Source organism: Mercenaria mercenaria, chromosome 15 (genome assembly GCF_021730395.1).
Source record: "Mercenaria mercenaria strain notata chromosome 15, MADL_Memer_1, whole genome shotgun sequence".
NCBI classification, from domain to species: Eukaryota; Metazoa; Mollusca; class Bivalvia; order Venerida; family Veneridae; genus Mercenaria; species Mercenaria mercenaria.
The window spans coordinates 36,726,384-36,866,226 of NC_069375.1; the positions used below are offsets into that span (position 1 = coordinate 36,726,384).

Here is a 139,843-nt window from a genome sequence, read left to right on the forward strand (position 1 = left end):
AAAATACTAGTTTGCCTGTACAAAAAGGCCCCAGTTCTGACCGGCAAGCGAAAACTAACCGGCTTAAGATTGATTAAAAGGAATTGGAAATATTGAGATTAGCTCGGCATGATAAAAGAACACAGATGTCATTCTTGTTGAATGCCTAGCATGTTTAATGTGAGTTTTTATTTTTGTTTCAAAAAGGTGCATCGGTTCTTCGCTTTTGTACTACTGATTAGTCTAAAATTATAACAGAATCACTTGACATACAGGTTAATCAGTTTGTTAGGAAATATTATGTTTCTGGTGCAAATTAACTATAAATGAACCGCGCCATGAGAAATCCAACAAAGTGGCTTTGCGACCAGCATAGATCCAGACTAGCGTGCATATCCGCGCAGTCTGGTTAGGGTTCATGCTGTTCGCTTTCAAATCCTATCTCGGATGCGCAGGCTGGTCGCAGAGCCACTATGTTGATTTTCTCATGGAGCGGCTCAAATGCAGTCTATGTCAAGAGTAAACCAAGTTTCGCTAAATATGTTTATCTTTTGATTTACATCGGTTTTTGTTAATTCAATATGTGTTCTTTAAAGGTTTAAACATACATTTGATAATTTTTATTAGAAGGACTTTTTACAGTTCCAGTTGCCTTTGAATTTTCCTAAAACTTTATACTTAAGATTATCTGTTACTAGTCGCTAGAACATTTCAGTTTAAGATTTGAAAATATAACTAAAGTGAAATAATTTAGTACGATCGACTTTATGAAAAATCTTCATTTTTGTCTTTTCTCTTGTTTGTGAGGAAAAATAATAAGTTTCTTGATAAATCAACGATACTCATTTGCCCACATGCAGATGTTTCTGCATATTCTACACAATATTAAGAAAAATGCAGAACAATGGCTAAAGGATATACATCCTGTAAAACTTATTTAGGATGCTTTTTACATCAACGTATTATTGTGTTTAATCTTTTACAAAAGTAACTACATGGTGCGTTTAAACAATGAGTTTTGTTTCGAGATAACAATGTTACTTTCTAGATTTATTTGAATAAATAAAAAATGTGTGTAAATAGGTGACCGCTTCTAAAACGAAAACAATAGATAAAATATATAGAGAGGGAACTTATTTTTAAAGTTGAAATAAACTTATAAAAAACAAAGTTTATATCAAAATTTAATGCAATGCCGTTGTTAAGTTGTTTAAAACGCTCAATTTTTATGTTAAACTTAACTGTAAGACTTCTTATGTGTATACGTTTGTCTCTTTTCAGTTCTCTCGTTTTATGTACACGAATTTTTTTCTGATTAAAACAGATTTTGGAACATGTCAGAGTAATGAGTACAGATGTGATAATGGGGAATGTATAACTGTTGATGAAAGATGTGATGGATTTGCGCATTGCTTAGACTACAGTGATGAGGCGAATTGCGGTACTTTTATTTTGTATTATATATATATAGTGATGAGCGGTATTGCGTTAGTTTTAATTAGTATTTAAGTTACACATCAGTGATCAGGCACATTGCGGTACGTTTCGGCTTGATTTTTTGTTTGCTAGACGGATTAAAAAGTGTGGACTTTACACACGTTCTATGATGGGCGTCTTTGTGAAAATAACATTATTGATAATATTTTTTTAAGTAGAATTGTTTTACTAAGTAGTTCTCAAGTCTTTAATAAACATGTGGAATAAATAATGGTGAAATTGGATGAATAGTTCTGTCTGCTTGTTTTGAGATATTTGTCAATGATTTCAGAAATCAAATAACGTTAATTGTAAGGCATAATTTCCGTTTTAATTCACGGGTTACTATTAATTCATTAAAGAGTTTCATTTCAGTATACCGAGTTTGGGCTTTATTCTAAGTTATCCGGATAAATAACGTTAAGCTATTTCCTCCGAAACGTGCAGAACTACCTTAAAACTATTCAAAGAATAAAATTTACTATTGCTTTACTCCACAACTATACACAAATTTTACAAATAAGACTTACGTAAAAATACATAATTGGTTTGTTCAGATTTTGAATATGAAACATTTGAATTTTCCTTGATGTAAAAAAGTTTTAATAATTTGATTAAAATGTGCTCAAATGAAAAAAGCAATCTAAATTTGAGACAACAGATCGATGAGAAGAACCCTTTGTGCATTAATTGGACCCTATATATCTTTGCAATACAGGCATATACAGTGTTAACGGAAACGCATGTAAAAGTATAATGGTTAGTTTCTGTTCGAGTTATATTGAACACACAAACTACACATAGCATTGTACAAATACTAAATAAGTATCATTTATCAGCAAAATATGATAATGTCGCTGCTAAATTAGAAAGATATATCTAGTTGAAAGGTTTTCTTGTTTCATACCACTGTTATCACCGCCGGAGTTCTAGGGGACCGAATCGAGAAGAAGGTACTATATCATATATTCAAACTGAGCCAGTTTTACTAATAATATAAGCGAAATTTGAATTAAGATGATATGAGCCGTGCCATGAGAAAACCAACATAGTGGGTTTGCGACCTGCATGGATCCAGACCAGCCTGCGCATCCGCGCCGTTTGGTCGATTCCATGCTATTCGCTTTAAAAGCCTATTGGAATTGGAGAAATTGTTAGCGAACAGCATGGATCTTGACCAGACTGCGCGGAGGCATGTTGGTTTTCTCATGGCGTGGCTCATATTTTCTTGATTGTTTTCAGGACAGTAGAAAGCCGAAATTTTAAGATAAGCGAGATATCACCATATCGAGTTTCAACTACACATTACTATATATAAGAAATTGCATTATTTTCCATAACAATTTCAGAAACTTGCAACTCTAACAAAGCATTTCATTGCGATGTGGCAAGATGCATAGATAAACGGTTCGTTTGTGACACATATGCAGATTGTGAAGACGGTGGTGATGAAAACAATTGCTACAATAAAGGTTTTACGTCATGTCAAGAGGTGTGGCATGCTGGCTATAGACAAACGGACAAATATTTTATAAGTTTGTATATAAGATTGATACAATGCCGTTCCTTCTGCATCATGTCTACTTTAATTTTGCTAATTCTGTTCATTACAACAAAAATCGATTTTCTTATATACTTAACATTCATTTTCAAGAATGGACAAAGGCTAGTGTTCTTTTGCTCAGTATTAGGACATTAAACTGATTGACAGACAAGGGATGTAAAACTGAACTCTGTTATCCTGCTAGTAAAATATGGATATGTAAATGCAAAATATAGTCAGGAAAATATCCAATGTCTGTTCAATATCACTGACGTATGTGATTTAAGGCTCCTATCTGTTCTTGGAAAGTATATTTTCTTTTATTATATACCTATAAAATTCTGTAAAAATCGCCTTGTATTTCACAATTAAATATGAACAGACAAACAAAAATTCCGTATTATACCTTTTAAATTCCATATTGTACCTTCCGTATTGTATGCTGTCGGAATATTTTCATTAATATGCATGACCCGACACATTTCTATCAATAGTGCACATACAAACTTCACTAAATTCCATTTAATATCGATAAACATTGAAGATTTCGTTCAAGAACAAAGCAAGAACCAAAATGGTAAAGGTATATAATAAAATGATCATTATAACAGTAGCTAGATCTGAGACTTTGTATTCGGCTTTCATGGATTTTGCAAGGTTGGATCACACTCGGCGCCTGCGCGCCTCGTGAGATCCGATCTGGCAAAATCCACTCGAGCCGAATACTGCATCCCAGATCAAGCTGCTGTTATAATAACCCTATTATATTAATAAAACATTCTTAGTATGCATGAAAATATTTTTGTTTGTCAATAGATTTGTTCTCCTCCTCTGCAATTGTGTTGGGCAGTGGTAGTTTATATGAGCCGTGCCATGGGAAAACCAACATAGTGGGTGTGCGACCAGCATGGATCCAGACCAGCCTGCGCATCCGCGCAGTCTTTTCAGGCTCCATGCTGTTCGTTTTCAAAGCCTATTGGAATTAGAGAAACTGTTAGCGAACAGCATGGATCCTGACCAGCCTGCGCATCCGCGCAGTCTGGATCCATGCTGGTCGCAAACCCACTATGTTGGTTTTCTCATGGCGCGGCTTAAATGTAGTTTTCAGTTGGGTTTGTACGGTCTAACCTGAATCGTTCTACATAAATTAGTATATAAACTAAACTAATTGAAATAGTTCAGTGTCAAAATGTGTAATACTATATAGAATCTGTCTTGAAGTCATAGCTTTGATATCATTTGATCTATTATATCATATTAAGGAAACTTTGTGAAACAACTGACATTTTGGAAAGAAAGCAGAAAGTACAAAAAATATATAAATAAAGCTTAACAAACGCGGGGTTATTGATATTTCTTAGACAAAAAGATAAGGTATGCTTAGAACATGTGAACAAGTTCTGTGTATAGAACTCTATCATCCTAAATAAAGATGTTGGCATTTTATAGTTTTAAGAAAAGTGTGCAAATGAATTTTGAAGGCAAATTTCATTTAATGAAGCACTTACGTTTTATTTCTGATTACTCTTTTTATTTATTTTTTAATATTTCGCCTGTAAAATTATTGGATAATCTCGCCCTGAATTAAGATACCCCATGCCATTTTATTCAGCTGTAATAATTGCAACACAAGTGATGAAGTTCTTTATCAAATGAAAGTTTAATTTTGAATCCTGTTTATGGTGCTTAAATTATTTTCTGCTACAGATGGAGTTGAGGTTCTATGCAATTTTGAATCCGTTTTAAATGAAAATAAGATGTATCTGTACATTATGAACATTGACATGTACTGGACGGGTTTTATACATCCCAACTTTCCGGACTATTCTGGTCGAGGTTATACATATACCAGGCTAGGATACGAAATGCAGGATTCTTCCGTGGAGGCGATATATAGAGTGAAAGGGGACGGCATGTCATCATGGGACAGCGCATGTTCGACGAAGGTATTCGTGTCCCAAAACTATATTTTTTGACAAATGAAGACATCGTTTTCATTTGAAAAACAAAACACAAACTAAACAGAATAAGAAAGAGTAATTTTACACCAGTTGTTGAATGTTATTTTTATCAACATATGCTGGTATACCTATAATACAGTTTCGTCTACAGTTGGACTATAACATAATGTTCGTCCAGTGCTGATCATTTTATTTTTTTTTATTTTTTCATTGAAAATAATGCTAGGCAGTTAATTTAGTGATTCGTTTTCTCTCACATATCAAAGCCTTCTAGAAGCATACTGTAAATAATCCTATTGTCGTAAAATGAAATTCTTATAACATTTCTAAATATAAAAACATCAGCAACATTTATTTCTGCATCAACGTACCGAAGACTTACTTGTTACATGGTGTCCAGCGGCAATGTTGAAACAGGCCGTGTTCTCACGAAATTACGTGTCACTGTGACTAATACCCCAAAAGCCAAGGCGGAAATTAAGGAATAAGGTACATTTTTTTGTCAACAAATGTGTTTTCATTGTGCACCAAAAGAAGTCAATGGTCAATAGATTCTATTCTTTTCGCAATTTTGCTAATTTTCATGCAGAACGGATGCTCTTAAACCTTTCACTGCAAGAATTCATGCTGTATGAAATATGACGGTTTTCAAGTTTATACTCTGGTTTTATGATCACAGCTGACAGTAGCGTTTCTTTGTGTAGACAAGGGCAAATATGAAAAATTTAGGACCACCACTGACAGCTATTTTACTAGAAACAATGCAACATCCTGTTTTCTTCCTTTTCCCATCATTTGATGATAGAACTTTCAGGGAAACTAAGTGTAGGAAAATGTGTGTTCTATAAAGGAATGTTAATCAGATAGGAACTTTTCATTTTTATATGAAACAAAGAAAAACTTGAGTTAGTGACCATAAACATAGTTATAGGAACTAAAAAAAGACTTTAACAGATGATACCAGAGCTAGTTTTAAATTTCACAAATCTGTTGAATATGGCATTTTTTATGCAAAGTACTCACGAAATTATCGTAATATGTACAAAATGAATCTAGTTTACTCTTATTTGTAACAACGCATTATACTAACAAAGCAAAGGGTGTATACTGTATCCCTATGAATTTGTTAAAATTCAAATCATGTTGACAATGAATGGCCTTGGAGTGTAGTAATGCAGTCTCGATATGTTCATTTGCATAAATATACACAAGTTAAATAATTTAATTTGACCTTCTATTAATCAACTTAAAATACTGCCAGCATTTTCAAGATCAACAACGAGTGGTATTTGTTCTTTTAAATGCTATAGACTTAGTGATCTAAAAAGAAGATATCGTTTTAACTTCAATATTGAATGGAGATACTCTGTTTAATCTTTTCAGACTAAGCAAACATGTCATCCAGTGCATAATGCGATAATGGAATTCGATGAACGGTTTTACAAGGAAGAATTTGGCGTGTGTTCTTGCTTGCCTTTGGTTATTGACTGTTTATTTAGATGCAAGTTAGTAAATGTTTGTTTAATTTTTTGATTAAATCTATTTCTGATTACTTAAATATACATAATTACAAAAAATAAGTATAAAGATTATTTTGAGGATTAAGAACCATACCGATAGTCTAAGAACTGATTTCATATGGCGACTTTCTAGCTTTCTATGGTAGGAGAAGACCTCAGACCATTTTGAGGCTTGGGTGAGCACTAACGTTGAACCACCGTTTCTCACTATGTCAGCTGGATGGCTTACAAAAATGATGAAATCTACACCCCAAGAAAGATTTGGACCCCTTTTCAGTGAATAGCAAACGATTCGAAGTCAGTGACCTAATATCTCGGCCACGAATAAAACAGATGAAGTTTTGTTACTAAATAAAGTCTTTTTGGACATTATTATTTGAATAACTTAAAAGCTAATCAAAGGTGAGCAAAGGTAGTGTTTGACTCTTCAACTCTCTACAGAAAACGTCTGTGACACTCTGTAGAAGAAGTCTTGAATTATAAATGTACTCGGTGTTGGGACTTAGTGTACTATATTAGGGCTAAAGGTAAACAAACACGCAAGGTAGTGCTGTGTTCAAACACTCGTCTCTGACCTTATATTTGTTCGTCTTGAATGTCGTTTTAGAAATGATAGATTACACAACTTATTTCTTAGTTACAACAAACAATACCGTCGCCAGTTCTCTGTGAATATATCTCTTGTCAATCTCCTTTATCTTGCATATAAGGCAACAAATAGCTCCAGTGTCTTTGAAAAATGTAACGTAACGGGCTCAATCAAACCGAGTCTGCAATTTTCACTTTTTGCCTTGTTCTCGGTGCTTCCGAGGATCTACTTAAAGTTTTCAGACTTTGTTTACTTCACAACAGTGGGTTTAAAGTGCTGTGTGGCGGCCGAAAAAGTCGCCCCGACTTCAGCACAATTTTGTTATATTGTCTGGTCCGTCGGGATCATTGATTTTAACTCATTTAGATTTGAATACTGCATAAGCAGGTGCTAGGGGGCATGGGCAGTATTGCATTTTCTTTTACTGCTCATGAACAGAGTCAATCAAACCGAGTCTGCAATTTTCACTTTTTGCCGTGTTCTCGGTGCTTCCGAGGGATCGATCTACTTTCTATACTTTATTTGCATTTTTAATTTTAAGTACGCACTATTTAAAAGTATTGTATATTCATGTTTTTTATAATTGTTTCAATGATTTTCTTCTGAAAAGCTTAAAATACATTTTCATCATCTGGTGTTTAAAATATGATATTGTGTTTTGCAGTCGTTACTACAGATGTAAAGAATACAGCCATACTTCAGTACTACAAAAGAATCCTAACAGCTATCATTCGTCTATAATAACAACTTATATATCATTGTACACACGCAATTATGAGATTATACCCACGCCTACAATATGTTCCTACAGTATGTATCGTTTACACATAATACAAACTTGTACTTGTATTTAGATTTTACTTCGATTTCCTTCACAGACTGTAATATAGTGACTTATTATTTAGCCTTTAATTTCATGTCATTTCTTGTTCATAATTTAAATACTGTCATGACACATGTCTTACCAACTTACCCGACTACCTACTTCCATTCCTTGATACTTATCTACCTTCCTGCTACTTGTACCTGTTTACCTGTCACATAAATATAGATTTTTAATCCATATAGTCTGCAAATCTGCCTACGTATTTACATCTATCTATCTGTGTGTGTGTCCGTCTGTCTTACCTACCTACCTATTTATTCAGCATGCCTTACTGTCTGCACATTTGTAAACTATATCTACATACTTGTTTATCCTGACTACCTCCAGATCTTTCTAACCATTTATCTGCACAGCTTAGCTACATACTTACTGACATGCTACATGCTTACGTATTTTCTATTTTTTGCATACGTACATGCATGTATATTCATCTTTTTAGAATTTCAGTCTGAGAATGTACTAGCGTGCGAGAGAGATGTCAAGGTTATTCCTAATCATCTGAGATGTGTTTATGACGTAGACTCAACGGGGGTGATAATTGGATGCCGATCCGCCAGCCATTTGAAGGGCTGTGGTTCGTATGAATTTGTGTACAATGAAAACATACCTATATTGAGAATGAGCTTTCGGTAAAAATACGAATAGTACTTAGTACAGATTTAGCATTCCGAATTTTATATAGATGTACATCTACCTTTTGTCTAAATGCTCTGAATTCAGCTACCACTTATAATTCTTAACAGTATATGCACCCGATGTGACAAATATATCTAGAATTAACTATATGGGGAAGGGGCGGGGGTGGGGTGGGGCGGGTCCAATCTGTCTAAAGTACATCTCCTATTACGCTACGCATAGGATCTGAGAACGACCTATTGATAGCCTCGTTCTGACCACCCTTTCGCTAGCTAATCAGAGCTTTACTTACAACATTTCGCAAATCTATATTTAGCCTTGATTTTTGATATTTACAATTCTTATGTCATAATATGTCAGATAGCCGTTTAGCTCAGTCGGTAGGCTACTTGCTCTGTAAGCGAGGGGGTCCGCGTTCGAGTCCTGGAATGACTGCACATTTTTCTTACTGTTTGACTTTCGAACAAGTCGTCTGATTGGTTGAAATAAAAGTAGATTTGCGAAAATACATATAGCAATACTGGAAATCCAAAATATACAGAAGACGTATGTGAATGGGTCGTTCTCAGATCTTCTTTTAGAAGATCAAGTACTTTAGTCAGATTGGGGGCAGGTCTTACGGCAACTGAATTTTCATTGACGGATGGTGGGGCCCATCGGAAATTTCATAATTACGGGTGATGGGGTCCATCAGAAAATCATAACTATGGGTGGTTGTCCTAAAAAAAATCGTCTTTATGGGTGGTGGGTTGACTGGAAAAATATAAAAATACGGGTGGGTGGGTGTTTGATCACCTGTCTTAATCAAGGTATTGGACCCCTAATAGTAATGTTTAAAAAATGGCAATTGTTTGGTATGTTCTTAAAGTTAACCGTGTTTTGCACTGTGTTGCAAATTATAAACAACTTTTACCGTGCCGTCTTTTTGTAAATTTTGTATAATTTATGGTATTTCCTCAAGCTCAAGTAGGGACAAATTTCAATGTGATGGCCACTATCTAAAACATTTGCCGAGAATTCATTATAGCATTAATTTTAATAAAAGAAACACCAAACTATTGGTTAACGATTATTAAACACAAAATAAAAATGTCAATATCATTTTTTGTAGGGTGCTTCAAGTAAATGGATTTAATGAGACAGAAATCTAACTCCAAAATTGAAAAAATAAGATCGAATCCTGTGGGTCTGTTTTGGATTTTGCTCACTTGATGCAAAAATATGGGGTAGAAGTAAAGCCTACCTACATTTCTTCCACAATAGTTAATCTAAAGAATAAAGGCAAAATAGAGAACTTTTACCGCATGTAACTCATTATTTGTAAAGATTTCTAACTCTACCCCTTCTGTTTCAGAGGAAAATTCACTTTGAACAGCAAGAAATCGCTTATTAAATGAAAAAAGTTTCCACTTTTTTTTTTACTATTCTTGAAAAAAGTAAAATATGCTAGAAAAAAGGAAAATTAGAAAAGAAATTGGTCCCAGTGGGGTTTGAACCCAATTCTTTAAAATACCTTCATGATTTATGTTGAACAAGATAAAAAAAAAACACATAAGACACTTGTTCATTTGATTTGCAAGGTGAAATTATCTTCTATTAGTTTCCAATCATATTTTGCCCCCAGATTTATGCAAAGTATAGACAGACCTATCACGAATAAGTGCATTTTTGCAGTTTAAAGTATTAATGAAAAGCCAGCATCGCAAAAAGAAAACTTTTGAACACTTGTTTTACGTTGAAGTAAAAACATGTGACTTGCGAATTATTTTTATACATCTTTTCCTAAACATTACCAGTCTTAATTATTTCCATTACAAGAAGACCAAAAGTTGTTACTTTCGCGTTTAGCAATCTAAAGGCAACGACATCCAAGGCAACGACATCCAGACTTTCCTTTGAAGTTTGGTCATGTTTTGAACATTAGAACACGAGTTTTTGTTTCTGTCTTAAAATGCCAAATCAAAAGAGAAAGAAACATGCTCGAGTCGGGAATCTGCGGTCTTGACCAATACACCGCGGAGGAACATGCGCGTAACGGTCGTTAAAAATATAAAGATTTATTTTTAAGGAAGTCTACCTACACCATCCCGATATTTTGAATCATAAGAAAAAAACCCTTGCAAAATCAACTAATTCTTAAGTGTTTCTATAACATAATCTGTCAATACCTAAGTTTTAAAACCTTAAGAAATATTGCAATAATTTTCTGATATCTATTTTTTTATTAAAACATTTACTGCGCGAAATCATTATTCTAAAAACAGATGATTAAATTTCCATAAATCAGGTCCAAAGAAATTACAAGTCTTGTCGGCGTTAGTGCATGATACATGTATGTTTTAAAACATTTAATGAGTCGACACGATTTTTCGAAACTATATTTCAGTAGAAACTGTGCTAGATCGATCTATATATTTTCGTACATTGTTCGGAAGATTTTTTAATGCTTTGTTGAAAACACCTACAGATGTGAACGTCAAGATGGAAACGTGAATAACAAGACGAATGAAAATCCGACTTAAATATGCGTAAATATCGGGCTTTCTTGATAGAGACGTTTCTCCTTTGTATTTTTGCGGGATAACTGCACGTCCATGATGCTCCTTCGGTAATGACCGAAAGCTTATAGAAAATTACGTATTGGCGTAATATTTTCGCGTCACCAGAAACGTTACAGTGTTGAAACTTTCATTTTATTGTAAACAAAATACTCTTCACCCAGATGAAAATTAGAATTTATATCGTGTTCGTTCGTCACTGGCTCTTATAATATTTTTTTCATTCGAGTTCTTGATATCATCTTTATGTGTTCAACTTTCAAAAAGAAAACATGTTAGCGTTTAAACACTAACAGGCATGTTATGACGATTGTTTAACTTTGTCTTGCAACTCACTTCTTGAAGTAATCTGACGGAAGCAGTAAACGAACATGTTTACGGATGAGCTTATAATAAATCAGGTGGGTGGGGTATAGACAGTTTTCTATTCTAACTCCAAATTTTCGAAGCGGAATGAAGCAATTTGGTGACTGTTCGAAGTTTTTGAGATGTAGAACGGGAAAATGGTAAATACAATGTACTACCGTCGTCGGTTATAACAATAGACCTCTCTATGTTTCGATTTTTATACATTTTATAATTATAGGTTGTGGGGGTTAGTAGAAAATTTATAATTATGGGTAGTTGGGTTCGAGGAAAATTAAAAATCATGGGTAGTAGGGTTGGAGGAAAATAAAAACAAAATATGGGTGGTGGTTTTTTTCAAAAAGTGCCTTCCGACATCCTCCACCGCCCCCCACCCCCCTCATTAACTCTGGAACTGCCCTTATCGAGTTCGACATGCACAGTAACGATATCTTGAAAAATTTATGTTGACAAACTGTAAACACAATAACTAGGCAAATGTCGCACACACGATGGTACTTACAAAAGAGTATAATTATGTTCCTTATTTATTTATAATTTTGTCTTCGTTGTTGGTTTCAGTTTTAGCACAGTTATTCTTACATTAATGTACAGTTTCTTTATAGGGAATAGGGGCGTTCTTCGAACAAGACTGTTAATGTTCGCTGTTTCAAACATTATCGAGTCAAATTAAGGAAATAGCAAGCACAGTAAATAGTTCTTCTGGACTAAAGATTGTAATTTTAACATTGTCTATCAATTCTGTCAATGATTTATTGTCTACACTAAAGTTTTCTTTCCATTGTTTGAGCAAGAGATTCATCTGTAAGGGTCCACTTTTAGTTACGCTATTTTGTAACTTTGGAACGGGGTGCGGACAAAGATGGAACGCAGAGATTACCGATTTGAACCCCAAATTCCTTTTGCCGCTTCAAGGTTGTGCTCCAATATGTTCATTAAATTGATTATTCCTGTTTTTTGTTTTTTATCTCCTTTTATTTGGCTATGTGCGATTGTGTGTATAACATGAATAAATACACTGCTGTAGAGTTAAGGAATCTTCAAATGTTTGATATTTACCCTTGTGGTCTGTCTTAGCGGACTCGAATGTACGAAACAAATGTAAAATATATTTTTCCGAGTATGATGGAACACTGTGAGATATACTGTAAAACTTCCTGGACATTATCGTATACAACTGAGATGTTGCAAGTTGTTGATGTTTAAATGTCTGAAAAACGAGATAAAGTGTTAAGTTATCATATGAATATATATTTTGACTCTTTACTGATATTCAACAAAACTGATTTTGAACAATCCAAATTTTCATGTTAGGAGTTCAAAAAGTTTGGATTCGGTTTTCCGTAAAAATGCTGTTTGAATATTCAAAATACAGTAAAAGAACCATGGAAGTCATTGTTTATTTATGTTTCATATATACAGATACGTTTGAATGTCCAAACAACACTGTAAAATGTCCCGGCAGTTATTGTGTACCACTTCGTTTCGTATGCGATGGAGAAATACAGTGTCCTGGGGGACAGGACGAAGAGGACTGTGGTAAGGTCCAAATATTTTGTTGTAGCTTAAAAGGTCTTTGATTCTTACTTAACAGGGAAGCATATTTAAAAACGTTATCAATTTGGTTCCTTTCTGACTGTCTCTGATCTTAATTGTTATAAAATATCATTATTATAACTTGTATATTTCAAGGAAAATGATTTTTGTTACATTTACTTAGAGATTCAAAAAATGTGAGACCCGTTTCAATCAGAAAGTCATATATAACTATGTTAACATTTAAAAAAAGTATTTTCTTTTTTGGTATAAATTTAGACAGACTAGGTTAATGTAATTATAATCACGCATACAAGTTCGATCTAATATGGACCATAAACGATGGCTCTAGAACTCTGTGTAATAAAAGCACCATTGTGCACCATGAGATTCATTCTAGTACTTTTATTTCTAAGTGTCTGATTTTGAGCCGTGTCAAAATATAGTTCCATTGAATATAAAAAATTATTTCAGTTATATTACCACGCGACCATTCTAAAAGCATTTTTTTTTTCACTTTCAGAGAAGTTTTGGGATGTATTACTGCTATAGCATTTGCTTTTCTTGTTTTAACAGATTTTGTTACATCCTTGTGTCCTAATAGACGATTACTTTATGGTTGTGGTACTATATCGTTCATGTATATATTTTAGCTTTCCTGTATGAGGTTGAAATATGGGCTTCCATGTATGCGTATTTTCCCTATCTTGATTATGAGCTTTCCAACAGCTTCAAAGTCATTTCCGTTATTACGTAAACGGCATAGGAGGATATAAACATACGGGGAATATATCTTTTTTGCGCCAAAGAGTATTCAATAGCGTTTGATACCATGACATTAGGGGTGCAATAAGTGTCTGATATTTAACAAAGTTTTCATATTTTCGTAAAAATTGCTCTATACATTTTTTGTCTTCTTAATTTGGAACAGTTTCTGTTTAAAGAAAGAAATTTACTTCTTAATCATTTTCTCGATTTTGATTACCTTGAATGTCCATTATAACATTATGAGATCATTCACAATATTTACCTGTCTCTTACCGAAATTGAATTGTTAAGTTTTTGTATGTAAGCTGGGAAAGGATTGAAATTTCACACAGTTGTTCACTGTCATGATATGACATGCAGTGCAAAAGTTCAATAACTCTACTTTGCATTTTACAAAATTATGCCCCTTTTTTCAACTTTGCAAGCTATGTAAGCTAGTATCTCAGTTCCCACTAATAGGAATGAATTGAAACTTCACACACTTGTCCACTGTAATGAGCTGATAAGCACTGTGCAGGTTTCATAACCCTGTTTTGCATTTTTACAAAATTATGCCCTTTTTTCGACTTTTGTAATAATTCAATCGACAAGGCTGTTGAATAGTCGAGCGTTGCTGTCCTCCTACAGCTCTTGTTGTTGTTACTGGTGTATTTACGATAAACATGTGTTTATAGGGTGCATTGTTGAAGAGAATGAAGTTGCGATGCTAGTTCATAAACAGTTCCTGACTGATAACTATGCTACTGTACATGGATTTGCAAAACAATTGAGCAATGCCAAGAACATAGTTCGACTGCTTAGTTACGAAATATTGACACCGCTACTAGACTTTGGCATTGAATCAAAATTGCTGAAAATAACTGATCAACAAATTCAAGCATTTTCAACTGTAAATCGTTTGGAAAAATGTCAATATAATATAATGACCGACAGATTTCTGAGTACTTTACAATTTACAAAAAATTATCCAAGGGGACTCATATTTTTTGAAACTGATGGTGATACAGTACTGGTAGCAAAGACATTATTTTCTAGCAAAGCACACTATCGGAATGCAGGACTTCACCTTTTTCGGATTATCGAGAAACCGAACTCTAAGACAGAAGTGCATGTCAAATTTGACAATGTAACATATATCTCAGTTCCAAGATGGAAAGTGCTGACACATGTCGGAAGTTCATTCTTTCCGGAGTTTTGCAAGGGTAATTTATATTCTATCAACATTCCAGTTCTACAACTTAGACAAAGAAATGTTCTTTCTACTGTAATAAATTCATTTATTTCTACAAATGTTTTTCAAAACGTATGCTGGAATACTTATCAATATATCGTTTTCGAAAATGACATAACATACCAGACTGACCGAAATAGCATTGCCACAATGGTACATAGATACTATTGGCACTCTGGCTAATATGAAGAATTCTAATCTGGCAACAAACAGTTAAGGCTCGCAAGACGTACATTAACAAGTGTCATCTAATTTACATTGGTGTGTTGTCAAGCGAGTAACGGCCTTCAATTTGTATTTTTATTAATATTTATTTGTGTATTATTTTAGTACACTGTAACAGATAAATACTACTTAACTAACAGATCAATGCCTTCATATTCTCGCAGTTGCTTCAAACAATTATTGCCCGAATGGATACAAGTGTTCTTGGAGTAAGATGTGTATATCACTCAGCCAGATCTGTGATGCCCAAAGACAATGCCCTCATGGCGACGACGAACTTCTTTGTGAATTCACTTGCCCAAATAACTGTACGTGCGTTGGCTTTGCTGTTGATTGTCCAAATAAGGATCTGAACATTGATGGAGTTGAAACATTGCCACTCCGCACTCGACACTTAGACATCAGTATGAACAAAAACCTCAGCTTAATTTTAGAGGACGCGAATTTGAATATGAAACAATTGGTCAGATTGAACGTTTCGGACTGCAATATTAGGAATATTTCAGGCAATGCGTTTTCTAAAATATACAATTTAAAGGTTTTGGATGTGAGTTACAATCTCTTTACGGTCCTCCGTAAGTATGTGTTCAAAGTACTTGTACATCTTACTTCGTTGCATTTACATGGCAGCTATGACCTAGTAACAATAGAAGCTGGTGCATTTGAAGGTCTCGTCAACGTACAAGGATTGCAACTTGTGGATTCACAATTAAGAGCAATTTCTGCTTATACTTTTTCTGGGTTAACTCTTAAATATATAGATTTTTCTAACAACAGTATCACAGATATTGCTGACTTTGCTTTCGACGACCTATCAGTTGAAATAATTAACTTTGAAAGCAATGAAATAAAACATCTGAATAGGAAAATATTTGCTGGAGTTCGCAACTTAAAACAGCTTAAAACGTCTGCGTACAAATTCTGCTGTATCCGACCAACCTATCTACTTGAACATGATTGTTACCCTTGGAAGGATGAATTTTCTTCATGTGAAGATTTAATGCGGCTTTCAGCATTGCAAACAATGCTTTGGTTGGTTGGTATTTCGGCCCTAATCGGCAACTTCTTTTCCGTCGTCTACAGATTAGTATACGATAGGGAAAGACTAAAACTAGGCTATGGGATTTTTGTCACGAACCTGGCAGGCGCAGATTTCCTGATGGGAATATATTTGATCATCGTCGCTATAGCGGACGCTGTTTACAGGAAACGGTGAATATATAGAAATCTTGAACATAGTTTACAAATCTTTCATTTTTGAATTGTATACCATACTAAAGATATAAATAGAATTAAGTAAAAATATATGAATTATTTGAGACATTAATATTTACAATATATAAACGTGTGCCAATGGACTGTATAAACTGCATATTATAAGTAATAGCTTCTCTGTCTAGATACATTAAGACTAATTCATCAAAAAGTAAATACAAATGAATCAGCTCATTACATCACGCATCGATCTTTATCTTTATCTTTTCAACATTTTTTGTGAAAACAATATTGCTAAATATTAAGTGATCTTTGTATGACTGGTTTTTCTTAATTTTTATGCATTTCAGATACATTTATATGGATGAATACTGGAGGAGTAGTGGATGGTGTACATTTGCAGGAGTTCTTTCAACAGTATCGTCTGAAGCTAGTGTGTTCTTTCTATGCCTTATTACACTAGACAGACTCTTCGTTATCAAATTTCCGTTTGGTCAGATAAGATTTGATTCAATCAAGGCACATTTATGCTCGGTTGTAGCATGGATTCTGGCTCTTTTTATTGCCTTGCTGCCGGTGTTTTACGAAAGTTATTTCCAAAACCAATTTTACTCCAAGTCCGGTGTCTGTATTGCGTTGCCTTTGACAAGGGATCGCCCTCCCGGCTGGGTCTATTCTATTACTGTGTTTGTTGGCCTTAATTTCGTCACCTTTATTTTGGTTGCATTTGGCCAGGTTTCAATTTTCATGGAAGTAAGAAAGTCCAGCTCACGTATGAGAAAAATGCAATCTGCCAGAAGAAAGGATTTGACAGTTGCACGAAATTTACTTCTTGTGGTTACAACCGACTTTATGTGCTGGTTCCCGATTGGAGTTATGGGTACGAACATATTATTTTACTGATATTTATACATTGATAGTCATTTTATTCTTTTCATATCCAGCCAAACCATTTTAGGCTAATAAGTTAAGAAAAAGATATTGTGTATAGGTAAACTTACTTCGGTTTCAGTTATTTTTAACAAGTCAGTCATTTCACTTGGTATGTTAATAGTATTTCTATAATTAGAAAACGTATGCTGATGAACTCGCAGACCAGTAAAAACTAAACCTCTTGATGTTTAAAATATTACATTACAGGAATGATGGCCTTGAGTGGGCACGTGATATCGGGAGATGTTTATGCTTGGTCGGCTGTGTTTATATTACCGATCAATTCTGCACTGAATCCGATTTTGTACACCGTGAGTGCCATCCTTGGAAAAACGGTATATTTCTTTCACAGTTTCTTTAACATAAGTAATCGTATTATTGTTTAAACACGAACGCGAGCTATGAAGACAAACATAAATATTTCGTCTTGTGTGTAACATAAACATAAACATATATTTTACTTTAAACTTTTATCTTTATAATGTTAACTGCTATTACAAATGTATCTATTACAAAACAAAATTAGGGACAAATTTTAATTATGTTATTATAACAGAAAAAGTCTTACGAAACGTTTACTTACTTTTAAACTACACAGTGTGTGGGTAGGTAATTTGAAATACATAATTTGATGTATAGAAACGTTTGTAACCCTCTTGTCTTACATTAATTAGTTGTTATGTTTCAATTTGCTAGAAATTCAACCCAAGTACAGATGAACAAACACGCACAGAACTTTCGAAGGGTTGGTACCTTATTCATCAGTAATAAAATGAAGCTCATCAAGTACACTATTATATTTTGCAAAACCTTGTACTACGTAAGAGGCCTCCGTGGCCGACTGTTAAGGTCGTTGACCACTTGCCCTCACTGACGTGGGTTCGATCCTTACTCAGGGCGTAGAATATTTAATGTGTGGACGCCATCTCCATCCAGCTGGGTACGGAAGGTCGGTGATTCTGTCAAAGTACCTGCCCATAATGATATGATGCAGAGAGGGGCATCTGGGGTCTTCCTCCATCTTGATAAGCTCGAAGTTGCCATATGATCTAATATTATTGACATTAAACCAGACAAAATTTTACAGTTAAAATTGTCTGAAACCCTAAATCATATGAACTTTTTATTCAGAAAAAATGATAATTCATATAAATGACCAAATCATAATTTGATATTATATCAATGTCATATGCAATTTCAGTCATATTTGCTACAACATGTGCTATTTAACTCATATTGTAACAGTATATAATAGAGTGCATTATCAAAAGAGAAAGTAAGACATGTCTTTCATTCTGATCCTTACCTGGTTTGCCCTAGCCACAGTATGACATTTGCGCCAATATATATATATACTCTCATTTTGGGGAAAATATGTTTAAGCTAAACTAAAATGGAAAGTACACCGATTCCTAAATTAATGACGTTCTTTCTCACTATATGTAAATATGTACCCGTATATTTCATATATATGGAACAAAACCTGACAACAACAAGATGAGTTTTATGGGTTTTATCTTAAATTCACATAAAACGGAACAAAATTATGCCTGTTATGCCAGTCTAATAAATAAGAAATAAGTAAATGAATATGAAAACTGAGCATAAATATAGATCTTCCCAGAAGAAACCCTGTGTCAGGCCGACCGAACACACGTTTTGAATGGTTTGAAAAATATCTGAAACTGTTCGGCCAGCCTACCATTGATAAAAAGCAAAACTGCATTCAACTGATTCACATGTTTTTGAAAAACAAAACAAGAAAGATAATCCTGGATATCAAACATCGCTTTACAACTTCGTGTTAGGCTGGGCGAATACACGTTTGGAATGAATTTAAATATCACATAATACAATATTTCAGACGATTGTAAATATTGTTCGGCATAATTCATCATTAAATTATGTTCAACTGGTCAAATAAAATTACTTTAACTATCTAGTCAGACTACTGCAATGAGTTTCAAATGAGTTTCAAAATTGTTCGGCCAGCCTGACGAAAATACAAAAAAGGCTATTCAATATCACATTAATGTCTCCGTAAAACTTTGTGTTAGGCCGGCCGGACAAACTTTCGAAACGATTTGAAACAATGAGTTTCAAAATTGTTTGGCCAGTCTAACAAAAATACAAAACTGTTCAATACCACATATCTCCATATAACCTTGTGTTAGCCCGGCCGAACACATTTTTGAAATTATTAAAACAACAGGCTTCAAATTTGTTCACCAGCTTATCACAAATACAAGAAAGATTGCTTAGTATCACATATCTCCATACAATTTTGTGCTAGGCTAGCCGAACAAATCTTTGAAATAATTTGAATAAATGAGTTTCAAAATTGTTCAGCTAGCCTACCAAAAATACAAGAAAGACTGTTCATCAACAATATCAAATATCTCTATACAACTTCATGTCAGGTCAACCGAGCAAACTTTTGAAATGATTTGAAACAATGAGTTTCAAAATTGTTCACCTAGCCAACTAAAACTACAAGAAAGACGGTTCGGTATCACAAATCTTCATACAGGTTTGTGTTAGACTAGCCGAATAAAGTTTTGAAATGATTTGAAACAATAAGTTTCAAAATTGTTCGGCCAGGCTAACAAAATACAAAAAAGACTACTGTATCCAGTATCAAATGTCGCTCTACAATTTTGTGTAAGAATACAGAACAAACGTTAGAAATGATTTGAAATAATGAGCTTCAAAATTGTTGGACGAAAAGTCTAACAAATATACAAGAAAGACTTTTTAATATCTATGTACAACTGTTGCGACCGAACAAACTTCTAGAATAATTTAAAATAAAGACTATTCAATATCAAATATTTCAAGACAATTGTTAAGCGTGCAGATATGATCTGAAACATGCATAAAAATGTTTCATACAAGTCTAAAAATTGTTCTATCAACCTAAAAAGGTAAACTGTTCGTTTCAGAAGAGTCTCAAAGTTGTTTGTCATGCCTAGCAGAAGCAAAAGAAGTATTGTTCAACATTGAATATCTCTATATAGCTGTTATGTAAGCCGAACACTCCTGTTGAATGATTTTATATATGTTTTAATGACTTTCAAAATTGTTCCATAGTCTTTACAAAACATATAAGGAAGTTTGTTCAACGTTTTTGAACGATTTGAAGTATGTGTTTAAGACAATATTTCAAAAAAGTATCAAACCTGTTTGGTTTGCCTAACAAAAACAATGTAGAACATCAGTTTTCATATTACCGAACAAACTTCTGTGAGTGTGTGTGTTCGGGTTTAACGTCCTTTTTAACAATTTTTCAGCCATATACACGACGGTGTCTGCTTGTAGCATCGAACACAGTGCCCAACTTTATAGTGCTGCCTCACTGGAATATCACGCTGTAAACACATGACATGATATCCCACCCAGTCACATTATACTGACACCGGGCTGAAAAGTCCTAGCACTATCCTCTTAATGCTGAACACCAAGCGAGAAAGAAACTTCTGTGATGATCTGTAATTTGCATAAGGTTTTTAAAAGACCCGAACCCATTTTCAACTTTCACATCTTATTCTAAAAATTCTCACTTTGTATACATACATGAGACAAATACAAGATTCAAAGAAAATAATACGAAGCAGCACGTTAACACTGTTTTAATTGAGAAAACTACTTATAAATATTCAAGCATCATCTTAAGGATAAAATAGGTCAGATTATGTCATTCAAAGAAGCGTGTCGCTAAGTGTAATTGATGTAAACACATATTAGTTGCTTGACCATTTATTCGTGTGTGTGTGTTCGGGTTTAACATCTTTTCCAACATTTTTTTCCATCATATAAACGACGGTCAATTATTCGTAATGGATAACCATTTATTCATAACGGGATTACACGTGATGAATTAAAGAGATAAACACCTAAAAAAGATCTTACTGAGTTGTTTAGGAAGAACTCTACGCCAATGAAACCATCCAAGTTATGTACATTTATTCAATGCAAAATTTGAGAAAATACACAACTTCATTTAATAAGTTGCGACACACGTTATGCATTTTTGCTTCAAATTCTATACCTGCTAAGCAAGCACTTCTTTTACTTACATGGGATGAAAGATGAGTTTTCTCAGCTACAATTTTAGTCCAACTTGAATAAAATTGAGCATTCACAAGTTTGCTAACAACACAACGTTACCTGTCAATCAGGTCCAATCTCATATCTATTTATAAAATCTTTGCGCTACACGGGGGTTATCTCAAAGTAGTTTTTAACTGTCATTTTTGACAGTCTATCGCCGTTATCCTCAATAGCCAATCAATTCATAACAATTTCATTTAATAAAGGGTTTGGGTGAAATAGAACAACATGATAAAGCTAATGATTTTATAACTTAATATATATTTAACATATTAACTGCTTGTTGACTTGTAACAAAAAGAAAAGATGTACAATTAACAAAAGACATAACTAGTTCATTAAATATCATCACATATATTTAGTAGAAAATATATTAAGGAATTATGAGGAGAGATCATAATATCAGATAAAACAACAAAATCTCGTTAAAAAATTGAAATCCGCGAGATAAATCGAAAGTAGGTGAAACGCAATTCCTATGTCCATTTAACATAAATAACAGTTTCTACGAATGTACTATACATGATGTATAATTCGAATTGCTTTGATTTTTTTTAATGTTTACGCTGCACTTCGAGTTTCCGGTCAAAATGATCAATAGTCGGTCCAATGAAGCTTGTCAATACCTATATTATTGTACTGTATATAGAAAGGGACTTAAATTCAAAGCCTGAATATTAATTATCGAACATTTCTGGGTATTGGTGGAGGTATAAATGTTTTTTTCAATTCTGCCCGAAATCTAGTAGTTTTAATTAAAAGTCTGCTATATGGATAGTCTTGCTCAAAGACAACTGCCACTACCATAAACTGCTTAAACTCTACATTTTATTTTGAATAATAATAATAATAATAATAATACAGTCATTCAAGACTTATCGGAACGCTTTAATATATTGTCAACGTTTTCACCAATGTTTACAAAATTTTATACTACCTGTTGTCAAAGTTCGATTTATAGAATCTTCTGCCAAATAGGGAAATCAGCATGATTTACCTTGCCTTATTTAGGTAAGAACCACTATTTTACTGAATAACACTATCTACATAGCGGACCATTCCATTACTAAAAGTACAGAAACATCGATGACCTTGAGACCGACTGTACTGTATACACTTAAATACTTACGTGTATTTGCCAAATAAACTTTTATGGAACGAGCGAAAAATAAAGATCTTGCTGCATGAAATTTTCAGGTTACTTTATGAAAAATCGACCGTTTTCATAGCTGTCGTTATGTTTTTGTAACTGTTACATAATTCAAATTTTATTATTTCTCCAGCGGTGTTAAATATTTCAAACGTTAATAGTAAGTAATTAAGTAAGTGTTTATTATAGAGACATGTGTTACAGTTTCATACATACAAGTGAATAAAATTATGTGAATACAAACACTCGGTCCCATGGGCCTATATGTCATCTATACAAAAGATACGTATTAAACAGAATGTTCAAACAAGATTAATACACATTTAACAATAATACCAGATCAAATATTATCGGGTATATACATTTATCAAAAGTGAAACTTGCAGAGATATATGAAGATATACTGCATGTAATATATACTGTTAAGCACCGAGCTCGACTATACAATACACTAATACTAAAACAACGAAGGTACTGCGCTCGTTTTCTGTGTATGCGTTATCGATGTATCCGTTGTTCTAGATTTTAAAGTATTCCTGTGCAGGCCTCTTTCACATACTGCTTGCCACGGTCACCGGACGGTCGATTTGTCTCTACTGTAATTAATAAACAAACGTTATGACCTAACTATACGGTTAACACTCGCTTAGGTTTGGTAAAACTTGATCAATTGTTCGATTTATAGGATAATAGGGTACTATTAGATAGACAGCACGTGAATATAACTTATAATTTTCTGTTTGAACCCCTTGAGACACAGTAGAGCATTTGAGCGACCACAATGGTAACGTACGTGCCAAGACATGCTAAATAGCGTAACACGTGCCAGTTCATTATTAATTATAACCCATGACAATGACAGCATTATTTGGGTATGCCGTTGAACAAACAGACATGAATACCGATGAAAATTATGAATGTCCACCACACCCTTAAGAAATAATGCCAAGTTAATATTGTCATCAATACATATTTTCTGCTTTATTCTGGAGGCAACATGAATAGCGACATCATCTCGAGCGAAGCGTGTCGAGTCATAATTTTTAGGAAAAGTGTTTGCGTAAACTAATTCAATGAATTGTTAAACTGCATCAACGATTCATTATTGCCATTGTGTAACGGTACCGTTAGCATAACGGCTTGAAATACTTAGATCTACAACGAGCACGCTTAGCACGGTCAACGTCAGCTTGGGCGTTGTTTTATTCTGAATCTGCCTCGTTTCTGCTTGAACATAAATTATTAAATGAATATCATTGAATGAAGGTGTCATTAACTATATCAGGATCGCGAATTATCTGTTCAAAATCTTTGAAAAATCTAGTCTGCCTACCTCTATCTGAACCAGTTCCTTCGTCATTTGCCGGCGGCATTCTTATAGCTTCTGCTGCTCTGCACGTTTATCTTTGCACATTCGCTTTTTATTTATGACATGTCATGCTAAATTTGCTCACGTATTTTTTTAATTTTTTATTGTTGTACCAAGCTGAACTTGCGGACTGAGAGAGAGATAACGTGGCGGTCACGTGACTTATATACTCGGCGGAATCGAGAATGATCTCACGAGATTTACCACGATTACCATGGACAGCGTAACCTAACATAAGCGGGAAGTTAACACCAGAATAAACCAGATTTATGTCTAAAATTAATCTTTCTTATCTGTCACTATCATTACCATAGTAACGTTACGTTACATATGTATATACACAGTTGAGATGACAGGCGTTTGTATTTTTTGTAATAAAATACTGTTAGAAAGGCATGTGAAGTCGTTTTATTTTCTTCATTTAATATAGACTTACATCTTGTGCCGAGTCTTTTCATTTTCAAGTATATATATTCTGTTTTGTTCGAATATACACGGTATAAAAATACTCAGATAACATCTATGGAAATTTCGTTCGTAGTGTAAATAACTTTAAAAATATCTTTTTGTTCTAATAAGTAGTATTTAGAAATAGATGGAAAGTTCAGAAGCCTATGGCTGTATATATGAGGCCACGTAATCATCTTCAGCACCTTGCATTGCATAAAAAGCATAAATAAATTGCGTCAGTTTATAAAAGAAAACATTTTAGTTGTCTGAACGTGAAAATAAATACTTTTTGACAGCATTGTTTACAAATGAAATACCATATGCATTTCTTTTCGTTAACTGTTTACTTAGATGTTTCTTTCATCAACCAGAGCTTGGTGACTACATAAAAGAATATCAAAGTATAAACCGACAGTTAAGCAGGCGTGGTACTATGAGAAAGAGGTACAGATGTATCGAAGAAATCGTTGAAAGCGATATCAAAGTGTTCCCCTCTATCACGCTGAAAGTATCGTACGAATTGTTCAGATGTTTAGAAGTACTGCACAGAGCCTTTTTGGTTTTTGGAACAATTGATAAGGAAACAGTTTGTGTCAGAGCATGGAATAGAAAAGTATGACAGTTTTTCTTTTCAGCCTTTCAAAATGAATATTAAGTTGATGTTAATGAATTCTGTCTGCGTTTGCCCCACATATGTTCTATGTTTCATTATAATGAATAGGTTTTCGTGTTTTAATGTTAACGCACCAGCATTCCTAATTTTGACGTTGAGTGTAATTTCCTTTAATAAAACTAACAGAGTAATCGCAACACATTAATTTGACACGTTTTGATGAATGGTAGTAAAAGTTTATATAGGAGTTTCCCAAACAGAACTATTTTAAAACTAATTATGGAGTACTGTTTAAGTGCGAAATCACAATGCACATATAACTTAAATCAGATTATTGATTCTTCTGGTTTGAAATTTACTATGTTATGTCTTATATTTTATCTTTCAAAGTAGTAATTTATTTTGCAGCTTACTGGACATGTTCTTATAAAGAAAGATCCTATCTCTACAACAAAAACTGAAGACCTTAGAAGCGACATACTTCAGACTGGAAAAGTCATAAATGCGTTGATTCAGCATTACATTAAACAGAAGACAGATATATAGTAACTTTCCTTTGATACGACTTCAAAGTGTTTATATTTGATATTTTGGCATTAGTCATTTTTCTTACTTTATGTTAATTTATCTAATATTATTGTTTTATGGAACTTTTATTTATTTTGATCATTTCTGTAAACTAATGCCAAGAAGTGTGAGGTTCGAAATGAGTTAGTTTTAAAACACTTTAATAGTGTTAGGTGTCATGCTATGCACCATTCGAAAGCACTTAAGGGTAACTTGGACAGTTGCTTATTATGTATATAGGGCAATAATTTTCCTACTGGAAGAATTTTTTACACTTTGTGTACTAAACTGAGAATCAAGTTGAAAACGGAAATATGTTGAAGTGAATTATCTTGAATTATCTGCCTTCGAAAGTAGTTTTGTTTAGTATTTTCCGACTTTCAATGGCAGATAATTTATGATCAAGACTAGGTTCTTATGGTTTGTTTTATTTCATATTTCTGTTCTTAATTCTATTCTCTGTCACTAAAATTTTAAAGAAGAAATTCCTTTCTGTAAGAAAAGGTTTGCCCAATGTCCTTCACTATGAACATGACAAAATGATACCGGAAAGTCCAAGTCTTTTCAATGAACCGAATTTCTTTAAACTTTGTATACTGACTGCAAACGAAGTCAGTAACAGAAGTAATAAAAATAAATCCACAGTTATCTTGCCTTGATCTTGAATAATTGATACTTGAATGATTCTTCAGTATTTTCTTATTTTAAAGGGCAGATAATTCAAGATCAAGCCTTCAAACCTATGATTTTTATACATTTTTGTCGTTTTAATCATAATTCTCAGTAAGTATAAAAAAGTTTAAAGACATTTTGCCTGTAGGAAAATTATTGCCCTATATACATATAAGCAGCAGTCCCTGTTACCCTTAAGTTCTTTCGAATGGTGCATTTTGTTTTCTTTGGTTTTTTATTCGTTACAATACAAATATGTCAAGCCGTTTTATGTGAGCGTTGTTCATTTTATATATACATTTACAAAATAAACAAAAACAATAGAATAAACAGTAGCAAAGGGGCGGTCTTTAATAAGACTTCAATAATTATATTTTCTCACTGTTTGATGCCAGTAAAGTTATTTGTACTTGACGGCTCATTTAAAAAAGAATGTTAAAGAATATACAAAATACCACAAATGTCACATGTGGCTTCAGAAACAATTTACGTCACTGTAACTAAGGTTTTCTTGTTGTTTTTTTTTTACATTATTTTACATGTTGTCATCAAATTTTAGATTTATCTGCTTTAATCGTTTTCTTGTTTATTTTTTAATTTGACGTTTTATTTCAATAGTGTTTTCTGCAGCAGTGTCTTATATCGCACGTTAGAAGCAAACATAAGACTCAATTTTAGAGTTTAATATCAGTTAAATGACGTTTATTTCTGGTCCGTAAAGCCTTTTAACACTAAATATGAAATTGTCATAGTGTATTGCTTGTATTTTATAAGAGAACGTTAGAAAAAACGTTTTGTTTAGCAACCATATTTCATGTTAACAAGTCACAGGTATTTCCAAACTTTAACGGACTTGAGGGCGATCGAAAATTTTATCATAATCTGTTTTATAGTTTATATATTGAGAAAGTTGATTGTTTATTAGTCGATCTAATTGAAATGAAGAGTTTTTTTTTACACTATTTTATATGTTGTAATCAACTTTTGAATTTATTTGCGTAAATCGTTTTCTTGTTTATTTTTTTATTTTGACGTTTTATTTCAGTAGTGTTTTCTGCAGCAGTGTCTTAATATCGCACGTTAGAACCAAACAAAAGACTAAATTTTAGAGTTAAAAATCAGTTAAATAACGTAAAGCCTTTTAACACTAAATATGACATTGTCATAGTGTATTGCTTGTATTTTATAAGAGAACGTAAAAAGTGTTTTGCTTGGCAATTATATTTCATATTTACAAGGCACTGGTATTTCCAAACTTGAACGGACCCGAGGGCGATCGAAACTTTTATCATGAAATTGTTAATAGTAATTTAAGAAACAATGATCTTTGAAATATTTTAAAATGGTAGTTTCTTACTTTAGCGGTTGTGGCCAAATTATGTAACGAATTATCAGAAAAATATTAACATTTGTCTTAATTACTTTTATTTTACAGTTTATACAGAAAGTGGATTGTTTCTTTGTCGATCTAATTAAAAAAAAAGAGTTTTTTTACACTATTCTCTGTGTTGTCATCAACTTTTGAATTTATCTGCTTTAATCGTTTTCTTGTTTATGTTTTATTTTGACGTTTTGTTTCAGCAGTGTTTTCTGCAGCAGTGTCTTATATTGCACGTTAGAACTAAACATAAGACTAAATTTTAGAGTTAAATATCAGTTAAATGACTTATTTCTGGCCCGTAAAGCCTTTGACACTAAATATGAAATTGTCATAGTGTATTGCTTGTATTTGACAAGAGAACGTTAGAAAAGTTGTTTTGCTTAGCAACTATATTTCATGTTAACAAGGCACTGGTATTTCCAAACTTTAACGGACTCGAGGGCGATCGAAAATTTTATCATAACCTGTTTTATAGTTTATATATTGAGAAAGTTGATTGTTTATTCGTCGATCAAATTGAAATAAAGATGTTTTTTACACTATTTTATATGTTGTAATCAACTTTTGAATTTATCTGCTTTAATCGTTTTCTTGTTTATTTTTTATTTTGACGTTTTATTTCAATAGTGTTTTCTGCAGCAGTATCTTAATATCGCACGTTAGAACCAAACATAAAGCTAAATTTTAGAGTTAAATATCAGTTAAATGACGTTATTTCTGGCCCGTAAAGCCTTTTAACACTAAATATGACATTGTCATAGTGTATTGCTTGTATTTTATAAGACAGCGTTTGAAAAGTTGTTTTGCTTAGCAACTTTATTTCATGTTAACAAGGCACAGGTAAACTTGAACGTAAAACAAAGTAATTTAAGAAACAATGATCATTGAAATATTTAATAATGGTAGTTTCTTACTTTAGCGGTTATGGCCAAATTATGTAACGAATTATCAGAAAAAAACTAACATTTGTCTTAATTACTTTTATTTTATAGTTTATATATTGAGAAAGTGGATTGTTTATTTGTCGATCTAATTTAAATAAATTTGTTGTAACAGTAGACATATATAACTTTTGTTGTTTTCTATTTGTCCTGTGTTCTGCTATCGAACGGCAATTCGGAAATAATAACTGAAATTTTCTAATTAGTCACATATAGCCATAAACTATCTGAGGAAAATGTATGATGTTCTTGGGGTGTTCCATAAATACTCTGAAAAAAGGCCTTATTCCTTAACAGGTCATCAGAAATTGATAATATATAGTGTAGATAAGTATATGTTCAGTTGGTATGTGAAACTCATATTTTCTTTGAACAAATTATAAGTAAATGGTTGTTCCCGTGGAAACATCAGGTAAAATCCTTTTCCTTCTTTGCATTCGCGAAAACATTAAGTATCCTAAGCTTATTCTTAAAGCTATGTTTTCTTTAACTGATTGAACAACTACGTGCACAACAATAACATTAAATTATAAATATAACATCATTACAAAGTCTTGCTGGAATATTGTGTTGGTCATCGCCAGAAAATCCTGATTAAACGGAGATATGCTTTACGTTTTATTTTGTTTTGAATAGTCAAGGAAATAGATTAATGTTCTACTGAAAAATATTTAATGGATAATGCCCTGAGGAGAAACAAGTCAGCGGAATGGGATGACAGAATGCGGCTGACGCCTCAAGATTCAGACGTCAGAAATAATAACGATGTCTCGTTTTGACAATTGAAGAGCTCTATTATATGCACCAGTGCACCCCAGATCAATGATCCATTTCATCAATGTACAGGAATAGCATATTACCAGATTATTTATATTCGAACCATTTAACAAAAGCGTCATAATGGCACGACTAGGCAATTAGGAAATAAAAAATCGGCACCCTTCGTATATTTTCTAGGAGTTAGGAGAAACACTTCTCACGGCTCCATTGTCACCGCAGCATCACATTCGAAAGATCAGAAGGCTCAATCACCAATCATACATATTTTTACAATTTTTGTTTGTCTTTTGGGGTTTAATGCCGTTACCAACAGTATTACAGTAAAGTAACATCGGGCAATTAACCAAACCTGTGTTTCATGATTCTGTACGAGTACAAACCTGTTCTCCGCAAGTAACTGCCATCTTCCCCACATGAAAAAGAGGTGGAGAATAACTGATTTCAGACACAATATCTTTTATCAAATCGTCAACATATGGCCCGCCTACTCACTACCCCCTGGTCCGTGTTCTTCCTATTGAGCTAAGCGGGTGAATTTTACATTGTGTTCTCTTTTGATACATTTTACAAAATATTTGATTGAAGTAAGCTTTATGTTAATTTTCTGTAGTTGACTGTATTCTCATAGAATTTGGAGTGAGTAAAACCGCGTTAAGAAGTTTTTCACGTTGGCTTTGCATTTTTATAAAAGTTGGAACGAGTCGTAGTAATTTCTAGTGAAGACCTTTCAAAGTTTGTGGTAGCGGTAACATTGACATATAAAATAAAATAGCGTCACAAATGTAAAAACAAAATTTTGGTCACATATGTAAAATCAATTTCCTACAAAGTAAAACACAATTTTCCCAGTCACCCTGTGGTTTCATCTGTATGTAATAGTTACGCCTTCATAGCCGGAGTGTTCTACATAGTGATATGTGTTCTCAGAGCGTGAGGGCTATATAAGAATAAAAACTATATATAAAGTTTTGCGCCAGAACGAGGGAACGAACCAGGGCTTAAAAGACCTCCAGGAAATGTACATGAGGACTGTCAAAACACGATGGCGATTGCTTTTAATACCGTTATAATACTGTCATATTTTCGATGTCTTTCCTTAGATTTTCCTCACTATATCATGCAAGTTATTGTCTAACTGTACCTTACAGCAACTATAGGTTAATCTGGTACCCAACAACACATCACTGTGTGGACCACTCCGGCTATATAGTTTTTGTTTTAGAAAACAAAAGACGAAACGATTTCATACAGATAAAATCACAGGGTGGCTGAGAACATTGTGTTTTACATTTGTAGGAAATTGACCATGTGTGACCAAAATTTTGTTTTTACATTTGTGATGCTTTTTCATCATATATTTCACCAGCAACGTTTTACATTTGTAATAACTCAGTTTTGCATTTGTAGAAAGTTTTTAATATACGGTTGAATTATTTTACGTTTGTTACCATTTTTACATATGTGACCATTTTTACATTTGGGGGCCCTACACTCCTCAAATCGAAAACGTTGTCACAGTTGTGATTTTAGACACCGCATGATGTGGTCTCACTTGCCAACTCCTAAGCATCCTTTGTGTGAATAGATCAAATGTGAAAACACACTGAATTGAAGTAATATGCCACAAACCTTATATGACTCGGAGTAAAAAAGAATTTTTGCACTATTCATACTTTCTTTTTACCATTTAAACACACAAAACATCTGCCATTCAATAAATAATTTAATATTTGACATTACATATAAATTTCAATGTGTTACTCTTGAAGTATCGACTTTAGGCCAGCAGATATCAACTTTAATCAAACTTGCACACGACTTGTATTGGTATAATATCTCGATTCTTTGAGAAAACTGAGCAGATCCCATCATGGGTTCTTAAGTTATTACCCTTTAAAGGTCGTCCAAAATTTGCTATTTTGGCTTTGCAGCCATATAGAGACTTAATTTATGGTTTGATTTGAAACAAACTTCAAAAATATCTTCAACAACAATAAATCTTGGATTCAATGATGAATCTGTCAGATCCAATCATAGGTCTTGGAGTTATTTTATAATCTGATTACCTCCCCTGATTATACTCAAAATGGATTTATATCAGTACTTAAGGGACTCATTTGAAATTTCATTATTGTCATAAGTTCGACTTGGACAATCAGGGTAGACAACTATGAACTTATTTTAGTTTTCACATTACCTCCCTCTATTTCAAATTCAAATGGGTATATCTCTGTAACTAATGAAAATACTGATCTGCAATTCATTTATGTCATCAGATGGATTTGGACAATCAGTGAAGATGCATATTGACTGAATTTGTGACAAATTACCTTCCTTTATCTTTTATGTAAATGAATATACCTAGCAGCTTCTAATGCGATTGGTTTGAAACATTATTTATGTATTCCATGGTAAGAAATTTCTACCTTTACTTACCTTTCTAATATATTGTTGTAAAGGCTTATACTCTGTATCTTCTACATGCATATACTGGTGCATGATTACCTCTATTGATTTCATTTAAAATAAATTTATCTCAGTAACCTTTTATAGGACTCATTTGAAATTTCATTATTTTCATTAGTTTGACTTAGACAACCAGGGTAGATGTCTATAGACAGCTTTATGTCAAATTACCTCCCTTTGTTCCAAACTAAAATGGGTGTATCTTAGTAACCAATGAAGATACTGATTTTAAATGTCATTTATGCTATCAGATAGTCTCGGACAATCAGGGTAGATAAATTTTTGACTGAATTTATGACAAATTACTCCCTTTATTTTATGTAAATAATATACTTTAGCAGCATCTAATTAGATTGGTTTAAATGTTATTTAAGTCTTCCAGGGTAAGGTTTAGTCATGCTAGTATAAAAATGCAGTATTCGAGCCAAGGACCCTTAAACTTGGTATGGTGACTGGCTATGACTAGAATATGACCTATAGGTCGAAAGGGACTGTTACAAGAAAATATTTATCCTGAAGATATTTAAAGTGTATGCCTATGTGATCTATGTCAAAACTTGAGCTTATCATTTAGAGTACTCAGGAGAGCGATATAGGGCCATCATGGCCCTCTTGTTTAATGGTTTAAGAAACATATTAGTTTTATAAGCGTCCATAAACAAGCTACATAGCTTTCTCATGACTGTGAAGAACCATCACAAATGCAGTTTTGATTCCACCGCGGTGCAAGGAATGTGTTTATAATGCAACGCCAAAAAAATAGCAATTTTTGAATTAGAACACAAACTAAAGAGAACACGCATATCGAATGCAAATGAGGCCATTTCAATTTTATATGCTTGTTTATCTATAATCATCATTGTGACGCAAACATATTTACTAATTAGCGGGGTGGTGGTCTAGTGGATAAGGTATCGGCTGCAATCTTGGGGTCGGGGTTCGAGCCCAACTAGGGTCATGACCATGACTTCTCATATGACACCAGTACTGGTTTTTCCAGGAAGCTGGCTCGAGAGTGGCTCCAATAAGCTTGAAGCTTTCATCACAATGGAGCTAAAACAAATTAGTATAAACAAAACTTATTAGGACAGATCATTTTACAAGTGGTAAGCCGCATCTGACAAACATTAACAATTTTGTAATATAAATAAACTCTGATAACCCGAGTTAAACTCCTAATCCAATATGTGCCTCTGAGACACGTAATAGTGCATGAAATACATTATACATTTAAAAGACAATCTAATCTGGGGGAGACACGCATACCCCTCCCTCTACTACTTCCACTCACCCTTTAAGGGCTCGAATTCGCATCCCCTTCCAAACAAACATGATTACGCCTATGATAGTCTTTATCAACCAGCTTTAAATTTTGACAGCGTCATTAACTGTTAAAAGGGGTATTTACCAAAAGATACTGACCGAATATCGAACTGTGCAGATCTTGATCAAACTGCACGGACCACAGAGGTTGAATGAGTCGCGCTCAGCACGATATAAATTAATGTTAGTAAGTTGACAAAATATTGATATAAATTTAGTTACACGATTGTCGGTTTTGCTTTTATTTAAGTGATAATTGATCTGTTTTATCTTTTTCGTGTTTTTCTTTTCATGGTTAATTCCGATAGGTTTGGATGTCACTTTAAACGTTTTCTTTATTAGTCACTTATCAGATTTGACCTACTGCTCTTAACATTGAGTCTTTAGTTACTACGCCATAGACTTCGTGTAGGACATACTTTGAAATTCAATCTTTGAAAGTGTCGGTTGAAAACTTACTTTTTGAAAACATTTAATCATTCTTAAAAAAGGACAAGGATCTATAAAAAAAACATTTCAACATTAAATACTTAATAAAACCTCCATTTAGTGCAGTATTGCTATTCACAACTGATATGTTACCTACGTTATAGATGTATTTATGAAAAATGATATTTTAAAGACTTTTGTTTCAAGCTTCTTCTTGTTGATATATCACATTTTTTTGTGTCGATTCTCAGATTCAGCAATTACTATGGTAACCGATTTGTTTCATTTCGTCTTACCCGCACATGATTCCACCAAGCGAAAACACCAGATTAAGGCAACCGGACGCATGTCGAGAATAAACACTTCGAACGCCATTTTTACTTTCTAAATCATGTTTTTGTCAAATGCTGTATCAAATATCATCCGTAGAAATGAAAATGTGATACGGAATACAAACATTCAAATGTGGCCTGTTCTCGCTAACCTGAGGAAAACAAAACCATCATCACTATTGTTGTTTAATCACAGACAGGGAGTGCGAAGTGACATCGCGCTAATGCGATACGACACGCTATGTACAGCGCAAAGTGATATTGCGGTTTATAATACCTATCTCTTGCCCACCATGATAAAATCTCATTACCGAGGAAGAGATATTTTGACTATCAAAAACATTTTCAACACTTCTGACCCGTGACCAAGCGAAAGTGACTGTCAGGTCATGTGACCGTGCTGATATTTTATATCTCATATAAGAGCAATGAACTGCTTCAATATTTTAGCCGTATGATTACCTCCCTTGTACACATATAATAGTGACAGCACTATTCAATGTGTACACATGCAATTACCGCATGATAAAACTGTCACATTACATGAATTAAAAACATTTTTATGTACTAAATTTTGTACGGTATAATAAAATAAATATCATATGGCAGCATGTGTGACATTGATATTGTCAACTCTCGAAATAGAATGACATCACTCGGTATTCGCCTCGGGTGACGTTCTGCTCTCGAGTTAACAATATCAATGCCACTCACGCTGCTATAAGATATTGATATAATATCGTGCTATTGACATGATACATAATACAATATAATATCGCGACATTATCTCGTCAGATCGAGATAGACGCGTGTCAAGATGGTTAACTGACAATTCAACAAAACATACAAGACTGTGGTGTAAACGTGCCACAATTTGAACGGGATCCTGGAAAACCTGGGATGGCTCATGGGATGGGCTAGGATGGGCTCAAGGAAATGGGCTGAACTTATTAACCCCTAACATTTTCTCAGATTCTCCAAGGTTTCATAAGGTGAACAGTTCTCTATAAAATAAATGATACACCTGGGAATTCATGCCATACTGTTAATAACATCTGGTCGAGAGCAACAAAATGGGTTAATGTCTTATTCTATATATAGGCTTATAACAGTAACTACATATTTACTCATTATTATTGTTAATTATTTTGATCCAATAAAAACAGTATTAATTTTAAAGAAATATTATGAAAACTAAAACATATATACTTCTTGCATGTGTATTTATAAGTGATATCTTTATGAAATAAAAGTAGACTTAAATAGCGGAAGAAATGTATTTGAATCTCAAAACAATTCGATAAAATGAAGAATTATGAACATAAAGGTTAGAATTATATGAGCCGTGCCATGAGAAATCCAACATAGTGGGTGTGCGACCAGCATGGATCCAGAGCATCCGCTCAGTCTGGTCAGGATCCATGCTGTTCGCTAACAGTTTCTCTAATTCCAATGGGCTTTGAAAGCGAACAGCATGGACCCTGATCAGACTGCTGGTCGCAAACCCACTATGTTGGTTCCATCATGGCACGGCTCATATGTACATATGTCACAGGAAGAAAAATGATGAATTCAGTAGTTGACCTCTAACCCAAGTCAGAGAATGAACCTACAAAATTAATTTGTTTCATGAAAATTAATTTTGAGAGAAAATATGAAATGGAACTTATGATAAATCCATTCTGAATAAAAGTTAAGTTAACAATAATTGACAAATTTTAATATAAAAAGATGACAGAAAAGAATTTAATACATAAGACATATTAACAAAAAAAAAACGTCATATGAAAAGGGATTCTCAAACATAATGACAATCTTTAATTTATTGATAATAGATTTTGATGTTTACATTAACACGATGTGGACAATTAATGGCCATATTTTGTTACAAATGATTGCTTTTTAGTTCTGCTTATCATAAACAAGATGTTTACATTAACACCAAGTGGACAATAAATGATTATATTTTGTTCAAAATAATTGCTTTTTTTTGTTTTACTTATCATGCTTATGATAAAAAATGAGTTTACATTAACACCAAGTGGACAATAAATGATTCAAAATAATTGCTTCTTTTTTTTTGCTTTACTTATGATAAAAATGGTGTTTACATTAACACCAATTGGACAATAAATGATTATATTTTGTTCAAAATAATTGCTTTTTTTGCTTTACTTATGATAAAAAAAAAATGTTTACATTATCACCAAGTGGACAATAATTGAGTATATTTTGTTCAAAATGTTTTTTTTTATTTTCCTACAAAATAATTGCTTTTTTGCTTACATATGATAAAAACTACAGTCCATAAATGTTCATTACTTATATTGGAACCGCAGAAGTACATTCTAACAAGTTAGAGGACTAAGTGTTGGTATTTTCTTTCTTTGTTTCCCTTAATGGCAGCCAATACAGTTTGAGTTTGTAAATTACAGGTTGTGTCCCTGTTATCCTTACCTGACCTCTTAATTACCCGGTTGAACTTTTAATTCATGTTCCTCACTATATCTTTCTCTGACCTTGGGCCCACGATCCCATGACCTTCAACCCATCCCATTCCATGAGCCCATCCCAGGTTTTCCAGGCTGCCACTTTGAACGTGCGGACACATATATGTCACCGTGGTCAACGTAATAACTGTAACGCCACAGTATAATATATAATATAATTTCGAAACGTTTAAAGTATCAAAAATTGCAAAAATACAGACAAAAAAGAAATGATGAAAATCTTAGGTCTTACATACAGGCTAGGAAAGATTTCAAAAATTTATGTGAAAATAAGTGTAAACAGTTTTATGTGAAACAGTGAAATCAGCTTACAAATGTAGTAAATGACCAACGATCATTTTGGTCAAAACCTAAACAAATTACATGTCATAATCAAACAAGAAGTAATAATATAAGCACTTCTCAATGGATAGAACATTTTGAAGGTCTATTAAATCCTGCAGTTGCAAACGAAAATAATATAGGAAACATTGACATTTCGATAGATGAACCAAATAATGATATTAAAAATTATATATTTAATTCAGAAATTTTAGAAGATGAAGTTAGACTCGCAATAAAGCATCTCAAGCAAGGGAAAAAAAACCTGGTCCAGATAACATATTGCCAGAATTCTTTATTTATGGTATTGAGAGTATTATTCATATTTTAGTAAAATTGTTTAATAGGCTTTTTACTACTGGGGAATATCCTGAAAGTTGGTGTGAATCTATAATAATAGCACTTCATAAGAAGGGAGACGTAAATAATGTAGAGAACTATAAAGGCATCTCGTTACAGAATGTTTTGTGTAAAATATATTGTGGAATTCTTGTCTCGGGGGTAAATTTTTATGTACAAATGTATCATAAGATTTCGGAAAATCAAGCCGGAATTAAAACAGGTTATTCAACTGTTGATAATGCCTTTATTTTATAGTATGTTATAGACCGCATTTAAAAAAAAAGAGACAGAAACTGTATGTTGCTTTTGTGGATTTTCAAAAATGTTTTGACACTATAAATAGGCAGATTCTATGGAATATTTTAAAGGAAAATGGTATAAAAGGTAATTTGTTTAAAAGTTTTCAAAGTATGTATCATAATGTTAAGGCATGCGTTAGATGTAATGGTTCAAGAAGTGAATATATATACAAAGTACGATCGGCTTAAAACAGGGCTGTTTAGCCGGTCCTATCTTGTTTTGTTTCTTTATAGATGAACTAGAACGATGTCTTTCAAATAATAACGTAGGTGGTATACAATTGCACCCAGATACTATTAAGTTATTCCTTTTAATGTTCGCAGATGATGTTGCATTATTAGCCGACACAGTGTATGGCCTTCAAAGGCAACTGAATATTTTGTCAGATTTTTGTGATACATTTAAATTAAAAGTAAATGAAGGCAAAACTAAAATTGTAGTCTTTAAAAATGGCGGCGTACTTGCGAGGAATGAGAAATGGAAATATAAAGGTACTGAGATTGAAGTTGTAAATAAATTTGGTTATGTTGGATTGACATTTACTAGTCAGTTATCTATGAATTGTATGGTTCATGACCTATGTGTTAAAGGGAAAAGAGTACTAATCTCTATTCTAAATTCACTATACAACTGTGGTCAATTGTCAAAATCTGTATTTTTTAAAATTTTTGATTGTAAAGTTTGTCCTCAATTGCTATACGGTTCTGAAATATGGGGCATATATAAGTTTGATAAACTAGAACGTGCTCAGTATTACGCATGTAAAAGGTTTATGTGTGTTAAACAGAAAACATCTAATGTTGCAATTTTAGGAGACTGTGGTAGATACCCATTATACATAACAACATACAAAAGGTCAATTAAGTACTGGATGAAAATTCTGAAAATGCCCAATGATAGGTTTGTGAAGAAATGCTATAATATGATGCTAAATGATGATACGAATGGGCATGTAAACTGGGTAACTGCTGTTAAAAATTGTTTGATGAGTCATGGTTTTGGTCATGTATGGTTAAGTCAAAATGTGCAGTATGAGTCGGGCTTTTTAAAAATGTTTGAAAATAGGTTAAAGGATATTTATAAACAAGATTGGAATGTAAATTTAAACCTAAATGCTAAACTTGTGCATTATAAAGAATTTAAAAATGAGTTTGAATTTGAGCTATACTTGCATGTACTTAATTTGAGAAAGTTCAGATACGTTTATGTTAATTTTAGATTAGGTAGTATGGATTTAGAAATTGAGAAAGGAAGGTATACTAATACCGCAAGAGAAAATAGAAAATGTAAACTGTGCGATACCAATTCTGTTGAGGACGAGTACCATTTCCTGTTGCGCTGTGGCTGTTATAGAGATGTCCGTGTACTACATATACCAAGCAACTATTATACTCGCCCAGATGTTAATAAATTTAATATTCTTATGTCAACAAGAAATGAAGGACTGATAAAGTCAACAGCGGTATTTCTTTATTATGCATTTGAAAAAAAGAAAGAAACTTTTACTAACTTTATTAGCGCAAGATATTTAGATGTTAGATTGATGGATAAATATTTATGAAACAAATACCCATATTGCAACACTGTTATATTATATGTTTATATCTATATACGCACACTATACTGATTTTGAAAGCTTGTATATTTATTTTGTATATACCTTGCATGGGCCGGAGGCCTTGAAGCAAATAAAGAATTGTCATTGTCATTGTCAGTCACGTATTTTAGAAATACTTTCTTCCTTAAAGTATTGACTTGAATCAAAGTTTATTTTTTTATTCTAAATATTGAACGAACCCACGTAATTGAGGTACATATTATCATAACCAAAGACTCTATCCAGTATATCAAAGCGTGCGTACATCCAGTCATCTCATGGTTGAAAGTGGAGCATCAATAAGTGATTCTGTTGACGTTATGAAATGTTTTATGTTATAGTGGTATAACGTTCTTTATCGTTCCTTTGTCTTTTACGTCGTTTCTATTTTTTCAAACTGGAAAGTTTTCGGGCGAGGGTTTTTAGATAGTATAAAACGTTGATAAAATGGTCATGTAGTTTATAGACATAAAGGATAAATTGACGCAAACAGAAGCCATTGGTTAGGCAGCTGGCAAATGACCCACAAAAAAACAACGTCATTTTACATGTAATACCTTACTCCTAGTTAAAGTACTCACTGTGTCATGTAATGAAATGTATTACAGTGCATTCGCGATGCTACGAATCGCAATTTAACGAAATACCGGTATACTACGAAAAGGTGTTGTGGTCCCGGCTGCTTTCCTTCTTATTTCTATGTTACAAAGTCACGGTTTTACGAAAATGCAATTTTGCGAAAAATGCGCTCCAACGAATGTATTGTTATGCCCTTAAAGCATGTTTTTAACTTGTTTAAGTTTAGATTTTACGAATACCTGTATCGTCTAAATTTTCACACCTTCCATAACGGCGTGAAAATGCTTTAGAGTGGAAAGTGTCACTATCATTTAGCTGGTCGTAAACAGTAATTAAAGTGTGAAAACTTAGTACTGAAATTCGAAACACATACGCTGTACAATATGACAGAAGTAAGTGGTTATTTTTTTTTCTCCTATAACTATCCGATCGGATAGCATTCCAGTCACACTTGCTTCGATATTTATACATCTCGAGCAAACACTGCATAAAAACAATAAAAAGGTATTTAAGTCCTGATCGTCTGTATATTGTCGTTTTATTATTCCAAACAATTCAGTAAAGGGTAGCTGAGGGTATCGGAATATGCGATTTTTTGTTCTAGTGCAACAATGTACCCTAAATATGTTTTATGTACAGTGAATAAAAAGTGAAGAAAAAGCAACCCGTTTTAAATTTCAGATACCATCAAAGTTCAGATTCGAAATAGATTTGTAGTAAACCTAGATGTACATATAAAATTGTTCTTCGATTCGAAAATCACATGTTTAAATATCACGGGTTACGACGTGTAGATATTAAGATGCTGTATAGCGAAATTTCCTATGCTACGATTGAACGAAAATGCGATATTACGAAAAAAACGGCCGGTCCCTTGGCTTTTCGTAGGATCGCGATTGTACTGTATGTTATAAAATATCTTGAATATAACATCTTGTGAACTTCACATAAATAAGTGCTTCTATGCGTTTTAGACACTATTTTCCTTTAGAACCATATTTGTAATCAGATCAGTAATCTATGTAGTAAGAGAGCTTTATATAAGTCAGAAGTAAAGAAGTTGAAATTATATCACAAACCTTTAAATAAATATCTAAATAGCATTTGTTTATATTTTCTGATAGTTTATGCCAAAAGCAAATTGAAGTAGGAAACAATTTAATGTTGATTTTTATCTAGAAGCATGTCAATTAATTTGCGAATAGTTTTCTATCAGTGTCGCCAAGATGCAGAAAACATATTATTACAGATTATTCAAAACTTGATATTTAAGTAATTTGCTGTTAAACCATCAGATCATTGTTTTATGGTTAACAAAATGAAGTTTGTCTACGCATATCCCTTAGCTATTTTAATAAAGCTTCATGAAGTGAAAATAATTGGTGCCCTAGACTTTTGAGTTTGGAGAGGTTCCAAAACTAGACAATTATCATACGAACAGTATATCTGTTTCAGTTTTACATTATGTCAAAACGATTTTCACCTTTAATATTCAGTTTCACACTTCCTAGTAGTATGACGTTTTACTTCCTCAACCGACCTTCTTCATAATTGTTCACCATGAACACTTTGATTTCATTGCAAACGACTCCATGTATCACAGAAAAGAAAGATTAAGATATTCCGATATTACGCTGAATATTAAGGTGTGAATGTTCGACCAGAGTTGGTGATCCAGAATGCCTAGCAAAGGGCCTTGTTTCCAGTTTGATGTCACCCCATGGGGTAAGGTCATACGAGTCTTTAATATGTTTTAAAGGACTAATAACCCTATATCTATACACGCACACGCAGTAAATCACTGCAACTAAGAAACGTGTATAATTATAGATATAAAGCTAGGGATCAGGCTCTGTGGAGGGGTTCAGCGGGATAGGCAGTCTAGCGGAAAAGGTGTTGCCAGATTAATACGAAGTTCGTTGATTCAAACTGTACAAAGGTCAATCTATTTTACTATTCCAATTCTCTCTTCAAGAGAGCAGCATTTAGACTTATTCAAAAACTTGAAATCTTACTCAAATTACGTCACTTGTCAAACCAACTGGGGAAAGGGTGGTGGTGGATGGTGGGGGGAGGGGAGTGAGGTTGTTACGAGCCACGAGCCCTTCGGCCCAGCCGTAGATCCAGGCCTACATTACATTTTTTTTTGTAATAAAGAAAGCATTAGGATGACGGAATGCTTTAGTTGGTTTCTTATTTTAATTGTCTTTAAAAAAAACATATACAATTATTTTTATATAGAATTGGAAGAATACATGGAAGTAATAATCAATATTTGGACGAGGTGAATGCCGAGTCCAAATATGGATTATTATTGCTGTGTATTCGTCCAACTGAATTCAGTATTGTACTCAACATTGTTAAATTACCTCCTTATTTCACACAATAAAAAGATAGAACTTGTGGTGAAATTTCATGAAATTTTGAACCGAAACCATAATAATTGGCCTGGAAATGTTCTAATTAAGAAATTGAGTGCTTACACTAACATCTTTCTTTCAAAAATAAGAAAGTTGCCGTATTTTTTTAAAATATATACAAGGGAAGGAATTCGAGATCTCCTTATAAGGAATCGGAAGAGTTGTCCCGTCCAATACGGAAAAGATATAGGTGTTTGGGACTGGAGTCCAATATGAGAAAGCATACAGTTTGTGGATTGCAGATTTCAGATATTGCTATATATAGCTAAGAAAATGTGACATTCAGTACAATGCTGGTTTCTATTGTATTGTCACCTGATATAAAGGTGAGAAATAGTATGTTTCACAAGGATTTAAATTAATTAGATGTTGCAATACCAGGAAAAAAAATTCCTTATTTAGCCTCACTTTTGAATGTAAATATATTTGCCTTATAATCATATTCATAAAACATCCCATGTACTGTATTAGTACTGTCAAATCCATGTTTCAATGAAAATTGTATGGAACTGGAATGCAGACTACTGTATGGATTACAGTATACATCTACGCATATGTAAACTTGTTCTTACAAAATACCAATAATGAACCTCAAAATGTAAAGGATGTTTACATGATGTTTTGATATCATTAAATACCAAAATGAGTTTTGTTAACTTAATTTTAAAAGTGATATGATATTCATACTTAAATAAAATCATCCTATAAATGAGTTTTTTAAACAATATATCAAATGTATATGAAACGTAACTGAATATATATTGTGGCAAGAATGATTAATTATTGAGGTCATAAACTCACTTTTGAAAACTGCTTTCAAACATATATGATTAAAATTAATAAAACATATGTTCCCTTTTGGGGCCTCATTTTAAGCTAGTTGATGTCATCCCGTCTCATCCTTTTTTTGGATTTAGCATACTTCAAAATAGTAATATATAAAGTTTCATGCTTTCTTCACAAAAGGAAACATCTGTTCCCTTTAACATATACGCAATGAGTATCATTAATGCCGATTATAATGATAAAAGATAAACTCAAAGTTGCCGTTTTATTGTCTCAGTGGGTGTAATAATGCAGTATTGTTATACCAAAATTAATGGTTACTTTAAAAGTAATGGAAATTCTGTGCTAACGTTTCAAATTGACCAATGAGATGAAGAGTTACTGATAAACAAATTTGTGACTGGGTGCACACTAAGTCTCACAAAATTACATTTAGGCTGTAAATTGTTATGTTCAAGCTACTTGACAGGAGAAATGCACTTTTCAAAACAACTCCTACAAAATGTATGCAGTACAGGACACCCTGCTATACAATATAATATTATATTATATTAAGAATAACAAAGTACATGCTTCAATCTTATTTTGTGATATCACAAAAAGTAATGTTATCTGCTACTCTACAAGCCACTGTAACAAGTGGCGACAAGCATTGGTTATTTTTCAGTCTTTGAACTTCTGTTCTTCAAGGAGTGGGCAGTTACTTGCGGAGAACAGGTTTGTACTGGTACAGAACCCAGGAACACTGTTTAGGTTAACTGCCCGCCGTTACATGACTGAAATACTGTTGAAAAACGGCGTTAAACCCAAAACAAACAAATAAATCAAGGAGTGACCTAGATATGCCTTGGATTCTTTAATTCATATTCTTTTACAAGTGTATCATCGGGAAATTTTATTGAAGTGGAATCTTTTCTCTTCATAAATCTAAGCTGAAATCATTACAGATCATTAAAGACTAGAAGTTGTTAAGTAATTTTCTTATGCATTAGTATTCTTTTAGATAACCGCCCGCTTAGCTCAGTAGGTAGAGCGTCGGTCAACGGATCGCGGGGCCGCGAGTTCGATACTCGGGCGGGGCATATGTTCTCCGACACTATTTGATAAACGAAACTGTGTCTGAAATCATTAGTCCTCCACCTCTGATTCTAGCTTAAAATGAGGCCCCAAAAGGGAAAGTTGGCAGTTACTTGCAGAGATTAGGTTTGTATTGGTACAGAATCCAGGAACATTGGTTAGGTTAACTGCCCGCCGTTACATGGCTGAAATACTGTTGAAAAAACGGCGTAAAACCCAAAACAAACAAACAAACAATGATAACATAGATAATTTCTCTGCAACCAAACCAAAGCTTCAGAAAGATGATTCATGTTTGCAGCCATTCAAGTGTTTTGTAAACTCAGTAAGAAACATTCATTTGATACCATAATTGCGCCAATGATAGTAAAGTCTGATGACCTTAAAATAACCAGCACTACTGGGTTCACATGCCATTTAAAGGGTCATGAAATTGGCCTTATTTTTTCAAACGTTTTTAACAGAAATTTAACAGGTCACCATTAAAATTCACCCATTACTTCTTACTATTTAATGGGATGTTCATGACCATAGTTTTAATGCCATATATCACAAAGCCATGAAAGTATATTAAATCCCTGGTTAAATATACCTTGTTTAAATGACTTTGTTGGCCATGAACAGCTGCTTAAAATTAACCATTTAGACACACACGTCATAGAATCTAAACATATATACTGTTTTGTAAAATGCTAGAAGAATATTTGATTCTTCCTTTTTCTCTTATTATTTTGTAATGAAACACGTGTAACAGCCTTGTACAAATATCTGTCCTATTGTAACCTCATTCTGTCATATGTTCATACGAAATGAGAAATTAAATGGATATTGTATTGTTCTGGGTTGTACTGAGAAAGGTTTACAGGTACCGGATTTATAGATCAAATGACCATATGGGTAGTTTTAACTATTCAAAATTTTTATATTGACAAACATTCCGACCAAGTTGTTGTTGGTACAGACATTAGGCGTCAAGTGTATTCAAATAGCAACTGTTAATGACAATGTCAGCGCACAATGGGCGATCACAATTTAGCTCTCCTTCAGTACTTTGTGCTCAGGTGCATGCACTTAACCAGCTAAGAGCAAATGTTTGAGGGATCACAAGTAGCTCCCCCAAATCAAGCGTACCACACTCTTTGATTCATTGAAACGAAGAAATCATTGATCTGCCCACGCCCCAAATAAATTTAAATCAGACTGTAAATCTTCACAACCATGTGTACTGTTCACTTCTCTATAAACCTTACTTTCTATCAAGGATTGGAAAATTTGAAAATCTAAGCTGGTCTGAACATATTTTATAATGTAAATTCCTTACCCCACCCACTTTCTTATACAAATGCTGATTATTTGACAGGAAAAACAAAAACAGAAAAAATGGCATGCATCAATACGTATTTACCCTTACCAAACTAATGTAGATTGATGTTGCCAAATAAATTAATATGATTACATCCGACTTTTATTGAAATAAATGCGATTTTTTTTTGTAGGAACACAATTTGGCAAACATTTGAAAAAAATGGCGTAATTAATTAGGAAAATTAACTTTAATGCAAATAAATATAACATCATGATAAATTATAGTCGATGTGTGCGAAGTATGTATTTATTGTGATTAAAGTCCATTTCAGACAATATGGGACTGGGATTATAAGCATTCAATGTACGAGTGCAAGCCAAAAACAACAAGAAGAAATATTTTTTTGTTCAGCCGAAATATACGAATTACATTTTACATAATGTAGGATTTAAATTGGCATCAAATCGCATTAAATCAAATTTAAGGGCCATGAATAATCCTGTTAAATTTAAAATATACAGAATCTCACTATTTTTTAAAGTCATTAATTTTTTAGCTACCAAACTAAATTTTTAACGGCGTGATTCATGGTCAAAAATGGGTGTTTTAATAGTATTTTAACATGTAACCCATTAATATTGTAAAACCCGTTAGATAATTGAAGGAAGAATTAATGGGGTTAATTAACGGTTTACCCTATTTTCATGGATATTTAACACGGTTTTAAACCATTTTAATGGTATATGCATCCAGTAGTGCAGATTATAGAGTAATTCTATTTGAAAGTTTGTATGTTTATTATAATTTGAAACCGTACGCTTTTTACTAAATAATGGCAAGTTATTATTTAACGATAAATCTTAAGCATTATATTTTAGTAGCAAGAAAAGAATGCTATAATGTTAAAAATGTAAAAAAATGTTACATAAAAATCTTCTATTCTGTATAGCAAATATAGACTTAACAAATCTTCCACAGCACAGTTTGATACTTAAATATAGTTTTAGCATTATTATATAGGAGAAAAGATATTGCTTTTACTGTATATTTAAGACTATTTTATACTAAATATATTATATATATGGCCTTTTTAATAGGGGTGACACTATTATAAACAAGACCTTTTACTCAATATCTTGAATATAACATCTTGTGAAATTTATGTGCATATGCATATCAAAACGTTATTATTTTAGGGTGTATCAGGCAAAATTCGATAGCATTTTTTTCTGTTTTTCTACTGTGGGTGTGTTTGTATGCTTGAGAGCCTTTAACGGTGCCCTACTGCTTCCATATGTGTTGCTTGTTCGTTTTGCTATGTTATTGAGTTAGTCGTGGTTGAATGTTTATCTTTGGTACACGAGTGTCTGCGCTATCGTTGTGAACGTTGTATTTTGACTGTTATTAAGGAACGTGGCATTCCCATATGTCACCCTTGTTATCCGGATAATACGAAATGATGTGATAATTCCAAAATACTACAAACTGGATGAACTGTCAAACTGTCTATATTTTTATATTCGTCGCACTTTTAACAGAATGTAACAGTTTTGGTTTGTTTCAGTTTTTACCAGGCATAAAATTGCTCTTTGTAAACAATTGCTTGTCAACTAGTATACCAGGTTCAGACTTCTTGAAACGTGTACACATCTTTAATTACAGGTATTCATTCCAGAATAGAGATGAATGAAATAGACAGCATTGAAGAACAGATAGAGATGTCCTTTATGGACGAACATTTTGATATAGGAGAGGAGATACAGCCTCTGGATGGCTCCTTTGTTGAAGTTTCAACAGCTGATGAGTACCCTCATAAATATACGGTTTGCGGAAAGGAGTATAAGCATAGCCAGTCTCTCTTCAGACACAAAATGTCACACAACACACAGCAGACATCACTGAGGTGTGAGGAATGTAGGAAAACATATTCGTCCAAGCAGTCGTTGAAGGTTCACAAGGCAATGAAGCACAAGGTAGACGTTGAAACTAGTGGAAAAAAGTGTCCTTATCCGGAATGCAATAAAAACTTCCAGTCAAAAAGTAAGCTACAAGACCATGTAAATACTCACCTGAAAATAAGACCACATAAATGTTCCAAATGTGAGAAGACATTTGCGATTAGATACGAAAGGAAGCGTCATGAGAAAGTATGGGGCACCTCAGAATCAAGTGTAGTAGAGTGTATAGTGTGTAATGAGTCATTCTCATCCAGATCTAACCTAGCCATTCACAACGCAACTCACAAAGACATCAGGTTTTCCTGCAGCAAGTGTGACAAGGATTTCAAGTATATCACAGGACTATATAGGCATTAAGCAAAAAAGAATCATTAGTATTCTCTTACCCTCTTCTTCGAGTACAGAAAACGTAGCTTCAACGCCAAACTAAAACACTAAAGTCAGTGACGTGCCCACGCAAAACGATTTTTTTTGTATTTCGTTGCTGTTCCGTTATTGTTTAATCATAGTTTTCTTGTTTAAGGATGGTGAGTGATTAGACATTAATAGATATTCATTTCTTTATGGGAATTATATTTGGATTTATTTCAAGTTAATAGTAAACTTAGAGACTGTTTGTAGTGTGTTAAATGCAGCAAATTAATAGAAATGCATTGAAATTTTCACACATTTTGCGCTCCCCCATGAGTCTTTATCATGATATAAACTTGCACACCTCTTATTTTTAAACTTGCAAAATATCTTCAACAACAATACATTTTGGATTCCATGATGAATTTGTCAGATCCAATCATTATATACATTGTATATCATGTCTGATTACCTCCCTTGATTTTAATCAAAACGAATTTGTATCAGTAAGGATTTATAGGACTCATTTGAAATTTCATTATTGTCATTAGTTAGACTCAGACAATCAGGCTAGATAACTATGGACTGATTTTTAGTCAAATTATCTCCCTTTATTAAAGATCAAAATGGGTATATCTTCGTTACTAATGAAAATACTGACCTGAAATTTCATTTATGCCATCAAATCAGTGGACAATCAGTGAACATACATATTGACTGAATTTATGACAAATTACCTCCCTCTATCTTTTATTTAAATGGATATACCTAGCAGCTTCTGAGGAGATTGGTTTGAAACATTATTTAAGTCTTCCATGGTAAGAAATGTCTACTATTTCTTACTTTTCTAATATATTGTTGTAAAGGCTTGTACTCTGTATCTTCTACATGCATTTACCAATGCATTATTACCTCCCCTGATTTTAATAAAAATAGATTTATCTCAGTAAGTGTTTATAGGACATATTTGAATTTTATTTATTGTCATTACTTGGACTGAGACAATTAAGGTAGATAACTATTGACTGATTTTATGTCAAATTACTTCCTTTTGTTTTAAATTAAAATGGGTGTATCTCAGTAACCGATGAAGATACTGACTTGAAATGTCATTTATGCCATCAAATGGACTCGGACAATCAGGGTAGATAATCTGACTGAATTTATGACAAATTACCTCCCTTTTTATGTAAATGAATATACCTCAGCGGCATGTAATGAGATTGGTTTTAAATGTTATTCAAGTCTTCCAGGGTAAGGAATAGTCTTTATAGTACAAAAATGCAGGATTTGAGCCATGGACCCTCAAACTTGTTATAGAGATTGACTATGAATAGTATGTGACCCATAGGTCAAAAGGGACTGTCAATAGAAAATATTTATCCTGGTGATATTTAAACTGTATTCCTATGTGATCTATGTCAAAACCTGATCTTACCATTAAGAGCAGTGGTACTCAGGTGAGCGATATAGGGCCATCATTGACCCCTTGTCATACGTGTTTGTTGAAAACCATTTTTGCTTACTTAGTAATACTACATGTTTGTTTCGTTTGATTATGCAGCATGTTAAAGAACATGCATTTTGCTTTTTAAGATTTTTTGTCGAAAACCAGTTTTTGCTTCCTTAGAAAAAGTAGTAACTGTTTGTTCTGTCTTAATATGCAGCATATTACTGAAAATATAATTGTGCTTTTTGAAACTGTTTTTAGTGAAAACACTTTTGCGTGGATAGTAAATCTACCACTTTTAGCTCAACTGTCACGTAGTGACAAGGGGAGCTTTTGTGATCGCCCAACTTGAATCAAACTTGCACACAACTTGTATTGGCATATTATCTCGGTTTCTTTATGGTTTGATTTGTTACAAACTTGCAAAATATCTTCAATAACAATAAATATTGAATTCTATGATGAATCTGTCAGATCCAGAATTATTTCATATCTGATTACCTGCCCTGATTTTAATCAAAATAGATTTATATCAGTGAGTACTTATAGGACTCATTTGAAATTTCATTATTGTCATTACTTGAACTTAGACAATCAGAGTAGATATCTAGGGACTGATTTTATTTCAAATTACCTCCCTTTATTTCAAATTAAAATGGGTATATCTCTGTAACGAAGATACTGATATGAAATTTCATTTATGCCATCAGATGTACTTGGACAATGTGTGAAGATACACATTGACTACATTATATGAAAAAGTACTTCCCTTTCATTTGTGTAAATGAATATACCTTGGCAGCTTCTAATGAGATTGGTTTGAAATGTTATGTATGTCTTCCGTGGTAAGAAATTGTAATGTTAGATAACTCTTGATCGAACGTTTATCGATATGAATAGTTTGCTAATATATTGTTGCAAATTATTGTATTCTTTATCTTCTTCATACATATACCAATACATGATGGCCTCCCCTGATTTTAATAAGAATGGATTTATCTCAGTAAGTATTTATAGGACATATCTGAATTTTATTTATTGTCATTAGTTGAACTGAATCAATCAGAGTAGTTAACTATGGAATGATTTTATGTCAAATTAAATTACCTCCCTTTGTTTCAGATTAAAATGCGTGTATCGCAGTAACTAATGAAGATACTGGTTAGAAATGTCATTTATGCCTTTATATAACTTTTCTTTGATGCAACTTCAAAGTTTTTTTTTCTTGTTTTGTTTTGTTTTGTTTTGTTTTGTTTTTAAATATTAATAAAGACAATTTTCTTACTTTCATGTGGATTTATCAAATGTTGTTATTTATGGACTTTTGTACTAATTTATGTATGAAAAGAACTTTGTAAACTAACGCCAAGAAGTGTGATAAGGCTGAGTTTGAAACACTTTGACAGTGTTAAGTGTCAAGCTTTGTGCTATTCATCATTCGAAAGGACTTAAATTCAATTCAATTCAATTCAATATATTTATTGCATTAAACATGTTACACATATTTATAGCAACACAATACATTAAATACAATAGAAGACATGGATTTCTTAAACAATATACATTTTTTGCAAAAGAGCATAGATGTTTGTGGATATTAGAAATAGGTTCTTAGTTTCGTGTCAGATAGGCATAATATATAAATTTACTCAAGTTCTGTACAATTTTCCGATTAGTCACTGCTAGTAGGTTGATAAACTTTTGTTTGGTGGGCCAAGTATAATAATAACGTTTTAAATATTTAACTCTAAGATCTCTAAATCTAGGACAGTTTAGAAGAAAATGATATTCATTTTCGATTATTCCATTGTTACAATATATACAATTTCTTTCGTTCCTTGGTACATTGTTGTAACGCCCGCGTTCTATTGCTAAGTCATGGGATGATGTACGGAATTTCGTAAATGATATTTTGAATTTAGGCTCTTGTATAATGTCAAGATATTTTTCTACTTTAAATTCATGCTTAAATAAACAATACGTTTCAAGACGAGGAGAGTTATTAATTGATGAGTACCATTGTTGGTTATACATATCTATTATTCTTTGTTTTATTGTATTGAAATTAATAAGCATATTAAACTTGTTTTGCCAGGTGTAGGTTAAACCGTGGTCATCAAGGATAGTTCTAATTTTATGGGCCCAATTACTCCCGTTGTAAGTGTCACCTGTCTCAGCATCGTTCTTCAACATATTGTATACTTTAAATAATATTGACTGATTGTCTAGAGTTAGTAATTTTATCCAGTATTTAATAAATAGTATTTTTCTTTGAATAATCATTGGTGTTCTTCCTAATTCTCCATAAAGAGCATCTACATTTGTGGAGCGTTTAACACATAGGAATTTTCTACAAAATTTAGTATGTACAATCTCAACGTCTGGTCGGCATGCTGGCCTCACACCTCGGCGCAATAATTAAGGGTTGACGACACAAGGGTATCAAATAAGTATACTTTCTAAGACACTGGTAGGTCCAACTGGTTATATACTGTAAATAAATTATGAAGCGAGAAGTGGGCATGTTGTGCGATACGTTGCTGCGTGCGATTCCAATTACCGTTTTTAAACAAATAAACGCCAAGATACTTAAATGACTGAACAATTTCAATAAGTGAATTATAAATGTAAAAATTAAACAATGTATGACGACCATTTTCAAATATCATTATTATGTCTCCCCCAGGAGACATATTGTTTTTGCCCTGTCCGTCCGTCCGTCCGTACGTCACACTTCATTTCCGAGCAATAACTAGAGAACCATTTGACCTAGAACCTTCAAACTTCATAGGGTTGTAGGGCTGCTAGAGTAAACGACCCCTATTGTTTTTGGGGTCACTCCATCAAAGGTCAAGGTCACAGGGGCCTGAACATTGAAAACCATTTCCGATCAATAACTAGAGAACCAATTGACCCAGAATGTTGAAACTTCATAAGATGATTGATCATGAAGAGTAGATGACCCCTATTGATTTTGGGGTCACTCCATCAAAGGTCAAGGTCACAGGGGCCTGAACATTGAAAACCATTTCCGATCAATAACTAGAGAACCACTTGACCCAAAATGTTGAAACTTCATAGAATGATTGATCATGAAGAGTAGAGTAGATGTCCCCTATTGGTTTTGGGGTCACCCCTTCAAAGGTCAAGGTCACAGGAGCCTGAACATTGAAAACCATTTCCGATCAATAACTAGAGAACCACTTGAACCAGAATGTTGAAACTTCATAGGATGATTGGTCATAAAGAATAGATGATCTTTATTGATTATGGGATCACTCCGTCAAAGGTCAAGGTCACAGGGGTCTGAACATGGAAAACCATTTCTGATCAATAACTAGAGAACCACTTGACCCAGAATGTTGAAACTTCATAGGATGATTTAGCATGCAAAGTAGATGACTCCTGTCGATTTTTGGGTTACTCCATTAAAGGTCAAGGTCACAGGGGCCTGAACATTGAAAACCATTTCCGGTCAGTAACTTGAGAACCACTTGACCCAGAATATTGAAACTTAATAGGATGATTGGTCATAAAGAGTAGATGACCCCTAACGATTTTGGGGTCACTCTGTGAAAGGTCAAGGTCACAGGGGCCCGAACATTGAAAACCATTTCCGGTCAGTAACTTAAGAACCACTTGACCCAGAATGATGAAACTTCGTAGGATGATTGGTCATGCAGAGTAGATGAACTCTAACGATTTTAGGGTCACTCTGTTAAAGGTCAAGGCCACAGAGGCCTGAACATGGAAAACCATTTCCAATCAATAACTTGAGAATCTCTCGACCCAGAATGTTGAAACTTCATAGGATGATTGTTCATGCAGAGTAAATGACCCTTATTGTTTTTGGGGTCGTTCCGTTAAAGGTAAAGGTCACAGGGGCCTGAACATTGATAACCAGTTCCTATCAATAACTTGAGAACCACTTGACCCAGAATGTTGAAACTTCATAGGATGATTGAACATGCAGAGTAGATGACCCCTATTGATTTTGGTGTCAGTCTATTAAAGGTCAAGGTCACAGTGGCCTGTTCATGTAAAATCATTTTTTGGAAATAACTTGAGAACCACCTGACCTACAATGTTGAAACTTAATAGGATGATTGGACATGCAGAGTAGATGACCCCTATTTATTTTGAGGTCACTTGATCAAAGGTCAAGGTCACAGGAGCCTGAACAGTGACTTGAGAACCACTAGGCCACGAGTGTTGAAATTTAGCGGGATGACTGGACATGCCAAGTAGATGATCCCTATTGCAGCCAACCATCAGTGTCTCTTTGACTTTCGCTCCTGACCCCAATTGACTTCTTGCCTATAGGACTTTGCATTGGGGGAGACATGCGCTTTTTTACAAAAGCATTTTCTAGTTTTCGTTTTATTTACATTTAATCGGAGTCCCCATGCATTGCAATAAGTTTCAACATCATTTAACAATGACTGTACTGTTTTGGGATCATGAGCAAATATGGTCCCGTCGTCAGCAAATAGTAGCAAAAATAGTTTTATATCTTCAATACTAACAATTCCATTTATATTACTATTTATATTTTTCTAAAATATCATTAAAGAAGAAAAGACACAAGATGCTGCTTGCAGGATCTCCCTGCTTTACCCCGATATATGATGTTATAGGATCTGAGTTTGTAGATTTATAACGGATAACAGACTTAACAACTAGATACATCGATTTAATAGCTGTAACGAGTTTTGTGCTTACGTTTGATGTTATTAATTTTTGCCATAACATTACTCGATCAATCCGGTCAAACATTTTTTCCCAGTCTAAAAAAACAACATAAAGTTTCTTTTTCATAGATAGCGTCTTTGATATAATAGCATGGAGGACAAATATACAATCACTAGTGGATTTCGATTTTTGAAATCCATATTGGTTATCTATTAGAACTGAATTTTCGTCTGCCCATTTTGTCAACCTAGTAATTAGCATTTTAGAGTAGATTTTAAACAAAATAAATATGTTTTGTTTTCTTTAATGTTTTATCTGTTAAAATATATCGAGATGTTTTCTGTAACCGTTGTTTATTTTATGTATTTTGCGAATAACAGAAGCCAGGAGCCGTCTATAATAAGAATTTATTTGGTTTTCAATAATTATTGTTTCTCACTGTTTGACTGCCAGTAAAATTATTTGTTGTTGGCGGCTCCTTTAAAAAATGTTAAAGTGAAAAATCAATTGTTTCTTTGTTGTTGTTGTTTATAAACAATATAGCGAAACTGTCAATACCTGTGGTGATTCAGAAACAAGAATGCGTTACTTTAATTAAGATTTTCTTGTTTTTATGACATTATTTTTTATGTTGTCGTCAACTTTTAAAATTATCGATTTAAATTGTTTCCTTGTTTGTTTTTTCTTTTCTTTTTTTTATTATTATCATTATTATTATTATTATTATTATTATTATTTCATTTTATTTTGATATTTTATATAAATCATGTTTTCTTCAGCAGTGTATTATTTCACACGTTAGAACCAAACATAAAACTAAATATTGAAGTTAAATACCAATTAAATTACGTTATTTCTGTCCCGTATAGACTTAATATAAACTTACACTTAATATAAAATGTTCATGGTGTATTGCTAGTATTTGTTTAGAAAACTTAAGAGCAACCACATACAAACATATGTCTTTCTTGGTATAACGATATTTCATGTCAACAATATACAAAATTTTGTTTTCAAATTTGAACGGACTCGAGGGCGATCCGGAGTTTCATCATAATCTTTCTGTTAGAATCAAGTAGTTCAAAAACTAGTAATCTCTGAACGATTGTATTAATGGTGCAGACTTCCGGAAAGTCGTCGGTCCGACGGAAAATTTTGACGCGGTCCGCCTTTCCTTAATCCGGATGCGGTCCGACTGACTGGCATTTATCATACCCCGAGAACCCGACATCTCGGACAACACATCAAAATGGCGTCACTAACATACTATGCCGGGGCAAAACCGGGAAAGAAATGTAAATTAACGCCCGCCCGACAATTGTGGTGAAAAGAAAAAAAAGTACAAAAATGAGAAGGTTGACTAAACATTTAAAGAGAAATGGACTAAAAATCACGCCTGGCTCGTATATGATAGAGAAAAGCAACATATGCGGTGCAGTGACATTTTTTCGGTTCGGCATAAATCTTTTGGTCCGGCATATTCTTAGGCATTGCTGGACCGAACGTCCGGACATTTTTTCCAACTTTCCTGAAGTCAGATGGTGGTTTCATATTAAAGTGTTGGTGGGCCAATTATGTAGACAAATAACAGAAAAAGACGCATTTATCTTAACTACTTGGATTTTATTGTTCATATATTATATTAAGATAGTGGATTGGTTTTCTTTTTGTCGATCTATATTGAATAAACTTGTTGTAACAGTATACATGTATAACTTTTGATGTGTTCTATTTGCCCTGTGTTCTGTTATTGAAAGGCAATTCGGTAACAATAACTGAAACTTTCTAACTAGTTACTTGTACTTGTAACTATAAGCTTTTCGAAGAAAATGCATGAAGTTCTAGGGCTATTCAAGAACTACTCAGAAAATAGCTCGTCTTCTTTAACAGGTCATCAGAAATTGCCGAAACTGATATATTGTCGATATCAAAAATATTTTCAGTTGGTATGACAAAGTCATATTTTCTTTGGACAAATCATAAGTAGAAACATCATGTCACGTCGTCCTTCCCACTTCTGTCGTATTCGCGAAAACATTAGTTGCCCCTAGCTTATTTTAAAAGCTATGTTTTCTTCAACTGATTGAACATTTACGTGACATTCAATTATAAATATGACATCCTTACAAAATCTTGCAGGAATATTTTATTGGTCATCCTAGAAAATCTTTGTTAACTGCTATATGATATATACTTTTTGTGTTTTGAATAAGAAGTTAAGTAAAGTGATGCATGCTCTGCTTATTTAAGGGTAAAACAAAATTTTATCAGTGGAATGGGAGGATAAAATGCAATTCAGACCTCGGAAGATAATAACGAAGTCTTGTTTTGACAATTGATGAGCTTTGTGATACGCACCGGAGCACCCGAGTTCAGTGCTCCTATTCATCAAAATATAGGATTAAAATACGACCAGACTTTATATATTCGAACCAGTGGTAATCACAAAACGTCATTATGGTACGACTAGTCAAGTTGTTAATCTAATTTCGGCACCTCCGTCCATTTTTGTTGATTTAAGACAACAATTCTCACAGTTCATTTGTCTCCGCACCTCAAATTCGAATGGGTCAATCACCAAACATGCATGTTTATACAATGTGTGTTTGTTTGTTTTGGTTTTATGCCTTTTTTCAACAGCATTGCAGTAAAATAAAGGCGAGCAGTTAACCTAATTAGTGTTCCTGGATTCTATACTAGTCAAAACCTGTTATCCGCAAGTAACTGCCAACTTCTCCACATGAATTAATGGTGGAATGATTTCAGACACAATGTCTTTTATCAAATTGTCACAGAAAACATACGGATATGATTTGAGGAGGACAATAACCTCATTATATTCAACCTGTCCCCACCCCGCCCCTCGACAGAAAAATACCATATCCCCTAAAGATAATTGTTTGATTCTTTTGCATTAGCATTCCGTCACCGCCACCGATCAAGCTCAATAACGAAATGATAATGAAGCATAGTTCCATAATACAAAACCAAGCAAATAAAAGCAAGTCCGGTTCGTTTGCTGCTGTGTTGATGAGAGGATGTAAAATATGCTTTATCTCTCAATCAAAATTGCCCCGAGTGGAAATCGAATGAAGACTGCGTATAAACATAGTTTAGGATAGATTTTCAAATAATCTTGGCTTTCTACTCAATCCTTCATGCTTTAATTATGTAGAGTTTCATGTTGTTTATGTATGTATATGAATACAATATTGTTTAAACCAAACATCGTTTTATATAAAACTTAAGATAGCTTTATTGATCTCTCATAATTAAATACAATAAATATCAAGCAGTTGGAATCTTGAGCAAAGAAAGAATTTAACAGTTGTTTACTTAGCGATAACACTTTTGTTTTATGATCATTGGCAATTGTTGTATAAAATGTATAATTGTTTGGTTGTTTTCCTTACAGCTTGTTTACCTGAACTTTTATGTTTCCGTACCATTAAATTAAATTTTCTTTGATTTATTCTTGTTTTTGCAGTAACTGCATTTTCTGTAGAACGCGTAAGACTACTTTGTACATTTGTGACTTTTGTCAAAATGACGAAATGTATAGAATTACTATAATTGTATTTGGTGATAGAAAAGACTTTCTTAATCAACAATTTTACAATGTATTTCGCAGAAACTGTGCGAAATGATGACAATTTCTGGCCAAGGCTTTGTGTGTGTTTTAATGTTAATGAGAAACATAAAAATTTGGGATCATGGAGTCCATTTAATTGATGTGTAACAGAGTTTCGCTTAAGCGTGAGAGGTGTTGCATATTTCATTACCTCTCATGAACAGGCTCAACCAAACTGAGTTTTGTGTTATTTCTTCTTGGTTGCATTCTATGCTTGCAATAGATCTTTTTACAGATTTTATTAACTACAGCACTTTTGAAGTCGATATCATATCATGTTAATGTTTTAAGATGATGTGATACACTTTGATGTAAAAAGTTAACATTTTAATATTCTTATTAATATATAGGATGACGTGTAATCTAATTGGAGTGCATGTTTATTTTCACAAGATATTGATTAACTATAAAACAACAGGAAAGGTTTTTAGTTAGTCAGACATGTGATTTTCACTCTTATACATTGGGAAAAAAGCCGATACATCCGGCTGTACTAGGTTTGTACCCCTAAAAGATTAAACATTGCATGGGTTTATTTGGCTCGCTTCGCTCGCCAACTTATATATACTAACAGTTTCCTTTTTATATTGTCATCTTTGGAAATAGTCTGCATGCAAAACAATTCTTACTTCTATTTTAAAATATCGCAATATTTCAACAGCGGTAGAAACTAAAAAAATGATGATTTTGTAGCATGGGTGTTCCTTGTTGGAAGTTTACGTAAGTGACTTGTTTGACGGTGTAAATAAAACTGTATGAAATTTATAAGCGTCCGTGCTTCTCCATGTGATAAAAATACATTCCCTTACAAACAAATCTTGGCTACGACTTTGACAGTCTTTATCAAAACATATTTTCCACTTATGTTTTATAAAACCAACATAAATCGACAAATTTTTAATTTGGCGTACCATTAACTGATAAAAAATACTGACCGAATGTCGAACAGTGCAGATTTTAATCGGACTGCTCGAATAAAGATGTACACCGGTCGCAAAGGCTGAATCAGTCGTGTCCAGCATAAGGTTTAATGTCAGTAAGTCGACAAGATTTTGTCATAAATTTAGCTATACGACACTCGGTTTCGCTTTTATATACTTGATAACCGTTTTCCTGTTTCATGTTTTACTTTACACAGGTTTGATTTTGATAGGTTTGGATGACACTTGAAATGTTCCTTTATCAGTCACCTATCAGATTTGACCTACTACTCTTAATACAGAGATTCTTCAGTAACTACGCTGTGGACTTCGCATATAACATATTTTGAAGTTCAATCTTTGATAAAGACGGTTGAAAAAATAATTTTTTGAAGACATTTAATCCTTTTCTCAAGAAAAAAGAAACAGACGAGGATCTATAATAACATTTCAATATAGAATATTTAACCCTTATCATGCTGGACATGATTGATTCTGCCTTTGTGACCAGTGCAGTGCTTGATCAGACTGCACGGATGTTCGCCATTTACTCAGCACTTTTTTAGAAAGCACCCATTTTAATAGTTAATGGTACTATCTCATTTGAAAGACTGACATATTAAAGTATAAAGTATTATAGTAATTTAGGAGGATAAGGGTAAATACAATATCCATTTATTGTAATTTTGTTATATCTACAACTGATATTTTTACCTTAATATAATTAGATGTGTTTATAAAAAATGATATTTCAAAGAATATTTAATCAAGCATCTGCTTGTTGATATATGACCTTTCTGTGCCAATTCGCAAATTCAGTAATTACTATTATGACCGATTTAATTAATTTTGTCTTATCCGCCCATAATCCCACCAAGCAAAACGCAAGACTTCACACATCTCGTGCAAGACTTGGGCAACGGGAGCACGTGGCGAGAAGTCACAAATGAACGATTCAGACCACGGGGTTGTGAAGTCAGAACTGGACGTAGAAAGAGCAATAATCAGCATATTTTCGTTCGTCATTTCCACTAAATTGCGGATCCATGCCGTGCAAGCCGCCATTTTACTTTCTAAATCATTATTTTGCCGTGTGCTAAAGTGGCTTGTTCTCACTGACCTGAGAAAACAAAACCATCATCACTATTGTTGTTTAACGACGCGCAGGGAAATAATCCAGACTGGTAAGTGCGGCTTCACGTTGTCGAGTGTCGAACCGTATGCGAAGTTTTAGGACGCAAAGACGACGCGCGACAATGTGATACGACACTAATCCATGAAAGTCATATCTAATTGTCGTGCGTCGTATTTTATTGTCGTGTGTCGTGACCTCGCGCCAGTTCGATACGACACACTTCAGCGCAAAGTGACATTGTAGTATATCACGCTATTGGCACGCCACAATACAAATGGCATCGCGACATTATCCCGTGCCCTGGTGGCTGACTGATAATTCAACAAAGCATATCAAACCGTGGTATACACGCGAGACGCACATAATATATTAAAACCCTTGCCACCATGCTGAATGTAAAAACTCCTACGCCACAGTCAACTTATTTGATATATACTTTCTTCCTCAAAGTATTGATTTAAATCAAAGTTTATTTTTGAACGTATTAAGGTACATAGTATCATAACCGTTACCTCTATTCAATATATTAATGCGTGCGTACATCTACTAAGTGCGACTTGTCACTACATGATTGAAAATGGCAAGTGGAGCATCAGGAGCATCAGGAAGCGATTTTGTTGACGGTAAGAAATATTTAACATGTTTTAGCGGTATGACGTTCTATATATTTCAATTGTCTTTGTACGCGTTTCTATTTTTTTCTTTCCAACAGGAAAGATTTCAAACAGGAAATCGGTTATTAATATTAGAAAAATACCAATTAAGCCCCGCATACGCGGATTTATTTATGTTTTAAGTTTTCTTTTGTCTCGTTTTCATTCTTTGTTTTGTATGTTTTGTATGTTTTGTGTTTTTTCTTTTGTTTTAGTTTCTTTTTATTTGATGCGGGGGAAGGTGTTCTGTGAATGTTTTAAAATGTTTAAAAAAATAAGTTAATAAGGCAAAATACGAATGCGCCATTCGTGGACAGTGAGAAAAAATGTTGTACATTGATTTTAAATATATACTAGATCGTATTTTTGACTTGATCAGCTTACTAAAATGTTCACACATCGTATATCAACATTAACACCATTTAAATTTTTATGAAAATTCAAACGGAAATATAAAAGCCATGCTCAGAATATATGCAATCAGATTTATACGATAATAACCGCTATTTTTACATACAAAATATACAGTGAATATTGATAATCAATCATTAAGTCGCTGGTCCCGCTTTTGATTCATGTACGAAAGTTTTGAAGAAAACGATGCAGTTTAATAGAGTTATAATAATAGCAGCTCAACCTGGGTTGCTGTATTCGACTCGAGGGGAATTTGCGAGGTCGGATCAACGAGGCGCATCAGCGCCGAGTGTGATTCGACCCCGCAAATTCCAGGAGGGCTGAGTATAAAATCCCAGATGTAACTACTGTTGTAAATATATTCACAGCAATGATACGTTTTCTCGTTAACTAAAACATTGCTTTGTTAAATCGGCACACCTCCAGATGTATGTCATTATTTAGAAATTTAGGAAATTCTTTTGTAAGTTATTATTGCATTAGAGAAAAGAAATAAGTGCTTCCATGCGTTTTAGACACTATTTTTCTTTAAGGCTATTCTTTTTTGTAAGGAATCTATGTTGTGAAATTCTCAGAAGAGTAACATAAGTCAAAATTTATATCATAAACATTAAAATAACCATTTAAATAACATTTGTTCATATTTTCCGATATTTTATGCCAACAGCTAAATGAATTAGAAAACAATTTAATGTTGATTTTTATCTTGAACCATGTCCCTTACCTGCAAATACTTTTATATCAGTGTCGCAAAGATGCAGAAAATTTATCAATACATATTATTCAAAACTTGATATATAAATAGATTGCTGCCAATCCATTAAGTCATTAATTTTACGGTTAACAAACATGACCAGAACTCGACTAAAAACTGCAATAGAGTTTGCCAACGAGTACTCCTTCGCTATTTTGGCGGAGGGTCACATTTCGAACAGTTCTGTAAACTTAATAGTATTTTGAAATCGTTATAAAGGCATACAGTGAAAACAATTGGTGATGTAAACCTTTGAGTTTGGAGAAAATCTAAACTGTAACTATGCAATTATTATAAGAACATTATATTTGTGTCAGTTTCTACATATTTATAATAAATTATGTCAAAGCGGTTTACTACTTTAACTTTTTCAGTTTCACATTACCAAGTAGTAAAGCCTAAACGTATGGCTTAATACTTCCTTAAACGACATTCTTAAATTCTTTATCACCATGATCACGTTAATGTCACTGCGAACTGATCCATATAATATAGAAAAGAAAGATTAAGATATTCCGATCATACCGGACTTATAATTATGCATACATTGCTCCAGTTTATCTAAATAATCTCCCTTATAAACACCTTTCATACCGTGAATGATAAGCGGACACGCTTGCAAAACAAGCATTGGATCATACAGGGAAATTATTTTGCAACGCGACTCGCACACAAAACCCACAACAGGCAAAGCATACTGAAGTAGATGTTTCTATTTATAAGTAACTTATTAAATCATCTAAAACCTTAAAATATTTAACAAAATAGCATGCTATGCATGTCGTGGTTTTCTGGGACCATTTGAACGGAGTTGAGGTAAAAACGATGTTGCTCAAGGGAGGGGCCGTTGTAGAGAGGTTGCACTGTAGTTATTGTACCCGTGAAAATAAAATCCCACCTTAACGATATTCAAATATATATAGTACTTTAGTATTTTAATTGAGATTCAATGGACTCTTGTTTCACCTATCCTTTTGTTAAATGTCGTTACAATGTGATTTAGCTGTAAATGAAACAGTAAGTATATAAGACAAAACATTTTCATTTTTACGTTTTTAATTAGCTAAGGTTTGGCATTAATTTGGCCATGAATGAATGATGGATATTTTAATAAAATAAGATTTTCCCCGATTACGGTAGAAAATCCCAGAATACATTCTGCAGATGCATGTTAGTATTATGCCATAACAAGAAATAGAATATTACAGCATCTAAACAGATTCCCCGATCAACGGTGAAATTCTGTAAAGATTATTGTGTCTTTTGTTTTTACAAAGTGTTCTGTATCATCACTTGCCTCTAGCTAACTTAAATGTTTATTATCTATAATTTCAATGTGTTGTGCGCATGCATGAATCCAGTCATGACGATATCCTAAAGTGGCGGGTGGGTGCGGTTTTAAACATGTACATTTTATTTTCTAAATGTATACTTTTAAAAATTTAACTGTCTACCTCTCGTTCTTGAAATTTTCAGGACAAAAGACCGCTCCTGAAGCGTGGGCTGTTTATATATGGGGTAAAATGTAGTGGGCGATTCTAAATTTTTGAAACGGATTATTTGATTGGATCTTGGGAACCATGCGGTCGCGTGCAAAATAAATGTTGTTCATGTTATATGTCGTAAACATTTAAATATTTTGCAACGCGACTCTGACACAAAACCCACAACAGGCAAAGCATACTGAAGTAGACCATTTGAACGGAATTGAGGTAAAAACGATGTTGCTCAAGGGAGGGGCCGTTGTAGAGAGGTTGCACTGTAGTTATTGTACCCGTGAAAATAAAATCCCACCGTAACGACATTCAAATATATATAGTACTTTAGTACTTTAACTGAGATTCAATGGACTCTTGTTTCAACTATCCTTTTGTTAAATGCCGTTACAATGTGATTTAGCTGTAAATGAAACAGTAAGTATATAAGACAAAACATTTTCATTTTTACGTTTTATAATTAGCTAAGGTTTGGCATTAATTTGGCCATGACTGAATGATAGATATTTTAATAAGATTTTCCCCGATTACGGTAGAAAATCCCAGAATACATTCTGCAGATGCATGTTAGTATTATGCCAAAAAGGAGCGCGATTTAGACTAGCTAAAGAGTGAGCCTTCCGCCAAAATCTGCGGACTAACATGAATCTGCAGGATATTAAACAAGATAACCGGTCATGGCCATTGCTAGCTTATCAGGATTATATTAATATTAATTTTGCCAAACATTTTTATTATTGAACTGTCAAAATCAGAGTTATAACTGCGTTAGACTGATGAACAGAAAAGGGAACAAAAACAACAGTAAGTTTTCCGTAGTTAGAGTAACACTATGTACATGCATGTACTCTCTCTCCTTCAATTATTATTTTGTACAGAGCAGAAGACAGTGTATTAAGCATTATATCGTATCAAAGTTCTGACAAATGAGTGTCATCAGTGTGAAAAAAATGTTTTTCTGAAGAAATGTCAGCGTATTTTATATAGCCACCTCCGTTTCTAATAACAAATGTTGCGAGGGAACTGTTGATACGTTTTCTAATGTTTTCCGCAGTTGGTGTGTATGGTACATAACGCCAGGCTCTGCGCGGAAGAATTTGTGACCAGATAAGCCTAGTGTTGGGCAGTAATGGCTGCAGGAAATCAGTTATCAGCATTTTGAATTCGAATGTTATGTCCCAAGTGGATTTGGTGCCTATGTCATTTCCACCACAGTGAATGACAATGATGTCTGGTTCATCTTTAAATTGTAGTAAATATTGTACAGACCAGCGTATATCTCTAATTCCCATGCCACTGAGAAATTCCCACGTGATCCTGACATTATAATGTTGCAAACCTAAACTGTTACCATCCGGTCTAAAGGCTAGTCTATGGTACGCTCCTTTTATTAGGGAGGACCCTATTATCCAAACATTGGTCAGCTTAACTGCAATATTTTGAAATAAGAGTTTTTCTATTTCCATTTTTATTAAGATTGGTATCGTAATTTTAGTTCTTGGCGTAAGGATACAGGTTAGACTGTCTCTTATTAATATCAAACAGTAACATGAATTATCAATTACAAACGGTAACACACAACCATTTTTTAAACATATTAACAGATATGTAACTGGAATAAGAAAAAACTGGCTTAGAATTAGTATTCTTCATTCAAAATGTCACCTGTTCTTACAACAGTTTTCCGTATGTTGTTGTATAATTGCTATCAGCCCGATGCAGGTCTGTAGCTTGATCAATGTATTTGAAAATAATTATAACTGCCGAAAAGCGGACTGCACAACCTGCCATATACCAATGACATTTGGCACGTCCTTTGTACAAAACTTATTTTTTTTTTTTTTTTTTTTTTTTTTGTAAATATTATTTTAATTTAATTATGTTTGAATCATGTGCACCATATACCAATGGCTTTAACAAGCGGGTAATACCAACAGGTATAGCAATAATGCAAGTTACTGTGAAAACGAATGTGACTTTCAAGATATGGTTTTTTACAAAGGCACAATCATTTTCAATTGATACATTTTTCGGCTTATTACCGCCAAAATTAGCATTCAGTCAGAGATCAGTCACAATTTTAACGAATGTAAGATTTGTAACTATCAGATTTCCATCTTCCTTGGGACTCTATATTATTTATTGAAGTCCCGTCTCGAAACACTGAAGTTGCGCCACCAATTCTAAAAGAGTGTGATTTATAGAAATTGGCGTCTAAACCTGCAAATTTTATGGCTTTTCTCAGAACTGCGTTAAACTGGAAAGATGTTAGCGGGCTTTCGTCAAAATGAACAAAGAATGGACCATCTGTATTTGGTCTGAAGGCAATATAGCTAGCAATGTTTTTCACAACAGAATTTGTTCTTATCGCGTATTTCGATGTCAACTGATGTTCCGGTGCCCGTCTGATCAGTTTTTTATTTCTGTAAGTAAATTCGTATTTTGTTTGACCCAATGATTACATCATGAAACTTGAGAACGCCTGAAGTTGTTGTTTTATTGCTAGAGCCAATGTAAGCTAACGAGAAAGCCGCTGTAAACAACATGGCTTCAAATTGTGATCTGCAAACGTGTGTTAGGGAATCTAACAGCTTCAACAGAACTGACTGCGTTATTGGTTGTCTGGTATCGGTGTATGTTTTCAGGCGCTTTAGCTTCTAACATGCTTCTAACGATAAACTGTTTGGTATTATCCAGTAGACCATTCAATTTATTCACGTAACTGATCGCAGAAATATGGCAATTTACAGATGAGTGCGAGTATTGTCTCAAAGACATGAATGCGATGTATTATATTTGCTCGACGGTTGGTGGCCAGTTTAATTCGACATAACTATTAATGCAGAAATTTATAAAAGTCTCGATTGCTGAACGATATCGTTTCTATGTATTTTGTGAAAGGGAAGCGCTGATAAGCCTGTCTATTCCGCCCTCAACCACTGGAGGAAGGACTCCGGAACTTGACAAGATTCCCGGTCCGCGGAGAGAGGCAGTAGATGATTGAGTCTTGTCCGCTGAAATCGACTGATAGAATCAGCAATACTGTTTAATTTTCCAGATATGTGTTTGCATTTTTAAAACATTTTTATTTTCCATCAGAAGGAGCGTAAGATGTCTAATTAAATGCATTACTCTACCGTTTTTTGATGTCTTTTTATTTATAATGCTGACTAATGCCTTGTTGTCCGAATGTAAAAGTATTCTTGTATATTTTTACCTTTTTGCCCCATATATGAAATGCTAAAATAATTGGTACAAGTTCTAAATATGTCACATCTTTGAAAATTTCCGATTCCCATGAATCGGGCTGCTTCCTGATGCGTCTGTGAAGAAATCAATACTAGTAGCATCAACCCAATCGAAATTACTAAAATTGCATGACCCATTGAAGGTGTTGATAAATTGTAACCAAATATTTGCGTCCTCTCTTATTAAATGTGTTACTCTCATAAAATGAAACGGTTTACGTGCCTGACACATGACGTCAAAAAATTTGCGAAGGAAAGCTCTACCTGCCGGTATGGCCTTACACATAAAGTTCAAGAATCCTACTGTGGACTGCAAATTATGGAGGCGAACATTCTTGGAATTTATTAAAGACAGAAGCCGCTGTTCTGCTTTCTTAATTTTGTCGGAAGGTATCCGAATTGTATTATTTTCCACGTCTATTTCTAAACCTAAATAAGTAATTATTTTGATAGGTCCCGTCCACTTATCTTCAGCTAAAGGCACGCTTATATCTTCAGAAGTGTTTTGAAAATTTGACATTAAACTTGACAACTTTCATAAGAATCGTCAGCCATGAAGAAATCGTCTAATAAATGGTCAAAATTGTTATAACCTGAATCTTTTTGTAAGCACCACTGAAGAAAAGTTGCGAATTTTTCAAAAATTAAACTTGAACAAGATGCACCCAGCGGTAACTTTTTTTAAATCCAGTATCCGTCGTCAGTCCTTATTCCTAGCAGATGGAAGTCGGCTGGCCGTACGGGACGTAGGTAGAATGCTGATTATATATCTGCTTTTGCCATGCATACAGACGAGCCTATTTTTGCACCATTTTAACAGCATTATCAAAACAGGAATATTCAACATGGCTATGGTCCTGGTGTATGAAATCATTAACACTGATGTCAGGTGGAAAGATAATGTTAGTTATTAGGCGCTGTTTTCTTCGGGATTAAACCTACCGGATTAATGCGCAGATTTGAGATTGGGGTGTCGAGAAAGGTCCTATAATTCTGCCAGCTAATTTTTCAGCATTAAGTTTCTCGTCTAACATGTTCGATTGTTTGCGCGCTGATATAAGATTATTTGAATGTAGAGGAATATTTGGCCCGGAATAATTTAAGCTAAAACCATGTTTGAAACCAGCCAATAGAAAATCTGCGTCTTTCTTATTTGGATATGTCGATAATCGCTTTCCTAAAGTTGTAAGATTAATTGGAGTAATACCGAGGTCCCATAGCCCGTTTGTTTGCACCATGAGGTCCTTGACCCATAAACGGCCTTGGGGTTGGTGCCCTGAACCGAGTGTTAAACGACGGTCTCATTATGTTATGCCTGAATCTGATATGGTGGTGACCTTTTCCAAAGGTCTGGTAAGCGTGAGAGTTCATGGACGGATGGTTACCATGACACCTTATACAGGAATGCAAATAAGGACAATTATACCTTTCGTTGCAAAAACCTAATCTGTTGTAGGCAAAACATTTCTTCCCTGAGCTAACGGACATGCTATTTAACTGATTTGCATGTAATGGTTGCATGAAAAGCATCCAAAGTTCAGGGTCAATCGTCTCCCACTTGGTTGACAGAGCAAGCGACTTTTTAAGCCGGAACTGTTTGTCGTACACCCACCAACCTGTGTATTTACTTGCAGCAAAACGGATGTTATAAAAATATTGGAGCATTTGTAGGGTTTTCGGGGGTGCTTTAAGCCGTAAATATACATATATACTAGAAAGGCATCTGAGAGGACTTCGATTTTTTCCAAAATTTTGGCAGATTGTTCTTTCTTAACTAATACTAATTCTCCGTCTAATAATTGAAATGTTTGTTTTTGAAAGGTCTGATTGTTCTGGCTATTAAGGAGAGTTTTTAAGTCAACATACTGGCCTAACCAGACTTTTTCCTTGACAGTATTACTGACGTGAGCATCTAATATGCCGTTAGAACAAGTATATAATTGGTTATGTTCATCTGATTGTCCCAGGCTGTCCACGTGACCTTCGCTCCTATTCGGCGGTGCCGGCTGTGTCTGCTGACGTTTCCTATTCGGCGGTGACGGTGGTGTTTGTTGATTTTTTGGCTGGCCAGCTTTCAATGTTACTTTATCTGATGGACGACCCTTGTTTCCATCCGATGATGATGTAATTGGAGCTCTTTGTGATGTCCGGACCCGTTTTCGTGGAGGCATGCTCAGTTTGTTTAAGTTATGGAAGAAAGCAAAACAATAAATCAATATTCAGTTTAGAGGAATTCAAATCGTAAAGCTACCATGTTTTCTGTTTATGTTTTTGTTTTTATTATAATAGTTATTATTTGAGCCGCACCAAGAAAAAAAACCAACACAGTGGCCCCGCGACCCACAACGACCCAGACCAGCTCGGCCAGGACCCATGCTGTTCGCTAACGGTTTCTCTAATTGCTATAGGCTTTGAAATTGAACAGCATAGACCCCGACCAGACCGTTCGGACGCGAAGGCCGGCCCGAACCCACGCCGCCGCAAAAGCACCTCGCCGGCCTTCTCATGGCGCGGCTCATTTATATGACGTCACCTTGATGACTCGTATTCAAATATATACTGTAAAGCAAGTTTAAATGAGGTAGATCTAGAGCGTTCAATTGTTGGAATAGATCTACTACAATGAACATCTTCCGAAAATAACAATAAAATAACAGTCGATCTCGATACAAGTTTTAAACATGTACATTTTATTTTCTAAATGTATACTTTTAAAAATTTAACTGTCTACCTCTCGTTCTTGGAATTTGCAGGACAAAAGACCGCTCCTGAAGTGTGGGCTGTTTATATATGAGGTAAAATGTAGTGGGCGGTTCTAAATTTTTGAAACGGATTATTTGATTGGATCTTGGGAACCATTCGGTCGCGTGCAAAATAAATGTTGTTCACGTTATATGTCGTAAACATTTTATTGTTTTTAAACGTTTAAAACACCAACAATTATTTGTTTGTCATGATTTATACCCATATTCCCAATTTACAATTCTTTATCTTTGATTTCATGTAAAGAATAAAGATATTTATATAGAAAATTGCTTCCTTTTAACTTTCATTTTCATCACTATCGCTTATATAGATTATTATATATAAGGATAAATAACGTGTAAAGCCTTTATTCTGTATCTACATTTTCCGATCTTTCACAATGCTATTTTGAAAACGATGTCACCCTATTGGTTGAGGTCATCTAAGTTTTTATGTGTGTTTTAGGACTATATCTACACATACCGTTGTGCAAACATTCCCCGGCTTAGGAGCCTCAAATTTAAATTCGGTTAAGAAATTCAGATAAGGTACAGAACTAATTCAAGTTGATAAATTGGTTCCAAAACTAACTTACGATGAAATAATGAATCGGTTCCAAATAATTTGATTCATTTATGCATTTCTATAGGTGGACGAATAAATCAGTGGTTTGCACACTGGCCTTCCAATCCTGAGGTCGGGGTTCGATCCCCGGCAGCTACTGGGGAATTTTCAGAAACGCTTTTCAGTGTTTCCCACCCAACTAGAGGTGTACTGGTCAGGAACCCAGGCAATCCTTGCGTGTATCAGTTCTATACACTGGACACGTTAAAGAACCAGGCTGTCTATTCGCAACGAGCTAGGCTAAGTTAGCCGGACAAGCCTGAATCTGATTTCTGATCTCTCTGTCGTGGGGGCTTTGTCTCACTCTGTCCCTCTGGTCAGATCGCTCTGTGTCTGTACTAGTAGAAGATGAATTATGCGCCCTGCATATGTGGCTGCATTTGATGTAAAGCGCCTTTGAACGTGAAACTCATCATGAAAAGGGCGCTATATAAATCTGGTATAATAATAATAATTTCTGAATATCTTATACGTATTCAAATTTAAAATAATTTCAGTACTAATGTACGGGAACAGAGATTTGTTAAATGCAATACCATTTAGGCTACAGACATTTTTATCATTGTCTTTTTGTTTACTATAATTAAAGAATAATAAGCAAATACTTACAGGACTTTGCGATCTTTTTTTCTTCTTTTTTTTCAGAAAAAAATGATCTGGCCAGACAAATATCTGAAATTAGAATGGATATGATGGAAATGTTTGGTGGTCTTAACAATAAAATTGACAAACTGCAGTAAAAAAAACAGATCTGCTGGAGGAAATTTGCAACAAATCAAGACTGATTGAAGAGAAGGAAAATGAACTTAGACAGCTCAGAGAAGAATTGGGAGCGAGCAACGAAAAGAAGCTCAGAGACAAACAAATCAAAATAGAAACACTTGAATTGCAAATCAGCGATTTGAAGAAAACAATGAATGAAACGGAACAGAGACTACAATCGACAAACGAGGAACTAAAAGCAGAACAGAAAAAATGTAAAAAACTAAATAAACAAGATAAAGAAAAACAACAAGGTAAGTAAAGTTGCAAGCATTTTTAATTTTATGTTATGAACGGATACAGCAGCTGTCGAAATAAAGAATTTGAACAATGACGTCATTTAAACCGTACGGCATGTAGCGAATTCTCAAAGATGTACGAAAATTAAGCTTTTATATCACTTGAGCTTTTACAAGAGAGCTTTAAATGACTGCATAATTATTGCAGGTTATAAGAGTTACAAGTATATGTAGTTGATAAACCAAAATTTTTTTTATGTCTTAGTACACGTATAATTTCGAATTGTTATACCTAAGTTGAAAGTAACTTTTAAGTAACTTATGTTTCAAATGGGCAAATGAGGTACGAGGGTTACTGATGCTGCACTCTTAATTTCACAAAAATACATATTGACGGAAACTTTTCATGTAATTTTCACAACCACTCCTACAGAATACATGTATATACAGTTCTGGACGCCTTGCTATAAGAATAACAAAGAACATGCTACTGTGTTACCTTATGACACTTATGGATATTTATCTTATACGCTACTGTACAAACCACTGTGACAAATGGCGACAAATACGGGTAAATAGTTCTTGGACTATAGGATAGCGTTTTGAATACTTAGGTGGCTATAGGAAAAATAGGTTACTGTACTTTTTCTTTGAAATCATTCATTTCGTAAGCTTTATGTAGCATAAAGGGATTACAATATTACTCGGCATAAATGTGTCACATAATCAGACGACGTGTCATGCGCAACACCCATTACCCTAGATTAAAGGTCAAGGTCACGCTTTAAGATCAGATGTCAAAAGTGCGTTTTTCCTGTTAGGTCCATAACTTTGTCATGCAAAAAGGGTTTCTGGATGAGACAACATGTAATGCGCAAAGGTGAAAGGTAATATGATATTTTAACTGCTACAATCTCAATTTCATTTATCTCTGTCCCTTTAAGTTCAATTTCTATCCAGGTTTGAAGAACATGAACCTCCAAGGGTATTTTATATTGAAAGAAGAAGGAAAATACGGATATTTAACACTTTTCAGAGTATTTTAGTTTCATTGATATCCGTAGAATTCAGCATAATTGATAATTTTACTAGTATGAGCGTAAGCTTTCTAATATAAGCTTAAAGTATATATGTCGTGGGGCTCGTGTTTCCATGGTAACGCATTTTCTCGCATTTTTATACAATTATGTATAAAACCGCTGTTTTCGACTGCTTCAGTGCCATTCTGTTAATTACCAACATGGAATATTTGGGTTATACTATTAGTAAAATACCAGGCACTTTACATGGTACCTTATTTTTCTTAAAGTTTAAAATAACCTTGGCAACAGAGACGTTTTATATAGCTTATATATTGCTTTTTGTCTTAATTTCTTATCAAAAGTATTAAATAAAAGTATCTAACTTGTTAATGTAGCTTTAAAACATATTATTTCTAACGTAAATTGTATTTTCGTGTTTGCATTAATTCAAACAAATTTCACAGATTAAAATACTTACAGCAATACCCTTCGTCTGGCAGTTTTCATGGAAATATCGTTCAGCATGCTGCTATTATTCTAATGGATATTGTTGAAATGAAAATAAAAAGCCGAAGCTGTGTTCCTTAAATAGACCAGTGTCAACGCTTTTGAATTTTACATTTAGATATATAGGTCACTGGCTTCGTTTCCATGATAACATCAAGTCAATTCAAGAAACCCCAATTTTCTACTGAAATTTGACCAATTTTAGAGCTTAGTTTTAGTATACAAGTAACAAATTATCAACGAAAACTGAAAAATGGGTATTACAAATCAAACTGCAAGTTATTTTTATTTGGAAATTGGCCGTAACAAGTAAACTTTAACCCAACTATATTCCAAATAACATTGGTTACCATCATCCATTTTCTTACATTCCGCATATAGCGGGTTATTTCTGCGGTCAAAATATTCTGCATTTAGCCTCGAAAACTGTGAAACAAATTTCTGCATGTTTAATTTCTGCGTTCTCACACTATATAAAAAAGCAAATATTGATTATTATTCAGAGCAAAAGAGTCATAAAAAATATCTCAGCAAATAATGGCTGTTTGAAAATAGTTCAAATAAAGAAAATACACATAATTACGTACTTTCAAAATAAAAGCTATTAATTTTGCGCGGTAACTGACACGTTACGTCATGACGTCATTTTAAGGCAACATTGTTTTGAAGCGTTTCTGTGGCATTAATTATTTCTGCATTATTAAACCATAATGCACCTGTCATTATTTTGCCCGCCCGGGGGAGCGGCGGGCATACACGGGACTTTAGACAGAAGGCCATTCCCGACAGGCGGGAATTAGACAAACATTTGATGTACCAACAAGGCTCTAGAGTGGGATTTAGACAAAAAAGGTTGTCTCTAGGGTGGGGATTTAGACAACAATTTTTTTGAAATGTCAAATTCCCCTGGGTCAGCCCGCCGCCCCCCTGGGCGGGCAAAATATTGACAGGTGCATAACGCATCACAACTACCTCCTTAAATAAAATATTTAAGAGAAAAATAGCATTGTTCAATCAAATTGGTGCTAATGTATAAATAGTAGCCTTTTCCCTAGAATCACATGCAAAGTGAAATCTTCAGTAAACACATTTGTTAAGGGAAAACTCTCTCTTTTATTTATTTATTTGAAATATATGATTTTGATGAAAAGTATCTACATGTGTAGTTAAAATGGGGATCTTATTTGTGAAGTTGTTCTGATAATATACACTCAAGAAATGTAAGAACACAACTTGGTTTTCTTGTATGAATGACCTATGTCACATGTGCACGTGGAGCTTGTGTTAACTATCGCCCGTGACACTCGTACTCGGATGAACTTTATTCTGATGTACAGAAAATCGATCGTCGGTTATTTGTAAAGGTCATGAAATATTAAATGATCAAGATATTCATTTATAAGATATTTAGTTGTTTATATGTTTTTACAAACATTACCGGCTCATTTTAATTAATAATTGTGATTACAGTAAAAAGTTGGATACATTCAATTGGATAAATGTCATAAATGGATGTGAGAACGTTTGCCAATTCATCATTTTCACTTGTTGGTACAAAACTAATTCACGTATTTAAAAAAATTGATTTTACTTATATTGAGCTAATAATCTGTTTTTGAGATACATAATACTTGTAACAACTTATTTTTAAAGTCTTTTACAGATCTTATTTTTCTGAGGAGATATGCTTACGTCGGTTTTCGGACGTGGCTGTATTAGACGTAGTAATGATCACTCTTAAATGATAATGACGTTTCAGTTTTGACTACGATTATATCAGCAAGGTATTAAAGGCGATAAAACATATGTTTCTTATAGGAACATAATATGTGCTATATGTGTTATACTATATGTATCTTGATTTTTTTGTTTAATTAAGATTTTCTACTTTGGACAAACACTAGGCTAACATTACATAATTTCATTTGTTTTTCAGCTGCTGAAAACTTAAAATGCCATTTCCTGTTTACAAATAATGAACTTTCCTACATCGCATAATTACTGTGTACAAAGTCTTGATGGTTCAATTCATCCATGCAGTCTTATTGTTCGTAGGAGTTAAAATACCTAAAAGTAGACATTCAAAATCGTGCAGTATAAAAATGTTCATTGTTGCAATCAACTGAAATAATAGAATAATAAAATAATATAAATAATAGATTATGTATAAGTCATGTTTTAATAATTGCACACATATGCTCTTAATGGCTGTTTTAATTTCCAGAAGAACTCGAACTAAGAAATCAGATACTAAATTATAAGGCCGAAGAACGTGACAAAAAGCTGAAGATCGAAAATTATCAAGCTGATATGAGACGATGGCAAGGCAAAAAGAGCCAGCAATAAATATAGGCGTTATTTCCAATTTTGATTGAACGCCCTTGTTCTCAGACGCTCAGACATTCAGACTACCGTCACACACAGCCATGTTCAAAATTATTTTAGTTCATTGCTGATTACAGACGATTTCATTTCTACAATTTTCGTTGCTTTGAAACCCTTTCTTGCTTTTTCCTAAAACTTCGGTAATTTGTATACAGCAACCAGCTTATTACAAGAAAATTACAAATATAGACCTTTTGGTTTGTTCTTAATTTATAGCATTTTTCTAATTTAAAAAAAAGGTGAGAAGATTGTACTGAAGAAAAATTGACTAGAATTTGAAATGTTTGTGACAAAAATGACGACGCGAAAGTAAAGTCGTCCCACAATTATGATTAAATGTGACTCTCATTACCACATGTTATCGCAGGTATCTTGCTATCACATGTACTTAGACAGAAGTTTGACAGGAATATATGTATAATTATGTAGATGTTGAATATTCCTGTTCCTGTTTTGTTCAAGATTTGGATGCACTTCAAGAAGAAAAGACGAAAGCTGAGGACAGTAAAAATGCTACAAATAAGGAATTAAACAAGGTTATGGCAGACTGGCAGCAATTAAAGTGTCAAAAGTATGTAAGGAAGTACAGAAAGGGACACGATGTGAAATAACATTTTGTCAAAAATGTATACACGAACAATTATTAGGTAAAAGTACAAGAGTTTCGGAGCGTACACAGAGGCAACATCATTACACGAACAATGACATAAAGACTGAAAGAAACAACTACAGTTCTCAGAAGACATCTCAAACATTAGTATTCTATATTTACTTTTGTTATATGAACGAGTCTTCACTGCAGTCAAGACCACAAAACAAATGTTAACGAAAAGTGTTTAATATTAGATCTTGGATTATATGGACTATAGTGAATATCTTTTGCCTGTGGTAATATCACAACTTTAGTCGACTGCATGCAAAAGCTTTATACCTGTGAAAGCCCAAACCTGCAATTTTAACTGATTGCCCGTTTTAATATGTAAGCTTTTAAAACGAATATTTAACATATGTGAATGAGTTTGTACATTACCTTCCAATGAGTACTAAAAAGGCTATTAAAATTGAAAATGATTTTTCCTTGTGAGGAACAATTATAATAACGTGTCTGCGTCAACTCCTAAAATCAAATGGAGTCAGGTAACTTTTATTTGCTTGTCGGGCGTAAGGAAAAGACATTACAAATTCAGATTCTAATAACGGTAAAGATAAACAATATAAAAAATGGTTAATGAAGCAAGTTCATAAGACAAGGAGCACTTATCATGTAAGATAAACATGAAGAAGTACATTAAACAGTTTCTAATTGTTACTGCATTTGATATTTTTCTATGAAAAGTTAAATAATTTTAGTTGACTGTTCTTAAAACAAGAAAAAAAAACATATTTTGTTTTTTACTCAGTTTTCCTCACTAGTATTACTAATATTCACAACTGTGTTTGTAGGTTAACAAGTTATCACAGTTTCTTTATCAAAATAATATTATATTTTCATATAAATGTATCATTAAGTCAAAATTAAAGTTTTAATAGAAAATAAATATCAGTTAATATACTGTTTTGTTTTTCTGTTGGTTTTTTTTTGTGTTTTTATTTGGTGATTTTTTCCATTATAAGTGTATTTGAAATATAAGCGCAAAAATAGTATAGTGACAGCAGTCTTATTTTAGCATGAAACAACTGAATTTCTTTTGAAATGTCCACAAATTTATCAAACGGTGAATGAAACTGACCAGGATGTTTTAACCTAAACTTCCGAAAAACATCCGCCTCTAAAAATTTCAATTATTTCATTTTTAGACTCAAATGACGAGGTATCTATTTATCTATCTATGGTTACTGCCTCACGCCTCTATCGAGTATTATAGGCAGGGTGCACGCCGGTAATTAGTGAATAATAAAAGTAATACTGGAAGAAGTCTTCCAGACATAGTGAGACTATGAGACATAGCATGATTGTTAAAATGTTAAAAACAATAATAGAGTAATAGAAGGTTAAAAACAACTGCTATATTTAGTACTGAGACATGGCCACTGCCTGCTTGAAGGGTTCAAGATCAGGCAGAGGCTCAATATGCGGGGGTAACCTGTTCCACAGGACTGTGGTGTGAGGGAAGAAGGAGAATTTAAAGAAGTCCGAGTTGACATGAATTTGGCGGAGACTGAGTGGGTGCATCTGTCTGCTTAACCTGGTTGGGACTTCTAAGTAAGTTGGAAGCGGGCTGGCTACAGGATGGTGATAAATCTTGTAGAACATGACCAGTTTGGAGTCTAGACGTTTCTTCTCAAGTGTGCTCAAGCCTAAGGTGTCCTGTAGGTCCGATACACTAGTGTATCGTAAATAATCATTTTTAACCCATCTGGCTGTGCGTCGCTGGACCATTTCCAGCTTTAGCATGTTAACTTGTGTGTGGGGGCGGGGGGACCATACAGATGAGGCGTATTTTAATATACATTCGTAATGAACTGGGATCAATATACGAACTGCATAATCTTATCTTGCACAATGTTCGCTGACATGTTCGTTAAAATATGATCTTCCTACATGGCCATGTGAGAGAAAATATAATTTATACTTGAAACGTATACATTTGAATCGCTAGAAACATCATCGAAAATAATTCTGATAGGATTTTATTCGTATGAATATTACAAAGGAAATCTGCATAATATCCTACATAAATCAAATGCATGACTACTTTTTGTCAATTTGCGTTATGTCCTACATATCGAATGAAAATATAATCACGTGTATCTAGTTTGATCTTACACAAACCAAAGGATGTTTCAAGTTTCAAGTACGTTGAAAAATTAACAAACAAACAAAAGCATCATGAAAACCAAACAGATTTGAGTAACTGACAAATGTTATAGTTAACAAATTTATAACATATTAGAATGAGCATTTACATGTCCATTACTTGAATGTAGAAATGATATGTTTGCAGAAAATTGATAATTTTACCCATGACTTTTTCTTGTCTTGTTCAGCAAATGGGAAAAATTGACAGCATCTATTTTTTAAGAATAAACTACTTCAGATATTTCTTTATATCTTCTGATAAAAAATGAAAATACTTAAAAAGATAATAAAATTGGTCGCAAAAAATGTTTTCATTTCAGAAATTTATTATACTAATAAATCTATCTATATTAAAAATGTTCCTTTTTTCAGCAGGTAATTTAGGATATATGCATCTAAACAAACAAAGTGCATTAGAAAAATTGAACGAAAAAATATAAAAATATGTTTATCTTTTTTTGGAAAAGAAAAACCTTCATTGCATATATGATAGTTCTATTATCTATTGCAATTACTTATTGTAAAACCCAAATTTTGAACACAAACTGTCTTTAGGCTACATCTGACTAATTATAAGAATAGTAAATGATAAAGAATACAATCGAAATAAACATTTCCGCAGTATATACAGCATGAAATAGCTGTCTTATCTCTTGTAGAAAATCAAACTGATGTAAACATAGAATGAAATGAATTATTGAAAATAAAGTAGTCATAATATACTAGATACTATTTCAAAATGAGTGTTAGTTCAGATTATTTCTTTCCGCGTGGTTTTCACGTCTTTTCTTTCTGTACAACCAAATATTTCCTGTAGCCATTGCCAATCCTCCTGATACAATACCGATGGCGGCGAAATAGAAAGCCCAATCATAGGTACCAAGAAAATCTTTAAACATACCTGAAAGTAATTATTTCTACAGTTTAGTTCTCAGAAATGTTTATTAATTATGGATTATAATCTGAATGTGACATTTCAATGATTAAATTATAATATCTTCCAATTAGAACAACAATTAAGTGACAAATAAGGTATTCCCTTTAACTTCTCCCCTACATTCAATCCTTTGCACGTATTCATTTACGAATTAAGATATGAATGTAAAAACCTGAATAATCATAAACGGAATTTTCAGAACTGAATATTCAGAAAAAAAATTGATGGAATTGATCAGACATTGAAATTATCAGAAACTGGAAATTCAGAAAATGACAATTTTCAATATTTAAGGGACACGCTAGCGGATGGACGTCATTTTCTTTTAGAAGTTAGCTACAGTTTTCATTAGAAATAACAATAATTGACAGTCAAACATTAAAATGATTATTATATATAAATGTCAAAACGTATGGAAACAGAACAGTACTCATTCAAGGTGACTTTACTATTGGTAACCTTTGTTATATCATCATGTTCAGCATAAACCGTTAAGAAGTAACTACCTCCTACTGTTGATCCTGTTAAATTGCTCAGTCCCTGTGCAACCATTAGAAAGCCAAAAGCACTAGACAAACTCGCCACTCCTACAACATCCACGATCACAACGGATTTCTGGGATATGTAAGTGCCCGACAACATGCCGTAAAGTCCACAAACTATTGCAAATTGTGTGAAACTAGTCATCGACGGTAGTAATATAGATACTATTGCCGTAAGAAACATAACTACATTATATATAAAAAGTCTGTATGGTTTTACGCGTTTCAGGTCTAGGAAAGAAGACACAACTATTCTACACAAAGCGTCACATATTCCCAGAATAGAGACTAAATAGGCTCCCTGTAGATTTGAAACGCCCTTCTCCTTCGCAAGAGCTGGTAGAAACAGTGATGTAATGTTTATAGATAACGTAAACAAGAATATTTGCATACATAAGGCACAAAATGCGAAGTTTTTGAATAATGCAAATTCGAGCAAAGGTTTCTTTGTCTGTGGTGTGTGAGCGCTTTTAAAGGCGAGTTTGATTTTGGAAAGTTTCCTTTTAAATACAGACATATTTTGTGATTCAATATGTTCATTATCTTCCACTGACGTATTCTTTTCTATTTTTCTTACAATTTTTGAATCCAACAAGCTTTCTCTAGCTATCGTGACCTTTTTCTTTCTCCTGAAATTGTCAAAAAATACACAGTAATAATTGATTTTGTGTCCTTGTGAGGCACTGGATCTCTAAAAACTAATAAGGATAACAAATTCTTAAGGGAAATAATATTGTTGATTTTAAATACTAAATCTTATCAAATTCAGATAAATCGATAAAAGTGAAAGACAAAATTGTTTCATTCAGAAAAGCAGTTGTCTTTTCGACAAACCTGTCATATTCCATTAGTTTCCACTGAAGTTCCAAGGGTCTGAATAGTGCACCACATACGAAAAAGTTACTTATTATTGCAGCAAGTATAAGAAACGTTCCAGAATATCCGTAATAATTGAAGAAAAGTTCTATGACTGGTGGGAAAAGGAAACAACCGAAACCAACGCCTGACGTTGATATACCCACGGCAATGCCACGTCTTTTGTTGAAGTAATATCCAACTGCAACCACACTTGGAGTGTACACTAATGCTCTACCAAGACCTTGGATTAATACAGTTTGTTAAGAGACATAATAATTGAAGTCAATTTTCAGTCTAAGATATTTCATTAGATATATTAAACTTTAACATGTGATTTGACAATTAATATCTATAAATCACCTTTTGTAATGGAATATCCCACATCCAATCCAATAAAATGCATCAATTAGATATATACTAAGTGCATCTATAACGCAAAAATTAATATACAGTCAATGGTTTCTACACGATTTTACAATACTACTTCAAAAAATTCAAATATACATGTGCAAGGAAAACATCGTGGGGAAAATGTTGCGTTTCCAGATGTACAGAGCAAACATTTCTTTCCTTACATGTTTTATTTTTGTTATCATATTTCGAGCTGAATAAACTTCTGACTAGAAATTAATGCACACACATTTATTGATTCAAACGAAATATACACCTCATGTCTTTAATTATTATTCTTATATACCCGTAAGTTTCAAATAAGACAAGTGTTACCACACAAAACTCCATATGTGAGATACATGTACGAGATAGCAGGTACAAAGCCCGAAATTAATACACCAAGTGCGGAAATGCCAGCTCCAATCATTACAACAAAACGACATGAAAACCTGTTACACATAGCGCTTGCAAGTGGTCCTAAAATACAAAGGAAATTATTAGTTTGAAACGGATTTCTAAAGAGAAAATACTATACCTCTGGGGGCGGGCGGGGGTGTTATATGCTTAATTCAATACTAGTATAAACATTAGTTTTGTTTAATTTGATACATTCTCCAGGCAGTCTCATTTATTTAAAAAAAGTAAATTTAAATGTATGCGTATTGCGCAATTTTCAAACTGAAAATGAAAACAATGATAAAAGTGCAGACGGGTGCTATACAAAAGTTACTAGAAATCCTGTTTTGTTCCTTGCTCTACCTATGTAAGTTTTAAAACACATTGATATGGCTAAACGTCGAAAAAAACATTTGATAGGAACTAACAATTATGCAGAGAGGTTCAATTAAATTTTCATAAAATATAAGCTTTGTACTTCTAAACGCATCAATACTCAAGAAAGTCTATGGTAAACCCATTTATTGCGAACAACTTGGTATGTATATTAAAATAGTCTTTGTAGTACAATGTTTAATGCAATTTCACTTAAATGTGCTTGGGTGTAACCAAACACCTTACTTGAATCTAACGAAAACAAGAAATTTAAAAAATAATTAGTCATGGTCCTTTGAAAACAAGATGATCACCAGCCGGGAGTCGGCAATAATCTAATCCAATTGAAAAATGTTACGACGAAACCATGTAAAGGCGACTTACGGTAAACCTCCTCAAAGATAACAAATATATTAGTCTGAAGCAGATACCTTCTGTTAGAAATAAACCATTTGAAGCGGAGATATATAAAGCGTGAATTTTTTTTTTGCTCAAGGGTGGTTAGTTTATATTGTCTTATCTGGTCAAATCTCTGTGTAAGAAGAAAATATTCGATGATGTTTGTATTTTCGCTCACCTAGCAGAAGTCGTAGAGTAGAAAAAATAGACAGTACCCAAGCAGTAGCTGTCGCACTACGGTTGTATCTTGACAGCAGCTGGAGGTACATAACACCACTAGAGCGTTCAAATCCACCTGCAATACAAGAGTTACATGTAGAACATTTTCTTCCTTGATCAACCAAAACCGGGCCGAGAGCAATGGTTTTTATTTTAGTAGTAAGAGAAAGTGTTAATATTTTTTAAGTTTCTTGTCGAAAGAAGCAAACTGTCAAAAAATGTAGTATCTTCAAATCAACCAAACCTGTAACAGGACTTTTCGTGAATTTTGGGGGTTATCCGATCCATCTTCAAAAAAATCTCAAAGGGGAAAAAACAGGAACGTTTTGAATTATAAAGATATCATTTATTATGGAGACGTTTTAACGCCTTAACTTAAAATCCTAGAATTTCCAAAATCATCATAGACAATAAATCCAATACTAATAGAAAATAGAAAAACTAAAAAAGCCTTGTATTTAAGTTCTTCAGAATGATGTATAGAAGGAATGATATTGTCTTATATTTAAGAAAATAAAAGTAAAAGCTTGTTAACGAAAAGGCAAATCAAACAGTTGAACTATGGATCCTTATAGTGAACACATAGCGCAATAGCACAGTTGATCTGATCCGTTTATCAAATGTTTACTATAATACGTTTAGTAATATGTATTAACAATGAATAAATTTAAACAGACAAATGTAAATATTTAGACGGCCGTGTACGTGCCCGTGTCCGAGTTACACGTCTTTTTCTTTTTCAACATATTATTCAGTCATATAACGACGGTGTCTACTTGTAGCAGTGAGCACGATGCCCAACTTTATAGTGCTGCCTCACTGGAATATCACGCCGTAGACACGTGGCATGATACCCCACCCAGTCACATTATACTGACACCGGGCTGACCAGTCCTGATACTATCCTCTTAATGCTGAGCGCCAGGCGAGGAAGCTACTAGTACCATTTTTTACGTCTTGCGTAACTGAGTCGGCCATGTGGCGGTTTTTCCAGCATTGGATTGTGTATGAATGTCTCCGAGCCAATTGTGTTTGGCAAAATCATTGACCTTCCACAGAATTCTTCATTCATTCATTTCAAACAGGCAGCGACCTTTCCCACTCTCGGAAGAATGTCACATAATACTTTAGACAGTTTTAGATTGTTTATCATAGTTTCTTTTTGAAGCTCTAGAAAAGAACTCACCCATGATAAAGTGAACTAGGAAACCACCAAGTACAACAAACCAACCCCAACCTCTATCGGGTGCCTTCCTTTCTTCACATTCTTCCGTAATTTGATCTGCACTTGAGGAGCAAGCATGATGATTGGTAATGTAATCATCCTCTGGAAGTGTTTTAACGCTATTATTTGCTGCAAAATCATTTATATCACTACCGGCTACAGAAGCCGATCGAGAGTTTTCATCTTGCTGAACCATACTCAGTCTAGTGAATCTTCGACTTAATCTGAAAATAAACTAAATTTAATTTTCAACTGAATTATATAGCAATTAGTAGAAAGTAAGTAAGGCACGTTTCAAAAATAATTAAAACTTATTCAAAAAGCAGTGTTGAACAGTATTTCACTCTCGCTAAAGGTTTAAACAGTTGTCAATACATGTGTTGTCAAATATACTTAATTTGATTCCAGTGCAATTGAATTCAGTTTGAAAATAAAATCTACCATTAAACATTTACCTTTATTTAATCTCCAAGAGAGTCCACACTCAAATACATCGATCACGCGTTTTATATCCTAAGTATCTATGATGCAATTAATGCTGCCTTACATAATGCACTTGAAAACTCAAGGACATGACATATGTTATTTGAATAAAATGATGAAATACAGTTAAAAGCGTTTATTTTCATATCTCAAGAGCTGATAAACTATTGTTTCACATATGTATTTAAACTTCAAATAAATTGAGCATACATTATGACCAACCTTATAATTGGCTGATAAGAGGTACTGATTTTTCACCTTGTCCTTCTTATACTTTTAAAACTAGGAGACATCACTATATCACTACATAATTCAATTAACGACGGTAAGTAGCAGCACGGGGTTAGTAGCTACGAAAGACCCGTGGTGACATTTCAACTTCATTATTTCACGATTTCTGCTTCCTGATTTCACGATTTCCACTTCATGAATTCACGATTTCACGATTTCCACTTCATGAATTCACGATGTCACGAATTCACGATTTCACGAAAAAACTTCACGATTTCTTGATTTCACGATTTCATGATTTCACGATTTCTTGATTTCACGATTTCCACTTCATGAATTCACGATTTCACGATTTCTGCTTCCTGAATTCACGATTTCCACTTCATGAATTCATGCTTTCACGATTTCCACTTCATGAATTCACGATTTCACGAATTCACGATTTCACGAAAAAACTTCACGATTTCGTGATTTCACGATGTCATGATTTCACGATTTCTTGATTTCACGATTTCCACTTCATGAATTCACGATTTCACGATTTCTGCTTCCTGAATTCACGATTTCCACTTCTTGAATTCACGATTTCAGGATTTCCGCTTCATGAATTCACGATTTTCACTTCACGATTTCAACTTCACAAATTCACGATTTCCACTTCACGAATTCACGATTTCAGGATTTCAACTTCATGAATTCACGATTTCCACTTCACGAATTCACGATTTTTACTTCACGAATTCACGATTTCACGATTTCAACTTCACGAATTCACGATTTCCACTTCACGAATTCACGATTTCAGGATTTCCACTTCATGAATTCACGATTTCCACTTCACGAATTCACGATTTCACTATTTCAACTTCACGAATTCACGATTTCAAGATTTCCACTTCATGAATTCACGATTTCCACTTCACGAATTCACGATTTCCACTTCACTTCACGATTTCACGATTTCAACTTCACGAATTCACGATTTCCACTTCATGAATTCACGATTTCACGATTTCCACTTCATGAATTCATGATTTCAACTTCACGAATTCACGATTTCCACTTCATGAATTCACTATTTCACGATTTCCACTTCATGAATTCACGATTTCCACTTCATGAATTCACGATTTCACGATTTCCACTTCATGAATTCACGATTTCAACTTCACGAATTCACGATTTCCACTTCATGGATTCACGATTTCACGATTTCCTCTTCATGAATTCACGATTTCCACTTCAAGAATTAACGATTTCCACTTCACGAATTCACGATTTCCACTTCATGAATTCACGATTTCACAATTTCAACTTCATGAATTCACGATTTACACTTCATGAATTCACGATTTCACGATTTCCACACGAATTCACGATTTCCACTTCATGAATTCACGATTTCACGATTTCAACTTCATTAATTCACGATTTCCACTTCACGAATTCACGATTTCATGATTTCAACTTCATGAATTCATGATTTCCACTTCACGAATTCACGATTTCCACTTCATGAATTCACGATTTCAACTTCACGAATTCACGATTTCCACTTCACGAATTCATGGTTTCACGATTTCAACTTCATGAATTCACGATTTCCACTTCACGAATTCACGATTTCCACTTCACGAATTCACGATTTCACGATTTCAACTTCACGAATTCACGATTTCAACTTCATGAATTCACGATTTCACGATTTCCACTTCATGAATTCACGATTTCACGATTTCAACTTCATGAATTCACGATTTCCACTTCCAATATTTTTCCAGACTCCAAAATGCTGTGTCCGTGTTTATATTTTATGTGTACAGACTTAAAAGCACACCTCCCTCTCTTTTGAGGAATTTCAAAACTTCTCCCCGGGACCACAAAAATGAAAGGATCATCCCTAACAGATGCCCCAATGTTGCATATTTCCGAGTATGGATACCTAATGAGGATATTCCGTTGCCGTTTTTAAACATTCTCATTAAACATTCTACATAGCCCTAATTTTCCCTGAAAGCGATATTTATCGTTCTTTAAAAATGAACCATCGAAAATTCGACTTATATATAAACAATATTTACCTTTCCTTAAATATAAACAAAGGAAAATTTGACATAGGAATACATGAATACAAACGGACATTGTCTCGCAATGTTTTGTTCTACGGCAAAACATGAAGTGCAATTCCAAGGCCTATGGTATTGAAAAAATTCATTTCGCTAAAATATTGTTATATTAAAGCTAAGTAGCTCATCATGAAGAGTCAGTAAATATTTACCTTTATTAAGCGAAAGCTCGTCCTCTTTATTCATCGATTACTCATTACGTGATTTATATTTAGATTACTTAATTAAAGGCTACATAAGAGTCTTAAATGGAGTTTTGTTGTTATCTTTAAACAGTCTTCAATAACTGGCCACAGTAATCGAGTTTATTTGTAATGTATGCGTGCTTGTTTCCAGAACAATGAATATCTGAATATTCTATATGTACTTATATATCTATATTCTTCATTATTTCCGAGGCGATTTGGTAAATTGTCATTTCAGCGAAACTAAACTTCACAGACTTTGCTTGACAAAATGTCGGAATTTTTTTTTTCGCAAATAACGAGAACAATTTCCTTTGTGAGGGGTAAGTTCCTTAGACAGTTTATGTTTAACAAACGTGAAGTTTGATCTAACTTTCAACAGAACTGGACGTTTTATTATAAAAGATAAAGGCTCTTTTATTGTGTAAGCAAAATACAGTGTTATAACCATGAACACGCATGTGTTTCTGTGCAGTATAGTATTATACAGTGTTCGGATCTTGTTATTCACCGGGAATATGTGTCTCTGTCTGCTTCTTTTGTCGGTACAACCAGATATTTCCCGCTGCCATCGTCAAGCCTCCTGCCACAATGCCGATCGAACCGAAATAGAATGCCATATCATAGGTACCAAGAAAGTCTTTGAAGATACCTGTAGTAAACTTGAATAAGATTTCTTGATGCATTTCACTCTCTTAGTGTAAACATGAAAGAAGAAAATGTGATTTAGTTTTCGCATTAAAAGTAGAATCTTAATGTATTTTAAAAGTGCCTGAATTTTCGGTAGTTTGATTGTTAGAAATTTCCGATCTGGGACTTTAGCTGAAAAAAAACAGCATATTTTCGGTGGGAGTTATTTATTTTTGAAATTTTCGTAAAACATTTATAATACTTTGATCAAATTATTCCAGATTTTATACTATTAAAAGTGAACAAATGATTATAGTGGTGAAATAAAATAGTACTGTGAAATATTGTTTTTTCTGGTAAAATCTTCTCCTATATTTATCGAAGTGAAACTCTTATTTAAACGAATTTCACTCTTTAACATTTATTTAAAGAATTATACATACAAATTCTAAAAAATAACTTCACTACAAAATAATGTTAAACAGTTCAAACAGATGCATACGAAAAACACTGGGGGTGAGAAGAAAACTCACACAGAATCCCCAAACTGGGCAAGGGGTCTGTGCGAAGCATTTTGAACCACCAACTGTGGTAGGACACCCGCAACCCCCATTACAATTATTAATTAACGGCAGCATACAAATATGATAATATTTTGACCAGACAGTGATACCTATAGAACAAAAGTAAATGTTGGAGAACTCACCGCCGACTGTTGGTCCTATAAATCCACTTAGTCCTTGAAAAAGCAGCAGCAGGCCTAAAGAACTGGACAAACTCTCAACGCCCAAAATATCCACAACAACTACTGATTTCTGCGATATGTACGTACCGCACAATAAACCATACAATCCACTTGTGACGACAAACTGCCAGAAACCTTTCATAGAAGGCATAAGTAGCGAAACAACGGCGACGAGAAACATCACTCCATTGTAAATTAATAATCTATAAGGTTTTACACTTTTTAAATCCAGCACAGATGACATAACTAGTCTCGCTATACCGTCTAGTATGCCAAGAATAGAAACTAAATATGCCCCTTCTATTGGGGTGACGCCATGTTCCTCTGCCAGTGCTGGTAAAAATACAAATGTTGAGTTTAAAGAAAGCGTAAACAGAAACAGTTGTATGCAAAGTGCGCAAAATGCAAAATTTTTCAGCAATGACACTTCCAACAATGGTTTTCTTTTGGTTTGAGCTGCACCAGAATCAGAACTGCTGAAAACCATTTTAAGCCTCGATCTTATCTGTTTTGTCATAGAAGTTTCCGTTGTTTCTTTTGTCATTTCATCTGTAATTTCCAGAGATGATGACAGTTTTGTTTCGGAAAAGTTTTGCGTGATATTCGCAGTTCTCACTGGAATTGGATGTAATAGATGCTCCATGGTTCCATCTTTTGTGATAGATTTCGATCCTTCTGATTTGTTCCTATAAAATAGTTTTAATTAGTTATCATAATGAAACATATAATAAAATTATCTCGGCTCTTTTATATAACAGTATTTCAATGCAATGCTGTAAATATCAAAAATAAAAGATAAGACTAGATTTCCGGAAGCACAGAACGACCCAAACACAGTCAGAGAGTCATGCATCGCAAAGTAGGCCCGCAAAAAAAGAAACTATAACGAAACATATAGCATATGGGTTGCTTAAAAAATCAAACAACATGTACATTTTAATTATATGCAAAACATAAAAACGGCCAAGGGATAGATAAAAGGTAGGAGGTGTTGTTGAAGTGGAAAAAAGCAAGGATGACTACTCAACAGGTAAAGCCACGCTCAAACATCGCGGTTTCCCTATATGCAAACAACGGCGGCACAGACACACACGTACACAAGACAAACACACACACGTTCATACGCCTGCGCGAACGCAAGCACGCACGCACACCAACACACACACACACACACACACACACACACACACACACACATAGCAAACAGACAGGCAGGAAACACCAACACAGTAGGGTATCGCCCATTGACGTCCGGTGGCCAAAAATATGATGGGAACCTAACCTCACTCACAGTAAAAGAAAGGGCGTAAATACGAAAGGGGCGATGGGGGAGGGGGTTGATAGGAAAGAAACACCAAAAACAAACAAGACAATTTACGTAACACAACATACGAAACGGACAAAATACAAGTTGAAAACATGGGCACCGTACTGGCACAGTCAGTAACTTATATATAGGAAACTGGTGGGTTAAGCGCGTTTATGGTAACCTCGCACTTACCCTATATCCAAAACGTTAGACAAGACAGTGTAAATGAAATAATTTCTAGCTAGGAAAGGCTCTAACATTAGTGACAAAATACCAAATAATAATATATATAATACCAGATAAAATACGGAGTGTGGCAAAAACATATTTGACATATTAACATGTTGATTTGACAACTAACTGACTCAAATAGCTTCTATGTTGGTTAAGCTGTTTAAAACGTTAGTTTACTACTTATTACATTAATTCAGCATATGCCATTTACTTAATTATTTACAAAATATGATGCACATTGCTATGAATACGCTTTATAGTGGTTTTCTAGCTGGATTACGTAAGGTCGGCGGCCTTAGTTTGAAGTACTGCCCGAATGCACAGAATTTTACTTCGCCATCAAAAGTTGGGATAAAAATGCCATATGCCTAGATTCTGTCGGTTTGACTGTAAACCTAACTGTGCTTTTACAAACCTTTCAATGCTTATGAGTCTTCTATGCAGTCCCAAAGGTCTAAATAAAGATCCACAAACAAAGAAGTTGCTCATAATGGCTGCGAGTACGATGAAAGTACCAGAAAACCCGTATTCATTAAAAAGTAGTTCTGTTAGCGGTGGTAGCAGGAAACTACCGAATGCGACACCGGATGTAGCTAGCCCAACAGCAATACCACGCTTCTTACTGAAGTAATAGCCAACAATAATAAGTCCAGGTGTGTATACAAATGCCCTACCTACACCTGTAACGGAAAAAAGATAAAGGAGATAATTGTTTTCCATTTTAGATATCTACGGACTTGCGGGAGATTATTTCATGATTGATTAAAAATAGTTAAATAGTTATCGCCTCGACAGGTAAAAATCCATTAGATAAAATCCACCTTTTGTTTATACCCATTTCTTTAGCAGTAAAAAGTAATACGGTAAAATACTTAATATACCTCCAAGTATGCCATATGTAAGATATAGATATGGTAAATCAGACACAAAACCAGAGACCAATACTCCAAATGAAGATATGGCTGTCCCAAGAATCACCACAAACCGACATGAAAACTTGTTGCACAATGCACTTGCGAGTGGTCCTGTAAAATTCTGTTTTAATGCTTACAATAAAAAATGATACATTATGATACAATTCATGAAACAACTGGACCTAGTATAGTCCAGAAACTTCAGGTTATATGTATAGGCAATTATAATCATTAATACATATTCATTATATCTAATAACACATTACTAAACGATTTTAAATGAAAGGGAATCTTTTCTAAACAAAATGCAAACACATGATATTAAAACATCCAATCCACTGAATTTAATATCACTTTAATCAACTATTCTTTTGATATTGCTAACTAACCCATTGCAAGCCTGAGTGTGGAGAAAAGTGAGAGAACCCAGGCAGTTGCTGTGGCACTTTGGTTATATCTTGATAGCAGCTGTAGATACATTACTCCGTTTGACCGCTCGAATCCACCTGAAAAGGAACAAACACATGCATAAACAGTGAGGAACTAAGTTGCTGTGGTATTTTTGTTACACCTTGACAACCAGTTCTACTTGTCCGCTAGAAGTCGCGTGGAAAACAATTATAAATCACTAATTAATGTCAATGCTTTCGTGTTCGATCTTATATAGGATAATAAGGATTTTTTGCACTTCACCCTAAAAAGGATCTATATAACCGATAAAGGCACTTCATTGTTTGTTTTGTATACAAGAAAATTATTATGCATTATTTAAAATTACAAATGTTAATTTTGTAAAACGCGAGACCAGATCATGGGGCCTCCATGGCCGAGTGGTTAAGGTCGTTGATTTCAAATCACTTGCCCCTCGCCGATGTGGTTTCGAGCTTCACTAAGGGCGTTGAATTCTTTATGTGAGGAAGCTATCCAGCTGGCTTACGGAATGTCAATGGTTCTAACCAGGTGCCCGTCCATGATAAAATAATTCCCGGAGGGGCACCTGGAGACTTCCTCGACCATCAAAGTTGGAATGTCGCTATATGAGCAATAATTGTGTCGGTGCAGTTCGACCAGATCTTTGTGGCATTGACTTTGCAAAACAAAAGTGATATAAAAGTTCTGAATACATATAGCAGGTCATGTCCAATTTATTATATTTTGATTATATTAGTTCACCAAATAAGGAGAAAAATATATGATTGCGGTAAAAGTTTTAGGCTGTTTCCAGCATGTTGCACTGGCAGATACATCGTTTTGTATTTTAGGATACAGACAAACTGTTCACTACAGATCATTAACCTTCAGACTGCTTTCGGCATGTGATTCTGCCAATGCGATCAGTGCAAACCAAGATCAGCCTGAACTTCCGTGATCTTGATCTGCACTGTTCGCTTTTTAGTCAGTAAATTTTCAGTATTACAGCCCTTTAAGAATAAGTGCTTCCAAATTGAATGATGGACCATTCCATTTTACAAATTTAGCAGGGTAAGGGTTACGGGAAACGATTCAAAATCTAAAAACACGAAACAAAGTAACAGAGAATCTTAGCATTACATGATATTCTTAATATGCCTAATCAAAAATTATAAACGTCACCAGCTGCTTGTAAAGAAGAGTTAAGTTTAGGCGCATATAAACTTTACATTATTCAAGAAATTCTTACCAATGATGGCGTGCACTATCGAAGATCCAAGAACAACAAACCATCCCCAGCCACCGTCTGGAGCTTGCAAAACTTCCTGTTCAATTGTGACTGGTTCGTCTTTGTCATGTTGTCTTCTTGGTCCAGACTGTGAAATTTGCATTTCTTTCAAATGGTCATTCAGCACAATGTCTCCGTTTTTCAAATTGCCCTTTTAATGTATGTCCTTCTTACCTTAATATTACCTATAAACAATGGAATGTTAATAGAAAGATAGCGCCATTAGAAGGCGGCCTAGGAAAAAACTGAAATTGACCTTCTACAATCACATTTTATATTACTCGACCAGCCTTTATATTGTCATAAAGCTACTGATTTATGACTAGGGTCAACTGGAACACGGTCAATAACACAATTCTTTTATTGTTGATTACTATTACAATTTAACAAAATGTTATCTTTATTCTCACACTTAAGATATTGGAACAAAGCATTGCAACATTTCATAATGTAAAGATAAATTACTAGGCTAAGCTGCAAGATAAGTTTCGCCAAACTGTAGAGATAACAGTGGTGTATTCAAACTTTAGAGGCAACTGACATGTGTTCAGTCTGAAATGTAGTCTCACTCACAACATCCACATTCTACATTAATTATATTTAGCTCTATTTATAGTATCATTTCGTTTACTAAGTAGTGTTTCCTAGGCATAGATATTAAGTAATTTAGTATATTTTTACCTTAAGGATTATTTCCAACGGGCGTAATCAATACCAGACATGACAAATATCACGAAAGAGTTACTTCCCCTAGGTAACATTATTGCATTATTTATGCATATTTAAAGTCAAGAACATAACACAAAATAATGTATGCTTAGTCATCCGGAAGTTTTAAATGTCAAGTGTAATGCGATACTCTACACAATCCTTTAAACATAACTGAGGGACTTTCTCAAAATGATGTTTGGTATATAGGCAAGCATGAGATAATACTTATGTGAGCAAAAAATCTGCAAATGCTTCTCATATTTCATTAATTTATGTGCTAAAATTCCAGATTCTGATTTAGATTAGAACTAACTCAAGATGACGCATATGCTTTTGAATCTTTTTTAAGGTATTAGATACCTAATAGAAATGTTTTTAAAAAATGGCATTCACTTCGTATATTCTTAGAGCTGACATTGTTTTGCACTGTGTTGCAATGTTTAAACAACTTTTACAGTGCCGTTTTTTTTTTCTCATAATTTTAGTATAATTTATGATATTTCCTCAAGCTCAAGAAGAGACAAAATTTCAAAGTGATGGCCATTGTCCAAAATGTTTGCAGAGAATTCATTATTAATACCATTAATTGTGATGAAAGAAACGTTAAACTATTGGTAAACAATTATAAAACACACAAAAAAACTGTCAGTATCATCTCGAGTAAAAGGATTTAATGAGACAGAATGCTAACTCCAACATTGAAAAATTAAGTTCGAGTCCTGTGGAGCTGTTTAAAATGTTGTCATTTCATTCAAAAATAAGCTTAGGGCAGAAGTAAAACCTACCTACATTTCTCCCATAATATGTAATCTTAAGAGTAATGGCACAATAAAGAACTTTTACCGGATGTAAAGCAGTATTTTTAAAGATATTTAACTCTGCCCTCTTATGTTTCAGACGTAAATCTACTTTGAACCGCAAGAAATCGCTTATCCAATAAAAAATTTCCAATTTAAAAATTTGTACAATAAATCAATAATAAGTCTTGAAAAAAAGTAAAAACTTATTAGAAAAAAAAGGAACATAACGAAAACAACTGGTCCCAGTGGGGCTTGAAACTATGCCCCCTTGAATAATTTAAGTCCAAAGTAGGTTTATGGTAGTAATTGAATACTCTTCAAAAGGAGCTGTACTATTATGTATCTTATACCTTAAATAAACTTCTCATCTTAATGATGTCAGCAATACAGTGGTAATTTCTTTCGCCTTAAAAAATGTTTGTGTACGCTTGCTTATTTGTGTCACCTTATGGGGCAGAGGATGGAAGGTTGATTATCTGTCCTTGTATCACCAGGTTCTTCACCCGAAAGATCCAACATCACATGATCTCGAATGTGTTGTGGAGCTGTCGTTGCGACGTCCTCTCACCAGACGTCTTTCCAAATACGTAGCATGTAGCATCACCTGTATGCAAGCGATATGGAATAATGTAGTTTCTGCAGCAAATTGATTCTGGTAAATATATATTTATATATTCTGATCCATATTGGATCAGTATTGTACAGTGATGACCATAAACTTGCGCATTATTTTAAATAAAAATATTTTGTATCAGCATAAGCAATATTTCTTGTGCCAACAGCTGTCCTAGTTTTCCGAACATTCTGTCTCACAGCTGTTTTTCTATTCATAACTGTTACAATTGTCTGGCATCCGACATTTTGCCGTATATCGTCTACGATAACGATATCTCCCCATTTAGTACGAAAGGCTAATATGATGACAATATCAGTTTTGTTTCCGTTTTCACAATCTGAACAGATCTGTTAGAATATCACATAGATAGATACTTATAATTAAATTATGAATATATAGTCTTATCATGTACTACAATTTCAAGGTTTGTTGAGAATATCGTACAGGAATTAGATTCGCCTTTGATCTTTTTACAGATTTTATTAACTATCACAACAGCAATCTTTAAGTGCCGTGTGGCGGCTGTAAAATGTCTCCCCGTACATGTACTTTGATTCAGTGTTATTATATTTTCTGTCCTTTAGGATCATGGAGTCCATTCAACATATGTGTAATAGAGTTCCCGTTAAGTCGGTGTTAGGGGGCGTGAGAGGTGTTGCGCATTTCATTACCTCTCATGAACAGACTCAATCAAACCGAGTCTGCTATTATTCTTCTTGGTTGCATTCTTTACTTCCAAAGTTTTATTGTCAGATTGGTCCATCAAATAATGTTTATTTTCTGGCTGGTTGACAAATATATATTTCGTTTATTAACTTTTCTCACTTATCTTTGATAGCATTGTTCTTGAGTATGCTACGAAATTCAATTGTTGACAGACGAAGGAAATATTTATTTATCAATATATTAAAATGAAGTTATATAAATGTAGATGCATCTTGACCAATGTCTAACTACATGTATTATTGTAAACAGAATGGACTCTGACACAAGAAGCATGATTCAAGCAGTTGTGGAAGCTTTAGTTCAACTGCCGATGTTATGAAACACTGTAGTATGAGATTTCCTATCATACCTATCATCGTTTGCCTGCCCCTCGGCATTCATCATCTTCTGCTAACGACGATAACGTACGTTTCCGTATCTATTTCCTTGCATCGATATCAATTTTGCGAGCTTACAGGAAAAGCGCCAGAGACATTTGTTGATTTCATCAAATGTTTGGATACTAGTATACTAAATGAACATGGACACACACTTAGTGTATGAAATAGGTCGCTTCTCTTTATGATTTGAGGCCAAACATATTTGCTGTACAGCAAGACGTCAATTCTTTACAACGTAAGTAAATCTAAGATATAAAATTGAAATAACAATACTTATATCTATATTTTAAAGAAAGGTATGATCATTTATAGAGTGGCTAACAATCAGTGAATGAAATAAACAAAGAAAGAAGTAACTGGAGCAAAATTCAAGTAACAATTTGAGATATCGATAGAAAATGTCACATGGAATTTATAAAAGGCAGAAAGAACTTCCTTTTTAGACAGATAAATCCAACAAGTACTTTCTTCATGATAGATATACAAATGATAGACTTACAAATACCGTCGTTTGTATGACTGAAAAATTGTTGAAAAAGACGTTAAACCCGAACACACACACAGACATACAAATGTCATATAGATATAATGGCCATACACTGTATTGAGTGCGCAAACAATACAATTCGTCCGAGACGTACCCGAAATAGGCTATAAATAGGGTACAGTAATACATCCACCATTTTGTTTTGTGTGTGTGTTTTTGGATGTTTGTTTGTTTGTTGTTATATTTTGTAATTTAATATGAAATCTATTTCTTTTAAATCACTAAAATCTAATTAGGGATACAGTCCTAACCAATCACGAAACTAACAAAAAAATTAAACGGATTTAATTGTTCATACAGTGGGTCGTGCGTCAGATGTTTACCTAGATTCAGCCATAGACAAAACACAAGTTGAAAACGTAAGTATAGGGTTATATCTTTAATTTGCTTTCATTAATTCATGTTAAAATTTCGTTTGATATTATACACATATTCAAGAATTATTAGAAAAAGTATGCCGATGTGAAACAATATATATTTGAAAAAAGGATAGGAATTGCAGGACCGGCTCGTAGACTTCCTTTCTACTGTCTGAACCGAACCATCCAATGGCAACTTTAAGACCTTTAAAATGATGTATCACGTTCTGAAAAGTAAAATATTTAAGCACTAAACAGAGCTGGTTTACATGATCAATGTAGATATTGTTTTCCTTACATCCCGAAGTGGGCATTAAAAAAAGAATACCTCGGGAAATGAAACATAGCTGCATTAATCCCTTCTCCTAGTACTAATAAAATCTATAAGAAGATCCTTTGGAAGCACAGAATGCAACCAAGCAGTAAAATAGCCGACTTGGTTTGATCGAGTCTGTTCATGAGAAGCAATGGACACCTTACATGCTCCCTAGCACCGGAATTCTATTACATAGATTTTGAATGGGCTCTATATGATCCCAAAGGTCCAGAAAATATAACAACACTGAAACAAAGTACAGGGAGACTTTTTACAGCCGTGACACGTCACTTTAATATTGATGTTGTGATAGTTAACAAAATTCTATAAGAAGATCCTTTTAGATCTTTAACAGTTTTATTCTGCCGAAACCGTTATACCTAAAATCATGTGGCATGATGTATTTTACTTGTTTGATTTGTTTTTAAAGCATATTTTCCTTAGGTAAAAATTGCATCCTAGTTACCCAGCCGAAAACAGATATGAACTATATAAAACATCGGTAGATTTTTTACACATTTTTATCTATGGTCTGTTAAAGTGATTATGTTTATCGGATATTCATGAAGTTGTGGTGCAGTGTCAGATAACGAGAAGTAGCTACCCATGTGTAAAGGTTAAGTTAAGGTATTGGTAATTTCGTAATAATAGGAATAAGAATATTAAAACATCATATGCGAAGTATGCCATTTAAATATGGCGTATACGTCACACTGTTCTAAAACTCAAAACGTCTCTTCTGACATTTCTTATTCCCGGTTGTTTTAAATGTTAGACTTAGTCTATTACATGGGTACATTGAATAGACTCTGCTGCAGTCACTCCAGCCCATGCATTATCATAATTATATGAACGTTATTTGACAATGCGTTTTTCCCACGTAATAAATATTGCCTTTAATTCGTCACGACATGTAATTTTTACGGCGTCAATACGAATTTTAACGCAGGGTATTTTTTCCACATAAATGAAGTATCTTATTGACATATGCTTGACTTAAAACATTGAAAAATAATCGTAATGAATTCACTAATGAACATGATATAGAGTTCTGTCCTAAACTCTCTTTTTTCCATGGAAACATCATGATTTCATACTGTTGAGCGAACTTAGCATAATCTCTCTGAGTTACCGACAATACTTGATAGAACAGTCAGTCACGCACTCACAGTATTCAGATTTGATTATTTGTAAGCAGAAGATTTTTATGCTCCTCGAAGGGGAGAGCATAAGGTCGCCACTTTATCCGTCCGTCCGTCTGTCCGAGCTTACACATTTGCATACTTAGGTGCACTATAAGAACAATAGATAACTGTACTTTTTCTTTGATGTCATTCATTCCGTAAGCTTTTATGTGGCTATTTTTTTCTTTTACGTATAGAGAGAAAAAAAGAGTAACCACATAAATACCCATATGTAGAAACTTCCGTATGACCGTCTGTCCGTTCGTCACACTTTTTGTCCGGAGGATAACTCAAAAAGTAATGAAGATACCAAGTTGTAACTTCATAAAATGATAGAGCTCAGTGACAAGGAATCATAACTCTAGGTGGTCCCGTTTTTAAATTATCTTCCTTTTTTTGAAAACCTTGTCCAGGGCATAACTCGAATTGACTTCATACTTAATATATTGATAGAGGTCAGTGAGAGGGAGTGCATTTTCAAGGAACCATTTCTCTAGGTGGTCCCATTTCTGAATTATCTCATTTTTTTGGAAACACTTGTCAGGGAATAACTCGAATACGATAAAAGATATTTACTTATTATTACAGCAGCGTTGTTTGTGCCGTGTGGCGGCCGTAAAACGTCTCCCCGTACATTGAATCAGGGCTGTTATATTTCGATCTTCTCAGATCGTTCAGCACGACTTTTATGTCGTGTTACTTTTTAATTTTGTCTTCTGGCAGTTCGTGTGATATGCAGGCTCCATAACCTCAGATCCCCTTTCTAAATCCCAGTTTGTTTAGTTCTGCTCATTGTTTTCTCGTTTAGGGCAAACCCATTATTTTAAATGGGGACCATACGCCGCTCTTCATGGAATTACACGCTAGTGTAGCATTGAAGGTTCCATGTGCACAGCCGTATGAACACATTTGCGGATGTCTCTAAATTGTTTTTTGTACCTTTATATAGCATGTGTAAATGTTGAGTTCTGCTCAACCCGGGGCTAGAGGGCGTGGACGGTAGCATGCATTTTAACTACCGTCCATGAACAGGCTCAATCAAACCGAGCCTGCAACATTTTCGTTTTTGTTGTGTTGAGCGACCTGTGGAGTTTCCACTTTTTCTATTTTATTATCACAGCAGCGTTGTTTGTGCCGTGTGGCGGCCGTAAAACGTCTCCCCGTACATTCAATCAGGGCTGTTATATTTCGATCTTCTCAGAGTTCAGCACGACTTTTATGTCGTGTTACTGGTACTGTTTAGTTTCTCAGCATGAACATTTCGGCCTGGGTGGTTCCAATACTCCCGCTTTCATGGCTTTGGGTACTGTTTAATCACCCCTTGGATATGGTGCCTGCTTTTTAATTTTGTCTTTTGGCAGTTCCTGTGATATGCAGGCTCCATAACCTCAGATCCCCTTTCTAAATTCCAGTTTGTTTAGTTCTGCTCATTGTTTTCTCGTTTAGGGCAAACCCATTATTTTAACTGGGGACCATACGCCGCTCTTCATGGAATTACACGCTTGTGTAGCATTGAAGGTTCCATGTGCACAGCCGTATGAACACATTTGCGGATGTCCCTAAATTGTTTTGTACTTTTATATAGCATGTGTAAATGTTGAGTTCTGCTTAACCCGGGGCTAGAGGGCGTGGACGGTAGCATGCATTTTAACTACCGTCCATGAACAGGCTCAATCAAACCGAGCCTGCAACATTTTCGTTTTTGTTGTGTTGAGCGACCTGTGGAGTTTCCACTTTTTCTATTTTCGTACTTCACATATTGACAGAGGTCAGTGAGAGGGAGTGCAGTGACAAGGAACCATAACTCTAGGTGGTCCCATTTTCTAATTATCTCCCTTTTTGAAAACCTTGTCCTGGGTATAACTTGAATAATATGTAAGATAGTTCACTCCATATTTATAGTGGTCGATGCAAGGATTGCATTAAGGAACTATAACTCTAGATGATCCAAAATTTTAATTAACTCCTTTTAACGCTTCTTGTCCGGTGGATAACTCAAAATTATAACTTACAACAGCCAATACATTTTAACGTATGCGGACAAGGTCGAAAACTCTATATGTTTCTTCCCATTTATCTATTTTGTATCTGGGTCATCCCGCTAGTTGAGACATTTTTCAAGTGTACTAAATCGTTTTTTCTTTAATATTTTCAGCAGCGACGTAACCATCTGATGAAAGCTGAAGAAAAATCACAGAATAACCTGCAGAAGTGATAGGACACACTAGTTCAAACAAAATTTTCTACTGCTCTCAACATTCTTTGGTAATTCAGTCATGCGCTTTTAATATTAACATTTGCTTTTGCTTGGTTGTAACCTTCTTTGTATATTCTATGAACTTTAATAGACTGGACCTTCAGCAATTTGACGGAAATAGTATTTCAAAAAAATAATTGCCGGTATTCCAGTAGTGGTTATTTTGAGCTGATATTGTTTGTTTTAATGTTTTATTATTTTTCTATCACTTCGTGCAAATAAATGTAAAATTATTTCAAAACCATAATTGTTTATAATATGCCTACAATTCGATTTATAATCGCTATAAAAGACATTCTAGTGTATAAAATACTGTAGAGTATAATAAACATAAGGGATCAGTTTGAAAGACATATATTATTAGGCTAAGGCCACTAATAACTTCTCACCCATAGGAAATATTCTACATTATAATTTTCTGAAGGCCCTTTATTTGTGGGATAGCTCCCTGTTTTCTAAGACCTGGACGTTGGGGCGTTTGTCCGTAAAAGCCATTTTTTCTGCGTTACCACAAAATATCCATTATAATTTCTTAAAGGTAGAAAGTCAGTTGTAGTTTGTTAGTTTTAAATATTTAGTATTAAGAGTTTTTTTACACAAGAAGATTTAGACAGAAACCTGTCATTTAGTGAGCAAGACATTTCTCCATAACTGAAATGTTAATGCCTTGCTTTGTTATATTCATTTAAGCAATTGTTATCAATAAATTGATTACTTGGTGAACTATATTGTACGAAAAAGTTGATTTAAAATATATTTGAAGAAATATGTGTGTGAAGAGATAGGAATCATTAATATTAATGAATTAATGACGGTATTGAATGAAGACATTATTTCTTCTGCAAATTAAGAAAACATTTTGAAACAAGACTTACAAAATTCATATTATTATTTCATTATTATTTCATTTTAAATAAGTGTGACCATCACTTTGGCTTAAATACCAGTTAGGGATGTGGATGTCCCCGTATACTGCGCCGTCCTTTGGTATCATATTCAGATAAGGTTGTGCATCGAAGCAATTTTGAATCCATTCCTTCAAAAAGTGTATTAGGAGTTGAATGCATGAAATTTCTTCACTATAACCTCTTGCGTGAAATAAAGAAAGGGTCATAATTTTACAAAAAATATTGACACAGAAAAATGTCCATTATTACTGGTCACCTTCACATCAAGGTCCTTCATCTGTGAAACTTTCAAGCATATCCTTTCAGTAGTGATTGAGAAGTTGGACACACACGATTTTTCTCTATATTCTATTTAGCAAAACTATCAAAGGGTCATAACTGCGGTACAAATTGTCACAGCAAACGTTCCTTGCTTTATGGTCATCTGCACATCAAGCTCGTTCAGTATGAGTTTGAAGAATATCAGCTTAATAGTGTGGACGAATAGTGTGGACGAAGGTGGGCACACGGAATTTCGAGATGAACGGTCGTACGGACAGCAGCAACGCTGTTTAAACTCATTATTAATAAGTCTCATAAATAAATACAAAAAAAAAAAACATACAGATTTCCATGAAAAACATGCATAACATTGTTTCATTTTCACTGCTTTAGGATAGAGCTAAGTTAGTTTTGTATGATGTGTAATTGCAGAGTCAACAGTAACTCCATCTATGACCATTTTCTCCACCCCAATTTTAGTAACTAATTTGTTTTTCCCCAAGCACTTCTCGTATACTCACTAAAGGGAGAACTTTTGTGTACAAATCACATTCCATTTTGCTTATAATACTGTGTTTTAAGTGTCTTAAAATTGTACCATTTGGCAAGTAGAATTTCGCAACTCTCTACATGTACTCAGTTGAAATATCTAGGCAAATACGATGAAATTGTCAACCTAATTTGCTCATATTTGTTTGTCTGCAATAGCTTTAAAATGCACCATTTTGTCTTGTAGAATTGCATAGATTTCTGGTGAGCACCGCCCGGATCCCTCAATTCTACCTGTACTTTAATTATTCAGGCGAGCTATGTGTACAGTTCAACCTGGTTTGCTGAAATAAGTACTACAATTTTGTCTTGTAAATTTCAAAATTTCTCGGGGAGGTATGCCAAATCTACATCTCTATTTAAACTTAAATTATTCGGGCGAGTAGTGTGTACATTTCAACCTAATTTGCTATGGGTTTTTTTCACCTAAAATGGCCTGCCTTGTCTTTTGTCCTGTAGAATTTCAAATTTTCTTGTAGAGGACATCCGAATTGTACACCAATTATTAGAGTAGTGTGCACATTTTAGTCTAATTTGTTTTGATTTATTTTGTCTGAAATCGTTTTAAATGCACCATTTTGTCTTGTAGACTTTCAAACTTCCTCGTATTGGGCTGCCCAGAACCCTCTTCTACCTGTACTCCAGTTATTCAGGCAAGTAGTGTGTAGATTTCAACTGATTTGCTCTAAATGTACCATTTTGTCTTGTATCTTTCAAAATGTTTATGTAGGAACCCCGAATCCCCACCTGTACTTGAACTCCAATTATTCATGCTATTGTGGGGGAAATGTCTCAAGAAATCAAACCCGTCCGCTTAGCTCGATAGGGAGAGCGCAGATCTACGGATCGCAGGCTCGTGAATTCGATCCGCGGGCGCCATGACGATTTGATAAAAGACATTGTGTCTGAAAACATTCGTCCTCCACCTCTTATTCATGCATGTTGGGAAGTTTGTACTTAATTGCGGAAACAAAGTTCGTACAGGTAGAGAAACTATGACTCTTCTTACAGTTCTGGTGATTTACATATAATTTAAACAGTACTAGTCAATCAAAGCATTAAATATCTATGATTGCGTGACTATCTTGCTTATAACTGCAGCAGTAGCAAGTAAAAGGGTACTTGTACAAAACTACACGTTAAAACAACGGGGACACATTTAACCTCAAGAGAAGAAACATTCAAACAGATGAACTTTTGAGATAAAGAAACGTTAAAATACTAATAATGCATTGCTTTATGTATATCGCTGATGTAAAACACTAACGCGCTATTGATAGCACATCATAAAATTAATTGTAGCTTTATAAAAACCCAATGCCAACTATTGATCTCACAAGAATCAGGGACTTAAATGATATAAACAGTCAGTTTTACTGCAGCTGTTGTTGGTAGTGTAAACGATTAGAAAGGTCCATAACTTACTATGTTAGCATTGTTCATGTTCGTGGTTTTCATATAAAACTAATGGAGAAAATATTACAGTGCTAATTTGTCTCTAACAATCCAGGAAGTGAATAATATTTTATTTTTCAGATGGGGAAATTATGAATTTTTTTCTTAAGAAGTAAAAAACGTTCATATCAAGTGTACATCAAACACTTAATCAGCTACTTTACAGTTATGCCATTCATTAAATACAACCTTCTTCAGTGTTTATTTTCGTTCCATAAACAGTTATGCAAATTCTATTTAATGTCGATTTCTAGGAAGTCCTTTGAAAATCCTGTTTATAATAATATACTTATGTTATTTTAGTTCAATGATTGTTTGCTCACAGAAGATACAGATAAGCAAATTTACCTGCTATATAATAACCAAACGACGCGATGGCTCTAGACCAAAATTTAAAGAAAAAAGAAAACATCAATTACCATAAGGCAAACACAGCCCTGCAGTATCTAAAGAATGGATGTGTGCCTTCACTTGAAAGAATCCTTAGGCGGCAACATGTCCGGATTATCTCTGATATTCAAAGAAAAATGAATATTACCAAATCCTCCGACTTTCCCTGAAAACGTTGCAACCAGCGCATGCGAATGTTAGAGGAAAATGCACATTTGATCCAAAACGGAGATGTTACTGTCAAAGCCCCAGAGGGAGAGAGCGTTGTCCTGCTGGATTTTGCAGCATTATGCACGACAAACTAATAGCTCAACACAGATATTTTAAGCCAAACTTCAAAAATTCAAATATCAAGGAATGGCGCACGAGTCCTTTACAAATAGGACTATGTAACATTGGTTCCAATAACAAAGCTGATATAAAATCTTTGGAAGACTTGGATCCAGCAGCAATTTTGCAGATACTGATTAATGATATGGAAGTGACTTCTGATCCATCTGATCTACTGGAGCTTTTAAAAAAGGTAATAAAAATTCTCCTGTCATTAAGTTTAGCGTATTATTACGCTGAAAAAAATATTTTACAGCACTAGACTGATTATCTGTTGTATAAGATGAAAAAAAATCATTTTATATGGATTTTGATATAACAATATCCTTTTGTATCTGCAAGCTGCAAAACAAAAATAACAAACACACATAACAAGATGAATAGTTTGTTCAAAACATTAAACATACTTATACTTCTCACGCTTCTTACGCTCACATCTTTAAAAGGAAAACAAAATTGCACTTGACATATTATTTTACAGGTGAAACACTGTCGCGACGAATTCGCCCATTCTAGAAACATGGCGCTTGCAGACAGTAAGCTCACCCAACTTATAGATGACATAATCAAATCGCTTGATCTACTTCCAAGATGTGATGAATCCGATGAAGCGAAACGACTCACTTTAAAGGTATAATTATCATTTAAAACATTTTATTAACAGAGCAAAGTTTGATGCGGTATAGAATTCACCTAAAACTCAGTAATATCTTCCTTTTCTCTCCTTGAATATAAAGTAATTATTTTGCTACGGTAAACAAAAAATGTACAGCCTAACAATCAAAACACTTTATTCCCGTTACTACAACAGCTGTCAATTTAAATATATTTTCATTCAAACCAGATTTAAATGGGATACGGGTTCTCTATTGTATATGTATTTTGATCCATAATGAACTTATACAATATATAACTGTATAATGCACATTGTTATGCACTTAAAATGATGCATGCACTTTTTACTTTTTATATAGATGTAAGAAAATGTTCTGTGCTATAGGACATTGCGTCATGTCATCAATCAGATAGTAAGACAGGCTGCATTTATTTCATAATTCTTTATCATGAAACAATAAATACATTTTTTATTCTCTATTTGTTTTGAATATTTTAAGCAATCATGTTTTGCATCATTATTGCAATTTACATATATTACAGCTTTATGATTTATCAGAGATGTTCTATGAACAACAGCATCAAACAAGTATTATTAAATTAACAAACTGACATTTATATTGTAGTATATTGGATAAAGTTTGTATTGTTCAATTTATTTTATATGACAGCTAAAAGATGAAGAGTGGGAAATAATATCAAAGGGCACAGAGAGAGGTCCGCACAATTCTGTAGAGAAACAAAAACAACTTAAAGAGAAAGTTGAAACATGTAGGTCCGCAGTTATCAAAGAAATGCATAACAGAGAGAATGACACGGATCAAACGATATCTCCATTCCTGCATGAAATGGATGACTCACTTCAAGAGGTTTGCTTATATCTGAATATGCATACATGATGTATTCCAAATACACTGTAGATCAACATCTTTATGCAATCAAATGCTAGACCTGTAGTTATGGAAACTTTAAAAACAGTATTATTGTTGATGTATTACATGATTAAATACAGTCTGACGGTATATCTGTGACTGCAATTTATGATCCTATGATACCATTTGCTTTGTTAGATAATGCTTTGAAGTATACGTGTGTCATCTTATGTAACACTAATAAAATCTGTTGTTGTTTGTTTAAAATTAACATGAAAGCAATAGCAAGATGTCTCCATATTTATATTTTATTTATAATAATCTGTCAATATTTATTGATGGCCTAACATTTTTCTGAAAACAACCGTAGAATAAATGTATACAAAGTTAATTAAATTTCAGGAGTGTTGCCTTAATTTAAAGTGATGCACTTGCTTCGATACCGTTACGAATATAATTCTTCATCAGCTTTTGCTTTATTAACTAGCTAATGTCCAGCAGACCATATCTTTTACACTCTTTTTTCCAGATAGCCCATGCAATAGACGAGACAGACGAAACCCAGCTTGCAAAAGATTCACTAAGTATCAAGTTAACCGACTTGGACAAGAAACTAGGTATTGACTTCTCCTCATTTACAACATAGAGCATTGTCAACATGTTATAACTGCAAATCAAGCAGTGCAGTAAGCATGTCTATTTAAGTTCACAGACTCAAATCTTGATAGGTAAGAATTTACCAGCCAAGGATTTAAGTCAATGTGTGACAAGGTTATTTTGAGAAGATTTAAGAAATGCTATGACAAAAGGCAATCGCGAGAATAATGGGCAAAAGAAAGACGTCTGTTTAAATATAATATATCAGGTAAGCAATAAGCTATCTAACCGTTTTCACAGTTTATCTCATTGCATCTTTAGACATGGCTATACCGGTCATCCATAGAATCTACTGCTAAAAAAGTAAGTTAATGAAGTTTTACAAAAAAAAGAACTAAATATAAACAACACCACTATATTTATTTACATCTTTTCCAGCTCTGAAGGAATTTCTACTGAAAAAGTATCAGAGGAATTTACTGGAAACTGAAGATGGAATTATAGTGGATGAGATATATGTGCCTCAAAAGACAATGGTAAAAGACGAAAATGAGAAGGAACCTAGACAAATGACAACGTATAGAGACATGTTTTATCAAGGAGAGAAAAAAGCAAAGAAAATCTACATCATAAGTAAAGAGGGGGGAGGATAATCTGTATATTTGAAACACCTGACGAGTATCTGGTGTCGGGTACATACTGGTGATGCTTTACAAGATAGCTTGAGCGAGATCGAAACAATTATGTTACAGTACGATTTCTTGTTTTACGTTTCATTGTATTATGAAAAGCAGGAACATGACGTCCATAACATTATTATATCGCAACTGCTAGAAGACAACAGCCACATAGAAGTCTTTGAGCAGTTGATGACATCAGAATCTGGCAAATGCTTGATTATTTTAGATGCTTTAAACGAATTTATTCTTGTGGGTGATGGAAGGGAAAACATTCCTGTATGTGATGAAACGAAAGACTATACAGTTGTTATGACAACTAGATTTTGGAAAACGGAAATGATCAAGAAAACCGATAAGATACTCGAACTTTCTGGTCTCGTGAGTCCGTTTACGTTTGTAAGAAAGGCTGTAAACAGTCTCAACAAAAGATATACACGAGACAAAGACTTTATGGACTTTTTGGGGAATTTTGGTGTGCTAAGATGTCAACGGTCAATGCCCTCTCTGCTCATGTTGCATATCCGTTTATGGTTTAATGGAAATGACGAATAGACTCAGTACACCGAGTGTCTTCATGCACACACTAATTTATACATTTGAAGATTTAAATAGATTTTGTTATATAGATCTGCCCCTTCCATCCGTCCGCCTGTCTTAAAAGACTGTCCGGACAACTCCTGTCTGCTTACTGGTAGGATTTCAACAAAACGTTTAAGAACGTAAAGTACATGCATTTTAGCATGAAAGAATGAAATCCCTCAACCCCCCCCCCCCCCCCCCCCCCCCCCACACACACACACTTCCTCTCCAGTTATTATACATACTGTCCAAAAGCAAAGTGGTAAAAGCAATTATGACATCTACTATTATTGAAGCCCCAGCCCATGTTATATTACTATGACAATTTATCAATAGCTTAATTCATTGATATAAACATAATGTAATATGTTTATACTGAGATAAAATTTCATTTAGTATAACAATTGTTTCAGAAAAAAAGTAATAATTCAATAGCTCATTATAATTGTTATGTTAACTTAAGAGAACGTGTTTAAAGCCTCTTCATTCTATTTCTAAACTTTTAATAGAACTTTAGGTTTGCAAATATTTGATCTTGTGACAGCAACAAAATTACTCGAGCTAGTTCGTAGCTGGAAGGCAACAATGAGATAAGAAACTCATTGTATTTTGTCAACAAGACAAAAATGTGTTTGCTATGGCAACGAACATAGTATAAATGCACAATAATACAGCTTCTGCAATAATGAGAAAAATACTCTAGGTACACTGGTTGTGACAGAGGGCAATAATGCTACTACTAGGACCGAAGTAACTGTGACGGTACCAACTGTGTAATGACAACTCCCCAAACATAATCGCACAAATAATAGATGCCGAAGAACAGTACTATGCACAGCCTTTTTTTAGTGTGGGAAAAGGGTGTAGAGCATGCGTACCTTCATAATTACTGCTGGCTAGATATAGATCTATATTATTTATATCAATATATGTATACATTTAAGTATGTATATATGTAAGTATGAATATGTGTATGAATTATTCTCTGTTATTGATTTTTAATCCGTATGTACATACTGTAATGTTTGTTAGAAACACAGTAGTTTCACCGTGTAATAAACTACACTACTTACTTACTTACTTCCTTACTTGGTTACTTGCAAAATGAGATAATCGTGTCAAATACATGCAACTTCAACATAAGCATATTTATATAACCATAATAAACATGGATTTGGGATTTGCTAATAGAATAAAGTCAGTAATTCGGTCAAACATGTGCTACCGTGATATAGTCGAAAGCCCATAGTATATATATTCAATTTTTCAATGTTCCTCGTGCATTTTTTGTGTAGAACGTATGCTTTAATCACACTTTATCAATGCTAGAATACATTCTGCATGAAATGTTACGGTTTTCAAGAAACCGAAATTAGCTAGGGGTTTATTTTGCGGATATGAGAAAATATGCGACATTTTAGGGTAGCAGCCACCACTGACTGGCAATTCACTTTATGATAGAACTTTCATGAAAAATATGTGTAGGAAAATCGTGATGGTCTATAAAGATACGTAAATAAGACCTGAAGATGTCATGTTTCATATGACAAAGAAGAATTTTAATAAGTGACCTTTAACCTAATTAATGACGGTACCTTCTTGGTTCAGTTATTTTCGCGAATAATGCTTTACTCGAAACTGAACTGTAGACCCATCCGTGTATTTCCATTTTTTTTTTTGATTAAAATAGTCATTGTACTTCTGATTTAAGGGGACAAATGGTCTCCTTGGCGACAAGCGTAATATATGACAAACCAATCTGCGAGGTGATCATTAACAACAACAATTGATTTAATATCTTCATAGGGTAAGCTTTCTGTAAATTTTAGTCAGCAGCCTGTTTATAATGCTAATATTCAACATAAAGTTCTGCGACTGACTATTTGCGAAGTACATGGGATGTTATACCTTCGACCAATTACCAAAAAGGAAGCAACTTTCATTTATACGGCTGATCCTCAGCTTGCCAAAGCATTTGTTATTGCTCGTTCAGAAAGCAAGGTAAAAAGCCATCGAAAGCGTCGGTCTTTTTGTTGCTTTTTAGGATAATTCCTATCGCAATACCGTCTCCTTGAGACGGGCAGGAATAAAATTGAATTTTAACAAGTACATGCTCACTCTACGTAGGCAAAAGCATGGTCGAAGAATGTAAAATACGTGTAAGTTAAATGAAACATTTCAATCAATTTTGTCATTATGAGTCTATATTATATTGAATAACAAGTGCAGGACAAAAAATACATGTAATATTTCGCGAACTCACAACTGTCTTGCTCATAATGAGAGATTGTGATTAAAATTGATAAAAAGGGGTTCATTATGAACAGGCAATAAACCATTCTTCAGTCATTAGAGCAAATATATGTTAAAGAGAAATGGAAAAATGATGTTATCCACCGGTCGAAAGCTTATTTCATAACATCATCTGACATATTAAGCTAGATTAACGCGTCGCAATATGCCAAAAGACGAATTAAACATATAGTATAGAATAGTTGAAGTAGACATTTCATCATTTCCGTTCATGGACTTTAAAAATTTTAAAACTAAAGATTTTCGACGGTTTACAGATTCATCCCCTTTGGTGTACCCAAACCTCAAAACCAATCCACAAACACTTACCTACAAAGTACCCATGCTAAAATTATAACTATAACAGTAATTTCAGTGACGAAGAGCCTTGTCCCTTAAAATATATAACAAATAATATTCAAATTGGAGAAGAATATCTAATACAGCCTAATTTACAGGACAGATATAATGAATGTAATTTAAATATGACATTTATATCTGTCGCAATATGCCAAAAGACGAATTAAACATCGAGAATAGTTGAAGTAGACATTTCATCATTTCCGTTCATGGATTTTAAAAATTTTAAAACTAAAGATTTTATGTGTAGATCTGTAGACTTGAGAATGCTTTTGGACGGACGAAAAAGAGAAAAGAAGGCGACTCCACAGGAAATACAGAATTAATAACATTTCTATATTTAATCAATACATTATGTACAATACATATTGCGAACAAAATCTTTTTCACTGTGACCTCACGCAAAGAGCGCACAATAGGGTAACCAACGGCGGTATAAATCTGTCTATACAGTTTCATTGGAATCCATTTAAAAATGTGGCAGTATTATGTGTTACAACTTCAAGGGGATTGTGGTATGGTTCTCACACTTACATCTCATGTGGATCCATTGTATGAATTTTCACGGAAAACCCTACATTAAGACCACTATATGAGGGGCGGTTGGAGCATATTCGGATTTTTCATGTTTTCATGATTTTGTCTTTCCACCTGCAGCTACCTACACATATTATACATGAGTGAAAACTACACTGTATTTCCTATAAATTGGTCAGTTTATTTTCAATGAGAAGTGTGTATACACGACGTTTTGAGCATTTAAACATGGTAAGTGTTAGGGATGCTGTGGACTCTAAGCTGGAGAAACAGAGATATGCAATAAAATTAATGCTTTTAGAGAATGAAAAACTTTACTTCATTTTCCAAAGGTTGCAGAATTTTTTTCTAAAGCCTGCATATCCCGTTCAACCTTTATAGCTAGGCTTCACAGTTTTGGGAGGATAGGACAATCGTGAGGGGCAAGAGGCCCGCTGAGGCAGTGACCCCTACAATGATGGTGAATGTTGAGGGTTTTGTCAATGAAGATGGCAGAGTGAAATTGCAAAAGGTAGCTAATCAGTTTAGGATCGGTAAAGCGTTGGCACATCCGATTTTACACGCAAAAATTAGTTATGAGCAAGGTAAGTGTTAGTTGGGTGCCAAAGCAGCTGACGGAAGACCAAAAGACATCCAGGGTGACCATAGCAAAAGAACATTTTGGGAGGTTTAACCGCAATGAAAGCAAGTTATTGAACTGTATTGTCACTGGGGATAATTAAAGTGTAGGTTATTTGTACAGAACCTGAAACAAAAGCTAAGTCGAAGTGGTTCACCACCTCCCAAGAAGCGGTCTCCCTCTGGTGGCAAGGTAATGCTGGTTGCTTTTTTGGATTCACGTGGAATAATACTAGCTCATGTCATGAAAAAAGGTCAAACGGTGACTACTAATGTTATGGTGGTTTGCGGGTGTCCGACCAGAGCTGACGGTTCAGAATGCTTCATGAAGCCCCGAGCCAAATCTGAGGTAACCATGTGGTTTAATCTCGCCCTAACGTGTATTTTGAGAATAGACATCCCTGTATGTATGCATAGCTGACACATTATATATATATACAGTTATTTATGTTTTTGCGGTATTTGCGTTGTCAAAGTAATTTTGAAAAAAAACTCAAAGAAAAACTGATGAAGTTGCATTCCAGGCTACCCAGAAAACTATCCCTCTTTTACATAGCAATGCCCCCTCTTAGCACACTGCGTCATCTACATTATAACTCATCAAGTCATTCAAGTGGCAAGAGTTGTCCCATCCTCCTTACAACCCAGACCGTACCCCTTGTATCTTTTATTTGTTTCAAGAGCTGAAAAATTTCTCGCCGGAAACAAATATGAGACCAGGGTGGCTTTGATTTCAGCTGTAAATCGGTAATTCTGCAGTATGTCTACTTAATGGTTTGCAGAGAGAATATGAAAGCTCCCACTAAGAAGGCAAAAAAGTATAGACGTACATGCGAGGAATACTTTGAAAAAGAATTTTTTAAATAACTGATCGGTTTTTGAGAAAGAGCAAAACGTCCGGATATTTTACGACCTCCCCTCAAACACCCGCCTCCTTCAGTCCGTAAACAGCGATCTGCGAGAATTATAAACGCAAAATATTCAACGTGAATACGATTTATTGTCAGCAAAGTTACTGGCAAAACATTCATGCTTTCGGTTGAAGCAAGGATAACTCACTACATCGGTCACAGGTAAATGGTCAATTAAAATTAAGAGGAATGGTCCAATATACAGGTCCGTAGCGATTTGTCTCATAATGCTTCGCATTAGATTATGATCACATTGAAGGGCATATATTATCTTTGCAAAAGAAACTTGTTTTTTCTCTACTTCAGATGAGTTGAAGTGATAAATTGTCTTAAAATGACCAATATTTAACTTAACTGCTTGCGACTGATGTAGTCCTAATATAAACCTTTGATCAATGGGTAAGATCATATTACGTACGTAAAACATGCTTTAATCTTCAAGAAAAATAATCTTGCATTTTAACTACCTTTAGAGTTTATTTCGTGTTTTTCTTTGCTGAGACGCTACACGGTTTTTTATTATAACGTAACACAAAAACTACATTTCATTATTCGCTGTTCTTAGCTTGGATCAGGTGTTCATAATTTACATGCAAAAAGGGCTATTTGAAATATAGGAATTCAGGACCGATAAATCATATAAAATATGTACATTTTCTTTATGATGTACCACATTACCTCATCTGATACGATCATGCTTCCTTTGCAAAAATGTTATATGCGCTTTAACGCCATCCTAATTTAGTTGACAAAGGGGTATGCTAAAAATTATGAGTGCTAAATTTTGAGACGTACCTGTATATGACCTCGAGTTTCAATTTATCTAACTGTATGCGTGTTGTGAGAAAGCCCCTCATCAAATTCGATAGTTGGTACGTTTATAAACAGGTGCAGTCATGTGTTTAACTTAAATCAATACCGCATATCATTTAGCTTACATGTACCATATCACTATGGTACATACTGGCGGCGAACGTTAGATAACGGTCGTGTGTATAGTTTTCCTTACTTTTATACCAGGTTCTTTTGGATGGAGGGTAACCACTAATTTTAATCCCCACTCGCTGTTATAAAAATGCTGATAATGTTGGAATCGTGTATTTCTTAAGATATAGCACTGACAATTTATACATTATTTGCCCTCTGCATGCGACCGGGTATAGTTTTCTTTTATTACAATTATGCCAAAACGGAACTTGAAAAGTTAGCTATTTCATTTCGACCTTTATTATTGAAGCATACGTTTGAAACTCGTGTTTTTCATCTTAATATAGGAACTTAACTAAATCAATTGTGTTTTTCATGAACTACCCACAGAGTAGTTCCGTGGCCATACTATAATGATATTAACAAAAAGAAAGTAGGCAACTTTACCTTAAGTGAGAGGACTTGTTTTGCGTAAGGTAAAGCAAAGCATATGCGTGTAACTACAAGAATAACTTTAAAAAACGAAACGGAAACAACACATACATTTTACTGATTGAAATGTTATTAGGCGTCAACGTTACCCTGTCTTAGCCTAGTCTGACAGTTTCTATTTTTTACTCTCTGCAAATTGACAGTTGATAATATCAGAAATTCGATGAACGTCAAATAACTTAAGTAGCGCAAATTTAGTGGGAACTTTAATGCAGATATTACGTATGATTTCCTCTGACAAAGCTGAAATTAGCAACGACGTCATAGACTAGACTTGTCTCTCCTTACCAACAGTGGGTTAAGTACTGTCGATAATAACGCGATCAATACTACCCTAGTAAAAGCTGCACGTGGTAATGAACAATAGTAGGGGTTTATCTCACTTAAACGTAAAGTAGTAAAAGGTTTCAAAAAGAATGTGTTCTTGTTAAAAACTTTACAGTATTAGGATACTCATTTTTAAATTTTCTTAGGTTTTCCTGTACATTTCATAATCAATATATCATATCTGACCACATATATCGCCTACATGTTGCATTGTCGTGATTTTATTTTCATCGTACTTGTTTCAAAAGGGTGCAGTCACAACAAAAATAATACGCAGTGGTTATTACGGATCTGTTTACTTTGATTCCTGAAATGTCCCATGTGAACAAAGGTAAGTAGCACACTATTGATGTTAAATTACTGTGATGAATAAAACAACTTTAAACCAAAAATAGATTAGAAACAAAATAGAAAATACAGGGTAAAACAGTAATATTCTACTATATGATAGTCACGTCCTAAATTGCATTTGTTAAACATCTACACTATGTATGTATTTTTTATCTCTGTCAAGCTATAGCGGGTCGGCGTGATGTCAAATGTATTTTCTTCTAGGATCAAATGATTGTACATTTCTAGAAGGTAACACAAACACGGATTAAGGTTCAGTATGAACGGTCACTTTCAAAGACTGTAGTCCTCCAAAACCGAAACCGACATTAATGTATGAACGAATGTGTACAGAATGGATATGTTTTACTTGCTTTGCTTGGATGTATGTAATTGCTCAATATGCTTGTACATGTGTTTCTATTTTAGATTGCAACTATTAATTAAATGGATGTAATTAAATGGCTGTAGAATCATCATATAACATGTTTAAAGATGACACGATCCACAACAAGAAATACAGAGCCTGGGTAAGGGCCGGTCTAGCATTAAAGTATCTAAAAGAAGGCATAACGGACGCCTTGGATGATAGTTGTAGGAAACAGCATGCTGCTTTCATCTCGGACATTTACAAACAGCAAGGAGCTAAGACCTTTGGCTGTGACAAGTGTTCCCTTAATACTTTGTTACCGTTACATTGCACGAATAAAAAGGGACAGTGTCCACAAGCAAAAAGGCAAAAGTGTAACTGCATACTAGAAAATGGCAGGAAGCCGTGCCCCACAAATTTCTGCAGTTCAATGTATGATGCCATAACGAAATGTCATCGGTTTGCGTCTCCGAATTGGAAGAACACAAACATACATGAATGGCACAATAATTACTGGGAGATTGCCAAGTGTTACATCTCAGCGGATGGTTACAAGCACGTGTTGAATCCTGCAACTACTGACCTTTCAGCTTTGCTATGTATTCTTGTGAACAACATGGATTTACAAAATGCTTTCGACCTCCCACTGAATGAAATTGTTCCAAAGGTAGAGCAGCTTATTTTACTAGTTTGTAGTAATTCAAATTTGATAAAGCATTGATAAGATTTCTTTTGACATACTCAATGGATGCGTACGTTATTTCTGTTTTAAATATGTTAACAAGAAAAACTGATACTGAGCCTACCGAAAACAATGCATTTTCAATTTATTGAGATGTCTAGGTTGCTGGTGATATTTTTAATTGTATAATTTCAAAGCTTGCATGTTTGAATATTCTTATTGATTTTAGTCTTTTTGAGAATTATCTTGCAACACACACGCATATAGAAATATTTGCTCTTATTTTAAACGATAGTTGTTTACATCCGCTAATATTTGCTCTTCTTTAAATTGATAGTTATTTCAGATTTTTGCTTATTTCACTACATTCAGATCAGAAAATTCCGCAACGAGACGCTACATTCAACAAGTATGGAACTTAATGAATATGAATTGAAAGAGAACATAAGCTACATGACTGATATACTTGGTGATAAGAAACAAATGACCAGCAGAACTGATGCACAAAACGCTTTGCGTAAATTAATCGCGGTAAGCTTTTAAAATAAATATCTGAACACTAGAATGAAAACCGAAATTTGAACAGTATGATATATACTTAAATGTTGGTTCCAGGAGTACTTATATAATAAAAATGTGCAAGTTATGCCAAACGATATTAATCAATTCTAGATTACACATTGGCTATATAGTCATCATTTTATAAATGCATGTATATGACGCCGGTATGTGTTTTAATTTCTGGTAGATACAAGCATGTTATTTTATCATCATCAATACACAAACGAGACAATTATAAATTTGACATTTTTTTAATCCAGAAAACATTTGTTTACGCTGTGTAACCTTTATATGCATTCCACTTTTCACAATTCATGAATGTAAGACCACTATAAAGAATATATTTATTTTACTTGTTTTATGCATTCATGTTCTTTTATTCTTATTTCAGAACCTTTCTTTTAATTGCTGTTATTTTAATCATATGATTTATGTAATACATTCAAGCTAAAAAATGACGATATCATTATAACTATGGAAAACGAAGCTGGAGTTTGTAGGGCTGCGATGACGGCGTTAGAAGAGAAGGAAAGAAAATTACATGATAGTTTACAGACACCATGGGAGGTATAAGCAAAGTTATAATCTATTTAACTGTATCATCAGAATTTTGCAAGTCTTTTTATATAAAGCAATAGTAGCATCAGTAATATAACGAAACCATAACATTCATGAAGTTCGGTATTATTAAATGTTCGTATTATTTTCAAATTTCAAGTTTTATTAAAGAAAGATTAATTTTCATACTCACAAAAACAATTTTAAACATTAGCAATATTCAAATAGTACACATAAAGTCACAAGTAATGCATGGTATTACATTCTTAGAGGATAACACTAATTTATAAGTGTCTAGTTTACTGGGTAACTAACGCATTTTGGTGAAAAAAGGAAGTTCAATAATAAAATAATTTAAATTTCTAACTTAACAGCACATCTAAAAGAAGATACATTTATACACTTATATTCCTATTCAGACACCAGCACACCTTAGATAATTCATGTAAAAGATTTTTTGTTGACCTTCGTTTGTGTAGTTATTCCTAAAATCTTGTTTTTCAAGGAGTATATCAACCTAAATGGATGAGTTTTATGCCAGCTTAATCTATTATTTTCTAGATTAGCAATTCCGGTGACAATGTGGTTCAAGACAAAATAAACACGGATTATATGGAAAGGAAAAAAGGTGTGTGCAGTCAGTATGTATTGTAAGAGGATCGTAAAAAACGAAATGTCATAAAAGATTAAACTGATTTTATCTGTATTTCAGTATCGGATATTTATGGTTCATTTACAAAAGAAAAAAAACTTTTCTGGAACAGCCTTCAAGTTGAATGGCATCTTGCGTTTAGTTGCTACTTAAGCATATCAGATTTAAAACAAATTTAAATCTGCGAGGAAATGATATGCTTGCGTCATAATATTATGCTGAAACGCATGGGAGACTCAAGTAGCTGGCTACAATCCGCTGTGGCCGAACTGGTACCGGTGTTTCATATCATGACGAAATTTAATACTTTGCCCTCTTCCTGTTTCTAATAAAGTTTACAAAAGTAATTGAATGGAAATATGTCTTAAAATTTAGTCATATTAATTAATCGTGGTACTAAAATTGTGAAAACTACCTGTTTGTTGCCTTTTCAATCTGAAGGGTAAGTTAAGATGGAGATAGCTCCTTTTTAGAATACCAAGGTTAAATGTTTGTCATATGATAAATGGTTTATTGTCGTTTTTTTTTCAGAACTGCAAACATCTCTAATCACTCTGTATAGACGACGTTACTTTAACACACCCATTATACCCAGTTTATTTGAACACGATAACGGTGCTTCTGCATGGTATGTGCAGCCAGAAATGGTTGTTGAGTACCCAGAAACAGAAAAAGAAGATAAACGAAAAGTTGTCAAGTTCTTTAGAGATATATTTTACACTAATGAAAAGAGAAACAAGACAATCTACATTTTAGGAGACGCTGGAGTTGGAAAAACAACATTTAGCAAACGTATGATATACAGGTGGTGCAAAATACACGATGACCAGTGTGCAAATGGAAATTTGGGAAATAACGATGACGATCTAATACTCAGTGAATTTGATTTTTTGTTCTTTATTCCTCTTTGTCATGTGCAGGGAACCCGCCACGTTCATGATATGATAAAAGATGAGTTACTACATGGGTCTGACAACAAATTGCTGAATAAAATGCTTGATACACATTCCGAAAAATGTTTGATCATACTAGATGGCTTAGATGAATGGACTCCCGACAATGGTAGCATGCATAACCGATGGCGTCAAATGCAGAATGAAACCATTCCACAAGTAGGTACTTTGCAAAACTATACAGTGCTAACTACTACTCGACCATGGAAAATGGATGAAATCCGTCTGAATACATTTGAACGTGGTGTACATATACGAATGACGGGACTGTCCGACGAATCCGTCAGTATTTTTATTGAAAGCATGGTTAGCAGTTTGAATATACAGTCTACTCATGACAGGCATTCATCAGAATTCAAGAAAATGATTAGCTGTAGTCATCTTGCGTCTCTTCAACAGATACCAATATTGTTAGTGCAACTAATTTGTTTATGGTATGACGACAAACATTTCAGGAACTCAGTCTGTGAGATTTACAGCAATATCGTAGAAGTAATGCTGAAGATGGCTACAGAGAAACGCATGCCTCTTAAACAAAGCCCAGCCCCGAAACCCCAGATACAAAGGCTACCAGCATGTTTTGGTCGGACAGTGTGTTGCCAAGAATACAAGGGTATGCTTCATAAACTTGGCGCTATCGCATTACACACGCTGTGTTATGAGCATGTTAATGCTAGTACGAAACAATTTAGCAAGAGGGAAATGTTAAAAATGTTGACGCCCGAAGAGGTTTACTGGTGCTTGGCTACAGGAGTATTGACAGAGACAAGATCAAATGTAGAATCTTCCCTAACGCATGCTCGATCTGATATGTCTTTTATTCACAAATCTTTTCAAGAGTTTTTTGCTGCCATTTATATTTCGACCGAAAAGGATTTTCAGACTGCCAGGGAGCAAGTACCAGTCTGTAACCAAGTCCGCTGCATTTCTGATATGAAAACTTTCTTTGTTTTTGTTTCTGGTATGAATCCATTCTTAGGACTGTACCTTCTAGAGGAACTTCAAGATGGCACTCATTGTACGTGTTCAAAGCATGACGAGAAACTACAGAATTTGAAAATTGCATGCCATCACGAAATAGAGGCTACTAGGCCTTTGTAAATATTTCCATACTTATCTTAATTGAAATTGAGGCGTTTTCAACAAAACAGACTATGTTGCCACAAAGAGGACATCTGACACCATTAATAATTTATCAGTTATTTAGATACCAGTCGCCTAAAGAAGACTTTCATAATGAAAGCTATTTGAAAATCATTCAATTAGAAAACAATTGTGCCAAGAAAAAATTAACTATGACGTGGAACTGCAACATTTTCAGGTGTTTCACTCTGACTTCATGTGAATTAGACCAATAATCATCTATGGCATTACAAAGTGTCATTAGGAGTGATATCAATGCGCATGTTTTTCTTTGCAATAAAATTGATGAGGACTTGCAGACTGCGCGAAGCGTGTAACAGCAAATAATCAGTTTTGAAGTATGTTTAAATAGACTCATTTCTGATATGAAACCATTTTGATGACTCTACAAGAAGATGGTTCCCATTATAAACGGTTTGCATCATTATACGCGTAAAAGTTTAAAGGAATTAACACCATAAATTGCAAAAAAAAGGTTGAGGTTAAAGAATTGTTTACGAGTACTAGTGAATTTTTTAATATTTTGAATTAACCATCAATGCCCTTGAAATATCTGCTACAAAAATGGATTGAAATTTAAAGCGTATGATTTGCAAAGTGACATTATAAACATTGTTTAAATGTTTGATATTATTAGATGGCCTAAATGAAAGAACTTTCGGCAATGTTGGCATATATCACCGATGGCGTTAAATGCAGAATGATACAATTCCACAAGAAGTTAGTTTGCAAAACTATACAGTGCTATCTACTATTCGACCATGAAAAATGGATAAGAATCCATCTGAGCACCTCAGAATTGATTTACACATCCGAAAGACTGGACTGTCAATATCTTTATTGAAAGCATAGTTAGCAGTTTGAATGGTCAGTTCAGACGGAGACAAGATTAAATATAGGATCCTCCCTAAAGTATGCGCGATCTAATGTGTCTTTTATTCACAAATCGTTCCAAGTTTTTTTGCTGCCATTTATATTTATGAAGAGAAACTACAGAATATGAAAATCGCATGTCATAACGAAATAGAGGCAATTAGGCCTTTGTAAATATTTCCATTCTGATCGTAATTGAAATTTAAGTGTTTTCTTCAAAATAGACTATGTTGCCACAAAGTGGACATCTGACATCATCAATAACTTATCAATCATCTAGATACAAGTCACCTCAAGAAGAAATTCATAATGAAAGCTATTTGAAAATCATTCAATTAGAAAACTGTTGTGCTAAGAAACAAATAACTATGACGTGGAACTTCAGCTATTTCTGATGTTTCACTCTGATTTCATTTGAATAAGACCGAAAACAACATCTATCTTGAAAATTAAGTGTTTTTGGAACGTGACTTTCCCTGTTGGATATTCTTCCTTGTTTTTCTGTTGCCAGAAAAGGAAGATGTTACATGTTTAATCGAATATCTAGACGTAGGTCACATAATTAAAGAAGAAGTTCGTTATGAAAGCTTGTAGCTAACAAGTGTGCTTACGGAGAATTGGAAGAAAAAACTATGACGGGGTACTACAACATCTTCTGGTTATTCAATAATCTGATTTCTTGTGAATTACAGACTGGACAAAACACATATGGCACTACACGTGTTGGCAATGCTAATACGTACTTGCAAACGGCGCGAAGTGTGTGAAAGCGTACCAATTTCGACATCTATTTAAACGGACTCATTTCTGATATGATATACCAGAAGGCGGCTCTCATTATGAATAGTTTGTATAATTTTACGTGTCAGCCTTTTGTAAAATTAGAATAATTTACAAAAAGCTGAGGTTACAGAACTGTGAACAAATATTTATTTCATTGCCATTGATTTTTTTTTTCACGGTACAAATTGTGTATTTGACGTCGTAACAAAAAACGTGTTACTGTCCTTCAGTTTATCAGTTTTAATTATACGTAATATAAACTCGAAAAATGTTAGATATATTTTGGACGGTACAAAAAAGATGATGACAATGGACTATCAATAGAAAAAGTGGAAACTCCACAAGTCTAATAACAGTGACATTGAAAAAAAAATACAAAGTTGCCACCAATTCCTCTATCCGTGTGTTTTAATACGCACGTTTAATACGCACATATATATACTGTACTGGAACATTTTACGAAAAAGGATATGTAGATATGGTTACTGGGGAACAGGGTCTAAAGTTTTCTTCCTTTTACATGATTTGAAAGAAACTAAATGATGTTTAAAGGTATTTTATTAATGTACATAATGTTATGATTTTAACTTACGTCGCTTGTGTAACCAGTTTACTTTTAATTAAATAAAATGTCTTAAAGATTGTTTTATTATTTTGCTACTGTTTTACCCACCTTGGCCGTGTATTTTGTAGTTTTTTTTCTCTAATTTTCCTGTAACTGTAAGACAATGCAATTCATGCCCCATGTGGTTCGGGGACGATCTGTGTATGAAAAGAATTGGAACCACTGCCTTACCCTTGCATGATCGTAAGAGGCGAGTAATAGGGTCTTAACACATGATTTTGCTGTAATTCTGTGATTCCAGCAGGTATGCAAATTTTGATTCCATACCTCATGTTTTTATTTCAATGTAAATGAAATGTGAAATCAAAATTTGTAGTCCTGTTTGACGCCATATAACCTATACTGTGTTGGTGCGCCGTAAAACCCAAATAAAACATCATGTTATACATCGTTCTTAAGATCTCTAAGACGGTAATCATATTTTTTTTAATTTTCAAACTTACTTGATTAGTTCTAAATTAATTGGTATTTTCCATTTGGAGCAATCAACATTTCAATTTTCACTTTTTGTTCTACTTTGACAAGCTTCGGCCGTTTGTACAGTGTTCCATTAGACCTTCGCAATTTCATTTTTTCACCCCATAATGACGAAACCACCATAGATAGTCGAAACTAAGGTAATAAAAACACTGAAACTTAATAATTTGATTAAACGCCTATTTTTATACAATGATATATTCAATGGTGTTGTACATAATAACAATAATAATTATTTTAACAATATTAATAATGACATTTATAATGATATCAGCCTTATCGTAACAAACAGTCATGACCGCACCCCTCCCCTGGAGGTCATTTTACCCCTATTGCGAATACCAGTGCTCAAAGCATCACATGGTACGCCCGGACGGGCTGTATATAGAGGTTCAAACCCCACGGTTAATGGTGCCATCAAATATATCAATGTTGAAATGTAAAACCTTTTACAAAAAATTAAGGGTTTTCAGACGATTTCAAACATTGTCTACTAGAAATATATTCTGTAAGCAATTCTGTTAAATACAGAGGTGCTCTGCCAATGTGACAGCTATACATGGACGAAAGTATCTTGAACTCAATTCTTGCTTTCACCGGCAACCAATGTTAGTGATACAATGCTTGTTTAAAAGTGTCAAATTTCCTCTTGTTAAGGACAAGTTTTGCGCATATGTTTTTAATACGTTGCATCTTCCGCATCTCACAGTTAGCTACACCACACAGTATGACATTTGAATAATCCAGATGTGAAATAACTAGAGACAAAATTATAATTTCAGCGGCTGCTTTTGTTAAGTATTTTCGGATGTTCTTAATTCGTAGGTAATTCAGCATGGCTGTACGACAATTGCAATCTACATGATCTTTAAAGTTCAAGGTTTCGTCATGAAATGCACCGAGATATCTAACTGTGCTTTCACGTTTGACATCATCACCAGCAATGTTAATGGAATTTATAAAACATTTGTTCAATTATGGTCTGCTAACAAACATAATAAATTCAGTTTTGGAAGTGTTCATTTTCAGAATGTTTCTCTTCATCCAGTCATCGATTATAACTGCGCACCTTTCAAGGTCTCTGATCGCTTGTGATTCTACGGAAACAGATGTATGACGAAAGCTTTTATATGCTATATGATCATCAGCAAAACCGTAGACTGATATGGACTTTGGAATGACATAACAAAGAGTTCCAGCATAGGTGAGATACAGCCACGTACCAAGACAACTGCCCTGGGGCACACTGCGGTCTGATGAATTTACATTGAACATTGATATTAATCTTAAAGTACGAGGTCTTAAATAGGAGTCTACCCATTTAAGATCTGTATCACAGACGCCATATTGTGCTTTTAGGACATCTAAAAGAATGCCATGGTCGACAGTGTCAAATGCCACACTTAAGTCAATCGCAATAAGGGCCGTGACTTTCTTTTTCTCCATACCACTTAGAAGATCATTGACCAACCGAAGTAGCGCCGATTCACAGGAGTGGTATTTCCTATATGCAGACTGGTTCTTAGGCAAAAGACTGTTTTGATTTACATGTTTATTTAATCTGTAAAGAACAATTTCTCAGTAAGTTTTGACAGAGATGATAAATTACTCACAGGACAATAATTGGAAAGCTCTGTTCAAGACCTGCTTTTTAGCAAAGGTCTAACAACTGCTTGTTTGTATTTCATATGGAAAACACCTTGTTGTAATGAAAGATTCACCAATTTAGTGATAGTAGAGAGAAGTTCTTCTACATGTGATTTCAGAATAAGTGTTGGCAAAATATCAATTCTGAAGACGAAGTATTCAATTCATTGATGACATTTTTCACTTCATCTTGAGTCAGTTCAGTAAATTTGTTTATATTTTGTATATCCTTAACTTGAGGTTCAAAGATTTAGTATTCACTTAGGGACTGACGTATTTTTGAGATTTTTGCCATGAAAAAGTCAGCAAATTTTTCGGCCAATGATTTATTAAACTCTCCTTGAGGCAGTGGGTTTTCAGATGTGGTACCAGTTAGTTCAGATACCAATTCATACAGAGTCTTGGACTCACCTTTAGCGTTCTCTGTCTTTTCACTGAGTGAAAAAATACGAAACTGTAATGCCGAAACCACGATGATCAGTATTGTGATAAAAACATGAAACAATTTTATTTCCACTTTCGTCATTGTGATTTCGACTCTCGATATCGTAGGGTCGACATTCACCATTGTTGTCACCATCTCCACCTTGATCGTAGTTTCGCATTTTTGTTGTGTAAATGTAATGTGATACAGTGGCGCCTGCGTGTTTGTTCCCCGAGTTTGCGGGATAACGCGAGCAACTCGCGTGTTGAAGGCGAAAAGTGAAACGTGTTGCACGGTTAGAAAAGCGTGCATAAACGAGAAATAGTTATTGCGCATGCTCAGCGTGCAGGGTGCGCTGCCGCGCAAATAAATGTTCTCCTGCGCATGCCCAGCGTGCCAAACCGAGAAGGTTAAATGCGCATGCCCAGCGTGCAAAACCGAGCAGGTTAAATGCGCATGCTCAGCGTGCAATGGATTTAAGTGTTTTAAAAAGTCATCGTCTTACGGTTCTAGTTTGAAAGATGATATTTCTTTCAAATTTTATTTTTATTTGAAATTTAACTTTTTGATCATTTCCGTAAAGAATTTTTTGTAAACAGTATACCCGGAAAGTAGAGTGGTGGAACCTATGCTCGCGGTATTCCTATGCTCGCGGTATTTCGATAAATATGTTCTCTGCAGAAGTACTAATAAAAATATTTCATCATGCTATGTTCAACACCAACCAGTGGTGAAATGCCTTTACAACAAACGTAGCGATAGCCGCGCGTGCCGCTCACGTGACGGATACAGCAGCCGATACATTTTACGCAATCTGTATCCGTCGCACAAATCTCACACATATATGTCAAAATCACTAAACTAAAGATAGTTTTTTAGAAATCATGCATTACATTCAGATATAAATAGATTTAAGAGCAAGATGTGATGAATGTGACGCCTGGCTACACTACGAGTGCCTTTCGAACCATGAAAAGATCGATGTTGATCTTAGTATTTTGACAAAGTCCAAATGGTTCTTTCTGAGATATAGGGAGGAGTAAATTTCCTACACACAAAAGAAGCGTAGAAAACATTAGCGAGTTAATCACTGTCGTTGTTTGAATCTTTAATACTTGAACATTCTGTTTTTAAACAACATTATGATAAGTTTTTAAGCTTTGTTCTAATAGTGACTCCATTTCGGAAAGGGAAATATACACATAGAGGCACATACTAAATTTTATCCCCATTTATTTTGTTTTTTCACATAATAAATGAGTAATGTTCTAAATATTATATTCGCATATGCTTGTTTGTTCATTTTTAGTCTGCTGATTTTTTTTTCGTCCTTATTTTAATCGATATTACATATCGCCAGCATAGGTTCCCTTCAGGACGAATTTTCACCTTTTCACGTATGCCGTGTCGATAGCTCACTAGACGACTAAGTCACGTGATGACGCACATCAACAATATGTTTCGATAAAAGGAGGATAACTTTATGTTTTTGCATAGGCAAATCGAAATAATAATTTTTTCTTGCTTCTTAAAAAGATTTTATCTAAAAAATACCGCGAGATAGGTTCCCCCATCGTTAAAAGGGATTAGTGATGTTGTCTACATCATAAAAAGAGGGAATTCAGCATATTAAAGCGGCGCACTGAGTATTTGGATTCGCCTTCCCAGTAAGTGTTGAAATTTTTTCTAAGTTACGCTTGTTTTTATTGGCACATGTACTGTATGATAAACCAAATGAAATATATACTTCACTGATCTCTCATAATTTCGCGCATTGAATGATTTTTAATACTTGTAGTGGCAAAGTTTACAAAAAACTGACTAACGTGGTGACTTTTCCCTTTTTAATTTTTTAACCCTTTTCTGTAACGAAAAGGGGTTGTTGTCACAGTTGTGAAAATATGAAATATTATGTTGGTTTTACTAGTTCTACGGGGGTCGTACCCCATTTTACTTTTTCAATGTATGTATTCCATTTTTCAATGCTAAACCTCCCAATAGTAAAACCAGTGCTAACAGGGGGGTTGTATTTACTTAAAGTGTAAGGGAAGCTGTTTTACAGAACTTCACCCGTAGGACAACGTAATTTAAAAATCATATATAAAAACGTATATCGCCCGTAAATTCTATATTACAATTTTTAATCAAAATTTTGGTAAGTAAAAACACAGGAATTGAAATTCTTCAAAAAGACCCTAGAAGTCGTCTTTACAAAAAAAAAACCCCCCATATATATAAAATAAAAAACCCCGGAAAAGAAAAGTTCAAAAACCCCGGGTCCCTGAAAAAACGCCGGAACACGGGGGGATCGCAATTTAGCGAGCGTTTGCGGAGAAATAACACTAAAAAACACCACCGCATCGACAGTATTAAATCTGATCACTTTACAGAGTAATCAGACATTTTTTGAGGTTTCTGAGATGTTCAGCTGTCGCCCGAAGCCTTATCGCTGATGTCACAACAATAACACATATACAGCCCGGGATGAAAATAAGAAAGTAGCAATTCCCCGTACTGTCTTATCCTTCAATTACATAACAGACATTCTTCATATATAGCTCTATTCATATAAAAAAGGTCATTGTTCACGAAGTATCTAAATTTACTAACTGAACTATAGATATTCCGCTGTCATCGAAAAATGGATGATCCCAAAGTAACCTCCCTTTAAGGGTTTCCCAATCAAATTTTGTACTAAATTATCCATTTTAATTGCAAAAGGAATCGTAGGGGAATATTATAGAGACCGATGTAAACGTATACTTATTCTACTACTTATTTACTCATGTACAAAATGTTTAAAGGATAAAATAAGTATTTATCTTTACTCGGCGCTGTTTATTGTTGTTGTTGTTGTGACGTCAGATGAATGGCTTCGGCGACAGCTGAAACTCTCAGAAAGCTCAGAAAAATTCTGATTACCTCGTATAGTGTACCAGATTTGAAATACTGTCCGAGTAGCGGTAGTTAGTTTTAGTGTTATTCTTCACTACGCTCGCAAATTGCGATCACCCTGTGTTCCGTGCGTATATTTCACGGGGACCCGTGGGTTTTGAGACGTTTCATTCCTGGTCTGCGTTATTTTATAATATATAGGGGGTATTTTTGGGTAAAGATAGACTTCCTATGGTCTTTATTGATAGAATTTTCAGACTCCCTGTGGTAAAATTGTTTACAGGGCTCAAGATAAGATGGTATACGTAAATTACGCTTTGAAATCCAAGGCCATACACGCTGCATGTCTGATAATTTTTAAGCATATAAAAACGTTGATCTATAGAAATAACAGAGACGCACAGCAATGACTTTGTTTATTGGCGTAAACCAAATTTTTACTGAATCGCCGGAATGCTTTATTAACAAGCACAGTCGGCATCAATTCTCTTACATTGAACATATGAACACACCTTGGAATGTACTCCTATAAACCTAGTCTTAATCTATTTTTTAACCACTCAATATCTGTGTATATCAATAGTTGGGATTAATCGGATGGTACGGTGCTGTATTTTTATAGTGGTGCGGTGTCGCAATTAAGAATATATCAATTTTTCCCCGGTGCGGAATAAACAAAACAATGTCCTATTTCTAAAGAATGTATAAAAAGTGAACAAACACTCTATGCGTTCTTTATAACCAACCAAAACTGATCCCAAAACTTAGCTACAAGGTAATTGAATATCAATTTTATTTAGTAGCAAGTGTGAAGCCAAAACCAGCCAAGGAAAAAGAGAAGCAAATCTAACTTAAATATGAATTGAAACGAAACTTCAACAAATGCATTGTAGTTACACCAATAAATATGTTATAAAACTGAGTTCTGTTTTTTCCAATTTAAAAAATTTTCAAGAGTAAAATTACTTGTATTCAGTTTCAGATTGTACCATTTTACTCATTCACAAAAAATAGTTGAGTAAAAAATACTCATTGGCCGAAAAAAATTATCTGGAGCCCTGTTTTAGAAAAAGTCACAGTCAAATCAGCACCGTTTAAACGCACATCATGGGGTTTATTTTTGATTACACCAGCACATAAATTTGTGAAGTTTTCAAACGTCTAATGCTGCGAAATTTTTGCCGTTGGGAATGTTTTCAAAGAACTAGACGACAAGTGACAGTAACTTTGGGTTATAATATACCCCCAAACATAAGTCGACATTTCATTTCTCGTACCTTTTCTTTCAGTCACCGGAAGCATTTTGATGTTGACTCGTACTTTTCCATCATTATTTTAAGGTTACACAAGCGCTGTTGATATTGAATGCCATGTTGTATACGCAGTCAATCAGACCTTACACCCTCAGAAAAGATAGGAGAAGAATTGCGCTATTATTAGTTGAATAATTATAGTTTGACATATTGAAGCATTTGAAACTGTTAAACATGCGATGTGGGTTTAATACAGTTATGCTAATCAGTTTTGTTTACTAACAAATCAAGGGGGTATTGCCCATTTCCTGGCCACTGCCAGATCGAAAAACATATTAGCAATCTGATGACTCCCTTTCACGCTGGTCCATGATTCAACAAGTTATTACGACAAAATTTATTTTGCAAATTTTTCGGAAATGTCCTAGGTCTGAGTTCCATAATCATGTTTATATCTTCATCAAGGCATAGACTGACACTCTCAGACAACATCAAAAATATCCTTTTGAGCCGTTTTGATTAATGTCCAAATTATCAGTGTACCCTTGTTCGTGACAGACCCATTTGGGATTTGACTCCTGACTAATCGTACGAATCATATAGGGCTTTCGTTTTCAGTTTAGTCATTCTACTTTCATTTTTCCTTTTCTTCCGGAAATAGCTAAGGTCAGTACTCATTTTCTGTTTCAAAACATATATCCTGGCGAGAACTGGCATAAAGTTTGCGCTGGGGCCGGCCAAGGTTACGAAAAAGTTATCTCAATATTTCCTAGGATCACATCAAATTGGACTTAGCCCGATCTCGACTCTAGACGCGAATTTCCGGTATTCGTATATCATCGGTAAGGACTTGCATATTAAAAACTGGGAGAATTATCTAGGACGGCCGTGTAGCTCAGTCAATTGAGCAGCTGAACATTTTACGAGGCCCCCGGGTTTTGAGTCCTGGGTCTGGCTGCACATTTTTTCTCACTTTGACATTTTGGCGTCCACTTTGGACGGGGATGGTATTACACACTGCTATTAGTCCTCCTATCCTGTAATTGCTTATAGATACTTAAGACCTTTATAACTGCGAAAAAAAATCCAGGACAAAATTTGCAAAAATGGTGGGGTAAACCATATCACGGTGTAGGACTTGAATATTAAAACAGGAGAAAGTGAGTAGGCGGCCGGTAGCTCAGTTGGTAGAGCATCTAAGGGTATTCCTGAGGCTCGGGTTTGAAATCCCGTCTGACTGCAAGTTATTTCTAACCCTTTGGACATGTATTCTATAACCAGTAATTTAAAGTAATTGCTGTACTAGTAATAGTTTTATGACTAGGTGTCATAGAATTGTCATTACGGGTTGTGTTTGTCTAAATCATTTCAAATCGATATCACTAGCTCTCGCTCTGGTTTTAAAAGGATATTTAAATATGAATAATTTTATCTGAAGAAAAATCTAATTGAATTAAGAGAAAAAAAAGTCTCTCATGAAAGGATTGAAAAAGTCTGTTTTTAATGCCTAATACTTGATTACCAACTGATAGATAAAATCTATAAACTGTGTAATTTCTGTAACTACCATTGTATTATCGTGACGTTTGACTGATTATTAACATTTGGGTAATTGACTATAAAAGTGTTATCCACTTTGTAGGTTAAATGTATGATTTGATGCACTTTTGTTGTTGTTTTTTTTGTACAGATGTGTGTGCTATTCCACTTTTTGAAGCACTGTAAGTCTGGCAGCAAAATAAGATATAGTTCAAAGGATCTTGTGCTGTGTCTCGACATCTGACATCATACTCGAATTGGGTATAATCATAAATCTTTTGTTACTATTGCTTATCATCTTATATCTTACTGTACTTCACATAAACATTGTCCACATGCAACAAAGTAAAGTATGTGCAGGGACAGGACCATATTCCAGAAGGACAAGGTCACCAAGGTGGTTATACTTTGTTTTAATTTTTAAGTCAAAGTGTTTTTGGCTACCTTTTGTTTTTCTGGCCATATCTTTGTAACTATTGCTTATTTTTACTGTCAACTTCACATATCATTTTCCAACATACAGCAAAGTATGGTGCCAGTGGTTTTGGCCCATTATCATAAGGTCAAGGTCCACCAAGGTGTATACTTAGGTTATTTTTAAGGTTGAATGTTTTTGACAGTCTTGGTTTTTTCGGTCATATCTTTGTTTACTGTTACTTATCACTTACTGTAACTTCACATAACATATAGCTTAGCACACAGCATACAAACAGCTGCGCCCTTGTAACCCAAAGATCAAGTCATCAAGGTGAGATTTATTTTTATAGGTTAAAGGTTTTCGGCAACTTTTGTTATTTTCTGTCATATCTTTGTTACGGTTACTATATCTTACTGTAATTTCACATTAACATTTCCAGCATACAAACAAAGACTGTGGCAGTCTGGTCCCATTATACCAAGGTCAAGGTCCAAATAAGTTGTTTTATATACAGGAAATTATTTTCATGAATTTTTTTTCATAAAGCTTCGTTTATTGATATTAGTTTTCGTTAGTTGCTTGAAATTAGAAACTATTGCTTGTAGTATATCATCTGCATGTTATGTTTGACATTCGTCATAGCGTCTGAGTGTATTTGTACAGATATTTGCAATCTCGCTCTCTGTGGATACATAACTTTAACGGTCATCTATAAGATAAAGATTTGAAACTCTTAAGGAGTATCTTACTCTCATCAGCATCTGCATGTGTGGTAGTCAATCCCATATCTCTGATTTGCATTTTTACCAAGAGTTATGCCCCTTTATACTTATCTTTTGGACAAATTTTGTTTTCTGGGCATAACTTTGGTACGTGATAAGATAATTAAAAAAAAACTTGAAACTCAAAATATATCTTTACCATCGTCATATGCTTGTCGTAACAATCCAAAGAAGCTTATTTGTGTTCTTGACAGAATTATGCCCCCTTAGTGTATCTTCCTTTTAAAGTAGAGGTTCACTTATTGAGATAGATATTCATTTTACTGATCAATTCGCTGAATAGTAGAGCGCGCTGACTTCGGACAGCTCTTATGTAAAAGTCTATTTTATTTGTAATACTTGTGTCACAAGGAGATCTAATTAGGTCAAATTTTGCTTCAGTTGAGCGACTAGGCCCACTTGAGCGTCTTGTTTCTGAATTCTTATTTATAAAACTTACTGAATGATTTTCCAGTCAATAGTCTAAACTGTGAGCTTTCAGTGACAGACACTCGGGCAAAACATTTGACTGTATATCCTGCAAGTTATGCAAGTAAGTGTATATTATCAGGACTCCTGTAATAGTTAATGTTGTCTTGCTGTTTAATAGTTTGGCACCACTCAAATAAGTCATTAACTTAAAGATATAATAAAGTAACTGACAGCCATATATTCAGAGTTTGATATCGTTTCGACTGAAGGATTTTTATTCGGAACATTTAACCACAATATAGTTAGAAACGTCTTAATTATTTTGAAAATTATTTTATGCTATCCCGGACATAGATTTTTAAACACTGAAGCAAATAATACGTGAATGATGTATTCGGAATATTCAGTTTTGGAAATAGTCAACTCATTAAAACAACTAGCAATGTGATGAGGCCATTTAGGTTTCGGGATACAGACAATTAGAACAATAACTATCAGGTAATTTCTTTACTCAGGCACCCAATGGATTATCTAAAACATGGCAAACTAACAAATGGTACTTCTTTTTCTTTAAATTGCGGGTTTCCTGGTTTTATAAAATATAGTTTTACCCTCTATACCCTTCTAAATTTCTAAAATGGACTATCTGTCATAAAGTTTTGGGCAGTGTCATTTATTATTAGAAGGGGGTGTTCACTCTCAAAATTACTGACTCGAATATCAACAAGCAGACCATGATCGGCCCGCAACATCTTGGCCTGCACTGGGCGCAAGGCAGAATTACACTGCCGCCAAAAAGTACATCATTTTGCTAAGGCGTAGCCAGGGTGGTTCGCCTGGTATCGGCCACGTTGAACTTGGGTGCCGCTAAGTTTTACTGATTAATAAAAGATAACGTTTCATGCCATGGTACATTTATTTAATTACAATTTGCCATTTATTTAATGTAATATGTCAGACAGTCGTACACATTTCGGAAAGAAAAGATTTCTATAAGTTTACGAAGCTGTAACTCGAACTACCAAAATACAATTGCGCATTATGTACTCCGCTAATTCTAAGAATAAAGGTATACAATATATATAGGGACAATATAAATACTTTTTTCTGAAAGTTTCATGGCTTACGCCTCTGATATTTGGTATGTAGCATTCCTAGGGGATCTCTAACAAGATTGTTCAAATTATGCCCCTGGTTGAAAAGAGAACACACACTGGGGTCACTTGTTACATGAGTTTTATAGGAATAGACTACTTCAACAATTATCAGATCATATTTCCTACACTGTTTAATATAATTACCTGATGACCCACCCAGCTATAAAGGGGGTCACTTGACTGTGACCTTGAACTTTACTGACCTACTTCCTTGTTTTTTAAGATGCAGCCTTGAAATTGGAATGACATGTACAGTTTTGCACTCTGATCTTAAAACTGACTTTCATGCCCATGAGTGTGGACTTACGGTACCTAACTTTTTATTCTTTAGCATCTGTGTTGGGGGGCCTGGGGGGGGGTGTTTTTTTTAAAAAAAAAAAAAAAAAAAAAACAATGTGTCTCTTAGTTACTTAGGTGAGGCGATCAAAGTCATGTACCAGTTGTTTTGTAAAATAGATATTTTAATAATCTCCAACTAACTGATTCTATTTTCTCGTGTATGTTTGTATTCTACTTTATTGATTTTTTCCTATTCAATCATTTCCATGGGCAGGTTCATACAAAATACCAAGGTTTACGACATTATTATTCTTTTTGACGACATGTAAACGTAACAAAAAGTCATGCGAATGGACATCAAAAGTTGACACAGATCGTATTGGAGACTTAAAATATCTTCAGGATATAACTTCATAAAACGTGGCGATAAATCTAACTGCGAACGTTCTTTCGATTGGTCGAGTAACACAGTTGTGTCTCCTTCGTAGGACGATGATAACAATTGTTACGTATGCATCTCCAATTATGCTGTTCAAGGTAACAAGAAGAAGTTAACATTTGGCAGTGTGAAAAAGGAAATGACTTCTCATGAAGAAAAATGATGTTGCATGCATATTTTATCGGAGGCAGCTTCAGAAAGCCACCAACCAGAAAACCTCTTTTTGTATTATGTGCTGACTGTTTGACGGTTTTTTCGGACCGCTTTGGCGGAGACGGTAAACGCATAGTTTTATCGAAAATCTGCCGATTTAATGTCGGAAATCGTCGCTTGTGGAGAGAAAAATCGATTAGTGATGTTTCCGTCTAAAGAAAAAAAACATCTGCGTTCGAACCAGAAGCTGTTTGAATACTTCCCCGAGAAGAATGTCACTTGCGTCGGGCAGCTGCTGTTTTTTTACCCATCATCAAGATGGTATCTTTCAGGAATAAGTCTTTCGCTGGAACCAGCTACCTGCCTAACTGTGACCTCTTTTGCTCCTGTCTCTCCTTCCGGTGTGGTGGCTCAAACTCCGGAGCTCTCGATCCATAGGCGGACGCCCTACGACTGACTACATGGCACAGGCGATTCCGTTAACAGTGTTTTGATTGTGTCTAATTGTAGAAGCATGTTTAAAAATGTAAAATAATTATTTACCGAGTTAATCAGCAACGTGTGCCGCATACTAGCGTTTTTTATAAAGCTTAGCTGTTTACATTAAATTCATTTCAATTTAATGTGCGAAGGCCACTGCTGCAGACACAATTTATGTTGGAGCGAGACAATAAACAGACGAATACAATACATATCACTTCGCGCTAAGGTAACCACAGAGACAGTTTTGCTGAAGGTATTGAATCACTAAATAATCTATATGAAAAGGAATAGGGGGATTTGAGCTGCTGCAGCGCGCACTGAACAATGCACACTAGACCGCGGCCCATTTGAAAGGTCCTGTGACTTAGTTACTTTTTTTTTTCTGAAGAAATGTTGTCAGTGCAGTAACAAATTTTATTGAAAGAATGACTTATTATCGTGACAAGTTTTCAGTTGTTTTTTTTTTACGACGAAAAATGCTACAACATACAAGGATAATCTGTTAACTAATATGAGCCAAATAAGAATGCATCACAAGAAAGGAATGTATTTCAACAGAGCCAAAACGGCGAACTTATTAGAAATCCGTTTATCTTCTGTAATTTTTTTCGCGCCATTTTCCTATTTGGTTGATGTCGGTAACCTACGGAATTGTAATTTGCACTTTTGAAACTGATCATTTTTGAAATGCAGAATTTAAATTTGAATCCTGATTTTAAAACGTAGGACATTCAGCTGTAAAAATGATATATTCTCGTAGGCTTGATTTATTGTAAGACCGATTCGGGCCCTTATTTGTTCGAAAATGTAGTTAGGTTGACAGTTTTCATACTCACTGTTTTCGTTTTTGGAGGACGACATTTAACCCAACCAGTGTTTTCATTTCTTTTCTGTACTGTACAAACTTGTTCTCCCGCAAGTATCTGCCCAACTTCCACACATGAATCTGAGGTGGAGGACTATGATTTCAGGTACAGTGTCTTGTTATCAAATCGCACAAAGAACATCGCCTCGCCCGGGAATCAACCACGTCCCTGGCGGTTCGTAGATCGGCGCAATTCCTTAAGCGTAGGCGGCGGACTGTAAACAAGTTACTATATAACCCAGGGATTCTACAAATGGTTTTGATTGTTGCAAAGCTATTTTTTTTTATCCACTGAATGACAGATATTACGCACAAGACAGTTATTGCAAAAAGTGACAAGGTTAAGTTTTTGTGATCATCCGCGTCCGTCGTCATCCGTGCGTTCCGGGCGTACGGCAACAATTTCTTATCTGCACGATAGAGGTTTCACATTAATAGATTTTATTGTAACCAAAACGTGCACATAACTTGAATCACCATAAGATTCGATTTCTTTCGTGAACTGGCCAAATCTATTATGATTAGAGTTATGGCCCCTGAAATGGACCAGGAATTAGCGTTTTGGACCGGTCTGCACAAGAGCAGCTTCATTTATGATTGAATTTAATCAACCTTGCATCTCAACTTGTATCACCATAAGGTGATAGTTCCTTCTTAACCGCCAAACTCATTATGGGTTCCAGAGTGATGGCCCCTGAAAGAGCCAAATTAGCGTTTTGACCCTGTCTGCACAATAGCAGCTTCATTTATGATTGAATTTAATCAAGCCTGCAACACAAATTGTGTCACCATAAATCTCTTCGGGTGTCGGGCGGTTCGGGCCAATCCCACTTGAGTCGAGAGTTATGGGCCCTTGAAAGGGCCATAAGTAGCTTTTTTTTACCTGTCTGCTAAATAGACACTTCATGTATGATTTGACCTTATCTAGACTTGCGCACCAACTTGTATCTCCACAAGATCTGGCTCCTTTCTTGAACTGGCCTAGATTTCATCATGTGTACAGAGTAATGGCCCCTGATAGCCAAAATAAGGCTGTTTTTGGACCTTGTCTGACAATATCAGCTCATTTAATGATTGACTTAAACAAACTTGCGCACAACTTGTATCACCACAAGATCTTGGTTCCGTTCTTGAACTGGCAATTCCATCATGGTTCAAGCGTTTTGGCCCCTCAAAGGTCCAAAATTTGCGATGTTGGCCTTTGCAACCATATAGAGCATTTCTTTTATGGTTTGCTTGATACAATTTCCCAAAATCTCTTCAACAACATTAAATCGTGGATTCCATGAGTTATTTAATATCTGATTTTTACCTCCCTGATTGTATTCCAAACAATGGATTTATATCCTAGTAAGTACTTAGAGGACTTATGTAAAATTCATTATTGCCATTGAGTTGGACTGAGACAATCAGGGTAGGTAACTAGGAACTGATTTCAAATTACCTCTCCCTTTATTTGAAATTAAAATGGATATATGTTCGTAACCAACGAAGATACTGACTGAATTGCATTTATGTCTAACAGATGGCCTTGGACGATCAGTGAAGAAACATATTTGACTGTATTTACGACTAATTACTCCCTTTATATTTTAATCTATATGAATACACCTTAGTATCTTCAAATGAGATTTGTTTGAAAAACGTTTATTTATGTCTTTCATGGTAAAATAGTCGTTACGTTATAGGTAACTCTTGATAGAACATTTACAATATGAATTACTTTTACTAATATATTTGAGCTCGTAGTTATATACCAATAAAAGAAATTGTTCTTTGTTCTTCATATAAAGTCAGCTACTTCAGACCATTTGTTACAGTTGTTTAGATTTCACTCCGTCTAACCATTTTCCCACAAGAATTTATCATACATTTGCGTCAGAAAACGAAAAAAAAAGGGGTGTTGATAGTATGCAGGAAATGCAAGTCCAAACTGAAGTCCTGTACCCTCATACTGCCGCTGTCAAAGCGGTCCGCAGAATTAACACCCTACTTTCGTTTCAAGTAAACAAATCGAAAACATGCGATATTAGCATGAAACCTGTCCTATTTTCTTATCATTCATTCCCACAGGGAAATAATGCCCATTTGCGCCCTGATTTACGCGCAAATGCGCGAAAAAAGGAAAAATTAGATCTATTATTTAGCGGGACTCTTTCGACAACTCACCACGGAAGCACATTTTGGACCGATATTCTGCATTATAACCTTATAGTGCTTGTACTCTGATCTTCTACATGCATAACCAATGCTTCTTTTACCTCCCCTGAGTTAAGAAAAAGGATGTTGACTGGCACTCATTTGAATTTTTCAATGATGGTTTCTAGTTTGACTGAGGCAACCTGGGTAGATAGATGGACTGAGTTTTGATGTCAAAGTTTTTTTACCTCCATTTGTTTCAAATCTAAAATGGTTGTATCTCGTATCCAATGAAACACGGATTTGAAATGTCTTTTGTGCCATCAGATGGACCGGACAATCAGGGAGGAATACTTTTGACGTGAATTTAATGACAATTTACCTCCCTTTATTTTAGTGTAAGACCGAATATATAATAGTAAAGAGCCTAGGAACCCTCTATTCCAAAACTTGATCTTATCATTTTGAGCAATGGTACTCCGGTGAGGCGATACAGGGCCATCATGGCCCCTCTGGTTTATTTTTTGTAATTGAAAAACGCACCACGAAGGTTGCTTATTACGAAAAGATGATATTTTTTGTTTTTAAAACTTAATTACTTTATAATATTTTGGTGTTTTTTTAGGATAGATAGACATCGGTTTTTATCCCATGACGTGTTTATAACATGTAAAGGGAGCTTGTTTCTGTTTATTTTTGCTTCATATGTATTTTCGTTCGTATAAATAAATAGTTTATTAGTAACAATAAAGTTGATTTAATATCATGTTGAGATTTTAAATTTTTTCTTACTTTGTCCTTATTTGTTCGACCTTTACTCACGTTTGGCTACTGATGCATTACCAACTTTTAGAATACATCTCTAAACCGATTTAGCGGACAACTCTTATCTATCACGAAATCTTTAATTCAGTAGCTGCGAGGCCAGATGGCAGTCGTCGAGTGCCGTAGTAATTGTTGATGTTGTAGTTACACGGTGGGGTCGGATAGTTCAGCTTTGGTCTTTTCTGATGCAGTTCTGCGGGGCAGGTTTCGCGTTACGATAGGACTTAAATGAAGTTTTATGATTTTTAAAGTGTCGAATTTTATAATACTTAGCTGGGTCAATTAAAGTGATATGTAAGAATAAAATTGTTATCTTAAATTTTTGAATTCGGGTTACATTTATACTCCAAACACATAAATTACGTTCGTTTCTATTCATGAAACTTCATTTAAACTTATATATATATGTACAAAAAAAAAAAACAAAAATATTCTCTCACATGAATCTGTCTGGTTAATAAAATTATTAGTCAAGAAGATGAATAGCATCTAAAGTATTGTAACAAGCGTAACATTTTTTTATAATCTAACACATAGATTTACGTTCAGTGTAGATGTGATCAGCCTGCACATCCGTGGCAGACTGATCGATCTGCTCTGTTTTTGCCATTCAGCCCAGGTTCTTTTGGATTGCCCCCCCTTTTCAATTTTATAGTACTGTCATATGGTTGAAAGATAGACTAGTTCAAATTAGAAATTTAGCATGGTAAGGGATTAATTTTCTTATAGCGTGCTTAAATAGATATATCATATATCTGCTGAGCGTGACTTGAATAAGTACTGCTGACAATTCTACTACCATAGTATATTTTAACTATAAAGACATTAAAAAAATCAACATTAAATTACAATAACTTCAGCATTAGCGTCAGTTTTAGAATAGCCGACTTACCTATAGTATGGACTTAAGTTTTTTTTCAGGAAATTTGGGCCAGGATCTTACTTAGTAAAGATTTTACGGAACACATCTATTATAACGATTTATGTATAATCTAAAATTCTTAGATGGACAAGTAAAATATTTCTTGAATTCTAAATTCCTACTGTCATACATTATAAAATAAGGGTACAAATCATAAAAATAACTCTCCGAGGGAAAGGGAAAAGACCTACAGAAAAGACAGAAGAATGTGAAATAATACATATCAACGCACAAACATAAAAATATATAATAGTATCTCTTGAAGTAAGTGGGTAACATATTTATATGACCCGATTGAAACAACACTGACCGATATTGTTTACCCCTAGGAATATTGTAATACACAGTAAATATCATAGGGTATTTAAAACATTTACAATTAAATTGTTATTATGCTAAATGTGTGGCAATCTTTTGGACTAAAAAAGTAATATATAACGCAATTTCTTATACGAATAATTTAAATAATGTATCAAAAAGTTATGCATAATTTTAAGAATACAGAATAAAATAATTGCTTTGATAAGCAAATTTATCGATTTCCGTACAGATCGAAATGTTACAAAAATTCTTAATGGACAGCCGACAGTTCATGGAAACTTAAAGATGCACTTAGATATCGTTGAGACGAAGTTGCATCTAACAAGAACCTGATGTCTGTGTTGAAGAGTATTCGGATATTTCCATTTTTGTAGCTAATATTTCGTCCAAAGTACTATAACATCTCTCGGACAGTTTAAACTACATGAGATGCATAGGCATACACAAGAACAGTTACTATGTTTGAATTGCATTAAACTATCTCCATTTGGTATCTTAATTCCTTCCCGGTCCAATGCGCATTTTCAAAAATGGTAATTATTGAAATCGTGATGAGACAATAAAATGCACAAATCTTTACTCAATTTAGGTCATATCAGAAACAGTTTCCTTTTGTCCTCTGCCAAAAGCGAAGATTATTAGTTTTTGTGTTGCCCGTCCGGCTGTCAGTCTGGGTGTGTATAATGCGGTTTGTATTTAAGCTAGAATTCGCAACATGTTATTCACGTATTCCCACTTTAACCGGGTAAAATGCAGTTTATGCCTTTGATTTTGTTTAATAAACATGTAATATTAGTATTCACGTTAAAAGCACCAGATGTCAGATAGTGATAATTTAGCATAGTGCAACGTACACATTGGCTGTTCATTGGTTGTATGTCAGGGCCACGGGGGGGGCTCTGTGGCCGATGGTCGTGTCGGTGACGTCTAATGTGATGCGTGTGCGTTACAATTTTATGCTATTTTCTAGGGTACTCCCCCTCGAAAAGAGACAGATATATCGCAAGTGTGCAACCGACGTACATATCAATTCGGATTGAGCCTTCGTTTTGTCACTATATCATCTTTGATCTGTAATCTAAATGTAATCTCAAAGTGAAAATGATATCTATATAATTCGAACCTCGTTACGGGAAAGAAATTTCTCGTTCTGTCTGCCAGATACACAGAACTTGAAGAGCAATTTAGATGGAAAAGCAAATAGTAGAATTTTGCTGTGCCGAAGGATTACGGTTCTCCCTCCCATTTTTTATATCAAACGATATATACTTAAACTCTTTATAGCAGAAATAGGTCTACAACTATTTGAAAATTTTAGGAAATAAATAAGTCTGTTTTAATACTTTATAGTTTTATAAGCCAGTAAAGCTTTGTTGCCTGTCGAGAAAATCATTCATCCCCCGCGTTTACTAATGTTTGAACTATTTTCCGATTTGTAGTAAAACTTGAAAACTTGATAAATATGTTTAAACACACTAAAAACACTTGTATGTTGAAGTTTAAGGTGTATGACGTTTTCGGACCTCGGGCAATATTTGTCACACTTTTCTTACCACCGGCAAACGATCCATCAAGTTTCTAATTGCATTCAGTCAGAATAAATTTCCTTCACTTACGAGTTCAGTACAGGAAATTTTATCCGTGTACTGTTGTCCATTTTGAGCATATAACTGGGGTCCTACGACATGAAATAAGGTGTTATTTTATTTAAAATTATCCCTACACGAGAAGGAAAAGGGGCCCCATATTTCGAACACACAGTCAAAAGTTTGGTGTGTCCGTGTGGACTGCTATCGCTGTTTTTTCCATTCTTCACTTAATTCAATCTCCTTTCCCCAATTATATGAAAGATGGCACCCGCATGAACACTACGTGTTTAATTACGAAAAAAAAATTTTTTTAATTGGTTACATAGACTAAGTGCGTTTATTCTATTAGAAAGGGTTTCGATTTAAATGCATGAAGAATATTTTAAACAGCTGGCCGTATCGAAAAGTTTTCTTCAATTTACCCCACATATTTGCAAATATAGATATATTGCCCGAATTCTATTCGAAAAGACCAAAAAAACTGCGTACTTATTGTGAGACTCTCATATCTAGTAGTAGAGCACAAACACACGTAACGTTCCGCCATTGGCGGTTATTGCAACTTGATCCTCTGACTTGCAGGATGGGATATTGTGGTCATCACGGTTTCCTAATTGTTTTTACGGGAGTAGCATTTTGCGCATGTTTAAATATGTATAATCTTTAGTAACTAGAAAGTGTATGTACTATTTTGCGAAAAGAACTTAGTTTCTTCTTTTTATTATCGATATTTTATAGATGACCGTCCTTATGATAATTTCTGATTTCGT

General features: G+C 34.2%; 5 protein-coding genes and 3 long non-coding RNA genes across 9 annotated transcripts; 6 read left to right on the top strand and 2 right to left on the bottom strand.

Moving 5' to 3' along the window:
* Nucleotides 1-18,117: 18,117 nt before the first annotated feature.
* On the top strand, nt 18,118-28,524 carry LOC123554832 (uncharacterized). The gene is made up of 3 exons (XR_008367239.1): nt 18,118-18,167; nt 24,873-25,114; nt 25,523-28,524. It is a non-coding gene; the product is annotated as an uncharacterized LOC123554832 (long non-coding RNA).
* Nucleotides 28,525-46,925: 18,401 nt separating this feature from the next.
* Nucleotides 46,926-47,558, top strand: LOC123554898 (zinc finger protein 761-like). The gene has a single exon (XM_045345351.2). It carries the CDS (start codon nt 46,926-46,928, stop codon nt 47,556-47,558), a length of 633 nt encoding a protein of 210 aa, XP_045201286.2.
* A 12,324-nt stretch (nt 47,559-59,882) lies between these two features.
* LOC128549028 (uncharacterized) lies at nt 59,883-74,812 on the top strand. The gene is made up of 3 exons (XR_008367427.1): nt 59,883-60,003; nt 69,960-70,330; nt 74,692-74,812. It is a non-coding gene; the product is annotated as an uncharacterized LOC128549028 (long non-coding RNA).
* Nucleotides 74,813-76,842: 2,030 nt separating this feature from the next.
* Nucleotides 76,843-83,931, bottom strand: LOC123551250 (monocarboxylate transporter 4-like). Its single transcript, XM_045340037.2, has 7 exons — nt 82,829-83,931; nt 82,335-82,597; nt 81,108-81,224; nt 80,093-80,236; nt 79,343-79,607; nt 78,473-79,137; nt 76,843-77,930 (listed from the first exon to the last, which is right to left on the bottom strand). The coding sequence occupies exons 2-7, from the start codon at nt 82,567-82,569 to the stop codon at nt 77,776-77,778; spliced, it is 1,581 nt and encodes a 526-aa protein (XP_045195972.2). The 5' UTR covers nt 82,570-82,597; nt 82,829-83,931; the 3' UTR covers nt 76,843-77,775.
* A 608-nt stretch (nt 83,932-84,539) lies between these two features.
* On the bottom strand, nt 84,540-91,773 carry LOC123551229 (monocarboxylate transporter 4-like). 2 transcript variants are annotated; one of them, XM_045339997.2, is made up of 7 exons: nt 91,611-91,773; nt 90,891-91,114; nt 89,620-89,736; nt 89,198-89,341; nt 88,732-88,996; nt 86,735-87,459; nt 84,540-86,220 (listed from the first exon to the last, which is right to left on the bottom strand). In XM_045339997.2, exons 2-7 carry the CDS (start codon nt 91,030-91,032, stop codon nt 85,973-85,975), a joined length of 1,641 nt encoding a protein of 546 aa, XP_045195932.2. In that variant the 5' UTR covers nt 91,033-91,114; nt 91,611-91,773; the 3' UTR covers nt 84,540-85,972. The 2 variants fall into 2 exon arrangements, with proteins under 2 accessions (XP_045195932.2, XP_045195938.2); XM_045340003.2 differs by having other exon boundaries at nt 84,542-86,050; nt 91,611-91,769.
* A 3,055-nt stretch (nt 91,774-94,828) lies between these two features.
* LOC128549029 (uncharacterized) lies at nt 94,829-101,202 on the top strand. The gene is made up of 3 exons (XR_008367428.1): nt 94,829-95,068; nt 98,724-98,833; nt 101,133-101,202. It is a non-coding gene; the product is annotated as an uncharacterized LOC128549029 (long non-coding RNA).
* A 1,354-nt stretch (nt 101,203-102,556) lies between these two features.
* Nucleotides 102,557-107,137, top strand: LOC123551205 (uncharacterized). Its single transcript, XM_045339960.2, has 5 exons — nt 102,557-102,911; nt 103,200-103,349; nt 104,005-104,202; nt 104,735-104,822; nt 105,241-107,137. The coding sequence occupies exons 1-5, from the start codon at nt 102,678-102,680 to the stop codon at nt 105,453-105,455; spliced, it is 885 nt and encodes a 294-aa protein (XP_045195895.2). The 5' UTR covers nt 102,557-102,677; the 3' UTR covers nt 105,456-107,137.
* A 5,433-nt stretch (nt 107,138-112,570) lies between these two features.
* Nucleotides 112,571-120,076, top strand: LOC123551184 (uncharacterized). Its single transcript, XM_045339920.2, has 6 exons — nt 112,571-112,856; nt 113,285-113,892; nt 114,280-114,438; nt 114,916-115,035; nt 115,588-115,654; nt 116,210-120,076. The coding sequence occupies exons 2-6, from the start codon at nt 113,317-113,319 to the stop codon at nt 117,730-117,732; spliced, it is 2,445 nt and encodes an 814-aa protein (XP_045195855.2). The 5' UTR covers nt 112,571-112,856; nt 113,285-113,316; the 3' UTR covers nt 117,733-120,076.
* Nucleotides 120,077-139,843: the final 19,767 nt, after the last annotated feature.

Excerpts from the sequence above, each read along its gene's own strand:
- LOC123551205 (XM_045339960.2), top strand. The coding sequence starts at position 102,678 with ATGCACGACAAACTAATAGCTCAACACAGATATTTTAAGCCAAACTTC. Across the intron at positions 104,203-104,734 it reads TGGATGACTCACTTCAAGAG|ATAGCCCATGCAATAGACGA; the intron begins GTTTGCTTATAT and ends TCTTTTTTCCAG. Across the intron at positions 104,823-105,240 it reads CGACTTGGACAAGAAACTAG|CTCTGAAGGAATTTCTACTG; the intron begins GTATTGACTTCT and ends CATCTTTTCCAG.
- LOC123551250 (XM_045340037.2), bottom strand. The coding sequence starts at position 82,569 with ATGGTTCAGCAAGATGAAAACTCTCGATCGGCTTCTGTAGCCGGTAGT. Across the intron at positions 79,138-79,342 it reads AAACTAATGGAATATGACAG|GAGAAAGAAAAAGGTCACGA; the intron begins GTTTGTCGAAAA and ends TGACAATTTCAG. Across the intron at positions 77,931-78,472 it reads AACAGGATCAACAGTAGGAG|GTATGTTTAAAGATTTTCTT; the intron begins GTAGTTACTTCT and ends AATTACTTTCAG.
- LOC123551229 (XM_045339997.2), bottom strand. The coding sequence starts at position 91,032 with ATGCAAATTTCACAGTCTGGACCAAGAAGACAACATGACAAAGACGAA. Across the intron at positions 87,460-88,731 it reads AGACTCATAAGCATTGAAAG|GAACAAATCAGAAGGATCGA; the intron begins GTTTGTAAAAGC and ends ACTATTTTATAG. Across the intron at positions 86,221-86,734 it reads TATAGGACCAACAGTCGGCG|CTAAAGTCCCAGATCGGAAA; the intron begins GTGAGTTCTCCA and ends GTTTTTTTTCAG.
- LOC123554898 (XM_045345351.2), top strand. The coding sequence starts at position 46,926 with ATGAATGAAATAGACAGCATTGAAGAACAGATAGAGATGTCCTTTATG.
- LOC123551184 (XM_045339920.2), top strand. The coding sequence starts at position 113,317 with ATGGCTGTAGAATCATCATATAACATGTTTAAAGATGACACGATCCAC. Across the intron at positions 115,036-115,587 it reads GTTTACAGACACCATGGGAG|ATTAGCAATTCCGGTGACAA; the intron begins GTATAAGCAAAG and ends ATTATTTTCTAG. Across the intron at positions 115,655-116,209 it reads TTATATGGAAAGGAAAAAAG|AACTGCAAACATCTCTAATC; the intron begins GTGTGTGCAGTC and ends TTTTTTTTTCAG.